This window comes from Amaranthus tricolor, chromosome 2, assembly GCF_026212465.1.
Source record: "Amaranthus tricolor cultivar Red isolate AtriRed21 chromosome 2, ASM2621246v1, whole genome shotgun sequence".
NCBI classification, from domain to species: domain Eukaryota; kingdom Viridiplantae; phylum Streptophyta; class Magnoliopsida; order Caryophyllales; family Amaranthaceae; genus Amaranthus; species Amaranthus tricolor.
In genome coordinates this window covers 12,272,354-12,384,853 of record NC_080048.1, presented here as the reverse complement: position 1 = coordinate 12,384,853, position 112,500 = coordinate 12,272,354, and the positions used below count along the sequence as shown (strand labels likewise).

At 33.2% G+C, this 112,500-nt stretch overlaps 7 protein-coding genes across 12 annotated transcripts; 2 read left to right on the top strand and 5 right to left on the bottom strand.

The window, feature by feature from the left end:
- Window positions 1-10,515: 10,515 nt before the first annotated feature.
- On the top strand, window positions 10,516-12,753 carry LOC130805530 (uncharacterized). The gene is made up of 6 exons (XM_057670302.1): window positions 10,516-10,833; window positions 10,990-11,309; window positions 11,406-11,925; window positions 11,983-12,066; window positions 12,330-12,467; window positions 12,742-12,753. Exons 1-6 carry the CDS (start codon window positions 10,516-10,518, stop codon window positions 12,751-12,753), a joined length of 1,392 nt encoding a protein of 463 aa, XP_057526285.1.
- A 3,447-nt stretch (window positions 12,754-16,200) lies between these two features.
- Window positions 16,201-21,678, bottom strand: LOC130803141 (7-deoxyloganetic acid glucosyltransferase-like). The gene is made up of 2 exons (XM_057667328.1): window positions 20,001-21,678; window positions 16,201-17,366 (listed from the first exon to the last, which is right to left on the bottom strand). The coding sequence occupies exons 1-2, from the start codon at window positions 20,524-20,526 to the stop codon at window positions 16,411-16,413; spliced, it is 1,482 nt and encodes a 493-aa protein (XP_057523311.1). The 5' UTR covers window positions 20,527-21,678; the 3' UTR covers window positions 16,201-16,410.
- Window positions 21,679-43,836: 22,158 nt separating this feature from the next.
- Window positions 43,837-70,679, bottom strand: LOC130803112 (ent-kaurenoic acid oxidase 1-like). 2 transcript variants are annotated; one of them, XM_057667296.1, is made up of 9 exons: window positions 70,289-70,679; window positions 68,572-68,896; window positions 67,439-67,588; window positions 60,649-60,921; window positions 58,271-58,354; window positions 57,218-57,296; window positions 56,305-56,411; window positions 54,480-54,598; window positions 43,837-46,608 (listed from the first exon to the last, which is right to left on the bottom strand). In XM_057667296.1, the coding sequence occupies exons 1-9, from the start codon at window positions 70,522-70,524 to the stop codon at window positions 46,503-46,505; spliced, it is 1,479 nt and encodes a 492-aa protein (XP_057523279.1). In that variant the 5' UTR covers window positions 70,525-70,679; the 3' UTR covers window positions 43,837-46,502. The 2 variants fall into 2 exon arrangements, with proteins under 2 accessions (XP_057523279.1, XP_057523288.1); XM_057667305.1 differs by lacking the exon at window positions 70,289-70,679 and adding an exon at window positions 69,070-69,170 and having other exon boundaries at window positions 44,687-46,608.
- Window positions 70,680-82,812: 12,133 nt separating this feature from the next.
- Window positions 82,813-85,925, bottom strand: LOC130803099 (50S ribosomal protein L23, chloroplastic-like). Of its 2 annotated transcripts, none has more exons than XM_057667287.1 (3): window positions 85,636-85,925; window positions 83,240-83,561; window positions 82,813-83,100 (listed from the first exon to the last, which is right to left on the bottom strand). In XM_057667287.1, exons 1-3 carry the CDS (start codon window positions 85,829-85,831, stop codon window positions 83,004-83,006), a joined length of 615 nt encoding a protein of 204 aa, XP_057523270.1. In that variant the 5' UTR covers window positions 85,832-85,925; the 3' UTR covers window positions 82,813-83,003. The 2 variants fall into 2 exon arrangements, with proteins under 2 accessions (XP_057523270.1, XP_057523262.1); XM_057667279.1 differs by having other exon boundaries at window positions 83,240-83,567; window positions 85,636-85,924.
- A 1,017-nt stretch (window positions 85,926-86,942) lies between these two features.
- LOC130803093 (serine/threonine-protein phosphatase 7 long form homolog) lies at window positions 86,943-88,902 on the bottom strand. Its single transcript, XM_057667265.1, has 4 exons — window positions 88,165-88,902; window positions 87,883-88,077; window positions 87,376-87,810; window positions 86,943-87,296 (listed from the first exon to the last, which is right to left on the bottom strand). Exons 1-4 carry the CDS (start codon window positions 88,783-88,785, stop codon window positions 86,958-86,960), a joined length of 1,590 nt encoding a protein of 529 aa, XP_057523248.1. The 5' UTR covers window positions 88,786-88,902; the 3' UTR covers window positions 86,943-86,957.
- Window positions 88,903-90,838: 1,936 nt separating this feature from the next.
- Window positions 90,839-92,392, top strand: LOC130805529 (protein ALP1-like). Its single transcript, XM_057670300.1, has 4 exons — window positions 90,839-91,192; window positions 91,274-91,499; window positions 91,576-91,958; window positions 92,273-92,392. The coding sequence occupies exons 1-4, from the start codon at window positions 90,839-90,841 to the stop codon at window positions 92,390-92,392; spliced, it is 1,083 nt and encodes a 360-aa protein (XP_057526283.1).
- A 2,331-nt stretch (window positions 92,393-94,723) lies between these two features.
- On the bottom strand, window positions 94,724-102,599 carry LOC130803066 (uncharacterized). 4 transcript variants are annotated; one of them, XM_057667232.1, is made up of 9 exons: window positions 102,124-102,599; window positions 101,337-101,674; window positions 99,943-100,042; window positions 98,477-98,533; window positions 98,187-98,310; window positions 97,156-97,238; window positions 96,233-96,303; window positions 96,019-96,115; window positions 94,724-95,142 (listed from the first exon to the last, which is right to left on the bottom strand). In XM_057667232.1, exons 1-9 carry the CDS (start codon window positions 102,313-102,315, stop codon window positions 95,104-95,106), a joined length of 1,101 nt encoding a protein of 366 aa, XP_057523215.1. In that variant the 5' UTR covers window positions 102,316-102,599; the 3' UTR covers window positions 94,724-95,103. The 4 variants fall into 4 exon arrangements, with proteins under 4 accessions (XP_057523215.1, XP_057523222.1, XP_057523229.1 ...); XM_057667239.1 differs by having other exon boundaries at window positions 94,724-95,145; window positions 102,124-102,598; XM_057667246.1 differs by having other exon boundaries at window positions 101,337-101,751; window positions 102,124-102,262.
- Window positions 102,600-112,500: the final 9,901 nt, after the last annotated feature.

Genomic DNA, 112,500 nt, shown 5'->3' with positions numbered 1-112,500 from the left:
GGTCCAGCACTTCACCCAAGAGGATTGAAACAAATCTCAACTTAAATAAGGGATATGTTCCAAAAGAAAGATTCTTATGTTGTTTTCTTATTGTTTTGGCAGGTCTTCTTCAATGTTGCATAAAGTTTGGGTAGACAAAAGATCAAGGTTTCTTTGTCACTAATTCTATATGATCTATGTCGACTAAATTGTTTCGTGGGGGATCGTTATTGGGTAACTTGGGGGTCCGCGTGCATTCAAACAGTAAATGAAAAATCCAATAATTGGAAATAAAAAACAATAAACAATAAACACTGGAATACTATAAACCATAAAACAATTAAGAACAACAATATATATAAAAAGTTTTCAAAGCAAAAGGGCTCTGATTTAAATATGGGTTCCGAAAAACTTACTTACTATGCTAAAATGAATGTTTTTCCCAAAAAACAATTGACACTGCGATATATGTAAAACAAGCCGTAACTTTGCAAGGTACTGCGTCTGTGATCGCAACATACCATTACTGCAGTTGTGAGATTTAAAATTCAGAACCGAAAATGCTAGATCGATTTCCTGACTATGAAGATGTATCAAAATCATATCCTTGGAACATGTTCTAAAACTGGTTCAAGTATGAGTTTCTCCTCCTCATCGAGTTTGTCACAATACTGAGCAAAACATTCTGAACGAAACCAATCAGGCGTCAACTACGAAAACATATCAAAGCAATTAGAGGTATTGACGCTTCTAACAATAATATTTCATTACCCTAACTACCATTAAGTGGCTTCCACAGGTGGGGTTTGGGGTCAAATATATGCAACCTTACTTTTATTAATGATAATACTAGACTTGATTTGTTGAAGTCTTCTGGAGCATCATCGAGGAATCGTTTTTCTAGTAAAGAACGAATCTACCACAATCAACATCATTTTTCTGTTGGGGAACTTGAAAAGTGAAAAGGGGTTGCCTTTCAATAAGGTAGCATCAGATTGAAGAGAAGATAAAATGATATGAATAGCATACTACTAAAATTCATATGAAAAATCTAGACGTAAATAATACTTTTGCACAATGAAAAGACTCCAGCAGTCCCAAGAAAATTGTCACATACCAAAATGATAGGGTTTTCTCAATGGACATGACCCTGTATGAAGATGGAGCATCATGTGTTCTTTTAATCTATTCAATTTTCCGTTGGATTCGAAAGATTGAAAGAAAGTGTCTAACTCTATATATATTGCTAACGTGGGTGTATGTGTTCAAGGTGCCTATTAATTACTTTGCATTCAAGGAGAGTTAATGGTTGTGAACTACTCTAATTGTGCTTTAACATATGGATGAGCTTTGTAGTGGTCTTTACTGGTTATTAAACAATAGTGTGGTGTTGTGTATCAATAATCAACTTGGAATTTTTAGAGGCTATTCAGTAGAAAATACTTGAATGATGAACAGATTGCATCAAAGAACATAATAATATCGACACTTTTATTTCATCTACGCACTACAAAATAATCATCCTCATAGAATATAAGATGGAGCCTTAGCAAAACATGGAAGCACATTCAAACATAATCAGATTTATATATAGCTCATAAAACATCCACCTATGGTACCAATAGAGGAATACGATATATATCATCTTTAGATTCAGAACGATCGTAGGCTTAAAATATATCATAAACAAACCTGCAAATAAAAAAGTTAGACAAAACCATTTATCCACATAAACAAGATTTTTCGCTCAAAACGCTAATCAAAACGGGCTAAGAGCCTAGGACCATACTTTCTCAAATCAGATTCAATTACATTTGCAACCATGTTATTTGAATCAAGCAACAAGATGCATCTGGCTTCAGTGTAAGAGTTTATAGACTCACCAAAATGACAGACTATCACCAGTCTCACGTGATCCCTAGAGAAAAGAAAATTGCAATGGCACCAACAACTAAACAAAGAACACATCTGTAATATTACTTATGAGGGAGTTTAACGAATGGTTGTTGATTAGCTTTGTTAGTTGGTTTATTTGACCAATTAGTGGTGTTGAGTGATTTGTTGGCTTTAAAGCTGATTGAATAGGTCAGTTGATTGTGAAGATGTTTTGTAAAATTAGATATTGACTTTTGATTGTTACTTAGAGAAAATGTCAACTAATAAGCCAAACCGTGACTTTTTCATCTTAGAATAAAAGACAAAAAAAGCCATTTACCTAATAGATTTTGACTTTTTGACAAACCAAGAAGCTAAAGCAAAAAATCAATTCTTGAAACCTACATATTAAACACTATAGCACAAGAAGATTGCCGATTTGCATCTTTCCAAATCATCCTAAATGATTGTTTAAATAAGAGAACTTGCATATATTGGTTTACATAAATACTTAGATCACAGAATGTCAATAATAAAGATTAATAAAGGAACCCTTGGGCATTAATATTCAATACTTCTCCGTCCCCTTGAATTTGCTTTGATTTATGATTACATTACTCAGTATGCGTTACGCAACAGCACACACTTATCATTTAAATCAACTACTACCACTAACTACTCTCTTATGAAAGCTTGTTTCCATCTTAATTTCTCTAAACTTTACTTACCATATCATACATCCCATCCTATTCATAGATTATGATTTTGTTCATTCTTAGGCCTTGTTTGGAAACCCATTTCTCGAGTGTTGAAAACACATGCAAAATATATCCCCTATCTTTTATCTATAAAACAAATCATAACATTAACAACCTTCTGTAACTAAACAATAACCCTACTACAATACCTACTTTCACCTAAAACCTTAACATTATCCCCATTCCTATATAAACAATACTCCACTAAAGTTTTATTGTTGTGGACTGCAAGCAACCCTAATTTCCCATCCTAAACACACAACATGAGTTCCATCTATCATCACTCGCGACACCTAGCAATTTCACCTGTTACTTAGTGGTCTTATCTTCACCAGTAGATATTCATCTACTTCGCACTAAAATAATGATTTATGAAAGTGATCCTTCAGTTCATTTATGTGATTTATTTTTCCAATGTAAATAAAACCATCATCACAATTTTTAACTTTATTTTTCATAATAATTTATCTATAAAAAAATAATGCTAAATATTGTGTCAATAGTTTACTTTGGATGAAAAAAAATCAATAAATGAATTGAAGAATCACTTTGATAAATTAGTATTTCAGTTCGGAGTTGCCAGGGTGATAACACTGAGGACTCCCGCTGTGCGTTTATATGGATATGTAAATCATATTAAATAAATAAGTGAAAGTAAGAAATGTAGTAACATTATTGTTAAGTTAGAGAAGGCTCTTAATGTAGTGATTAGTTTTATAGAAAAATACGGGGAGGGTATCTTCTGGATGAGATATTACTCCAAAAATAAGTTTCCAAGCAAGGCTTATGAGCGAACAAAATCATAATCTAGGAATAGGTAAGTTAAATTCATACAAATAAACATAGAAAAAAAGCTCAATGGTAGTAGTTGGTTTAAGTTGTGTAATTGTGTAATGACTAGTGAGTAATGTCATGATAAATTAAAGGAGACAGCAAAGAAAACTATATTATTATCCCCTAATGCCACGTTACTATTATTCGCACCGTGTTGAGTAGTATCCGTAGATGCAGGAGCTGCAAAAAAGTTATTTGTGTTTAGTGTTCAGGTTTCAAGTATGACTCCCAAGCTTTAACTTCATAGAGAATACTATTCATACAAGATTAGGGTTTTCTAGAACTGATAATGAAGAACTAACGAACGATGAAAACGATCCCAGTAAGTTTTATCTGTCATTATACTCATATTTTTCTCTACTTTTTAAGATTTATCTAAATCCCTTCAAATTCCTATTGTTTCAATCTAAGTGTTCGATCATTTTTATTCCGTTCTCAAAATTTGTTAATGGGATTGCTTTACTTTTTAGCTTTGTGTGTTGGTTTAAAAATTGTGAGGTTTAATTTAGGCTTTTAACTACGATGATGGGTGAAAATTTCATAAGTTGAATAGTGTTAGAATGAAAAGAAATACTTTTTCCTCCCAATGAAAAGAATACACTTAAGACAACCAGAGTAGAAAGTAATTAGTGTGAACACATACCAGCAGACAATAGGAACAAAAACATACTTCTTCGAGAAAATCTTTTATGTTTTTTAATTATCCAATCTAGACTTTCTTGTACAATGTAGAATTGCAAGCCATCCAAGTAATCAAATGATTCCCTTTGGCTTTTAGAAATGCTCTTCTATATATTTCTGAAAGTTTTAAAAATCTGAATTAACATCATAAAGACACTACGAAAAAGAGACCCTTTTAATACCAGGGGATAATTTACTCCAAGTAGTAGTTAAATGTATAACTATCCATCATTGAGTGTTTTCCAAAAGCATATGATACACGTTCTGAGGAGTAACTTATACAGTGTTCAAGTGTTTTTGGTATTACTGATCTATCTCCTGAGGATTTTCTATCCTTAGTACCTTACAGACTTACAACCAAAGTTTCTTGACTTCCTGCCAAACAAAGCTCAATCAATAGCTTCAAAATAAAACATCAAGACTAGGAATTTAACATTATGATTAAAATTAAAGCTAGAACACAAAGGTTAAGAGTGAAAATACCATAGATTTCTGGACACAGTTTGCTACTGCATTTACAAACACAAAACATCTAGCTATAAACCAAACAAAATTTGCATCCATCATAATGACCATCAGCAATGAGAGAGTTATCGAAACATTTTAGATGTAAGACTATTGAGTTATGCCGATCATCAAAAACTTGACAAGCTAATTATTTAACAGAACACATTAAAGTAGAAACAAAAGAATTGCATATAAAACATGTACAAAATGTATTATCCTACATGTTTACTCCCAAGCATCTATTGCAAGAAATCATGTACGTGGAATCGTTACCCCTCTTATTCCAATGCCATTCAAAGCCATAAGGCCCAAAAGTAATCTAACTTTCACCAAAGGAGAAGCAAATTCTAAATGATATATTATTCCAAATTGTTTATTTTATATCTAGGCAAGGTTTCATGGTCGGATCTATTTAACCTTACCCTTGTTAATGATAACAAAAGGGTTATTTCCGTCCTTAACAGCCAGCATTATCCACAACATCACATAAACAAAAGTGGGTATGATTTAATGAATTATTATAATTCACAACCCAAAAAAGTGTACATCTTGGGCCTATACACAATACAACACAAGATTTAATGGACAAACAATCCTTCCCTTGAAGAATTTAGCATATAAATTTGCTTAAATCAAATTGATTATGTTGTAAGAAATATCGTCGGTTTTCAAAACCATTTTTATGATGTTATTAGAACACAAAACCAGTTGAAATTGCATTACAAAGGCATCAAATTTAAATGAGAATAAGCAAGAAAAATATACCAAACAAAAGAAAATCAAAATTCAGAAGTAGGCCATAGAGTCATCTCCAATGTGATGAGCTCAAGCCTGAAGCATGACATGAGCTCAAGCCTAAAGCAAAGCCCTTATAATTGAATATTGTGTGCTAGAGTATTTGTGGCTAGAAGTCATTGCCCCGACCACTATTGGATACGAATGTTAAGTGTGCTTGGCGGCGGGAATTATGTTATGAATTGGTGGCCTTCTAGAAAGTTTGTCGAATACGCACGAATAACGTAAAAATAAACTGAAAAAAAATTGTGTTGGTTTGTGGAAAAGTGAAACTTAAACATGAAAAACCATTTTTATGATGTTATTAGATCACAAAATCGGTTGAAATTGCATTAGAAAAGCATCAAGTTTTAATGAGAATAAGCAAGAAGAATAGAGACAAACAAAAAAAAACCAAAATTCAGAAATAAGCCATAGAGTCATCCCCAAAGTGGTGAGTTCAACCCTGAAGCATAAAATGAGCTCAAGCCTTAAGCATTACAAAACCTATAACGCATCCTCGGGAAAACTTGCATTACACCATTCCTAATAATAGCATAATGATCAGTAGTAATTGACACAAAATTTCCCATCCACCTTAACATTCCTAATAAATTAAATGACAAAAACAGCAAGAAAATTTTGACATGCAAAATTCAAACACCACAAAATTATACCAAAGGTTTAATGATTAATCTTTCTTCTGCCCATCAAGCAAAAATATACCAAAATAAATATTAAATTATATTGAGAATTCAGAAGAAGTTAAGAGAAAGTAAGACCTGAAGTGTTTGATCCTAGATCATCAATCGAAATAATAGCCTCCTGATTCGTACTGGAAGATTTAATCTTTCTTTTGCCCATTTGCAAAGAAATCAACCCTTTTTCTGGGGTATCTCCCTTCCTCTTAGTTTTTCCCAAGAAAAAAAAAGTTTAGCAGGAAGATGAGGAAAGAAGAAGATGATTCGCGTGAGAAATAAGAAGAAGACATAGAAGTAGCAACAGGAAGATGTTGTCTTAATTGAATATAACATAGTATAATAATAATACCAATGATCATAATATTATAGCTTGTTATTATAGCATAGTATTAATTGAATGTGCTATAAATTTAATTAACAATATATAATAATATCTATGATCATTATTATTATCCGCATACGTTATTTTCTTGGCATGTAAATTGCAATTAAATACGAGATACGTTTAGTGCCGATTACAATCTATAAAACAAGTTTAATAAATCATAAAAAACTGTTCGTCGCCCATTTAATTCTCGACATATAAATGGTGTGAATGGTAATAAAAAAATAGTGTAAATTTGTTAAAAACAATATTTGACAAAGTTTAATTATCATCATGTTTATCCTATCTTACTGTTGTTTACCATCACCAATTTATAGCTGATAAGTGCAATTATTTACACTTATTGTGCTTAGATTCATGTGTAAAACACGGATGTTATAAATATTTGTTAACATGAATAATGATATTATTTTATAAACTTAATTCATTTACAACATAAACTTAATTATTAAATATTTGTATCAATTATGATACTATTATTATCAAAGTGAATAAATATTCTATTAACAACAACATTAGAATATACACTCATAGTAATTATTGATAATTGAGACAAATCAAATTTAAAAGTCTTCAACAATAATAGATAAGCGGCAGGATTTAGTTTAAAAAATAGCTAGATTAATTAGCTTATTTATTGTATGCTATAATGATATTTTATTTGATTCGTCTCGATTTATGTAATTTTATATTTTAAAAATAATTTTGTAGGTGTATTTATAGATATTTAGGATTGGCTTGTACTTTATAAATGTGAAAAATGTACAATTTAACAAAAAATGTGAAATGGAGAGTATATAAAACAATAGTTAAGTAAAATATTATGAATTAACATCATAAAGAAGTGATTCCCTTTAGGAAATAAACTATTTATTTTCCATATGTTTTTGTGTGATCTTTCAAATAAACAACATTACAAAATAGGATAGACTTAATCATTGAAATGATAAGGAAACAGTATTACTATTATAACATCAGTTTAGTGCTTGTATTTAATATAACTAACAAGAATTCCATATATTTTTGGGTGATCTTTAAATAAACAGCATCACAAAATAGGATAGACTTAATCATTGTAATGATAAGGAAACAATATTATTGTTCTAACATCAGCTTAGTGATTGTATTAAATATAACTAACAAAAATTAGAATCAATAAGAATTAGAATCAAGATTAAGATTATGGCTATGATTATCAAAATAAAGTTGTTGAGGAGAGATATGTATTTTGTAAGATTGGGACTTACCGAATGACTTTTGGCTCAGCTTACCTACTAATAATAAAATGCAAATTATGTGAAAATTAACAAGATTTGTGATAACTAACATGATTTGTTTAATATAAAGACACAATACATATTACAAATTAATGAAATGATTTGCAAACATTTATTAGTTTTAAATGTATGTTAGATTATGTTAATATGCTATTAAATGATTTTAACATAAAAGAATTTTATTAAAGCTCTTTTTTAAACACAAACTCAAACTTAATAACTTATGACTATATTAACAACTTCTTTATGAGCAACATTATGTACCTTTAATTACACAATGAAACTAACCCATTTACAGCCTTAACTTTAACTTAACGTCGCTAACACCAAATACATAAGAAATACCGTCGCTTCAAATTGATTTTTAAAGGAAAATAGGATATCTTGGGAGTGTGTGTGCGTAACACGCACCCCACCAACTAGTATACAAAAAACGATACTATGTTATAAACTAAAAATATTCCTCAAATTTATGTTATAGTTTTTTTATTTTTTATTTGTTTTTGTGTAACGTAGTGATTTTTGTTATATACAAAAAAGGATTTTTGTTATATACAAAAAAATAAAACACAATTTTTTTAAGTAAAAGCGAACAAGCTTTGTTTAATTTTATTTCCCTTTCAAAGCTATGACATTGTCTCCTTTTGTTCTCTGTTAGTAACAACGAACAAAGTTTTTATTTTTATTTTTATTTTTTTTTTCAGTTTCTTTGTTCGTTGTTAACTAACAACGAACATACATGACCTTAGGCTCGCACAAGGAGGAGCTTATTTTGGAAATTAAATTTTTCGAAGCTTATTTTAGGTATTTTTTATGTAGAAGGATTATTTTGTTGATAAATTCAGTACTGTTTATAGTAGGCTATATGTTTAGTAATTATGAGTAATGACTTATGTCTATTAATGGTAATTGCAAATATATAGAAGAACCATTTGTAATTAGTGATGAATGTGAACTGGAACATATTACATATGTAATGAAAAATATATTATTTTTAGTCAAAAAAATGTAAGATAAAAAAGCATAAAACCAGATATAATCATTTTAGAAAGCTGTGGTCTGATATAGAAATTTCTAGTCAGGAATTTTAGAATTGGTTACATTTTAGTATCAAAACATATCACAACGACCATTTGCAGCCTTATTTACGATATGTTTCTAGAGAACGTTAGACAATAGCAGCATTTATCATAATAATCTGCTCCGGTTTAAAATTAGAAAATATATATATATATATATATATATATATATATATATATATATATATATATATATATATATATATATATATATATATATATATATATATATATATATACATATATATATATATATATACATATATATATATATATATACATATATATATATATATATATATATATATATATATATATATATGTCATGGTACTGTTTTTTAATTAATTAATTTATTTAATAATTAGCATCATATTACCGAAATACCCTTTAACCTTTTCCGTTGACCTTGACTTTCGGTCAATGGGCTTTTTCTGGAAGTCCCATCTTCCTTGAATGGCCCATGGGCCAGTTACCTCTAAAAAACCCTAACTCCCCACTCTCCCACAATGCATGGCTCTCCTTGTTTCAAGATGAATAAATGCCCACTCTTCCCATGATCAGTCCACCTCCCATTACTCCCACTACTCCCATGATAGTTCACTTCTTCTGCAACTTCCCTTCCTCACAATTATAAATAGGGGCTACCATCAAGGAGGGAGGATCATCTGAAATAGCTTTCCTAGTATCCTTGCTTACATTACTTCCTTAGCCTTCCCAAACACTAGCACTAGCACTAGCAATCCCAATCCCGACCTTCCTTCTCGCATTCGTTCTACAATCTGTCATTCATTAATTTCCGATCTACGTTCTGACTTGAGCGTCGGAGGGGTTTTTCGGGAGATCACCCCCCGGACAAGGCTAACGTGTTGTGTTGCAGGAATTCAGGTCGCTTCCTCTCACGAGTTGCTACTTCCGATAACGCCTCCATCTGCGGTATTCCAAGTGTCTCGCACTTCATCGTTTCATTACTGAAACAGTTTGGCGCCGTCTGTGGGGAGTGTTACAAAAAGTCATGGCTCCCAAAAGAAATCCAACACAAACCGCAACCGTGCATAGCACAGATACAGACACTTCCACAGGTCACGCTAATAACCAAGCCGTGACTCGTCGTGATCTGGACATGCTAGCACGAAACCTCACTGCCGCTTTTTCCGAACAACTCCGCACTGTCATGAATAATAACAATAACCCCCCTCAACAGCAAGTATTGGAAGAAATGGCGGAGTAGATAAAAAATCTGCGAGAGAGAATCGAACCCCACCAGGAGCTATCAAAATCCCATGAATCTCAAGTGGGGGAACTCAAGGATGTCACATTCCAGTAGACGCAATAAGAAGAGGAGGGAAAGATCGAGGACACATACAAGCCTCAACAGAAGCGAATCCCAAAACGGGGAATCCAAAACCGCCTCTCGAGATGCCCGTACTTACCTGGAAAACAAGAAGCAAAGGGCGTTCGAAAGTGTTCAATCATTGGTGGACAAGAGGAGGGAAGAAAGGAAGAAAGCGCAACTCACGGGATCTAGCCATCCCACCAGCCCCGTCATAATGCCGCGGAATGAGACCGGCAAGAGTAGCCTCCCCGAAGATCTTATGCCAATAATCTCTCCGTTGGATCCGGAGATACTGAATACTCCCAACCCCGGGAAAATAAAGATCCCAAATATGGCGGCCTTCGATGGAACATCCTGCCCCGAGGAACACTTGATGCCATACAAAAACTTGATGTTGCTGAACACCACCAACCCGGCATTGTGGAGCAAATTCTTCCCAACTACTCTCACAGGAGTAGCCTTGACGTGGTACACCTCTCTTCCAGGGAGAAGTATCCACACCTTTGCCCAATTAGAGAGCAAATTCCTGGGTCACTTTGTGGCATCCAGAAGGCAGGAGAAATCAAACTTCCATTTGCTTAGCATAACGCAACTGGAAGGGGAATCCATATCATCGTATCTGAGGAAATTCCATGAGGCAGTGCTGGAGGTAACGGATTTGGAAGAATCAGTCGCCTTAAACGCCCTAATCAACGGAATTAAGGCTCAAAGGCTCAAGTTCCAGTTGGTCGAGAGTCAAGTGAAGACATACGCGGAGGCCATGAAGCAATGTCAAAGCTATGTCACGGCCTCCGAGATATGTCAGGCACATGACCCAAAGAGGCGTAAATCAGAAAAGAAGGATCCAATATCCAATCGCTCCTCAAGGAGCGTAGAGGAACATCCATCTAGGAGGGATAAAAATTACATGCCGCATCATCCAGAGCCTCCATCAGACATGGGACCTCCACGATCCCGGCACATATATGCCGTTGAAGGGGAGTCCAGGACGCGGAATTTGCTTGATGGAGGTAATGACCCGAGGTTCAATCGGAATAGGAAGGACATTTTCTTCGCTGTTCGGGATGAGTTGCCAACTCCACCTCCTATTACCACTCCCTCCGATCGACGCAACTACAATCTGTGGTGTGATTACCACAAAGAGCACGGCCACACTTTGGCCCAATGCCGCGAACTCAAACGTATCCTACATCAACTAGCCGACGAGGGGGAGCTATCAAGGTTCATCAATCGAAAGGACTATGGCACGAGAGGCGACGCGGAAAGAAGGCCTTGGAACCAGAAAAGAAACGAGGCTAGGCGTGAAAGTTCCAACACACAAGGAACCATCAATATGATTTTCAGCGGCTACACCGAGGAATATCCCACAATCCGCGCTGCGAAAGGCAGCGTCCATACTCTGTTCAAAGGACCCCCAAAAACCACCTCAAGTGGGCCGATCATGAGATTTGATGCCACTACTTCCCAACCGTTGCAACAACCACACACTGATCCTTTAGTGGTTACCATCAAGATTGGGCAAATGATGGTGAGGCGAGTATTGGTGGATACCGGAAGCACAGCCGATCTTATAACGATGGAATGCCTAAGAAAAATGAAATTCGAAGAAAAGCACCTGCAACCCTTTGATAAACCTTTGATTGGGTTTGGAGGAAACCAGGTCATTCCAATGGGAACAATCATACTCCCTGTGCGAGTAGGGGAAAGAAGCGGAAGCAGAACTATGCCCATACGATTCACGGTGGTGGATCTCGTATTCCCCTACAACGCCATCATGGGGCTTCCACTTATTAAAAAGATCAAAGCAGCAATCTTTCCTCATCAACTCTTGCTGCAATTCGAGCGGGATGATGGACAAGTTGGCATCCTCAAGGGAGACCAGGTAATGGCCCGCCAATGCCTCATCTACACCATGAAGCGCGGACCTTCCGCGACACCCGCCAAAAGAGAAAGGGAAAAAAACTACCCCACCCATGAAATGGAGACCATTTGAAGAAATTCTTCATTTAACAAGATTTGCAAGGGGCAATCAGTGATCATCAGTCTTATCAGTCTTATCAGCTTAACTCCGCGAAATTGTTTCATCCCGCGAAGTATTCGCGTTGTCATTCGAATTCAGTTTTATCATCGCATCCCGCGACGTAGTCGCGTTGTCATTTGTATTCTGTTTTATCAGCACTCATCCCGCGGCATGCTCGCGTTGTCATTTGTATTCTTAGTGATCGTCAAAATTCATTTATAAGATCAGAAGTTTTATTTTCAGATTATCCGGCTCTTATATTCGTAAGTACTCGACTAAAATCTATTGCAAATCTTATTAAATTCAGTAATATCCATAAGTCGGACCCCTTGAGAGGGGTCCCATAATCAAATTATTCTAAGTCACTATGAATCAGTGATATCGAAAAGTCGGACCCTTAGATTGGGTCCCAAAATCGAAAATATTCCAAGGTTGCCCATGATACTGCCTGTTCGCGACATTGAGAAGACGAACCTTTAGAATGAGATCCCGAATAAAATTCTAAGTAATATCTCAACTATCTTCGATATTCATAAGTGGGATCCGTAAACTCGGGTTCAATGATTCAGAAAAATCAATCTCGTAAGTCAGGAAAGTTCCCGTAACTTCGATAAGTCGGACCCCCAGGGAGGGGTAGAATATAGAAAATTATTCTAAATCCTTCAGCACTCGAATGTGCCCGGGGAGTCAACAAGTCGGACCCTAAACTGCACCCCCAGAAACGTAAATTATTCTAAGTATAGAAAAATTACACATTCTGCTGTCCGACTTATAGATACGACGGATGTTATGCCGCGCCATCTTCTTCGTCGCTCTAAACCATCGTATGAATAAAGTATGAAAAATATTCCAAGTACAAAGGAAGTCCGTATGATCAATAAGTCGGACTCCCTGGTGCGCTCAGTCATGGTGTAAAAATTCTAAGTATGGGAGAATTCCCATATTTCCGTATGATCGAAGACACGGGCCTTTATGCCCATTCCGCGTCATGGAAGAGCAAGGGGTTTGATAAGAGAAGTGGCTGGTATTCTTATCGTTTCGTGAGGTCGATAAGTCGGACCCAGAATTATACTCTAAGGAGAACAGAAATTCTAAGTATAGAAATTACCCATTCTACAGTCCGGCTTGCTAATTTGGTGATTCTTTATTCCGCGTCATCCAACATAGCCGCGGAATACAACAAGGCCGCGTCATCCTCGTTAGCGTCATAGGAGCAACTTCCAACAAGTATGGAAGGTGTCCGTAGAGTCGATAAGTCGGACACCCAGGTGCTCCCTACCATTTTTGAAATATTCTAAGTGTGGAAGGATTCCCGTGCCGACCATATGATCGAAGACGCGGACCCTTACCTTCATTCCGCGGCGTAGAAGATATGAAGGGCTCGCTGAGACGAGAAATTATTCTAAGTGTTCTTATCCTCCCATGATATCAATAAGTCAGACCCTAAATAACACTCCAAGAAAAACATGAAAAAAATTCCAAGTCTGAGATCACTCATTCCACCGTCCGACTTGTAGACGTGGCGGCTCTCTTGCCGCATCACCCATGATAGCCGCGGAAATTAATGAGGCCGCGTCATCCTCCTTGTTGCAAACCATCAAATGACCACCTTATAATTGTTCGAAGTATGGAAGGTGTCCGTAGAGTCGATAAGTCGGACTCCCAGGTGCCCCTAATAATTTTGTAAAAATTCTAAGTATGGAAGAATTCTCGTATTGTCCGTATAATCGAAGACACGGACCTTTGTGCTCATCCCGTGTCATAGAAGAATAAGGGGCTTGTTAAGACGAGAAAAATTGTTCACGTATTTTTATCGTCCCGCGATGTCGATAAGTCAGACTCCCCTAAGTCCTTCAGTGAAGGTTTAAAAATCTAAGTATAAATCTAAGCCGCGTCATCAACTCGCGTGATTTACTCGTTCTGCGGCATATTATCCTCCTAAGACTCCACGGTATGTAATAACAATAAATAAAAAAAAAAAAATTATTGTGATTTCATCCGTGTGGTAGAAAAGTCGGACCCCCTTGGGGGGGTCTTGTTCCAAAAATATTCTAAGTGTTGGAGCTTCCGCGGCATTAAAATAGCACAAACTAGGCTGGAAGCATCAATTTTATAAAAAATCCGCGCGATATGCTACACATGTAGATAGCTGTCTCAGTTGGTTCCATGTGTTGCACGCCATCTCGGAGGTCGCAGGATCAAACCCTTTTATTTACATTTTTGCTGTTGACTGGAGCTACTCCGCGGCATGATATAATCCACGGCTTGAGTTAATACATAATAGCAAGGTTGTCTCAGCTGGTCTGAAGTGCTGCACACTATCCCAGAGGTCGCGGGATCAAACCCCCCTATTTGCATTTTTGCTGCTAGCTGAGGGTACTCCGCGGCATGACTTAATCCGCGGCTTGTGTTATTCAGTTCGTTCTCCTCTTGGATTTAAAATAAATAAATAAATAATAAAAAAAATAATAATAATAATAAATAAATAAATAAAAAATAAAAAATAATAATAATAAAAAAAAATTAGAATGATCCGCATGATAGATAAGTCGGACCCCCATTGGGGGCGATCTTGTCTCAAAAATTCTAAGTTTCAAGAATAGTCACGGCATCAAAGTATTAAAAGCTGGACTGGAAGCATAGATTATAAAGAATCCGCGCGATATGATACATAAGTGGATAGTTGTCTCAGTTGGTCGCAGGTGCAGTATGCCATATAAGAGGTCACGGGATCAAGCCCTTACACCTACATTTTTGCTGCTATATGATAATATGATTAGGATTGCTCCGTGGCATGCTTCAAAGCCGCAGCTCAGTTGGCGTTATTCGTTTCTCTTTAAACTCGGAGCGCTTCACACGATGACTTTGAAAAGTCATATCTTTTTCAGTACAACTCGGATTTCGACATATGAACAGTCGACTCGAAGCTTACGAGCTCAATTTTCATGATCCATTAGAAGATTCACCTAATTGGGTATGTGTTCATCCTCATGGGGCTTTTGAATGTTCTTTATGATCGTATCCCTTCACCAAATCAACTACGATGGGCGCGTGTTTTTCCGCATAAAGGAAGATATTTCAGGTCGTTGGGGCTCTCCCCTCACATCACCCTTCATGCGTGGGGCTAAATGTCATGGTACTGTTTTTTAATTAATTAATTTATTTAATAATTAGCATCATATTACCGAAATACCCTTTAACCTTTTCCGTTGACCTTGACTTTCGGTCAATGGGCTTTTTCTGGAAGTCCCATCTTCCTTGAATGGCCCATGGGCCAGTTACCTCTAAAAAACCCTAACTCCCCACTCTCCCACAATGCATGGCTCTCCTTGTTTCAAGATGAATAAATGCCCACTCTTTCCATGATCAGTCCACCTCCTATTACTCCCACTACTCCCATGATAGTTCACTTCTTCTGCAACTTCCCTTCCTCACCATTATAAATAGGGGCTACCATCAAGGAGGGAGGATCATCTGAAATAGCTTTCCTAGTATCCTTGCTTACATTACTTCCTTAGCCTTCCCAAACACTAGCACTAGCACTAGCAATCCCAATCCCGACCTTCCTTCTTGCATTCATTCTACAATCTGTCATTCATTAATTTCCGATCTACGTTCTGACTTGAGCGTCGGAGGGGTTTTCCGGAAGATCACCCCCCGGACAAGGCTAACGTGTTGTGTTGCAGGAATTCAGGTCGCTTCCTCTCACGAGTTGCTACTTCCGATAACGCCTCCATCTGCGGTATTCCAAGTGTCTCGCACTTCCTCGTTTCATTACTGAAACAATATATATATATATATATATAAATATATATATATATATATATATATATATATATATATATATATATATATATATATATATATATATATATATTATGATTTGCTGTAAAAGATATTATATATTTGGAGATTATATGTTGCAGTTCTCTTAGAACAGTAGCATATATATATAAAGGCTTTAAGTACACTTTAACAACTGCATAAAATGAAAAATGAACAAACAAAGATAGTATATTGTGTAATATGTTATCAAAAGGGAAAATCACATTAGGAAAAATAAACAAAAATTGAAATAGAAATTATGAAAAATAGAAACAACGATGATTTGAACCAATATTTATTAAATCAACGACATTTTATAAAAGCCAAATAGATAAACTTGGTAAAAGGTATTAAGTGAACCAAAATAGGTGAAGTAAATCATCATAATGGTATTGAAAATCTGATGAACCTAATATCCTCAATTAATCTATTCAAGCTATTATAGGAAGATCCATCTTCACTAACAGCTTTAGTGGCTAACTCAGCCCATTCATTAGCCTTCAACAAGAACATGTCTCTTTGATTTTCCATAAGCTCTTTGATCATCTTCTCAATCACAACTCTATCACATTTATCTTTCATGTCAAGCCCAATTTTCCAAACCTCATTTACAAGCCTACTATTCACTTGTTGATCCACAAAAAATGGCCAACATATCATAGGAACACCTTCAACAATACTCTCCAGAGTCGAGTTCCATCCACTATGAGTCAGAAACCCACCAATTGCTTTATGCGATAACACCTCTTCTTGGGGAGCCCAACTAACTATACACCCTCTTTCCTTTGTACCCTCTATAACTTCGTTTGGAACAACCAAATCTTGGCCCTCCGTTACACCATTAGAGTCATTCATTATCGAGTTAGGCCTTTGAACCCAAAGAAATCGTACCTTACTATTTACCAAACCAAACCAAATCTCCATCAATTGTTCCCTTGTTATGACTGCTAGGCTTCCTATGCTAACAAAGATAACCGAATTTTGTGGTTGCTCATCGAGCCAATTCAAGCACATTCGATCTTCTTCCCAAAGACTACTCGAAAACAGGTTGTTTGTCATCTTGTGTTTCATCCTACATTTCAAATGTAGGTGAAGAGGTCCAATGTTGTATAGATTTGGACATAAATGGCGTAAGTGAGGGAAGTAATCACCTTCGAGTTCATCAAAAGTGTTGAGAATGTGGCCTTGAGCTCTAGGGAAATTAAGTGCTTGCTTCAATACGAGTTGAATGATTGCGGTTTTGGGATTATAAGTACGGCAAAAACTTGGAAGATCTCGACGTCTTAAGTAAGCTTCCATTCCTGGTACACTTGTTACCGTAGCATCTAAATTATTTCCTACAAATGTATTCAATAGGTGTTCATAAACAACATAGAAAATTCGCAATACTGGCATGCTTGAATTGAGTGTAAATATTTTAGAGAAAAATAAAATTCAAATTAGGAAAACAAAGATATAGTTGCAATAATGCCACTAATGCGGATATTCCCTAATCTAAGTTTCGTTCAAATTGAAAAAGTATAGTTGCAAACTTGCGAGTTTTTGTGATATTAATTAAGTAATTATTTAATGGGTCAAACCGTGTTAAAAGTACTTATATCAATCAGTATTACAAATAATGATACTAAAAAGTACAAATCTGTATTTTTATCTTATATTGAATGTGGCAATTAAGTCCTTACTTCGATCATCAATTTTAGTAGAAAGTTTAAAAATTGATGTGTGACTTAAGACACAAAATCTTGATACAAATTGTAAGCCTATAAACACTTTTATATTGCGATATTTCTAACACCGTTATTAGGAAAAAGAGTGAAATTTACAAAGTAAAACAAATAATCTTTTACTTAGTATAAAAGATGTAGACAAGATAAATATGTGTTTAAGAAAGATTAAAGAAATCAGAAAACTTGATGAAACTTTGCATAGTTTTTACTAGTTTCATGTATTAAGAGAAAAAAAGGACAGTATTTTCTGATAAATTTAATATAGTTAATCACATAGCAAACATATTATTTATAGAGTAAGTACATGTTTTCATCCCTTATCTAAGTTCCCATCAATCATGCAAAAGATCAAGTAATAATGAAGAACTATGAACACTCAAAATAGAATATCGTATCGCAAACAGATGCACTCATGAGAGGTGTTTGAACAAGCACATTTGTGCTCGAAGAAGTGCACCTTCACAAAACATATTCATAGCCTTCTGCCTTGAAGAGCATTAAAATGCTCCAACGAGCTCGCGAGTGCTCAAAATAGCATTATGAGGCTCGAACGAGCACAACTGTTCTAAGCTTGCTCTTGTTCATTTCGTACGTTGCTTTGATTATTTAAGCACTTTGACACTTTAGCTGTAAGATATTTGTCCCAGTAACTTTATTTGCAGTATTGAAAGATATCTCAATATACTGAAAATGTTCCATCAATCAGTCATAAGATACTAACATAAGGGATTTTCAACTGTATATTTCACTTTGATTTGTCCTTAAATTTTACTATATTTCAATTCTCAGCCAATGGTCCACCTCCACCCAATACCAAAATAATTTATAACCATGTATGTCAACCTCAATGTGAAATAACAAAATAACAAAAATCTTACAAAAATCAGAAGATATATTTCTAAAATAAAGCTGAACAATAGATGGGAAGAGTTAAATCCTACTTGGTAAGTAGGCCCATCTTTAAGACAATTTGGAATATTTCATTAAATTATTTTGACTCAACAAAAATTTCATGTTTTTTGGGATATTTTTTGTTGTTTCAAGAAAAGTGGAGACTAAGGCATAGACACTTCTTTGGAATATAGTTTCGTTTGGTGCGCCTATGGACTTTAAACTCTAGATCTCCCGCTAGCACACACATTACATGAAAGGTAGTGATTGATATAATAATTTTTAAGCTAACGGGTCAAAGTCCATTTAAACCTGACTCACTTAAATTTGTATTTTTAAAAATTCATATAATAATTTTTAAATTCTACTTTATGCTCGTTGGATCGACGCACCTTTGTATATAATAGTATCATACTTATAAAAAAACAGTGGTAATATTTTTTCCGCAACCAATTCCTATAATTATTCGACCAGACCCTTTACACCAAGGCTCGTTAATGACCCAACCCAATATTAATCTGACCCGCTAATAACCTATTAAAATACGACGCGACCCTGAACTCGCTCGGTCAACCCGCCCCGTTAAAACACTTCTAATCCTAAAAAGTTTTTTCTCCTCTTATTATGATGTTCCGCTCTAGTTTACACTATTATAATCCAAATTTATTTTAAACATTATTGGTACTAAATGAAATTTTATTTAAATTATATAATTGTATACTTTTTAAAATTATTTTTTCAGATTTTTTAGTTATGCAAATTCGAGCTATAAATGATCGTATTAAATGACTTAAAAGTAAAATGTGAAAAAATACACTCCCGCAGCTCTTAATTTTCACTAATTTTCCTTTTTACAATTATTCTAAGAATCTCATTTACAAACTTACACTTTTTGCTATTCTAACCAAATAATTTTATCAGCATCTTTTTTTGTGTTATTCCTCGACCTATGCACTTTCCACCGCTAAATTTACATTTCCAACTACTAGGTTCTTGTCCTAGGGTCTAGTTGTTCTTTTTTACTCTGTTTTTTCTTTTTTTGTTATATTTTTGTTTTTTCACCTGCTCCTCTTTTCATATACTGTTTTCAGTATTAATTTTATTTTATTTATGTTTTGGTTTTCGTTTTTATATCAGTAGTTTTTAATCTTTAGAGAACATTGTGAGTCATCACTCATTTTCTCTTATGTAGTGCTGTTTTTTTGGTAAAAGAAACCACTTTCCTCTAGTCCTCACTTTTAAAGGGAGTACAGATATTGTTCGTCACTTTCATTCACTCAGACAGTGCGTTTGTGCGGGATAAATCTACGATGATGATGATGCGTGAATAAAAGCAGCAGGGGAAGGAAGTACCTTGGAAAGGAAGATCGGCAGCAGCAATCATATTAGGAACACAAAGATAAGTCCAAAGACCAGATGGACTGATAGTCTCAAAATAAACAACAGGAATAGTCAAGTCTTTAGCAACATCAACCATGAACCCAAAAAACCCATCTGCAATTATACAACTTACCCTTTTTTTGAACTCAAATTCAGAGGATCCATAACAAAGCACCTGTCTCAGCTTGGAACCTTGTGTTTGGGCTTGATCCTCCAGGAAACAGGTCATATCAGCAAGTTGGTATGCTCCACGGGGGTTGTCATCGGGTCCAAGCCCATCAGACACTGTTTCAAATCGGAAATTATTAGGCTCCATCTCTGCAAAATGAGGCACCGCTTTGGAGTGGTTGGAAAGGCGGCCATGGATGAAATCAGTGGTCAGAAAAGTGATAGATATGGCGGCTTCACTTTTGGACAGGATTAGTTGGGATAATTTCAACATACAATTCACGGGTCCTTGAATTGGTAAAGGAAAGATCACTACATGTGCTGCTCCCATTATTTTTTTCAAATTTTGTGTTGTGCTTTTTGGCTTTTGGTTTTATTTGTGTTGTGCTTTTTATCTTTGTCTTTCACTTTGCACTTTATAGGTTTTACGCTATTTCAATAAATAATTAGTAGATTATTACCACTTGAACTCGGCTTTTTAAACAATTGCGGAGCAAAAAGAAAATTTGGTATTAATAACTTAGACCACTATTTAGTCCAATTATTGGATCCGTACAAAATGACCACAGCGTTTTTACCTTTGAATTTCCTTTTTTTGTTTTAAATTTTTTTTAAGTTTTTTTTTCTTTTTTCATTTTATTTCTTCTCCTCCAATTAGCTTTCTCTCTCCTCCTCCTCCTTCTTCTTCTTCTTAGTCTTCATCCCTAATAATCTTCTAAGTCTCCATTAATCTTTAAAGTCTCAATTTCTCTCCAAAGTCCAAACCCTAGATTTCTCTCCAAAGTCTCCTTTAGTCTTCTTCCCATTAATCACTAATATTAGTAATAACAATGTATTATCTGAAGACGATGACAATTATTTAGGGGTATTGAACACATTGTCTTTTGGAATGTTAGTAATAACTTGTGGGAACTTGGAGATCATTTTCATCAACGTTTGGAATGTTATGCACAGGACTTTTTGAAGACGCAGCATAAAATAGATTAAAAAAACGAGGGAAAAAAAAAAGAAGAGTATATGTTGCAGTTCCTGTAGAACCGCAACATATAACACATAATATGCCATATACCCATTTCTTTTTTTTTTTTAAATGTGCCACTTAACAATAAGAGTATTTACTACTTTAAACCTTCTTTAAACTCGTATCTTCTAACTATACTTATTATTGCTTCATCTTCTTCTTTGAACCCGTATCTTCTTCATTTTCAAACCCACAAAAATTCTAGACCTTCAAGTTTCCTTCTTCAAACCACGTGATTCTTCAAACCTTAAAGCTTCATTGTTTGTTTGTTTCTTTAAGTTTCCTTCATTATTGGTTGTTTGTTCTTCAAACCAATGAAAATTCTTCAACCTTCAAGTTTGTTTTTAACCCCCACAAAATTCAAGATTTATTGTTTCTTCAAAATTGATGGAGTTCTAGGGCTTATGGCTTTTGTTTTTTATTTTTTTAAATGGTTATGTACTAATAATTTGTTTTTGTTTTTCCATTGTAGGTTACATAACTTCATTGTAGAACATAGCATTATAATTATATACCAAGGTAATTTTTTATTCATATATAGAATTTGTTTAAGTGTTTGTAACTACAAATTGTTGAACATTTAGACATACAGACCTAGATTTGTATGTACTACATACTTATTTGTATATACTACATACTTAGCATAGTAGTGGGACTAAAATAAATATATTATAAGTCCAATTAAATGATTTAAAGAATTTGATAAATCATTACTTTGATTCATAAGTTTTGTTTGATGAATTATTACTTTGATTCATAAGCTTTGCTTGGTGAAACATTACTTTGATTCATAAGCTTTGCTTGTTGAAACATTACTTTGGTTCATAAGCTTTTCTTGGTGAAACATTACTTTGATTCATAAGCTTTGCTTGGTGAAACACTTTTGTTTCAAATGGAGGTATTGTTTCATATATAGCTCTATAAAAAGAGGTTACATGCCAAGGGACATTTCATCCCATCTCCATATCATTTCTTATTTCTCTCTTAAGAATACTCTCATTCTTTTTAAGTTTTTCCTTTAATGAGATAATATTGAGAGAGTAATTAACTCTCAATATCATCAAAGTTCTTAATTCACCACAACACTTGTATATACTATTACAATTTCCATGTGCCAGGATTTTGTTGCGCAGATGTATCTCATTGTGAATTTCATTTTATCATCCCAAGCACCTTTGTGGGAGAAATATCACAATAGGAAAGTGCATGAACGCCTTCTACTCATATCAAGTTTCCGAGCGACTTCTTTGATTGTCGCAACCATATCTTCATCGTCTCCTTGACAACAAGATTTCAAAGTCATATACAAAGGATTAAAAATAGAGTAGATTTATCTTGTAACACATATTTGTAATACATCATTATTGTAATAATCTATTGTGATATCTTCTTCATCATGACAAGTGTTAAGGAACTCACTTCAAATTTCACCAAGTTAGAAAAGTTTGTTAGCGTCGACTTCTGACGTTGGCAACAGAAAATGAAAATTCTTTTGATAACCCTTAACGTGGCTTACGTTTTTAGCACTCCTAGACTGGATGAGTCCGAAAATGAAACATTGAAGCAAGCAAGGAAAAGAAGTAAGTGGAATAATGACGACTTCATTTGTCGAGGACACATCTTGAATGGGATGAATGATCCTCTCTTTGATGTTTATCAATATCATAACTCGCCCAAACTTTTGTGGGAAGCACTTGAAGAAAAATACATGGCCGAAGATGCAAGTTCAACGAAATTCCTTGTAAGTAACTTTAATGCATAAAAACTTGTTGAAAATCGCCCAATTGTTGATCAATTTCATGACTTACAAAAGTTACACTCTGACACGCAAATTCATGACATTAAAATGGATGAGATATTTGTTGTAAGTAGCATAATAGACTAGTTGCCTCCGTCATGGAGGGATTTTAGACATGCACTAAAACATAAGAAGGAAGGCATGAGTCTTGCCGATCTTAGACAACATCTTACTGTTGAGTCTAACATTCGTGCCCAAGAGGGGCAAAAGGATCCAAATCCAAATATTGGGTCGATTAACATAGTAGAGGGAAAATGTTCTCATGGTGAAAAGCGTAAGAAGACTTACAAGGGGGGCTCTAGTAAATCCAAAACCGTTGAAAACGGGTGTTGGGAATGTGGAATGCCCGGACATCTAAAGAAAAATTGTTTTTTTTAAGAACAAACAAAAGAAGATAAAGGGTCAAGCTTCAATAGGCGGGGACCCATCTACTAAAGGTGATCATTCCATATTAAAGAAACAATCTAGTTTTGATGTTTGTTTAATGAATACTAACATTAGTATTGTGCAGGATGACGCTATGTCTTGGCTTATCAATTCAGGGGCTATGAGATATGTATGGGGCAGCAAACATTTGTTCAAAACCTTGCACAAGGTGGTTGATGGAGATTCTCTCTACATGGGGAACAATTTTTCTATCAAGGTCCATGGAAATGGGCAAGTAGAACTTATGTTTACTTCGGGAAATCTCTTGGTGTTAATAGATGTATACTACGCTCTCGAAATTAGTAGGAATCTTGTCTCAGGTTCCATATTGAATCAATTGGGCTACAAATTAGTATTTGAAGCCGATAAATGTATAATTTCTAAAGGAAAATGGTTTATAGGACGTGCTTATTTACAATGTAATTTATTTAAGCTTTCACTTGTATGTAAAAACTATGTGTATAATATTGATGTTCCTAGTAATATATTTGATGATCTGCATTATCTTTGGCTTTTAAGATTGGGACATGTGAATTTTGATAAAGTTTCTTTTATGTCTAACCATGATTTAATTCCTTTTTGTCCACAACGATCTCATAATTGTAAAACATGCATGTTGAATAAAATCACTAGAACACCTTTTTATAGTGTTTTAAGAAAATCTGATATTTTAGATTCAGTACATATTGATTTATGTGATTTTCATAGTACACCATCAATAGGCAATAAGAAGTATGTGATTACTTTTATTGATGATTATTCCAAGTTTTGTTATGTGTACTTGTTACATGCAAAATATGAAGCTCTTAATTCTTTTATGATATATAAAAATGAAGTTGAATTACAAATTGGACGTAATCTTAAAAGATTGAGGACCGATAAGGGAGGAGAATATTATGATCCTACTTATTTTCAATCTACGGGTATAATTCATGAAACCACTGCCGGCTACGCACCACAATCCAATGGTGTGGCGGAAAGGAACAATTGAACACTTCAAGAGATGGTGAATACCATGTTATCCTACTTTGGTTTGAATGAAGGATTTTGGGGTGAAGCAATATTGATGGCTTGTCACATTCTTAACTGGGTTCAAGAACTAATAAGGAAACACCTTATGAACTTTGGTACAAAAGAAAACTAAACTTAAGTTATCTTAAAGTTTGTGGATGTAGGGTCATAGTGAGAGTGCCAGGAAACAAAAGAAAAAATCTCGGTGAACGAGGGTTGGAATGCATCTTTATAAGTTATGCTCAACATAGTAAAACTTATAGGTTCTATGTAATAGAACAAAATGACTTCATATCGATACACTTGATTATTGAGTCTAGGGATGTCATTTTTGATGAGAATAGATTCACATCATTTAGTAGAGAAAAGAATCTACAAATTAGTACCGAAGAAAGTGTTGATAATGATCAACATGAACCCTTCTAGATTTTGATACAAATCAACAACTAGATGATGAAGAAGAGAATATTAAAATTATTCCTATAAGGAGTAAGAGACAATGGAAAGCTAAAAGCTTTGGACCACATTTCCATGTATATTTGGTTGAAGGAACTAGAGATAAAATATCATCTAGTGTTCCATATTTATTTAATGTGGAAGAAGACCCATTGACTTTTAGTGATGCTATGGCATCACAAGATAGTGCCTTTTGGAAAGAGGCAACAGATGATGAGATGCAATTCATCATGGGGAATAATACTTGGGTATTAGTAGATCTCCCACCGACTTGCAAACGATTTGTTGCAAGTGGATCGTTTGCAAGAAGAGGAAAATTGATGGAACTTTTGATAAGTTCAAGGCCCGTTTAGTGGCACAGGGCTTTAGACAAAAGCTTGGTATTGATCATTTTGATACATATGCACTAGTTGCAAGAATAACCACCATCAGGTTGTTGGTAGCGTTGGCTGCAATTTATTATCTAGAGATCCATCAAATGGATGTAAAAACCACATTCTTATACGGTGAGCTAGATGAGGAAGTTTACATGAAACAACCCGAAGGGTTTGTTTTGAAAGGACAAGAAAATAAGGTGTATAAACTTGTTAAGTCATTATATGGACTTAAATAAGCACCAATACAATGGCATCAAAAGTTTGATGAAACTATATTGTCCTTTGGATTCAAGTTGAATCAAGCCGATAAATGTGTTTATAGCAAATTTGATAACCATAGTAATGGAGTTATCATTTGCTTATACGTGAATGACATGCTCATCTTTGGTACTAGTTTAGTACATATCCAAGAGACAAAGGATTTTTTATCTAAATCCTTCCAAATGAAGGATATGGGGGAGGCCGATGTGATCTTAGGCATAAAGATCAAAAGAGATGGTAGTCATATTAATCTTAGACTATTCTTAGTCAATCTCATTACATTGAGAAAGTGCTTAATAGGTTTAAATTGCAAGATTCGACACCAATCTCAAGCCCCATGGAACAAGGTATGAAATTACCGGAAAACCAATTTCTCAATTAGAGTATGCAATGATCATCGATTCTTCGACATGTACAAGGCCGGACATAGCATTTGCAGTTGGTTAAATGAGTAGATTTACTAGTAACCCGGGTCCCCAACATTGGTTGGCGATACGGAGTGTATTACGATACTTGAAAGGAACCATAAATTATGATATAACTTATAGTGGTGAACCTCCTATTTTGGAAGGTTATATTGATGCTAGTTGGATCACTAATGAAGAGGATAATTCTTCAACTAATGGTTGGGTGTTTGTTTATGGGGAAGGTGCCATTTCATGGGCTTCTAAGAAATAAACGGTAATAGCAGATTCCACTATATCTACGGAATTCATTACACTCTCCTCGGCGGCAAATGAAGCGGAGTGGTTAAGGAATCTCATGTTTGAGATACCTTTGTTGCCAAAGCCAATTTCATCGGTGGCAATTCATACGTATTGCACAACAGCTTTGGGAAGAGCTTACAGTCAAGTATATAATGGTAAGTCGAGACACATTTCTCCTAGACACAGTCTAGTGTAAGATCTTATCATTCATGGGGTCATAACTCTTGACTATGTGAACACCAAGTTCAATTTAGCTGATTTTTTCACTAAAGCCATGAGTAAAGTTTCAATTGTACAAGCGTTAATTGAGATCGGTTTATGTCAATAAAGTTTGAAGGAAAACTCCCAATTTACACATAAGTAGCATCGTGTCTTGAATTCAATGTGGTAAAGTCCTTTAAAGTCTTTGAAAGTAACAAAGATGAATGACCCATAGTTGCTTTAGACCGTGATGACAAGGTAGTCACTTAAGTTCTCAAGGTCAAGGGTTGAAGAGCTCTTGGTGGTATCCTATCACGGAGATATGTTTTACATAGTGAGAACCTACCTATATTAGTTTGAAGTTTTAGCCACTTCAAGTAGTCAAGATTGGCATATCCGACTATGATAAACTCATGAATAGATATGGACACGGCCTTGTATAATGTGTCAAGGTAAATGACAATTTGTTATTGGTTTTGTGTGTATTTAACCTTAAAGTGGTTGGATAGGCTAGTTGATTCAATGCAAAGGGACATCATTCTAGTTCGATCGCTTGTGAAGTGTTTTATACTAGGCGTTAATTCAATCCGTAGGGACATTAGTGTTGATGCATGAAACGAAATTATATAATTAATGTGTAAAGGAAGAAAGAGGTTCGTTATACTCTAAATGGGGGAGGATTTTTGAACACTTAGAATATATAGACCTAGATTTGTATATACTACATACTTATTTGTATATACTACATACTTAGTATAGTAGAGGGACTAAAATAAATATATTATAAGTCCAATTAAATGCCTCAAAGAATTTGATGAATCATTACTTTGATTCATAAGTTCTGTTTGATGAATCATTACTTTTATTCATAAGCTTTGCTTGGTGAAATATTACTTTGATTCATAAGCTTTCCTTGGTGAAACATTACTATGGTTCGTAAGCTTTGTTTGGTGAAACATTACTTTGATTCATAAGCTTTGCTTGGTGAAACACTTTTGTTTCAAATTTAGGTATTGTTTCATGCATAGCTCTATAAATTGAGCTTGCATGCTAAAGGACATTTCATCCCATCTCTACATCATTTCTTATTTCTCTCTTAAAAATGCTCCCATTTTTGTTCTTCCTTTCATGAGATAATATTAAGAGAGTAATTAACTCTCAATATCATCAAAGTTCTTAATTCACCACAACACTTGTATTTACTATTACAATTTCCTTGTGCTAGGATTTTGTTGTGTAGATTGTATCTCATTGTGAATTTCATTTTATCATCCAAAGCACCTTTGTGGGAGAAATATCACAATAGGAAAGTGCATGAACGCCTTCTACACATATCAAGTTTCCGTGCGACTTCTTTGATTGTCGCAACCATATCTTCATCATCTCCTTGGTGATTCAACAAGAGTGCAAAGCCATATACAAAGGATTACAAGTAGTGTAGATTTATCTTGTAACAAATATTTTTAATACATCATTATTATAATACAAATTGTTATTTTAAATGTAGTTTTCATTTTGAAGTTTTATATTTTACCTATTTATATTATTAGTTTGTTAATTAGGGTTATTTTAGGGTTGTATTATTATTAGGATTAATTAAAGTTGAATGAAATTTGTTATTAAAACATAGGGTTGAATAAATGTTGTTATTAGAATATACAAATTATTATTATGGTTAATTAAATTTAAATGAATGATTATGACTTTATTGGTTAATTAGGGTTAATTAGATATTTTTATTTGTGTATTAATTTTGTTTTTAACTGATTAGACTTAGGCTGACTAAAGATCGTTCTTGGATGTATGGTAGCATTGAATCATCAAAATTTGTTAATGGGGCATAAGAAGTTCGTAGTATTGTCGTTGAACATCAAGTTAGGACGAGGGAGTTGGTTTTTATTGCCCATGTGTCAAGTATGGCAATAAATCAAAGGTAAATAGTATTGACATCCTTATGGAGCATACTTTGATGTGGTTTTAGGCCTTAATATCATGTTTGAGTTTCGTATGGTTAGGAGGGAGTTTACAAAGGAAAAAGTTTTGATGAGGATTTCAATGAGGATGTAGATCGTGTTGATGGGTATGAGACAAATGAAAAGAATGTCAATGAAGATTTACATCGTGTTGATGAGATGATGGTGGGGGTCAAGGATGAGTTAGAAAAACGTCCGTGTGTTTTTGACATGTTGACAAAGGCTCTCAAAAGCCTTTGTACCCTAGATGTACAAAGCTCACCAAACTAACAGTCGTGTTGACAATTTTTAACATTAAGTCAAAGTTCAATTGGAGTGACACTAACTTCACAATGTTTTTAGAAGTGTTAGGTGAGATGTTTCCTGATGGAAATAAACTTCTAAAGTTGACTTATTATCCCAAAAGCACATATGTCTTTTCGGTTTAGAGTACCAGAAGATTCATGTGGGTCCGAATGATTTTGTATTGTATCGGAATGAAAATGAAAACTTACAAGAGTTTTCAAGGTGTGTGTTATCGCATTACAAGCATAAAGAGGATCATGATGCTAAAGGGCTCACGACTAAAGTATTGTGGTATCTTCCAATATTACCTAAATTCAAGCGCTTGTTTTCTATAAAGAAAGATACGTCAAATTTAAGGTGGCATGCAGATAGGGAAGAAAGGTCATTTGCTCACACATTCAGCTAATTCTCCAGAGTAGAAGACTATTAATAAGTTGCATAAGACATTTAGGCATGAAGATCGTTATTTAAGGCTCAAATTGTATATGGATGAAATGAACCCATTCGTCAATCTTAGTTCTCAACATAGTACTTGGCCACTATTAATAAGTTGCTCTAGATAGGATTTTTTTTTTTCCATGATGCTAAGCGCTTTTGTATTTTTTCCACCACCGGCTTCCAGGCTGAGCATCTATTCATATTGTCTCCAAGGGGAAAACCCAGATATTTAAACGGGCATGTTGAGTGGAGGCACCTTGTGTTCTTTGCAGTTTCCTCGGCCCAAGTATGATCTGACGAATTCCAAGAAATGAAGTAAGACTTGCTATAGTTTAGGCTCAAACTAGACATCATGGCAAACACATCGAGGATTCTAAAATAATTCGTTATGCACGTGGAGTTTCTAGGCGCAAAGATGAGAATTTCATCAGCAAATTGTAGGTGTTTTAGATTTACCTTTGCCTTTCCTATATGAACTACCTCGATCAAGTTTCTTTCCTCTGCCTTTCTGAGAAGGTACGCCAAGGCTTCACTAACTAGTAGGAAGAGATATGGTGACAGGGGATCACCTTGTCTCAAGCCCTTTTCCATCTTGAAGGGTTTTAGGAGTGAGCCATTAAGAAGGATAGACATCAATGCTGTGGTAACACAGGTTATTATCCACTTTATCCATGTCCTCCCAAAGCCTAGCTTTTCCATGACTTGTTTCAGGAAGTTCCAGTTAACTAAGTCGCATGCCTTTTGGAAATCTAGTTTTATTAGAGTTCCGGGGATTTTTCTTTTTTTCAGCCATCTTATCGATTCCTTTGCGATCAACACGCCATCTAGGATTTTCCTGTTCGCAACAAAAGCGCTTTGGGATTCATCAATCAGTGAGGCCATAGCTTCTTTGAGTCGGGAGGAGAGGATTTTGGATATGATTTTATAAATGGAGCCCACCATGCTAATAGGTCTGTATTGTTCAATGGATGTCGGGTTTTCCACCTTTGATATTAATGTAACCCACGTGACATTCAAATGTCTTGTCGAACAGCCTGTTGCAAAAAACTCCATGACGGAATCATAGATCTCATCCTTGATAACCTCCCACATTTCCCTGATGAACTTGAAATTATATCCATCAAACCCCGGGGCCTTGTTAATTCCACATGCCCATACAGCTTGCTTCACCTCCTCTCTCGACGGGGTTCATTCCAGAAAAATTGATTGTGCTTCCGTGATTTTCGGATGATTGTCCATAGAAAATTCGAACACTGGAACCTGTTCTTGAGTAAAGCTCTGTGCAAAGAAGTTTCTGATTTCAGTTTTGAGGTTAGAGACTCCTTTTATGTTTCTTCCGTTGATTTTTGTCTGAATGATCTCATTTTTCTTTCTTCTAAAGAGTGTCGAAGCATGGAAAAATTTTGTATTATGATCTTTCATTTTGAAGCCATAAGATCTTGATCTTTGTCTCCAAATCCTTTCTCTTCTTATGAGCCATTGGTGAAGCAGGCTACTTGCCACATTCAATCTAGCCACCTCCATGTCATTGAGAACCCTGTCGTTGCTCGTTCTTTCGAGAGCATGTATAACTGCTTCAAGCTCGGAGATTCTGTCATCCATTAGGTCAAAGTTTTCCTTTTTCCATGCTTTTAAGGGGGCCTTTAGGGATTTCAGCTTGTTATGCAAAGATACATTCGGAATGTTTCACCATTCATTGATGAGGAAAAGTTTGAAGTTAGGATTTAGGAACCACGCGTCATAGCATCTAAAGGGTTTAGAACCACAGTTATTTGTGTCTTCCAGCCTCAGGAGAAGGGGATTGTGATCAGATGAACTTCTTTTCAGCCCAACCATATTCAAATTGGGGAATTTCCTAAACCATGTATTACATTAGATGAACTTCTATTTGTCATTCCGGTTTTCCCCCCAAAATTAGTAGTCTCTTAGATTTTCTAAGACCACTAAGGACTGCCTTTTCATCTGTTGCTGAAATGCCTATGGTTTTTGCTGTATGTCATGTATTCTGGGCTTCCTTATATCTTTGTGATGATGACGGGGAAGTCACAAAATATTCACAAAGATCTTTGTTTCTTTTTCTAGGTCTACCTCTTGGGTTTTTCGAATGGCAGCTAACATTAGAGACAAGAAAAGATTTTCGCACAACCTCTTGCACTGCGTTTGCTATCAACGGGGGCTGGGAATTGGGTTCACAATCCAAAGCCAAGATACAGCCTGAGGTTTCATTCACAATAACGGGATCAACCCACACACAATCATCCAAAACTTCACGTCTATAGAGCAGAGAAGACAGCAAGGGATCGATGTCCTCCATGTTACATCTGATTTTTTGTAACTGTCATTATCCTCCACCTCAAACCCTGCATCCCCAACCACCCCAACATCCTGTTCTTGATGTATATCACCAAAAACCCCAACGTCAAGAGTGGTGTCAACTGCAGCTAGGTTCCCTAGTATTCTGTTATGCTGATCATACTGCAATCTATCCATATTCCTGTTCATAAGATCATAGCAAACGAGTCTAACAAGATCTCACATGCATATATTTTATCTTCTAAATATGTCTCAAAAACATTAATTAAATTTTTGTCTTCTAATGGTGGAATATTCAAAAGGGGAAGAACATTAGAGATCGGTGAGAGTATTAATTATTATGCATTGGATTATTTACATAAAATGGAAAAAAGCAAAAAAAAAAAAGAACTATGTGTTGCGGTTCCCATAATATTGTAGCCTAGAGTGAGCTCATATGTTGCGGTTTTGAACCGCATCATTTAATATTTTCTTATCTGCTACTAGCACAAGTGTCGCGGGTCAAAATCGCAGCATATATAATGGAGATAAAACTGCAACAATAAAGCTTTTTTCTACTAGTGTACAAAAAACAACATCAAATCTGTAATGTGATGGAAGAACTAATGATAGAATTTATTTTGTTTACATAACCTTCATCAATACGACATATAAAAGAACATCAATTCCACTTTACAATTCTTTCAAGGAAGAACATGAATATAAATACACAATGAAGGTTATACATATTGAATCTACAACTAGTATGTATAATGAAAAATTACCCATATAATCCAACCTTTAACTGATTTTCCAACAATAATAATCTCAATTATTGATCATTTATAAATAATTCAAACTTTATAAGGTATTTGCTTAGAACATTACTTGTCACTTTATAACTTGCTGTTGCTAGTAAATTAAAAATAAAAAGTAAAACTCCATTTTCCAATCTCTTTCCTTGTCACCTTCCCCCTCTCTTCCTATCCACCCACAGCTATAGGTTATAATGTTAAAGAAGTAATAAGATTAACTATAGAATGTGATTGATGATGATAATGGCTGCATAATATCACAATTTCTTGTTGAAGGAAAGGTTGGCCTGATTTTGAGTCTCATATTAACTTTTTTTGGTTTACAAGTTGATTTTGTTGTTTTCAATTAGTGGCGTTTTTCAAATTTGAGCAACAAGGCATGGACTTCATAGTCTCTCACAATAGAGAACTAAACAAAATATGATGATATGTGCTTTTATATGTCCAAATCAAGGTCCCTAATTCTAGGATAAAGTGATCCAGGAGGAAGTAATTGACTGATAATTCAAGATACATGATTTAGTGCCAAATTTTAAGAGCAAAAATAATTGCTTAACTGGAGGACGGTGCATTAATTAAAAAGTTATCTCAGAAGTACATTTACTGTAAATAGGCCACTCAAGTGGTAATGCCAAATGATTACATTTTCAATAATAGGACATGTGTCAGACGCTAAGGAGTGTAACACTAATTAGGGTATTAATGCAACACTAAGAGATCAATATCATTCCAACACATCAGTAGATGTTGTGATCCAAATGAGGCGTTATTTTTGAGATTGGTGAAGACATCTGCTGAGAGTATTTGGGACATTCCATGACAGCCCAATGACAGGCTATAAATACTCCATTTTACGCCATAAATAAGGTCATTAATTTTTAAAAAAGAGACAATTCGAAATCTTTAAAGAACATTTATTGAATAAAACACGGTCTTATTCATTAAAATCATACAAAGCCTCACGCTAAAAAAACCCGAAGCAATAATCCACCTTATTGCCACTGTGCACTTGGAAGGACTTGTTATGCAATATATATTTATTGAACTACTGACTTGGGCGTTGGAGTAGGTCCCTGGAAAATCATTCCGAGCCGTCATAACCCTTTTCTGATTGTGCAGGTCATTAGGGCATTTTGAAGAGTGGTCTTACTACAATATTTGGCTTGATAGCAAAAATAAACCTCTAATCCAGTTTATAACCCTTGCTTTATGATAATCATTAGACTAACTGTGACTTAGTTCTTAATTAATTGATTCCGATACAAATACAGGAACAATTTGGCGATAGAAAGAGGACCAATTTTTCTCTCTTAACCAAAAATCTTCTTAAGAATTTACACTATAAAATGCTTAACCACTTCAAAAGCCATGGTCGAAAGACCAACCAATCAGTTGCTAGTGCAAGCCAACACCAAAGAAATAGGTCTCAAAGACGTCGACAATCTGGGGACCTTAATATTACCCAAAAAATTACGGGTGTTCAAAACCGGACACTGGGTCGACCGGTTCCGAAAAACCGGGTACCTGGTTTTCCGGATAGTTAAAATTATGTTCCGGATCCGACCCGGTTTTGTAATTATTTTTTTTATTATTTTTTTATTTTTTATTTTTCCTTATTTCTTTTAACATTTTTTAAATATATAATTCAAATAATATTAAAATACTTAACTTAATTAGTCATAAACTATTAAAATACAACTATTAGTTAATTGAAATACAACCATAATTTCATAAACTCATAATTCCATAAACTAAAAGCAAGCGATTAAAATTTTTAAGTTGAAACTTCAAGTTCCATTAATCATCTTCAACGACGTCAAGAGTTTCATCGATTATGACCTCCGAATGCTCCAAAATTAATGCTTACCTAAACCAAGAACACGAACAGTCAAACAATATAAGGTTAAAGGAAAAATATTTTTACTCTTAAATATTAAATAATCAATTGAAAAATAATTAAAAATTTATGCTAACCTTCCTCCATCTCTTCAAGAACAAGCAAACTCTCCTCTATTGCTAAAGGAGTTCTAGAAATACAAAGCCAATCTTGTGTGCAAATAAGGGCTTCAGCCATCTTTGGAGTCAATGATGTTCGAAAATCATCAAGAATACGACCACGAGTACCGAAAGCCGATTCAGAAGCAACGGTAGAAATAGGTATAGCAAGCACATCTTTAGCCATATTTTGAAGAATGAGATACCTTTTTGTTTGATCTTTCCACCATAGTAAAATATCAAAGTTAGAATCATGAGGTTCACATGCATCTTCTAAATACATTTTCAACTCACTTTTGTTTAGATCGGTTAATGAACAACCTGTCTCCATTTGATATCTTAAATTCATTAGTTCAATAAGGTCCACCTTCCCCACTCCTTGAGTCCCACTTTGAGTAAAAATGGTAGAGGTTGAAGAGGTGGAAGTGGAGGAAGTAGCTCCAGTTGTCTTTGGTGGAGGCATAGAATAAGAATAAGAATCAAACAAGTTTTGAAAATCCATTTTAATCTTTAGTGACAAGAGAGTAGCTTTTGTGGCATCATATGAAGCACGCACAATCCAATCAACATAATTCCACTTATGCCTAGGGTCAAGGAGAACAGCTACAAACACTAAAATATTGATATTATCGATGTTTCCATAATATTTGTCATTGCCATCATATTGGTAGCCATTTTCCTCATACCCTCATCATCGACACTCATGTTGTTAGCAAGCAATAATCTAGTCCCAAAAATCTCATGTGCATAAGAGTTGCAAGTTACATAACGAGAAGAAGAAAATCTCAAAGTTGCATCATAAAAAACACTTAAAAAAGGTAAGAAAGTAGACACTTTCTTCCAATCCTCTTCAGTAGGAGCACCACCAAACTTCCTAAGTAACTTAACTAAAGCAGAATCTTTCATGCATAAAGAAGCAAATGACTTTTTAAATTTGATAGCAGATTCAAGCATTAGGTAAGTTGAATTTCATCTAGTTTCAATATCCAAAACAACAACCTTTTGCTCTCCTCTTTCTCCTCTTTTATGCATTCTTTAAACTTGTTAAGCCTAGTACGAGAAGACCTTACATACTTCACAAGAACACGAACTTTCAAAACAGACAAATAAACTTCATTCAAACCATCTTTCACAATCAAATTCAAAATGTGTGACGCACATCTCACATGTAGGTATTGACCCTCCAACAAACCAGTATCCCAAATGTTAAGTCTTTTCTTAAGGTAATTGGCCGCTATGTCATTTGAACTTGCATTGTCTACGATCAATATCATGATATTTTTCAAACCCCAATCAATCAAGCATTTTTCAACGGCTCTGCCAATGAGTATTTCCTTGTAACCAGCAATAGGAAAAAATTTTATGATTTTCTTTTGCAAATTCCAGTTATCATCAATAAAATGTGAAGTCAAACACATATAACTTAAGTTTTTCCCTGAAGTCCAAGTGTCTGTTGTTAGACAAATTCGTGACTTAAACTTTTGAAAAAACAATTTCAACTCATTTCTTTTTTCAATGAAAAGACTATAACAATCTCTAGTGGTAGTGCTACGAGAAGGAATCTTAAATAAAGGATTCAAAGCCCTACAATACTCACGAAATCCTTCACGTTCAACAAAAGCAAAAGGCAATTCATCCACAATAAGCATTGTAGCAAGTTTTTTCCTACACAAATCATAATCAAATTCCCACAATTTCGGAACACCAACACATTCAACACTACCATCCTCATTGACTCTTCTAGCAATATCAAATTCAATTTTCTTTTGCTTCATACCCAAATTTGGAGGATATTTTTTGCATCTTTTAATATGATTAGCCAAAGGAGTTGTTCCATTTTTGTTAGGACAACTAATAGAAGTTTTGCAATACTTACAATGAGCAATTGTTGAATCCAATTCATCAACTGTGTAATGATCCCACCATTTTGACCTATTACTCCTCGTACCAGTAGTTGCACAAGGTTGTTTTTTCTGTTTATTAATTGGTGATCTTGTATCTTCATCCTCATCGAACAAGCGATCAACACTCTCTTCAAATTGAGTTCCTTCATTCAGTAATGAATTTCCATTATCATCAAAAGACGACCCCATGTTCTATACAAGTTACCAATTCATAATCAGTTCATCGCTAGTTGTACAATACTACAATCAATTCACAATCAGTAATCACAACTCACAACGTACATGAATCAATTTCAATCAGCTCATTCATCAGTTCATCACAATTCAGTGATTCCCAATCAATTATTTTCTCCAAATGTAAAGCAAAACACAAAGGATTTGTAGAAGTAAACAATTCACAATCGGTTCATCATTAGTTGTACACAATCCATTCACAATCAGTTCATCATCAGTTCATCCAAGACCTTTCAGCTAACATAATCAGTAATCACAACTTACATGAATCAATTTCAATCAGTTCATTCATCAGTTCATCACAATTCAGTGATTAACAATCAATTATTTTCTCCAAATGTAAAGCAAAAAACAAAGGATTTGTAGAAGTAAACAATTCACAATCGGTTCATCATTAGTTGTACACAATCAATTCACAATCAGTTCATCATTAGTTCATCCAAGACCTTTCAGCTAACATAATCAGTAATCACAACTTACATGAATCAATTTCAATCAGTTCATTCATCAGTTCATCACAATTCAGTGATTGACAATCAATTATTTTCTCCAAATGTAAAGCAAAAAACAAAGGATTTGTAGAAGTAAACAATTCACAATCGGTTCATCATTAGTTGTACAATCAATTCACAATCAACAGTTCATCAAATTAAATGGCCACCGAAAATCAGAATATCACAACAAAAATCAGAATATCAAAATAAATATCAGAATTTTGAATAAATGATAAAGAACTACCGAAAATCTAGATGGTGGAACCGGTGGGTAAGAATCCATGTAGATCTTCAATTCACTACCGAAAATGGCAGAATAAATCTGTGCAAAAATCGAAAATGACAAAAAAAAAATTAAATAAGTACTGAAGAGTGCAGATGTTCTGTGAAAAAATCGAAAATGCGAAAGTGGTGATGAACTAAGATAACGAAATTGAAAATGGCAAAAAAAATTTAAATAGGTACTGAAGAACAAGAAGAAGAACTGAAGAAGAAGATGGCAAAAAAAATTGAAACAAACTTACCCAATTAAAGATGACGGCGTGAATGGTGAAGGAGGAAGAAGGCAAGCAGCAGCCAGCAAGCAGCAAGAATGAAGGAGGAAGAAGAAGGAATACTGAATACTGGAAGACTAGAATAGGCGGATGGCGAAGGAGGAAAAAGGCAAGCAGCAGCCAGCAAGCAGCAAGAATGAAGGAGGAAGAAGGAATACCGAATGGCGAATACTGGAAGACTGGAAATGGAATAAGCGACCCAAGGTAGAAGGAATCTGATAGATTAAGTCATTTGGGGTTTTCAATTTCATTTTTGACATTAAAAAAAAAAATTTACTCAAACCGGATACTGGGTACCCGGTTTCCAAAATTCGCGATCCGTATCCGACCCGAATACCCCGTTCTAAAACCCGGGTACCCGACCCAAAGTATCTGAATTTGGAAAACCGGGTAATTTACCCGGTTTTAAAAATCGGAAAGCGGGTCAAAAAATAGTTGAAGAAGGGCGTTCCCAGAGAAGACACAACAAAATTTTCAAAGGGAAGAAAATGTTCCTTCACCTTCCAAGAGGGATCAAAGTTTGAGGGAATCAACTCCATCTAAACAACAGGATGTGATTGTCTTAAATCCTCCACAGTTCACACTGATTGAAAAATGCTTTAGTCCAATTGGCCACTGCCTTGGCTAATGCAATAACAACTAGTAGAGGCCCGAGAGACTGCTCTATCTGAGAGGGTCCGTGAACCATACCAGGGAGAGCCAATACCCTTCCTAAATCTTTTTAAAGAGGGAGAAGATGGATCATATATTCTTGAGAACCAACAAGAAGAAAAAAAAAAGAGAGTCACCACATTATACTCCCAAAAAAGCTTAATGATCCTATTTAGCCCGAGAATATCAGGAGGACTAAATTAGAAAAACAATATTGCTTGTACAATACTCCAAAAAAAATCAAGGGACTTGCTCAATAGGGGAAACCCACCTGTAGAAAGAATGGACAAAGACTGTTTATTGCCAATGTGATTCCTAACATCAACAAAGGAATCAGGGAATGTGATAAAATAAAAGAAAGGCCCTCGGTTATGAGTAGGCTAGGGAAGTCTCCTAGCCAAAAAAGGGGAGTATGAAGCAGATTATGGTTCCCTCAAAAACCTATCAGGATCTAAGATAGGGAAGGAGAAGGTAAATCTCAACAAGTTTAGAGAAGCATTTAGCCAGAACCCCAATCTACAAAGGGAAAATCACAATGTGAATCAAGCCTGCCTCCAAAGTACCTTAAAAATCAAAAAATAAGTTTTTCAGGAAGAACCTCATGTGCTCCATAAATAGCAGGATCTCCTACAAAGAGGGTCAAGTTTCTGGCCCACCTAACTTACAAGAGGGAAACTTGTCCCATTGCCGACCTCTCAAACTTAAAAAGTAAGATGGATATGGATAGTCACACAGATGTTAGTTGGTGTAAAAATTTCATCAAGACATTAACAATTACAATTAGGGCTGAACAAAGTTTGGTCTAAAGCACAAACCAAATCAGACCAAATTGAAATTTTAATATTTGGTATGGTCTACCGTCTACGGTCTAAAGGGTTTGGTCTTTTTTTAAAAAAAAATTCACAGATGGTCTAGTCTCAGTTTTTATTTTTCCGACCAGACTAGACCGCAAACCGTACGATGACCAAAAATCATAATATTTTTAAAAAATATGTTGCTATCAAGATGTAGTTAATTTGGAAAAAATTAAAATAAAAAATCATAGACCAAACCAGACCAGACCTTTGTGGAAAGGTTTGGTCTGAACCTGTCTGGTGATTTAAACGGTTTGGTTTGGAAAATTTCCAGATCAAAAATTTTAATTTGGTCTGATTTTAATGTTAGACCAAACTAAACCTTATCTTGTGCACCCCTAGGTAAAGCCAAAAAATAGGCACAAAGTTTGCCAAAAAGGTCTAAATCTAGCTTTGATGAGTTGGCTAAGAGATTTAGAAGCCTTTTTTCTTTTAGGACTACTAGAACCAAAGAATCCCTAAAAACAATGACAATAAAATATAAAAAAGGATGAGTCTCTAAGAAATTATATTTCTAAGTTTCATAAGGAAAATCTTCAAGTTTGGAATCCTAAAGAAAATATCCTGATTTTTACCTTCAGACAAGGGTTGAATTAAGATAGGCCAAAAAATTAATCTTTGAAATTCAGTAACCAATGGTCATATTTGAATTCCATGAAGGAGGCCAAAAAAAAAGCAAGAAACAAAAAAATAGGGGCAAGAAGCTGGTAAGAACAGAAGATGTTAATGTCTCAAATCGTCACAATTACACTGACTGCACTCCACTAAAGGAGTCTATTGCAAAAATTTACAATTTGGACAAAGATGATTCCCAGTGGCAGAGTCCAAAACAAAGGAAGCATATAGGAAAAAAAAATCCAAGAGCCTACTGTGAAATTAATGGTTGTTCTGGCCACTAGAATGAACACTGTAAGTCCCTGATGAATAATATTGAAGATTTAATTAAAAGGGGGTATTTCTAAACAATAGCAACAATGTAATAAAGCTCAAAAAAACCAACAAGCTGGAGGTTCCAAAAGAAAAGAGTAACAATCTAGGGGGAAGATGACCGTGAACCAAAAAAGAAGAAAGCTATCTTTGTCATCTTCTAGAAATCAGAGATAGAACCATCACCAAGGAGGACTGCAGGAGGTAACTTATCCTTATTCAGACCCTCTGGTGATGGTTGTAGACATTGCTGACCAATCTGTACATAGGGTACTGCTTGATAGTGGAGTAGGAGTGAATATATATACAAGTCCTGTGGGGACTAGATGGATCTGGTAGATAAGATCCTGATAAGATCTTCCAGACCCATTGTTGGTTTTTTAGGAGAGACAACATAGACTGAGGGAACGATAACATTCCCTGTTACAATTGCTGATGAATAGAGTACCATAACAATTCCCCAGGAGTTCTACATCATCGATGATCCTACAAGATACAAATACATCCTGGGGAGGAAATTGACGGTTTAACTAAGTTCCCATCTACCTATTATTAAACCCTTCTTTTTGTGGGACAAGATGGTAGAGTGGGAAGAGCCAGAGGCAATCTATGGATGACTAGGCCTTGCAACATTATTCATAAAACAAATGTACGCCCTTTGAAATAAAAAGAACCAACAAAGGCCACCGAAAAAGAAGCTAAAAGGTCATCCAAAAAGTCAAAAATTACATCATCCTGTTCTGAGCCTAAGACACCAGTCCCTATTGAAGTGGATCCATGCCCAAAGAGAAAGAGGACACAAAGAAGGTGGATGAAGACAATGTGGAAGAAGTCACCTTAGAAGAGGGGATTGAAAAAACTGTAAAAATTGGGAAAGAGTTGAACCTTCAAGTTTTTTTTCATCTGATCCTATTGCTCAAACAAAATGCTAAACTTTTCGCATACTCAGCAGCAAACATGCTAAGAATTGATCCTGAAACTATCACACATAAGCTAAATGTGCTGGAAGGAATGTAGCTTGTAAAACAAAAGAAAATAAACTTTGGGGCAGAGAAAGACAAGATCATCGAAGAAATGATCCAGAAACTTCTAGATACAGGATACATTGAACCCTACCTAAATGTAGAATGGCTGGCCAATGTGGTTCTAGTCAAGAAAGCTCAACCATGCAAGTGGAGAATGTGCATAAACCTTACAAGCCTGAATAAATGTTGCCCAAAAGATTTCTACCCTCTTCCCATGATAAATTAACTTGTTGACTCAACAACTAGCTATGCCTTGTTGTGCTGCATGGATGCTTTTTCATGGTATCATCATATATTCATGGACCCTGCTGATAGAGAAAAGGTTGTATTCATATGTTCATCAAGGGTATTTTCCTATGTCATGATGCCTTTTGGGTTGAAAAATGTGGGGTCAACTTATTAGAGACTAATGGATTGTATTTTTCAAACCCAGATTGGCAAGAACCTAGAGGTGTATGTTAATGAGTTAAATGTAAAAATCAAATCAGAAAGAGATATGATATAGGACTTCCAGGAAACTTTTGATAATATGAAGAAACATAAGATGAAGCTAAATCCAAAGAAATGTGTTTTGGAGATTAACTCAAAAAAAAAATTTTGGGATACTTGGTCAGTTAGAGAGGAATTGATGCCAACCCAAAAAAACAAAAAAAGCATTCAAGTTGTCCAAAACCTGGCGAAACCCAGGTACAAAAAAGACATCATGAGGCTAACTTGGAGAATGGCAACCCTATCAAAATTAGTTGTTAGGTAAGCTGAAAAAACTTCGCCATTTTTTGAGGTGTTAAGAGGTAACAAAAACTTTGAATGGGGAGAAGAGCAAAAACAAGTTTTCATGGTGTTAAAAGAACATCTTTACAGTCTACCTAATCTGGCTAGACCCATTACAGGGGAATTCTTGTACCTGTATGTGGCAGCTACATAAAACACTTTGAGTGATGCCCTGATCAAGAAGGGGGATAAAGTCTACCTTCCCATATATTTTGTAAGCAGAACATTGCTGGATGCTGAATCTAATACACCATAATTGAAAAACCAACTTATTCAATGGTGATAGCATCTAAAAAGCTTAGACCCTGCTTTGATGCTCATCAGGTTGTCATCTTGACAAATTTGCCATTGGAAAAGAGTCTAGATAAGATTGAAAAGTCTGTTAGCTTATCCAAATGCACCATGGAATTAAATGGATTGGGGGTAAAATGTCAATCCAGAACAACAATTAACGGTCAGGTACTAGCTGAGATCTTGGCGAAATGGCTCCTAACTAATAGGTCATTCAGACTCGTTGGGGTAAGAACAGGTTTAATATTGATAACTCTTAAGAGGAAGACAATAGAATATGCTCAGGAATTTCAACTCAAGACAACAAATAATGAAGCATATTATGAAGGAGTGAATAGTTAGGTTACAACTGTGTAAGACCCTAGAAGTAAAATGTGTTAGCTTGAAAATTGGTTGTGAACCAGATTTTAGGGAATATGAGGCCAAAGAAGCTGTCATGTAAAATTATCTACAAAAAAAAGAATCAAATTCATAATTTTAACTATTCCAGATTAAAAGGCTTCCTAGATCCTAGAACGAACAAGTTGATGCCCTATTAAAGCTAGAAAGTGCTAGTATTCACAACCTGAAAAGGTCAGTTGTAGTAGAAGTGAAGCCACTCAATCAAATACATGAAGATGTCACCTCCGTCTTTAATATCAACAGTAGAAACATTCCGAAGTAAATGAATAACATCATCCCTGAAGACCCTATGTCAGCTAAAAATCAACAAATAACTTTCTCTAATTTTGCAAGGTGGATGGAGAACTTTATTAAAAAGCTAAGAAGGGATGTTTTATAGTGAAGATGGGGATTTTGAAGATTTATTATTAGTAATTCCGTGCTTATTTTGAAGATTTATGCTACTTTATCTATTTCTGTTATTCATGCTGATTTTGAGTGGTTTTGATTATTTAAGCATAATTCTTATGGTTTTAATGATGATAGAGTTTACTAAGGAGGTTATTGCTCGGTTAGAGATGTTTTACAGTGAAGATGGGGAGTTTTCAGGTGAAATTGAATACATGCTTAATCTTTTGATCATAAATTTTGATAGAAAGATCATATTGATGCAAGGTTTGCGGCATTGGAAAGCTGACTTCAAGAACTTTCCAATGGTATATCATATGTCCAATTCCGACTACAAACAAGAAATGGAAGTTGTTTAAAGTTCGCCAGTCAGCAGATTAGCAACGAGTCATCACCGAAAAGCTACGACTCGTCGCTTTGTTTCCGAAGTCGAGTCGCCCCTCAGAAGCAACAACTCATCACCTGTTGCTTAAAGTCACGTGCTAGCCGTTTCCTCTAGAATTTAAATGTTTTATTTTAATTTGTAATAGAAAAAGGGTTATTTACATAGAATTCAGCAATGATAGTTACTAGGAAAAACTTAGGAAAAAAGAAGTTCTCGGTTTTTCATTAGTTTTAGTTTTTATACTTTAATTTTTTCATACTTTCTCTCTTAAATTAAAAATCCTTAGTTATCAAACGGTATTCCAATGTTTTCCATTGCTACTTTTACTTAATTGGATGTCATTCATGGTTGTTTATGTCCTCAATTAGTAAGTTATTCTACTTTGCTTTTAATTATTAATGTTCACCATGATTATTATTGATTTTATGTTTATTAACATGACTAGCAAGTAGTTTTCATTTGTTAGGGTTAGGGTTTGAAATTATAATTCAAGTATGATTTGATTATTGAATGTGTCTATGAAATTAGGGTTAAAGTGATTGAATTGTGCCAGTTATCTTAAATTAAACATACTTTGTAGATATAATAAATAGAACTAGTGTGTGAGATTATGACCAACTTTGCTTTAAGGTAAATTTTTGTTAAATTCTTATTAATTCGTTCAATAAAACTAGCGTGTGAAAATCGAATTAATAAGGTCTAAATCCAATAGTTAATCAATAGAGCGAGAGTTTAAAATTACCAAAATCATATTTAATCACGTAATTAATCTGACATTTCATAGATACTAATAAGAGGTTGATCATACAAGAATTTAGGGGACTCTCGACACCCTAGATACCTTCATCATATAGTTTCCACCCATTTTCTTATTGTATTCTTAGTTGTTAGACAAAAATCTTTCAAACTTTATTCTTCCTAAGCAATTAAGTTAATAGAAATTAGTGAATTATTTATCCCAACTTCCTTGTGTTCGATCCGCAGCTACACGTACGTCGTGCGCTTGCTATTAAATAAAATTTCACATCATTTCAAAATGTGAAAAATGTCAAAAGTTTACTTCCAATATCATCCAGCCTGCATCAAAGCTGAAATATATTCATAATCCTGTCCCATTTGCACAATGAGAATTGAACCTAGTGAGACTATTTCAACTAGAAGTTAGGGGCAAAAAATTCTTGTGGTTGCAAGTGATTACTTTACTAAGTGGATTGAAGTAGAAGTTTTAGCTACGATGACATCCAAAACGGATGAAAAATTCATCTAGCAAAACATCATTACTAGATTTGGACGGCCTAGAATTCTCACGAATGATAATCACACTCAGTTTGATTACGCAACCCTAAGAGACTAATTAGAAGCATTTAAAATTAGGGTGGCCAACTCATCAGTTTGCAATCCACAATGCAATGGCTAAGTAGAAGCTGCAAATAAACAGATATTGAATGGGCTTCAGAAAAAACTTGATGAAGCCAAAAGAAAATGGATTGGTGAAATTAACAATGTCTTATGGTCCTTAAGAACTACTGTAAAGGGAGCTACTGGGAAAACACCTTTCAGGCTAGTATATGACTCGGAAGCACTAATTCTTGTGAAAATTAGGGTCTAAACCATCAAGGTCCAACACTAGGACCAAAAAAATGAAGAATCTAGACTCATTAATCTTAAATGAATAGATGAAGTCACGAAGAATGCAGCTTTAAAAATGGCAGCTTATCAAAATAGGGTAGCCATAATATACAACATAAGTGTCAAACACAAATCCTTCCAGATTCATGAATTGGTCCTGACAAGTGTAAAGGTTACCCAGAAAAAAAAATATGGCAAACTTTCTGAAAATGGAAATTTCCCTACATTATTTAGATCTAGAGGGGCTCATCCTCGAAATCTTCTTCTTCTTCCTCCTCTGTTGGATCCATTTCTTCCTAGACTAGGTCTAGCTCCACTGGCTCAACAATAGGAGACCCAGAAACAACCTGAGTTTCAGGTGCTGAAAGAAACAAAGTAAGACACAAAAGAGGTTATATAATGTGGGAAAAATAAAAAAAAGTAAGAGCTTACGAGTATACAACTCCAAACCACAAACATAACCACCTCGAAAAGGTTCATAAAACCTCCCTGTACGACAGTTAGTAAATGGAACAGCTAAAAAGGGAGGACTATCACCTTCTTAGGCTTGGAAGTTTGCAACATCAATGTACATCTCCTTTAGGGACCTTTTCTTTTCGGTGACTAGGCCCTATGAAGACCCAACCTTAGAGGAGCCATCAGCTTCAAAACCACCGCCCCTATGTATTTTAGGGCCCTTCCAGATTCAAGATCAGCTTCTTGGAAGACCGTCAAATGCGGGTCAACCCAGTCTACTGGATCATTGTATTCTTTTTTAGATGGGGGAAGGGGCCCCTGCCCAACACAGTGATAGAAGTTCATATTCTTTGGACAAATATGCCCCCTCCTCCATTGAGCAGGTTGTCTAGGACGGAAGGGGTAAGTAGTTGTTCTTCATTGCAAATATTATTTTATGGCGACGGGAGGAATAATAGTATTCATCTTATAAAGGCGATGTTTTGCATAGTTCTCCACCCATGGAGATACCCAAAAGTTAAAACAAATGTCAATTAAAAAAAAGGAATTAAGAATTAGACGTCCCAACCAACGACATGCAAATATCCTATACATGTGTATTTAATTCTTAGAATTAGACGTTGATGTTTATATTTACTCTTGGATGTATCCGTTAAGTAACATGTTTCTTTAGCTTTTACACTACCAATTAAACATGAAATATTCTTGTGTCAAGTTGACGTGTTGTTCTTAGTGGGCCATGTTAAAGAGGGTCACGTGCCTAAAGGTCTTATCATATCATAATGATTCATGTATAATAATGCATTCTAATGTGCCAGCCACAATAACAGCTTGTGACACAACACGAGCACATTTAGTCATATAGGGTAATGTTGTGGCCTTATGGGCAACAATAAGTTTGTTTAAAGGTTTTACATGTTGTGGTGACGGGTGATACATGCATGCCTTATGTCGTTTTGTGTCAATTTCATAAAATGTAATCGTGGCACATTTGTACGCCACTATGGCGGTTGGTGTGTCGTGCTCTGCTGTGCCTTGCTGCAAGTTGATTGTATTGTGTTAAGCTAAGAGTAGAGCGTGCCTATGGATCCTATGTGTTGGCTCGACCATGCATATGTCTACATCCTTCTCTCATTACCTTTCATTTGATCACTCTAAGGGCGGTGTTTGGGAAGGGGGAAGGTATAGCATTTGTAATGGTAACATGTAAATATCAATTTGAGAAAAAACAACATTTATATATTTTTATTTGTTCAATGATACATTCATGTTCATATTGCACACAAGTCAATCTAAATGATACTTATCTTCTTTAATAGAGATTTCAAGGCCATCAACAGGTAAAGGATGTGAAAGATATTTAATTTTTCCTTCTGGATTAAGCAAGTTCCACCTGCAAAAGATAATTGCATATTATCAAAAATATTTGTTCTTATCAAACTAATAACTTCTTCAATATATTTTTTTACTAGGTATCTCACACTGACAATTATAGATGGGATTTAGTTAGACTCATAATTGTCTATTTAGTTTAATTAAATTCTTACTCATATTTAGATCAATTATTTAGAGATCATGAGCGGCATACACTAGGTATAATGATGATGATGATGATGATTTAGAGGTATGAAAAATCTAGAAATAGGTCTAACAATTTAGACCCATTTGGGTGTAAAGTCTAAAATGGGTCATAAATGGAACTTGACCTTATAATTCTTAACAATTTAGAATTCAAAGTCTAAAATCGATTATCTAGAGGTTTTAATTTCTTATATTTAAATTATTTAAAATGCATATTTATATATCTTTTTTTAATCTGAAGAAAGAAAAAAAAAATTCCATTTCATCAAAAACAAGAAAAAATACATCAAAGTTAGGTCAAGCCGTCATGCAATATTGCATCAGTATGAAAACATGTACCCACCTTCTAGAAAGGGTTGTATCAGATCACTCTTCATGTGCATACACTTTAGCAACCTTAAAAGCAAAAATATCAATATTAGCAACTAAATATCAATTTTTCCGGATATAGTGTGAAAAACTTAGTCTTGATTTCGCTCTTGATCTGATTCATGATCTTATCAACAGTGCTCATGTGCAAGAGCCATATTGCCTCATTCCTGGTTTTCCATATGTAGTAATAGAGACTGCATATGCCAGAGATAACCACCTTCTTATGGAGACCAGTTGCTTTCCATTTGTAGGTTATCATATTAGCAAGTTTCAGAGGGAAATTGAGCAAGGATAGCCAGTTACCAAGTTCCTTCATACATCTAGCACTGAAGGGGCATAAGAAAAACATGTCCTCAATGGTTTCAGTAGCTACAAGACACATTTGGAATTGATCATCTGCCAAGAGATTCATCTGGGCAAGTTTACTCTTTGTCTTCAGTTTCTGCAGAGCAATCATCTAAAGGATAAACTTACTCTTGGGAGTTGAGGCTCTATTCCACACAAACTTGCTCTTGAAACTTTGGGGGTGCCTTTGAAGTGATCCAGGTAAACTTCCTTGATGCTATACTTGTCCTTAGAGATCCACTCTCTAAGCTTATCCTTAATACGACAAATCTTCTTAAAGAACCAACTAGTTGTTATGGGGGAATTGAAAATCAACCAATTACCACCTTTCGTATAGACACCATGGATCCATCGAACCCACAGGGATTCAAATAAGTGAGTAACATGCTAAGCCAACTTTCCCACCGCAGCTTCATTTCATTTATCAATGTTTCTGATTCCCAGGCCATCATTCTTTTTGGGTTTGCAGACATCATTCTAGTTGACATTATCAGGGGTTGTCTTGTTAGGATTAGCATGCCAGAGATAAGATCGATCGATAGCATTCACTTTCTTTATGACAGTTCTAGGAAGAATAAAGAGTTGACACAAATAAGTGCTTATGCTTTGGAGCACTACAGACTTAAGTTGCACTCTAGCGGCAGAAGAGAGGAATCTTGAACTCCAGGAACGAATTCTTGTTGTAATCCTGTCAACAAAGGAGTCACAGTCAGTAGCTGAAATGCGCTTGAAAGTGAGGGGGACTCCGAAGTATCTAAAAGGCAGTCTACCAAGGGGTAGTTATGTGAGTTGGGCTATTTAAAGCTGAACGGGATCAGGAACCCCTGCCAAGTATAGGGCTGACTTAGAAGTATTAGCATGAAGGCTAGAGGAGACAACAAACATTTCCAAACAATCACATAAAATCTGGGCAGACTGAGCTTGACCCATGCAGAACAGCATAAGATCATCCGCGAAACATAGATAGTTCAGTTTAAGGCCCTTACATTGGGGATGAAAGCGAAAGTGTGGATCCTCACCAGCAACAGTTTGGATTCTAGATAGATACTCCATACCTATGATGAACAGGAGGGGAGAGAGGGGTTCACCTTTTCGTAGCCTTCTCTTAGGTTTGAAGATCTCAAAAGGACGACCATTTACCAACAACAAATATTGTGTGGATGTAATGCAGGTCATAACAATCTTGGTAAAGTGGGGACGAAAGTTTAGAGCCATTAATATATCATGGATAAAGTCCCAGTCCATGGTGTCGTAGGCCTTCCTAAGGTCAACCTTGATCATGCCGCTAGGGGAGCAGTTCTTCCTGGAGTAATGCTTGACCAGGTCATGACACAGTAGAATGTTATGGAAAATAAGTCTACCCTTGACAAAAGCTCCTTGTGTTTGGTTGATGAGACCACCAATCACCGTTCGCAAGCGTGCACATATCAACTTGGAGATGCATTTGTAGAGTGTATGACAACAAGAGATGGGTCTATAGTCCTTAGGGTGTAAGGGGCATGGTACTTTTGGAATGAGAGTGATGGAGGCAGTGTTCCAGCTTTTTAGTAGCTTACCAAAGATAAAGAAATCCTGAATAGCTGCTATCACATCAGAGCCTACAATGGACCATGATTCTTTGTAGAACTTACTGTTGTAACCATCAAAACCCGGAGATTTATTATTATTATTATTATTATTATTATTATTATTATTATTATTATTATTATTATTATTATTATTATTATTATTATTATTATTATTGTTATTAATATTATTATTATTATTATTATTATTATTATTATTATTATTATTGTTGTTGTTGTTGTTGTTGTTGTTGTTGTTGTTGTTGTTGTTGTTGTTGTTGTTATTATTATTATTATTATTATTATTAACTAATTGAAGAAAATTATTAAATGTAAGTTAAACAAAATTATAATTAATTGAACAAACTTAGTTGCAAAATTACTAAAAATAAATTTGGTCAACTAATATTCCTAAATGCAACAAAATTAGTCGTATATTAGAATAATATTACTCATATTAATATATATTACTTAGCTAAAAATTATTAGTTATTAGTATATAACTATATTATTAATCGTATTAGTATATTATTAGTTGCATTTGTAGATTATTACTCATATTAGTGTATTAGTAGTCATATTAGTGTATCATTAGTATAATATAAGTTATATTAGTGCATTATTAGTCGGGTTAATATAGTATTAGTACATAATTAGTCGTATTGGTATTGAAATTATACATCTCAATTATAATTATAAATCAATAATAGTGTAAGATACTAATCTAATTTTTTAAATTTCTTCAAATTGTAATTAGTCATAGTGTAATATTACTCGTATTAGTGCATCATTAGTGTATTATTAGTTATGTTAGTATATTATTAGTCTTGTTGGTGCATTATTATTATTATTATTAGTCGTGTTAGTGTATCTTTAGTGTATTATTACTCTTATTGGTGCATTATTAGTCGTACTAATTAATTTATTATTAGTCGTATTAAACTATTAGTGTAGTATTGGTATGTAATTAGTTTTATTAGTGTATTATTATTAGCCATATTAGTTTAGTATTAGTGTATAAGTAGTCGTACTATTATTATTATTATTATTATTATTATTATTATTATTATTATTATTATTATTATTATTATTATTATTATTATTGGAAATTGAGATTTTCATTTCACCAAAACAAAGATAATACAATAGAAAACAGGAAAACACACTCCAACCTGATCATTGCATCAGTGTGAAAGGGGTACCCACTTTCTAGGAAGGGTTTCACCCCCTCACTCTTCATGTGCATAGGAGGGAGAGGATCCCATCAAAGGAAACAAAATACAAGCTACTACTCTAGATATCTAAACCATCCCTGAGAAGACGCCTTTTGAGGGTATAGCGCGATGATCCTTTGCTTGATATCACGTTTGACACAATGCATCACCTGATGATCCTAGCTCTTTATATATGGTAGCATAGGCTACAAATGCAGGCTATGATATCTTTCCTCCGAGAAAACAAGCCCTTCCAATTCCTTTTCATGATGGTACCCAAGTAATGCTTTTGAATATGCATACCCAGCCAGGAGTTCAAGTTGTCCATACACTTAGAGCTAAAGATGCAGCGGAAGAAAATATGCTCTATAGTTTCGGTAGCATCACCAAAAATAGGACATAGGTTATTATCAACAACCCCTATTTGAGAAAAAGTTTATGCTTTGTCTTGAGTTTATCTTGTATAGCAAGCCATAGAACAAAACCAGCTTTGGGGACTGTGGCCTTGTTCCAAACAAAAGAGCTCCAGGATACCTTTGGTGTCCTTTTTTGTGTACTCACTGTAGACAATTTGCAGATTGTAGTTGATGTTTTGGACCAATTGAGATAACTTGTTTCTACTACTACAGATCTTCTTGAGAACCCAGCTTGCTATTGGGGGACGATTAAAGATCATCTAGTCGGCACCCTTGGTATAAGTCTCATGCACCCAGCGCGCCCACAGAGATTCAATCATATGGTGGATATCATACAAGTTTCCCTATTGCTACAAGGTTCCAAGTTTCAATGTTTCTAATGCCCAAGTCTCCTTCTTTTTTCGGACAACAGATGCGTTTCCAACCAACATTACCTGGAGCAGGATTGTTTTCAGTAGCGTGCCACAAATAAGAACAACAAATAACGTTTACCTTCTAAATCACCTCCTTTGAGAGGATAAACATCATACACCAGTAGGAGCTTATGCTCGTAAGTACCGAGGTGATGAGTTGGACGCGGCCTGCATAGGAGAGATTTTAAGCGTACCAAGATCGGATTCGAGATGTCATCTTATCAATAAGCATGTCACAGTCCGCTGCAGAGATCCTCCTAGAATGTGAGAGGACTACCCAGGTAGCGGAAAGGGAGAGAGCCTAGTGGGAGATGAACATCCTGAGCCATCATTACCTTTCTATCCATAGGGATTCCAGCTAGGTAGATGGCAGATTTGTCCAGGTTAGCGCATAAGCCAGAAGTTGCAGCGAACGAGTCCAACCCTTGACATAGGAGTTGGGCAGATTTGAGATCTACTTTGCAGAAAAGCATAAGGTCATCAGCAAAAGACTAGTGATTTAGCTTTATTCTTCTACCTCTGGGGTGGAATTTGAAGTCCTTATTGCAGCCAATCATCATTAGTGTACGGGAAAGATACTCCATACCAATCACAAAGAGAATGGGAGACATTGGGTCTCCATACCAATCATCATTAGTGTACGAGAAAGATACTCCATCCGGGGATTGGTATCAAGGCTCTTTTTCTCATACGACATATTTTAGACCAGGGTCTCACAACAAATGGTTTTTTATCAAACAAAATACCATTAACAAGCATTAGTCACTCTCTATAGATTTCATGTGGACTAGATAAATTCCTTTGGCAACCGAGCCAATTTTGTCAATCTCCTCTGTTTTCAAAATTATTTTCACAAAACCCTTAATAACGTGTATCGAGGGGTTAGCACCAAGTACATAACATATAACAAATGATTTTCAGTATTGGAGTTCCTCCTTAATCTTAGAATCGCTAATTTTCATAGGAAGGAGGTGATTTGGACTGATTTCCGGTGGCTACTGGATTGCTGAAGTTCAATGGGGCAGCCTCGACTTGCTAAGAAGTTGCTGCCTGCACAAGTTTTGGATTGGGTTTCTGTTTGTACAGAGTAGGTGCTGGTCTTTGTTGGCTATGCGCTTGGACCAGTTGTGGGGTTTGGTTGACAGAAACCCCAACCATCAAGACATTAGGGCTTCGTTGTGGGACACTGATAATCGGGCCCTAGTAGTGGAGTTCGTACCAAAGGTGGAGCCATGGACAGCCTTGGACCAACTGGTGTAGAGTATGGCCTTCTGTCGGTGGCGCAAAAAGGTTCGTGGGCTGAGGAACTAGTTTTCGAGGATGGTCAGGTCCTGGTTGTCGATTTGGGATGTCGCTGGTGCAGCATGAGATTCAACTGAGGATGTTGATCCTTTCGAAGAGCATGATGAAGGCAACCTATTGTGCTCTATCTGCTTCCTTGGTCTCCTCCTCCCCCTTGCCATGGCTGATTTCTTGGGAAATCAGGAGAGAAAATTTTTAGAGAGAGAAAGAAGAGAGATAGAGGTTCAATGACTATTTATTATTATTATTATTATTATTATTATTATTATTATTATTATTATTAGTCGCATTAGTGTATTATTAATCGTATGAGTGTATCTATTATTATTATTATTATTATTATTATTATTATTATTATTATTAATATGTGGTTTTTCTCTAGATAATACTAAAAAGACCCAACTTATAAAATAATGCCAAAACATTACTCCATACTATCCCCTAACTAATATTACGGAGGCAATGACAAGCCAAGTGTTCCATAATGTCTGTTCATATGGAGTAATCACAGAAATTTTTACCGACTAATTTACCAACTGGATATTAGTCGAAAAATGGTAGGAATTTTTCCGACTAAAATTTAGTCGGGAATTAGTCAGAAATTTTCCATTTAAATTTTTCCTTTTTGTTCCAATTTTAAATTCCGACCAAAAATTGATTTTGTAACAATTTAGTCGGAAATTCCAACTGTTTTGAGTTAGTCAAAAACTTTCAGTCAGAATTGCTCCGCTTTTATTTAAAATATATTGAATTGAATCATTGTTTAAAGAATTTTTTTCTTGTATTAAATTAAAAAATAAGGGAAAATAATTACTTATTTTCTAATAAATGTAGAACTAATTAAGTTGGATGAAGATTTTGAATTTAAATTATTGATAAACTTTTTTATTTTTTAATTTTCTTTTAAAATATACTATTTCTGTGGCAAGATTAAAAATTGCCATAAATTTCAAATTCATTTGTCATAATTTATAACACAATTCTACAATAGCTATTTACCTGTGACCTATAAGTTTTTATTTGCCATGATAAATATTTATCCGTGACATAATTGGTGGCACAAATTTTATTGTCACGGTAAATGTTTACATGTGACATAATTTTTGGTACAAGCTTTTGTTTACCACTAAAAATTTTCCATGGCATGATTTGTGGCGCAAATGCTTGTTTGCCACAATATTAATTTACCCATGGCACAAGTGTTTATTTGCCACGGTATATATTTACCCGTGATATAATTAGTGGCACAAATGACGATTTGTAGTAGTGGTTTCAACAATGCTGCGATTCAAAATCGTCAGAGAACACTTGATACAACTAATATGGAAAGAGATCAAATGCTTTAATTTATGCATCATCATTGTAAGCCGCATCAAGATCCTCCTTCTTAGTTTAATTTATTTTAATGTTATTGTATAATTATTTCAGTTGTAATTTGACAAACGCATATCATTTATATAATTTAATGATTCATTTGTCTATTTCAGTTTTTTCATGTTTATTTAATCATAAACATTAATTAAAAAAACTAAATACTAAAATTTAAACCCTGAACTATATCGCGACGAAACATATATAGCATATAAAATTAAATTCAAATCTGGGAGTAAATTTAGCAAATATAATATGTTAGAATGCGACGGAAATTGCAACGGATTATGTCGTCGCAATAAATGGAGAAAGCGACAGGAATTGCGACGGACGAAGACATCGCCATTTGGTTTATGAAGTGCAATGGGAATTGTGACAGAAACAGGCGTCACTGGTCATTATGCTAACGTTTTCTGTCGATAGTAAGTGCAACGGATTTTGTCTTTTCTATTTTCTGTGTGAGATTTTCGATTTCAGCGACGAAGTATTCCATGTCCAATATACCGTCAAAATTTACGACGAAAAAGGCCTGACGGACAGTTTTCTTCGCTATATGCTCTTTGGGACATTTTTTGCGAGGAAAAGTATTGTCACTATGTAAGCATTCTTTTGTAGTGTAGGTTTGTAGTTGAGATCATAATATTAAAAATGATGAAAGAGGGTGATAGATGATCAATTGACTTACTTATATCCAATAGATAAATGATGAAGAAAAAGAACCACAGAGACTCGAACCAAGACAGTTCCTGGACAAGACCTTGAACCTCCTCCAAAAGGAAGGTATGTTCCATACTTTGGACGTGTCTGCAATAACGAATAAGATTAGATAACCCGTCAATTAATAAGATTTTAATAAGTACTTAATTCTATTTAGCAAGTTAAATGTTGAAAGATAAATTACTAAGTTAATAATAACTTTATGGAAAAATTTTTATAAATAATCCAACATATTTTCAATTACCTGTCAATAATTCTATTTTTGAAAATTTTCTAATAATCTAATATTTGCTTCTAGTTTGTTGCCAATGGACCCTTTAAAAAATGACCTGTTATATCAGGTTATCATTCATCTTCTCTTTCTTTATAATAATCCAACCTATTTTCCATTATCCGTCAATAATCCTACCTTTTGAATTTTTGTTTAATAATACAACTTTTGTTTTCATTTTGTTGCCAATGGACCCTTCAAGAAGCTAAATACTCAATTTCTCTTTGCCACTAATTTACAATAATCCAACATATCTCATCTATACAAGTTAAGTCTCATTTAATTTTTTTAACACATTTTCTCTTCAATTATTATCAAAAAATCCGCAATTTTTAAAATACTCAATTTCTCTTTGCCACTGATTTAAAGGGGTAGTATACATAAAAGGGAAGTGAAAAACATACGACTATTATTAATTTTTTATAATTATTTAATTATAAAATTTTAACATGTAAAATTTCAACTTATAAAGATAATACATAAAAAGTCGACGGGTACCAAATTCAATGTATTTTGTGGCCTATGACCCAACTTAGTTAAGGCGAACCCGAATTACATTATTTTTTAAAAAAATTGACCTGCCATTTAGGATGTGGATCGGCGGGTTGGGTCAAGCGGGTCGGATTGTTTGAACACCACTATGATGGGATTTGTATGTAAAGACAAGTACTATTTATGCAATGATCACTTTCATAAGTTCGGGAAATAATAGCAATTTCATTCAGCTTCTTGAAGGGTCTATTGACAACAAACTGTGAATTAATGTGGGATTATTCAGATAATGGAAAATAGATTGAATTGTTATAAAGAAGGAAGAAGATGAGATGTAACCCGATATAACAGGTCATTTTTTGAAGGGTCTATTGGCAACAAACTAAAAGCAAATGTTGGATTATTAAAAAAAATTACGATTTTTATTAAAATGAGATTGATTATTATTAATTTATATTTTGTGAAGATTTGATTTATTTGATACTAGATACCTAAGGTTTTTTTTATTTGGGTACTATGTCTTTGTAAACTAGAATTCTTCGTACAACCTCTTGTTGAAATTGTTCTTTCAAATTACTATTCATATTCTAGATCATATGTACAAATCTCTGGTTGAGATTGTTTGTTACACTTGCATATTAATTACTATGTATAAATTAATATTATTTTGATCTCTATTCATTATATATAATGCATAAAATGTAGGAGATAAATGATTTGGTGGAGGTGCTTTACTAGCATTGTTTGACATGTATTGATGCTTTTTTGTTTAGTTTGTTCGGCTTGTTCTTGGAGCAATTTTTTCTTGTTTGTTCATTGTTTTAAATTTCACATAGTCTAATTTTAACTTATTAAAAATCAGTTAAAACGAATGAACAATGAAAATGTAAAAGTGAAATAATATGTTAAACTGAATCGAATAAGAGTTCGTTTGTTAACAGAAATTATACCAAAAGGATATGTTCTTAGCTAAGTAATAGTAGTAAATATCTTAAAGAGAAAAATATAGATAAGTCTAAAAAATACTTACATCCCATCTATCTGGATTAAAGCACATTGGATCCTCAAAATTTGTTGGATCATTATGGAGTTGCCTTAACCATACAATAACACTCCAATCTTTTGGTATCATGTAACCTGAAAAAAAAAAGTTATTTCCTTACTATATTTTTCAATTCTTGGAACATATAAGTTGAGAGTCAGAATAGGGATAGTCATGAGTCCAATATCTATTAGGCTCATCTCATACTCTAACTAGTTTTAGGGTTTGGATTCCATTTGCAGACCCAATGAGTCTAGATCAGGATATAATATAGATCCAAAATAATAAATAGGTCCAAAAAAATAAATTGGTCTAGGTATGCCCTAAATGCAACCTATAATCTAACTTATGATATATTTTAGATTCATTTTAAACTCTTTTGATATATATTTTGACCCATTTAAAACCTATATGAGCTTGTAGACTCATTTAATGCCTACTTAAACCTTAAAGTGTACTTTAAAAAGTCAAGTATGAACATTTAGATTAAGTCTTATTCAAAACTCTAGACTCGTCAAATCTATTGAGTCATAGTTTAATACTTCTAAACCCTATGAATTTGAGTCTGAGCCTAGGTCCACAAAATATAAATAAAACTGAATCATAATATGAACCTAGTTAAATTGACTCAAATCGACTCAAAGACTAGAGACCATTTTACTATGAATGTAAAAATATTGTATGAATTGAATTGAATTAAAGTGAGAAAATTTGTAAAAACAAATTCTAAGCATAAAGACACTTGAGATGCACAATGCACCGGAACCAACACAAGAAATGATATTTGTTAAAAATGAGAAAGGAGGACAACAATAAACAAATACTACCGCTACAATATTCTTTAAGGTTAAATTTGAAAGATTTACAATAATGTATTGATAAGACATGTTAGTTATACAACCTTTAAATTCAATATCATCAGTAGCTCTCCTGAAAACAAAACCTGAGAGGTTGGCCATCCTAAGAGTCTCTTCCACAACCTGCCACAAAAGCCCATTCTAGATATGTAACGTACATCACAAATCACAAATCAACATAAATGTTTATTTCTTTTGTGTGTCCCAAGATTAATACTCCAAAATTATACTCTTTTCTTTTCATACGTCTTATTTGCTTTTGACATAATCAACCTTAAATTTTTAGGAGCCCAAAATAAAAGATTATTTATAGGCCCCTAAACTTATATATATATATATATATATATATATATATATATATATATATATATATATATATATATATATATATATATATATATATATATATATATATATATATATATATATATATATATATATATATATATATATATATATATATATATATATATATATATATATATATATACATATAAAAGTTCAAACCTTAGCACTAGTGAAAAACTAAAATTTTTTGAGGGCCCTAGGCGTAGGCACGACTTGCACTTGCTTAGGGTCAGCCATGCCTTTTGGGTTACTATTCATTAATCATTCTTATTTTGTAATTTATTGTTAATCCATGCATTAAAACATAATCAAATCAAATTTTGCTTGATTCGTCTTAATATAAGGTTTATTAATATCTAGTTTTTATAATTTTTAGTTATACATAATTATCGTTATTAAGTATTGAATTAGTGTATTGGTAAAGGTGCAAAAAACAAATGAGACATTTAAAATGAAACGGGGGAGTATAAAATACTACTTTCTCTGTTTTGAAATACATGCTATATTAGTCTTACGAATACCACTTATTTTTCAAGCTTATTTTATATAGTACGATTAAATATGTAATAAAAAATATAGTTGAGTGAAATCTTGTTTAAATCGTCTAATTGTATGCTTTTATTATCAATTTTTTTATAATTTTTAGCTATGCATAGAAACGATATAATAATTAAAATTATACATTAAATTGCGTAAAAATTAAATGTACCATGAATAATGAAACAGAAAAAATATACATTAATACATACCTTAATCGTATACTTAAGCTTCAAGACATCTTCATATGTTATGCTATCGTTATTCTTCTCCTTTAACAAAGCCTTGTTCTCTTCCTATGTTTCAATAGTTTTCGATCTTTTATTATGTATTTAACATATAGCACCGATACATGGTGTCTTTTTCTCAAATGCAGCAAACACCTTTTTAATACGTACTTGCATTGTCTATTTTTTTTTTTAATTAAAAATTGGGATGGTCATAAATCGAAAATTTTATAGGTATTATCCTATACTCGCATTTAATTTTGGAGTTGAGTCCAACTTTCTTAGATTCAGCAGATCATGTATGGGTTTGGGTCCAAAAAAATTAAATGAGCTTGGGTTTTAGGATTTTTTGACCCAAACCCTCTCTCTAAGCCCATTTAAGATCTAGACCCATCTCAGACCCACCGTACATGCTATAAATCCAACCCATTAAACAACCTAAAATTAACTTTAAATTCTTTATAAATCTGTTTTATGTTTATTGGGATTCATATTTAGACTTACATACAATAACTTAGAGATCCATTATAATACTAATGCAGCTTTGAAAACCTATAAAAAATAAGTAGGAATACTTAAATCAATTCTTGTGAGAGACCGTCTCTCGGTAAGATGGCCACAAAACAAAGAGTTCAAATGCTAATAATTGTATTAGTTGGACAATTCAACCAATATATGGAAAACATTTCACAGTGAGACAGTCTCACAAAAAAATTTGTGATTAGATTCGGCCACTCTGGACTTCAAACCAAATTTCTCAGACCCTTAAATTTAGATATGAATCCACCAAAAACATAATGATTGTGAATCTGGGTCTGATTGGACTTGATCCAAATTCGACTCATGACCATCTCTAATTAAATGGAATTCTTAAAGAAAAATTGAGGCTGTCAAGAATTTTACATCACTTTTGTACGTATATTTTTTTTGGAAAAAAAACATTAATAAATCTATGTTTGCCTGAATTGTTAATAATAAATGGATCAACTATCAATTACAACCTTAAAGTTTAGAAATTTTATAATAAACAGCCTTAAAGTCTTTTTTTACAAATAACAACCATTAAATTACCTCCGATTAACCATGTTAATCATCGGATGACCTGCTAAATTACCATTGACCATATTAAATCACCTTTAACTTTCAATTAAATTTATAATCTAACCTAATTATTCAATTACCTTCGATTATACTCTTCTTCCCCAACCTGTCTCTACCCCTCCACAATCACCATCATTCTCCCACCCCAACATCAGCACTACCACCATTACCAAAACCCCTCCTTAAATAACCAAAGGTAAATCCACTCAACAAACATTAAAAAAGAAAATAATGGTGAATAAACCACTTCTGCCAGACATAAACCTTATCATTAATAAAATACTTAATATCAATAAATCAATTCCTTCATCATCATCTTTCTCAAGCTAAGAATTTTTCTTTCCTCATCAAAACGCATCATCTTCTTTCCTCAGAAAATCAAACATTGTAAATTCATCAAATTTAATAATCATTAATCTTCTTTCTTATTTCCTCCATTAATGGCTTCAAAAGAAGAACTTTCTTCTGCTAACCTAGAAACCCATCAACAGGTCGAATCTATAGTTAAACCCCATATTTCGAATTCAAATTACTCCAAAATGGTAGTTCTAAAAACTCTGTTAGATGTGAAGATGGTGGATTGGAATTGGTAGGACAGAAAGTTGTGATCTGGGGATGGGTTAGCACAGCTAAAGAGGTGAGGAAAACCCTACCTTCATCCCCTGAATCTGATAACAAAAATTATAGGCAAGAAAATTTAAAGGTGGGGTTTTAATGGTGGTGGTGGTGGTGGTGTTGGGGTAAGAGGATGGTGGTCATTGGGGGGTAGGGAGAGGTTGGAGAAAAAGGGTTTTATCGGGAGTAATCGGGTAATTAGGTTAGATTTATAAATTTAATTGAAAGTCGAAAGTCATTTAGCAGGTCATTTGGTGAAGTGGCGATATCAATATCGTATTTGGTAATTTGAAGGATATTGTTTGTAAAAAAAAACTTCGAGATTATTTATTCTAAAATGCTTGAACTTTAAGACTGTAGTTGGTAATTGATCCATAATAAATGCATCTAATGTTTATTTTTAAATGAACTCAGCTATTACGTATAATTGCTGAAAATAAATGTACTTATAAAGTATAAACATGCAAGTAATAATTTATAAACTTAGTAAATCTATTTTTTTATAGTTGTTATTTATGTATAAATAGAAATATATACTATTTTAATAATACATTTACATGCGTGTTTTAAGAAGTATTGCAAATAAAAAAACAATCAACATAGTTTCATCAATCAAATGTGGTGAAAAAAGGATAAAAATAAATTACCCGAAGTTTATGAAGAACATGAGGAGACTTAGCTAAAAAATAGATAGACCAAGTGACAGCATAGGCAATGGAAATATGACCAACAGAGGTTGTATGTATAACATTATCCAACACTTCTTCATCACTTAATTGTTTTTCTTCTTTATCCTTCATCTTCATCAAACCTTCCATCAAATCATTTTCCATATATCCTTCTTCTACATTATTTTTTATTTTGTTACGCTTCCTTTTCTTCATTTCCTCCCTTAGCATCTTCATTATTGTCATCCGACACTGTATAATTATTTTTTGTCAGGACATATGCCATCTTATTAAATGACGTGACAATATATAATCAATTCAAGATCTTAAAAAATAATTCCATATTTATTTAGTTCATATCAGATCAGAATATCATATTAGCAGTATATATCTTATATGTATTATATGATAATTTCTGCATATATTCTTAGTAATGCAATATTCAGTGAATATCATTAGGATATTAGTGCATATATTCAGGAGCAATATTAGGATATATAAATTATTCTATCTCCATGTTTAGCTTGTAGTAGTTGTATTTAAGAGGACGTTGTCTTCTCTAGCAATAAGACACAGAAACATTCTAAGCTCTATATCATTTTGTCAAGGTACCAGGAGCAGGTTAAATTTTTTTTTCCTTTCACGCCATTAATTAGTACAGTTTTCTTCTTCATTTCCTTCCCATGGCTGCTACTAAAGATAACTCAACATGTCAAACCATTGCTTCCACATCTCCGTATTATCTTCATCCTGCTTGCAACACAAACCTAGTTCTTTCTCCCATTGTTCTCCGTGGCGATAACTACAGTGAATGGGCTCAATCCCTTCGTAATGATTTTAAAGCCAACAATAAAATTGGCTTTCTTGATGGTACTGTATCACGTCCATCCGAAACCTCTTCTGATTTTCCATTATGGGCTCCTGTTAACGCCATGTTTTCGGCTTGGTTGCAAAACACCCTTGATGCTTTTATACGTTCTACTGTTCCCTTAACCGACAATGTTAAGGACATGTGGGATGATCTTCAACAACATTTCTCGATTGGAAACGGTCCTCGTATAAACGAACTTCGGCATCTTATTTATTCATGTTCTTAGACTGGTGACTCAGTGGTCACTTACTACAGTCGTCTTTGCAAATTATGGGAAGAACTTCAAGGTTACTTGACACCTCCTTGTTCATGTCCTTGCTCATGTGGCTCGAAGGCATTGATAGCTAAAGAGCATGATGATGAACGTACCCATCAATTCCTCATAGGATTGGACTCTACACAATACTCTCATGTTCAATCTAATATGCTGATGCAAGATCTCATTCCTTCATTAAATATGGTGTTCTCTAAAGCCATCACAGAAGAAAGAAACCTTGCCCTTGTTCATTCGACTGAACGCAAACTGGAAGCTACTGGGTTTGCTGTTCAGGGTCCATCTCGATCCCATCCATTCAAGGGTCGTGGCTCGGCTTCCCAAAATAATTCTCTCACTTGTACTCACTACCATCAAACTGGGCATAATCAACAACATTGCTTTGAACTCATTGGATATCCCGAATGGTGGTATGCTAAAAACTTGAGGACATGACATTACTCAAACTGGCCGTGGTTCACACAGTGGCCGTGGTGGAAAGTATGTCGGCAACCGTGGTGATCACAACACAGCAATTGCAAATGCAGTTAGTGGTACTACTCTGAGTAGCTCTTCACCGGGTCTTATTGAAGGTGGTCGTACTGGTGTTCCACTTTCCACTGAACAATGGCAACATCTATTAAAATTATTTTCTAACATGGCTAACAATTCTTCAGTTGCCAAAAACAAAGATACGTATCATTCTCACCGCTGGATAATTAACTTTGGTTGTTCACATCATATGACTGGGAACAAACGTGTATTTGCTACCCTTAGTCCTACTTGACCTTCTCATGTTGGTTTACCTAGCGGGACACAAGCCATGGCCAATCAAGCAGAATCAATTATATTAAGTGATGCTTTACAATTACATCATGTCTTATATGTTCCAAATTTAACTTGTAACTTAATCTGTCTCCCAATTGCTTTAAACTTATTTTTGTAATATCACATTCACTAATAAGCTATGCATAATACAGGACCGCAATTCGAGGACCCTGATTGGAGCGGGTGAACAATATGATGGGGTGTATTGGTTCAAGTCCACTCAAGCCTATCAGACGAGTGTCTTAAGTACACGAAAACTTTGGCACCAACGACTATTGGACAGTCGTCTTACATAGTTTTGTCTTTCATTCCTGTTTTTTCCAATAATTCAAACTCTTCTAGTTTACATCAGTCTTCTTGTCCATGTGATATTTGCTTGCGAGCTCATCAAACTCGTAATACTTTTTCAATAAGTGATAATAGAGTCAATGATTTGTTTGATTTATATCATTTTGATATTTGGGGTCCTTATATTTGTAGTGCATATTATTTTCTTAGGATTGTTGATGATTTTTTTCTCATGTTGTTTGGGTATATTTAATGTCTGCCAAAACTGAAATTAAACAATTAATTTAAGATTTCTATACTATGATTCACACCCAATTTAATAAACCTATAAAAATCTTGAGAAGTGACAATGGCCTAGAGTTTACCACGTTACATCAGTTTTATGCATCCTATGGAATTCTACATCAGACATTTTGTGTTAACACCCCCAACAAAATGGTCGTGTTGAGCGTAAGCATCAGCACATTCTTAATGTGGTACGGGTTTTACGATTCCAAGCTAACTTACCTATTGAGTTTTGGGGTGAATGTGTTACCATTGCAGCCTACTTAATAAATTGCACCCTAACACATATTCTTCACAATAAATCCCCTTACGAAATTCTGTTTCGTAAATCTCCAAACTTTTCCATTATTCATACATTTGGTTGCCTTTGCTATGCAAATAACAGACCACGTATCAAAGATAAATTTGGTCCTCATTCTTGTAAGTGTCTTTTTTTAGGATTCCTTTTGGCAAAAAGGGTTGGCGTTTGTATGACTTGGAAACAAATAAAGAACTATTTTGTATCAAGGGATGTTATTTTTTATGAAAACACTAGTGGAAAAAAATGTATTTGCTGCTCATCATTTGCTGCGGTTTTTGTGTATTAGCAGCAAAAAGTAGGAAAATGTATCAGAAAAAATATATATATATATATTAATTGTTGCGGTTATCCATTTGACCGCAGCAAATAACCTTTCACATTGCACTAATTGCTCCGGTTTTTCCACAACCGCAGCAAATAACTCTTCAAAGTTTGATTAATTGCTCCGGTTTTGGTTGAACCGCAGCAAATATATCTTCATGAAAATTCTAATTGCTCCGGTTATGCTTGAACCGCAGCAAATAACCCTTAACAAAATTTTTTATTGCTTCGGTTTTGTTTTGAACTGCAGCAAATGACCGTTGGACATTTGATAAAACCCGCCAGTTTCTTTTTTATTCGCATATCCCTTCTCAAATACGTTATACAGTTTGGTTTGTTCCTCATTGAAAAAACGCTTCATCTTCATCTTCATTTGCTTCGTTCCTCTTCTTCATCTTCACAAACGTATAAGATTAAGCATCAAGATTTGTGTTCGTTTCTTGTGTTCATCTTCATTTTCACAAACGGTCATTTGCTGTTATTCATCATTCTTGTTGCTGTTCATCTTCACAAACGGTCATTTGCTGTTGTTCATCATTCTTAGCTTGTTGCTGTTCATCTTCACAAACGGTTTCTGAAGGTAAATCCTTGCTGCTGTTCTTGTTCATCATCAAACTTCGAATTTTCATAAACCCTACTATTCTTCTACTATGTTCTTGTTCATCATCATCATCATTCTTCAATACTTAATGTGTATGGGATGTACTGGGCATAATGATAATAATAACATACATGATGCCTTAAAATCACCTCTTTGTTCTAGTTTTTTTTACCGTCATTAACCCATAAAAATCAATTAATATCACAAAAATAAAAGATAAAAATTCATCTTCAAAACTCACGAATTTAGTAATTTAGTTAAAAATGTGGTTTGTTAATTAATTATTTGCATATTTAGTAATTATTTGTGAATGTGGTTTGTGTGTGGTTTGTACATTAGGTTTAAATTTGTCATACTTTATGAATGTGTATGTTGTTGTTGTTTTTAAGTTTTAAATTTAACATATATATCATATTTTGTTATATTTTTAAGTAATTTCTTCATTTTATTTATGAATGTGTAGGGTTTTTAAGTTTTAAATTTATCGTAATTTTTTTTCTATTTTGTAAATTAGGTTTAATTAGGGTTGTTTATAGTTAAATGAATGCGTTGTTGATATGAATGTTAATTAGTTGTCCAAGTTTATGAATGTGATTTTATTTTTATTGTTTTTATATGAATATTAATTATGGTTACTACAATAAACCTCATTTGGACAGTTTAAAAAACATTGTGTTATTATTTGGGTTAATTAGTGTTAAATGAATGATTATTATTTAATTTTGTGGTTAGTTAGAGTTCGTTAAGTATATATGTTTAAAAGTTGTGTATTAATTTTGTTTTAAATTAATTAATCGCACTAATTAGGATGACAAAAGATCACTCTTGGATGTATGGAAGCATTGAATCGTCGGAATTTATTGATGGCGTATTAGAATTTTGTAGTATTGCGGTTGAACATCAAGTTAGGACGGGGGGGAGTTGGTTTTTATTGCCCATGTGTCAGTTGTGGCAATGTATCAAAGGTAGATAGTGTTGATATCCTTAGGGAGCACAAACTTCGACGTGGGTTTAGGCCTCAATATTATGTTTGGGTTTGGCATCGTGAGGAGGGAGTTTACAAAGAGAAAAGTGTTGTTGAGGACGTCAATAGTGTGGCCGATGTCAATGAAGATGTAGTAGATCATGTTGATGGGTATGAGACAGATGAAGAGAATGTCGATGAGGATGTGAATCGTGTTGATGAGATGATGGAGGGAGTCGAGGATGAGTTAGGAAAACGTCCTCGTGTTTTTGACTTGTTGACAGAGGCTTCTCAAAAGCCTTTGTACCCTGGATGTACAAAGTTCACAAAACTAACAGCAGTGTAGACAATTTTCAACATTAAGTCAAAGTTTAATTGGAGTGACGCTAGTTTCACAATGTTATTAAAAGCGTTAGGTGAGATGCTTCCTGAGGGAAATGAACTTCCAAAGTCGACATATTATGCCAAAAAGCGTTTTTGTCAATATCACGCGTAAAGTAGGTCAAACTTGGTTTGTTTTGCACGAAACTTGGCACACAACACTATTTGGTATATATTATTGTGTTGAAATGGTTAGAATTGAAAATAATAGTCATATGCTAGAAATTAGGTGTTAAGTTGCGATTTTAAGGGTTTTTAAGCGTTTTTGTCAATTTCGCGCGTAAAGTAGCTCAAACTTGGTTTGTTTTGCACAAAACTTGGCACAAAACACTATTTGGTATATATTAATGTGTTGAAGTGGTTAGAATTGAAAATCGTAGTCATATGCTAGAAATTACGTGTTAAGTTGCCATTTTATGCGTTTTAAATCATTTTTGACACTAACATCTATTTTCTCTTAGTGCTTTCAACAACCTTCTTCTTCCGATGACTGCGGCTACTACGCGCTGAAGTATATGAACGATATTATACAATCCGTGAAGGAGTTTGGAGTCGAAAATATAGATGCCGTAAGTATTTGTTACGTTTTTAATTAAATATATTATTGGTAAAATATGTTTCTATATTAATCTTTTATTTTTATATTATATTATAGGTTTTAAACGACATTCCGAGGGAAACACGCCCTTTGAGAAGTGATGAGATGCGCGAATTAAAAGACAAGATTGCCACGTATCTTGCTAATATTTGTCCTTTATAAATTGTAATTATTATAGATTATTTTTTATACTTTAATGTATATTATATATATATATATATATATATATATATATATATATATATATATATATATATATATATATATATATATATATATATATATATATATATATATATATGAATTCGCATATAATGCTTACAATTAAAATTAATCCCAAATAGTTATTTATTACTCTCTTTGTTCCTTAAATTTATTTTTATTTTTTATTTTAGGTTGTTTTATTTATTGTTCTTATAAATAATATTCCTGTTTATATCAAAAATTTTAAACAAAATTAACCTTATACATCCTCATTCTGACATTTTATATGACCTCTATGTAATTTTCACTAACTTCATTGTAACATTTTTATATTGTTTATGGTCCTTACATGTTTCACATTAACTTTATTAAAATATTTTTGAGTAGTTTTGGTTCCATATATTTTTCCATTAACTTTATTTTAATATTTTTTAATATTTACGGTCTTCATTTTTCATCCATCAAATTTATTATTCAACAAAATAATATATCCACCATCGAAAAGATTTTATTTTTCCTTAATTTTTGTATAAATGAAATATATAATAATATTTAAATGATCAAAACTTTCCTTTTCCTTCTGCATAAATTTGGATTTTTAAGATCGTTTTAATTTCGTTAAACACTATCTTAGATTTTTTAATTTTTTTTATTTGATTTTGCTACATTTGTCTTAATCTTTACTATTCACCAAATTATGTTTTCTGTTTATTTTATCCACAATTTATTCCAGCCCCGATAAATTCTTTTTTTGCGTATTTTCTTTTCCTCTCACGACAATAAAATAAGAATTTATAAAGTAATTTTGTGTTATTATACAAAAATGAAAACTTTTTTTAACTAAATATAAATATAGGGAGTAGTATTGAAACACCTTGACAGCATGAGAATAAGTTGTTCCAGGAATGTTCCATGGCTGAGCTCTAAAGCCATTTATGATACCTTCAAATAACTTCTCAAAATCATTAATTTGTGTACCAACTTCAAGTCCAGCAATATATTTCATAGTGTAATCAAGTGTAACCTGTGTATAAATATTGCATACAACTAACAAGAATCAAAATGATCGTAAATCACTACAAAAAGACAAAAAGAATAATAATAAAATAAATAAACAAAACAAAAAAAATAAATCGAAATAACAAAACTCTTATCCTATCAAATCCTACCACATAAAGAATGATTTATTAACATCACAAATAACCGTTATTTACTAAGACCTCCTTGCGCGATGAATACATGTAAAAAGCTACTGAATAATAAATTTTGACTATCCACTTTCAATTGGAAATTTCCGACTATATCACCGACTCATGTCACTATATTCTACTAGATGAAAATTAGTCGGAAATTCTGACTATGTTTAGAGTGAAACATAAAGAAGTAAGTCGGAACACGTGCCATGCAACTGTATTATTGAAACGCCATTGCTAGTCAAATAAGGGGCACGTCATTCCTCTTAGCCTCATATTACAACGATTGTATTATTCGAACGCCATTGCTAGTGAAATTAGGGGCATGTCCAACACCACATGAAAGATGAAGTATTGTGCCACCCATCAACTGTTAGAGTGCTGTTAACATTCAATGTGACATATCCAGACTGTGCAAGGGAGAATGGAAATCTAAGATTGTAGTTGGACACAGATAGTTTTAACCCATTTGTGAGTTTTTTAATTCCGGATAACTTTGTTTAAGAAATTATAGAAAATTCTGAATTTTTGAATTCTGGCTAACCCTATTTGTGTAATCAAAATCGCAAGGACTAAATTTTAGTCGGAAATCAGTCGATGACTCCAATTGTTTACTAAACTAATGAATTTATTAGAATTTCGGACTAGTGTTCTAATTGTGCAAAAGTTATCGGTGATTCGAACAATCTTTTGACTTTTTAGTCGTATTTAATCGGTATAGGACTTTACCGACTGAATTCAGACGAATATGGTTAATTAGTAGTGTAAAAATAAACATAGAATAGAATGTTTTTGCTTGTTAATTAATAATTACCTTTTTGATGTGGTAAAAAGTTTTGATTTGGGGAAGTTTGGACCATGATTGAAGGGCAGCAACAATGGTAGGCTGAATCTGAGGCACAATTCTAGCAAGCGCATTTGGGCGACTGAAAAAGTGTTGGATAAAATACTTAACGATAGCATGACGATCTCCATGCATGGTTGATACAGTGTTAGTTCCTAATACTTCATTGGTTGGCCATTCTTGTATAAATTTATCGCTTGAATTTAGTACGAACTTGCACAAGGATGGTGAGCATGCTATAATACTTGGAGATCCATATAAATGACTTTTGTAGGCGCCTATATTATCTCCGTACCTGTCCATTAAATTTGCTATATATTAATTGAATGTTTTTACATGAAATTGATGCTAATAGATCATGTTATTAGAATAATTTATTAGGTCACTTAACTTCATTAAGTTTAGATTTTATTATTTAAGCAAAATAATTAAGTTTATTAGTAAAATAGAAAAGGACTAAGTGTGCACCTAAAATCAGTTGGCATCATAAATGCAAACAAAAAGTGATGTTTGCTACTCTACAGGATGAAATGAAGATTAAAAAATTAAATTTGGTGGGTTAATATTTTTTTTTTGTGAGTAGATTCAAAAAAAAAATAAAAATAAAGATAAAATATGTTATAAAGAGGTAGAGTCATGACTTAAAATAATAATAATGGAAAATAATACTATATATAAGACATTGAAATATATAGAAGGTAGGACAATTTTGGAATAATCTTTAAGAAATCTAATTTTTAGGGAATAAACTGAGTGCACGCACTTGAAGAGGACACCAATATAATTTATTGGTTATGTTGCTCTGACTTTCAATATTAATGTATTTATTGCAAAAGTAGTAATTATTGTGCATCATGTGTAGGTAGTGGTATGTCAGGGTGAAGGTATTTTATTGGTTAATTTCGGGAACCTTTGAACCCTTTACAGAATGTATCATATGAAAAGTGTTATGGAGTTAAAATATTTTGATTTATTTTTCTTAAAAAGAGGTTCAGGTGTTGGGGATTTGCAGCATCAATTTGAGCAATTCGTAGAGGTATGCTTATCAATTTTGAGCTATGTTGATGGAGTTATAATTAGAATTTTTAGAAATTTTAATTTATTAAGTTGGTCTACTGATATATTTTTCAATTTCTGATATATACACCATTCGACCTTATTATATTATCCACTTTGGAAGGTCTATGCAAAAGTTTTTTGGGTAAAAATAAATAATTAAAAAAAATAAATAATTAAAAAAAAGAGAGAATATTTTTTTCAACTCGTCTTATTTTATTTTCGTTTTCACATTTATTTTGTTTTTACATTTGATTTAATTTTCTAATTTCGTGAGTTAATAGTATATTTTTATGAGAACTCGAAAAGCATAATATCTAGAAAGTTTAATTTATTCATTATAATATGTTTTCTTTATGTTATATCTAACCATCATTTACTTCAAATCATCATCAAACAAAAAAATATTAAATAGTGGACCATAATCTTAGTTAAAAGAATTTTAAACAATAAAGTGAGCCGCTTTTAAAATATGAAAACACGACATGAATGATTATTTTAGTAAATAAAATTAAAGTACTTTTGTAATTTTATAGGTGACAAAATATATTGTGAGCCGCTTTTAAAAAACATATACATCAATAATGAATAAATTAAAAAAATTAAAAAAAGAAAGGAGAAAGTAAAATACCTGTGTTTTTTAGAGGTGATAAAATGATCAGGACGAGCAACGACATTGAAGAGCCATAAAAAAGAAAGAGTTTCACCAAAGAAAGGAAAACCCAAGTGTCCAGGTGGTAATTTAAGGTTCAACGCTAAACATCTAGTCTTAACTGGCCTCATATACCAAATTTCATTCCACCACCATATAATCCACCCTATGCCTACTACTGCCGATGCTCCTAATAATATCATCCATACTTCCATTTTCCTTTACTCTTTATTAATATTAATATTAATATGCTTCTCTCTCAAAATTCAACAAAAAAAAAAAGAAAAAAAAAAACCACTAAGTATCTTTTTATGTGAAACAATTTTCACCAGGAATAGTGAGCATAAACAGATGAAATTGTACTTCCTTCAAAAACCAAATACATAAAGTGGAGTCTATTTATAATTCTAGTGATTTTTGATTCCTGCAGATCATGGGTTGTGTCTAACCACACATACCTAGCTAGACAGTAGACACCATGGGTCCTAAATATGTATTAATTGTCCGATTGTTAATACTATTTAGTAAGATTCGTTTCTAGGTCCAACTCATTAATCTATACTTAGTATGTACTTACATTATTCTTAATGTCTACTTGCAATGTATGTAATGCCCATCGAAAAAATACTTAAAATGTCTATACTTATAATATTCTTAATGTCTACCGAGAAACTTAGCCTACTAGCCTACTTACTATATTCTTAATGCCTACTTACAATATACTTAATGTCCATCGAGTAAAAACTTAAGTACTTATAATATTATAAATATTTACTTATAATATTTTTAATGTCTACCCAAAAACTTATTTTATATTTTTCTTTTTGGACCAACCCAATTAAAGATATTCTAATAAAAATTTGTATTTTTAATTTTAAATCTAGTTAGCAATAAAACGAGTCTAATCACATTATATTTACTCCAATCTCCAATTCTCTTTATTTATTGAGGGTATGAGGGTAGTAATTAATATATAACATGTCGACTAAGTAAATAACATTGAAAGTTAACATTTGCTAAATGTATTAAACCATTTTAGAATCTTTTTGCTAGTAAATCGCTTTGCCAAAAACATTTGCTAAATGTATTAACCATTAGACTCTAATTAGTTCATTGGTGTATCCAACATTCGATCAGATCGTTTATTAGTATATAAGTTATTTAGCACCTTTAATTAAATTTGAAAATTTTTTGTGGTAATCTTAAGTTTTAACTTTTCTACATAGTAGACAAATTTTTTAAATTTGTATGGTGATCCTAAACTTTTAATTTTTTCATATAATAGACAAAATATTTAAATTTTTTATTAAATTAAGTGCTCATTTCAAACAAATTTTAGATAAATATGTCTATAAGGGTGAACATGACGATTGTTTTTATGAAATAAAGTCATTATGATAGTTAATATTAACGTAAATTTAACAAAAATCTTAATATTTTTGTCCATCAAATAAAAAAGTTAAAAATTTAAAATCACAATGTAAATTAAAAAATATTTATCTACCATATAAATAAGCCAAAAACTTTAAATCTAAGGTATGAAATTTGCTAGTTAGCCCCAACAATATAGAAGTAGGGTATAGTTTTACTTTAATTTCTTAAGTATGCATCATTTCTTTGCAACTTGCCCACATCACTGAATGACACTTGTCAGACTATACTCTACAAACACGTTTATTGTATTGGAAAGTAGTCCTTTTGATTGATAATTGATGTGTCACGAAATAAAATATTATTTTTTATATACAAAAATTATTATATACGTGTTTCCATTAACCACCATATAGAGCTATTCAAAAGTAATCTGAACTGAAAATCCGATTCGAAATCAAAAGTAAATCGATCCGAAAATATGTTCCTTTTTTTTTTGGTTTATCGAACCGATATTATCCGACCCGAACCGGTTGACAACCGAAAATGGGAAAACTGAACCCGAGTTGTAATCGATTTTTCTAACCAACACATAACCGTTAACAGAGATTACCCAAATCTAATAATGACCGATCCGAGTCATATCCGACCTGAATCATGCTTGAGAACGAACTCGATCCGGCTAAAACCGACTTAACCCGAACGAAGTTTAGATCGAACTATTGTAAACCTAAATCAATTGTTTACATAGAAGTATGTTCGATTTATATTCAATCATCTTATTAGCTATTTTAATAAAGTGATACATATTTTAATAAAATAAATTTTATAAATACAGGGTTTCATATATTTAAAGTTAATAATCAATGTTCAATGTTTATTTAACTACTTTTAATCGAATTAGATGAAAATTGATAGAACTTTATAATTTTAATTTCTGGTCAAACAAGTAAAAGTAACAATGTATAATGATCACTAATTGATTTGCATTTTCACTATTTTGCTTTAAGTAAATGAACCTTATCATCAATTAAAAAATGACTAACAACTTAATCTGATACAGAGTCGATCAATAATAATTAGTAATTCACAATTTCGTAGCCGAATTCTACTTGAAAAATACCCGAAACCGATCTGTACCCAGTTAAACCGAACCAATTATTAACCGATGACAACCCGAGACCGATTGAAACTCGACACGAACTTCAAACGACACCGAATTGATGCTAATCCGATAGCTCAAATTACCGATCTTCAACCGAACCATGACTACCGACCCGACCCGAGTGTGACCCATCGCAACACGCATCCGAAATATAACCGATCCGAAATACAATCGAATCGAATGACACCCGTCTGAAACCGACCTGATCACCCGAATGAACACCTCTACCACCATATAGTATTATCATATTGTACGGACCCTTTAAGATAAGTTAAAGTGAGAATAGGAGTATTATATAGAGAGCTTATTTGGAAAATTACCTTATCAAACAGTAATAATATTACGGCCTGTTAGGTATGTGGTGATAAACGGTGGTGATGGAAATGAAAATAAGTGTAATTTTGGTTGAAAACTCTCTTGGCTACCTAATTGATCATGCTTGTCAACCTTCAATCATCTCATTTTTTTCTACACAAAATTCATTCTAATGCATTACCATTGAGAGATGTGGTATTAGGTGGCAATGGAAATTTGTAAAAAAAAATTCATTACCATGGGAATGAGATGGAACTTTTTGATGAAATTTTAACTATAAATCATTTCCATTACTACTATTTAGTACCACTAACCAAACGGGTCGTTAAGGCTTTAATTCTAAATGATTAGGGTTAACACTAACCAAACTTATTGATCGTTTTACATATATTTTTCTTTTTTATTTATATGATAAATCATTGGGGAGACTAATGGAAAAATATAGGGTGCGAAAGAAGGATTTGCATATGGTGTTTATCGACCTAGAGAAAGTGTATAATAACATACCTTGAGACATCATTTGGGATAGCCTTAAGGCTAGAGGTATTTACAATGTTACATTAAGGCAATACGGGACATGTATGACAAAATTTCGACTAACAATCATACACCGGTGGGATTAACAAAGTCTTTTCCAATTAAAGTGGGCCTACATCAAGGATCGCACTAAGTCCTTTTATTTTAAGGTCATTATGGAGGAGATTTCTAAATCAATTTGGGAGACCGTATCCTGGTGCATGCTATTTGCGGATGATATCGTGTTGTTAGCAGAAACTAAGGAGGAGGTTAATAGAAAATTGGAAGAGTGGAGGGCAGTTTTAGAAGATAAAGGGTTGCTCATAAGTCGTAAGAAGATAGAATATTTGCGACTATAGGTGAGCTGGAGGTGACTATAGGTGGAGAAATTGTTGCATGTACAACTATGTTCAGGTGTTTAGGATTGGTGATTCCAGAGTATTGTGGAGATTAATGTAGATGTTACTAATCATATACAAGCGGGTTGGCTTAGTGGCGAGCAGCCACTAGGGTGCTATACTACTTTGTGATAGGAAGTTTCCTAGTAGATTAAAAGATAAATTTTACCGAGTTGCTATTAGGCCTGTTATGTTGTATGGGAAACAATGTTGGCCAGTAAAGAAGATATTTTAACATAAGAAAGAAGTTACAGAAACGCATATGCTTAAATGGATGTGCGGTCCCACAATGATGGATAGAATAAGGAACCAAGAGCTTAGAGAGAAGTTAGGGGTTATTGCCCCTCTTTCAGCAAAGATGCATGAAAATAGGCTGAGATGGTTTAGGCATGTGAAGAGAAAGACATATGATGCCTCCGTGAGAAAGATCGAAAGCATCATAGTAGAGGATAAGAGATGTCAAGGAAGACCTAGAAGAACATAGGAGGAACAGATAAAAAGGGATATGCATGAGTTACAGCACTCTGAGGACCTGATCAGAAATAGGGGTAGTTGGAGGCGCCTTATTCATATCTTAGATTACTGAGTCTTTCCCCTTACTTGTTGATATTCTTGTCTTTTGCTTTCTTTTATCGCTCTTACTTTTCCTTTTTTTACACGCTTAATTTTTATATGCTTAGTTTTTTTTATGTATATCTATATATTCATTATTATTGTAGGTCAAACTTATGATGTAGGCCGGCAAATTAATGCAGAAACAACTTCTTCTGAGGATCAAATTTTGAGTTGGGAGACTCTTTGACCGCATCCTCCTTTATGGGTATAGGTTGCCTCCTTCCTTCCTTTCCAGAACCTACTCATAGTCCCTATGAGCAGGATACACTAAGCATGATGATGATGATAATCAATCTTAAATTTTATAATTATTAGATCATTTTTGGATTCCTCTCCACCTTTATAAATTCTATGAGTTTTAACTTCCTATACATATGCACAAATCATTTATAATCATTATCCTTTGAGTCATCCTTGATTTGTGACTGTTAAACCTTTAATTATGTCTGTGTTTAAAGTATATTAGTTAATAAACATCTACCCTTCGTCAACCCTCATCTTAACATTGTCTTGCAATAATCGTGTTATTAAAGGTACAATATTATGATCCATATTATAGATGTTGTGAATTGTTGAATATTTAGAGTATATAGTTCTAGATTTATATATACTACATACTTAATATAGTAGTTGGACTAAAATAAATATATTATAAGTCCAATTAAATGCATCAAAGAATTTGATGAATCATTACTTTGATTCATAAGTTTTGTTTGATGAATCATTATTTTGATTCATAAGCTTTGCTTGGTGAAACATTACTTTGGTTCGTAAATTTTGTTTAGTGAAACATTACTTTGATTCATAAGCTTTGCTTGGTGAAACACTTTTGTTTCTAAAGGAGGTATTGTTTTATGCATAGCTCTATAAATAGAGGTTACATGACAAGGGACATTCCATCCCAATTTCATATCATTTATAATTTCTCTCTTAAGAATACTCTCATTCTTATTCTTCCTTTCATTAGATAATATTAAGAGAGTAATTAACTCTTAATATCATCAAAGTTCATAATTCACTACAACACTTGTATTTATTTTGCAATTTCCTTGTGCTAGGATTTTGTTATATAGATTGTATCTCATTGTGAATTTCATTTATCATCCCAAGCACCTTTGTGGGAGAAATATCATAATAGGAAAGTGCATGAATACCTTCTACTCATATCAAGTTTCCGAAAGACTTCTTTGATTGTCGCAACCTTATCTTCATGGTGTCCATTTGGTGATTTACAAAGTAAGGAGTTTCATTGCCATCCACACAAAGGAAATACAAATCGATTTGTTTTATTTGTATTTGCATTATATTTCCAATAATCTTTAATCTATTTTGTGATAATTTTTCAAAAATGGCAAGCGTTAAGGATCTCGTTAAATTTTCTCATCAAGTTGGACAATTTTTCGGTATGAAGTTTTGATGATGGCAAATGAAATATTTATTTTCATGGGTATCTTTAGTAAGAAGAAGTATCATGGAAAACAAGTAAGTTTTTCTTGAGATTTATTAATCATAAATTATATATTATATTTGATATTTTTGTGTTTAAATTTGTGAGAAAGTATTTACATACATTTAAATCTTCTTTTAGATGATCATATACATGTGTTCAAATTTTAAATTGAAGTAAAGCATGTGGGTAATAGTATTTTACAAAGATATGATCTAGAGGAGTGGGTATATGTTATTTTGATGATAAAAATTTATAATGAAAATCATAAAGTGTTATTTTTCTTAATAATTAATTAAGAAAAGAGAATAGAAATCTATTCATGTGATCATCATAGTTGATAGGGCAATGAAATTTTATAGTATGGAATAAAAGTACTACAATGTTAGGATTTATATATTATATATAAATTTGCCAAGTATACATTAAGTATATTTATAGAGCTATGCATAAAACAATACCTCCTTTTGAAACAAAATTGTTTCACCAAGCAATGCTTAAGAATCAAAGTAATGTTTCACCAAGCAAAACTTACCAACCAAAGTAATGTTTAACCAAGTAAAGCTTATGAATCAAAGTAATGATTCATCAAACAAAACTTATGAATCAAAGTAATGATTCATCAAATTCTTTGATGCATTTAATTGGACTTATAATATATTTATTTTAGTCCAACTACTATATTAAGTATGTAGTATATACAAATCTAGGTCTATATACTCTAAATGTTCAACATGAATTACCCAATCAATGGTATATTACTAATTATATTGGGGTTAACACACAAAATCAGGTAAATTAAAGACTTAAGGCAATGGTATGTGTTACTTTGATGAAAAACATACGAGTTTTTCGATTACTAACTCAAATAATGAGTTCACCATTGGATGCTTCCAAGAATTGGAGATTTATGGAAGTGTTTAGTGTCATATTCGTATATTATTAGTTGTATTAGTAAAAAAATTAATCATATTAATGTATTTTTAGTACATTATTAATTATATTAGTAAGTTTTAGTTGTACTATTATATTATTAGTTGTATTAGTATCGTATTAGTCGTATTAGTAAAGTATCAATATAATTAAATGTATTAGTTTAGTATTAGTACAATATTAATCTTATTTGTGTAATATTAATTTACTATTAATCGTATTAGTTTAATATTAGTAAATTATTAGTCTTAATAATGTAATATTTGTATATTATTAGTATATTATTAGTTGTATCAGTGTTTTATTAGTTATAAAATTAGTTTAGTATTAGTTAGTGTAGTATTACTATATTTCGTATAGTTTAGTATCAGGCAATTAGATTAATACTAGAAATTATAGTCATATGAATGTAATATTAGAATATTATTAATCTATCATTATTCATATGCTATGAACTGACTAGTTTAATTAAATAGTAAATCTGAAAATATCATATGAAATGGATGAACGTGAAATTATATTATAAAATGGGATAAAATTGATAAAAACACCTCATTAATAATAAAAATAAAGAAAATGAAAATTAAACTCTCAGAAAGTGTTTTTTTTGAAAAAAATAAATGTAACTGTTTTTTTTTAATAGTTTGGGTTGGCCAATTGAAGTCGTCTCACGGTGAAACGACCTTAATAGAGAATTGGTGAAATATAAAATAAGAAAAGATAGTTCAAGCTTAATATCTCCTCATTGAGTATAAAACTCACCCGCAATGTGTTTAACAATTTTCAGGATAATTACTACCTTCCCACTTTCCCCTATTTAAAATAACGAACGCACTAAAAGCTAACTTATTACCCAAATCCCTACTAATATAGTAATCATACAATACTATAAAAGTGTTGGAAAATTCCAAGTCTCATCTTTTAAAAAAGCATGACAAATGAAAATATCATTAAATGTGAAATGATTACATATTATATTGATTAATTTTTATTAAGTAATAATATGGCTAAAAATGATATATAAATAAATTGAAACATATAACAATAATTAAGAAAATAAATTTAGTAAATTTTTTGATTTAATGCATGTTTTGTCTTAGGATGGAAAATAAGATCAAAAGATTGCGTAAAGTAGATAATAGTTAAATACATGACAATATTTATCTAATATAGAATATAATTTTTTACTGTTTAAAATTAAAGCTAATTTAGGTAAAGTATTTTTATGATTTACTATAATAATTCTATTTTTTTAACTTAAAATTTAATATGTTCAATTGAACGAAAAAAAAGTTATCATCATCATCATCATCCTACCCAGTATATCCCGCGCATAGAGGACTAAGGCCAAGGTCTGAGGAGGGAATTAAAGACGGTGGCAACTCATACACATAAAGAAGAGCGCGGCCAAAGAAGTCCCCCGGCTCGAGGAAGATAAAGAGACATGATTACACTTGGTAAATTTTAAAAAGTGTATTTGGTAAATAATTTTAAAAAGTGTCGGTAATTATGTTTTGTTTTTAAAAAGTCTTGTATTTGGTAAATCTAATAACGATAGTTTATACTTGCATTATTATTTAAAACTATTTCTATATATATTTTATACTAACAAATTCGTGTATTGCACGAGTTTCTATACTAGTTAACTAAAATACCTATTTATCGCACTACTGACTGCCTAAAACACCACCTTATCCTCAAGGTGGATGAAAATTGGCTTGGATTCCACCACAAATAAGGAAAAAGAATAGGATAATTTGTGGAGAAAAAAAAAACTTACTATAATTTATTGATTTTTTTTGAATAAAGAGTTATACGACATCTATATCAGAGATAAGAATTAGCAAGTATATAACAACTTTAACAAAATATAATTGAAAATTAACAGAACGACGATCGTTGTGTATGAGATCTGACAATTCTGAATATTCTCTTCCACATCGCTGTTTGATACAGCCTTCTACGAAAAGGTTTTTCGGTCTGTTGTAGTCTTGAGATAGAATTGAATTTGATGTAGTTCATAGTATTTGCAATTTTGGTGTCTGCTGTATCATCACATTAATATCTACTAACAAATTAGTTAAAGATTAAAATTTATAACTCCAAACTCTCACAAAGAGAGAGATCAAAATCTAATATATAGGTGGAATCAATCCAATAAATAAATAGAACAACTCTGAGAGAGGACAATAATTTGTTGGTTTGGATAAGTAACATATGTTTAATGGTCGGATTAGAGATATATGGCTCGTATCACTTTTGAAATTTCGAGAAGGTTTGGTTATTTGACTAGGCTTTAGAGATGTTGCCTTGTTATAGTGGAACATGTGTAAAAAAATATTTGGGCACACTGAATTTTGATGTGCAATTAATTTTGGGAACAAAAATTCTTATTTGAGACGGTCTCTTTTAAAAATTATCTCTAATTGAGTTGGCTTATTATATATTTCTTAAAAAATTATAAGTAGACATTAAGAATTAAGATATTGAAAATAGGCTTTAAGGATACGATAAGTAAAAATTAAGGATAATGAAAGTAGGCATTAAGAATACGGTAAGTAAGCATTAATCTTTAATGGGCTGAACTTTTCTCAAAGAGACGGTCTTTCAAGAGACTAGTTATATGGGAAACAAATAAAGGGTGCATGTGATTTGATTTGGTTTGGTCTTACTCTATAATCAGATTAAATCAAAATTTTTGATCTGGTAATTTTTTAGACCAGATCAGACCATTTAAATAACGGATTGGACCAACCAATTCTATAACGGTTTTAAGTCCATTATCAGACCATTCTTGAACTCTTGGTCATTTCCAAGAGCATTCATTGAATCAATTGGCAGATATAATTCGAAATCGAAACTTCCTCCACCTTCATCCAAGGTAAGCGAACATTACAACTATAACTTTATTTTTAAGTCCATTATGAACAGATTTTGTTGAGGAAACAGTAAAATCACTATTATTAATCGATGATTAAAGAGTACAAGCACTCTTATGTTCCATTAAAACCATCATGTATACATTGAGTAAGAATACTTGTATTGTATAATTTAACATTATTATTGATAATTTTATTGACCATTCATTTGGTGTTTGAAATTCCTCCATAAAATAATAGAATAATACCATTTATAGGTCTAAAAGTTTGAAAATAAACCATATTTAGGTAGAAATTGATCAGTTTAACGTTAAAATTGATCGTTTATAGGTCTAAATTGAAATTTTTTTCATTTTAATTGATCTGTTTGAGTTTTACTTTATGTTGAAATTGATATCTTTAAGGTCAAAATTGATAAATGTCCAGAAAATTAAAAAAACGAGGAAAAATATATAATACTGTTATATGCGCGAATTAAACCGGCCCAAATTAACAGTTTCATAATGAGACCGTCTTGTCTAAGTTTTTGTGAACTTTTTTAACACGGGAGAAAAATCCCGAGTTCCTCCTCATAAACTAATCCTGATGCTTCAACTCTATTTATCACCCATAAACCTTAATTCTCTTCCAACGGAAATTACAGACGTACCCCTCTTATCAATTTCCATAGCTTTTCTTAAGCTAAAATGGTGGCTTGCATTTTCACTTTCCTCCATAAGAATCGCCACCCACCTTATCATATTCTCTTGGTCAGTGCCACCGCCTACTCTGACCATCTCCTCGTTCGTCTAATTTCGACGACCACCCCACATTGCCACCTCTCCCTCTCTCTCTCTAACAGTACCCTTTTCTCTCTCATCATCACTTCTTCCCCACCTTCCTTCTCCACCACTCTAAAAATTCTTCTTGAAGTACACCTTCATAGATGACTTCACATGTGATGTCATTGGCAATTTCAATAAGCTACCTTTTCCTTGGTATTCCTCCGTTTTGTTTTTGTTGTTACATTTGCATAGCCAGAGAAATTAAAGAAATGATAGACACAATATGTAAACTACAATTATAACTTTTATTATAATTCTTAATTGAAGAGAGAAAAAAGTTAGTAAGGTATGGAGTAGGATAAAAATAAAGGTAAAATAAATATATACATGATTGTTTTATTATTAAAAATAAAAATATAGGAAATAATATAAAATTGTCAAAAATGGAAAAAGTAGCACCTATTATGGGATGGAGAAAGTATTGGATACGAGGTACTTGTTTCCTACCCACTTGGCTATCGTCTTTCCATTATCTCCACTTCATAAACCCTAATACTCCAACTACCTTCCAAGGCCCCACTTAGGTTGCACTAAAACGGACACGGACACGGACACGACACGGGTACGGGAAAACGCCAACTCAAAAATGGCGGACACGGGGACACGAAAATGGTAATATAATAAATATATCAAATTAAAGATAATTTTACAATCTTTCATTTGATATTTGTAAATAAACACTTTAAAAATATAAAACTCACATAACATTCACAGTCCTAAATCCAATAGACCAATACAATACGTTTTCTTAATTTACAAATTCCATCACAGTCCTAAATCCAATAGACCAATACAATACATTTTCTTAATTTACAATCCAATAATTTCTTAATTGAACTCTTAATTTCTTGAATACATTTACAGTGCAACAAACCACAATCAAAAAGAACCCACAATCAAGATTTAAAAATAAATGTTGAAACAACAACTCAACAAGATTAAAAATTTAAGATTAACACTAAGATTAAAGATTAGAACAAGATTAATATTAGGATTTAGGATAAAGAGTGAAAATACCTAAAACAAAATCAAAAATATCGATTTTTAGGGATTATTCGAACAACCTAGCCGTGTCCGTGTTTCGCAGACCCACAACACTCAGTGAAGCACCACAGCAGCCGTCGAGTGTTTGAGGAGCAGACCACAGCACCACTCAGTGAAGCCGTCGGTGGCGGTGGCGTGGTGGAGGAGCAGCCGTAGAATTTTTAGGGTTAGAGGAGTGAGAATGTGAGATGAGAGCAAGAGAGGGAATTGAGATTTGAGAGGGAGGGAAATGGAATTCCAGATTTCCAGTGGACCAGTACAAAGCGTGACCTTTGGGCTTTGAGTAAGTGAGGAGTTTATTTCTTTATTTTTAGCTTTTTCAATTTTTTTTTTAAATAAGACACGTGTCCCTTGCCGTGTCCGTTGCGTGTCCTTGCCGTGTCCACGTGTCCGAAAAAATATTAAAAAATTGGACACTTCATTTCGCGTGTCGGACACGGATTTTCGCGTGTCCATCGCGTGTCCGTGTCCGACACGTGTCGGACACGCGACACGTCAGTTGCCAGCCGTGTCCGTGTTTCGCAGGGCCCCACCATGTTCCCGGTAATAGCTGCTATATCCCCGACGACTGTCACTAATTTTCTTACGCCACCATTGTCTCCGTTCACCGTCATCACCTATCGATCTTTCTCTTTCTCTCTCGTCATCTCCTTTTCTCTTCCCTTTTCTTTCTCACTGACCCCCCATTGTTCCGCCAACCTTTAGCCTCGCCGTCAACCAAAAATGTTCTCATTAGGAGCGTAACATTGTTTTGTCCGGCAATGCTTTTGTTGGTTTGTGTCATCCATTTACATGTTATTAGGAGCGTAAAATGCAAAAAAACAAATTGGAAACAAAGGCTTATGTAGGAAATGTATTCATGCAAAAATCTCGAAATCATATTTCATTTGCATATTACATAAACATTTCTTAAAACTAGCCCAAAACGCACTGAAGGATTGTGTCACCCGTCGTATGAACTCTTTCCTACCCAACTCGACCCGAATTAAGACCATATTATACCAGCTTGAACCTTAGTTATATTGAACGTAAAACACAACACAACGTACAGGAAACATAGAATGAGTAGGTTACACAATGAAAACAAACATTTCACCTTATTACAGCTACAGATTTGAAAGAATGGAATACTTGCTAATTCTCTATTCAAACAACGCTTCAATACTATACATCCAAAATCTCCAGCATCAGCCACTGCTAGGGAAGATTCCTATCTTCTTTGCGAGATCTGAAGCATTGAATTCTCTATTCAACATCACATATGCTTTCTTCGTTCCATCAGGCCTGTAAAATTATAAAACAAGAAATCAAACGTTGTAAGGTGTTTGAAGTTCTGATCCAATTTTTCTAGCAGATTAAATTGTCTGGAGATGGAGATCCATTGAATAATAAGATGCCAGAAAGTAAAAATGTAAACACTCACCTAATCAAAGTATTTACTTTACGAACTTTGACACCAAAAAAGTTAGTAACGGCCTCCCTGATCATCTTTTTGTCAGCACGAACATCAACAGTGAAGAGTAGTGAGTTCTCGTCAGCAATATTCTTAATCGCAGCTTCAGTTATAATGGGGACCTGAAGGATCTGATACACATCAAGTATTCTCCGAGGGTACTTTTCCTTTTTACTTTTCTTTAAGGTTTTTGATTTAGAAGCAGCAGTCTCTTCTGTGGCTGGTGCAACTGCTTCTGTTGCCTGTGCAACGATTAGATCCCTTCGAAAGCTGGGCTTCTTCACTGGAGAAACTGCATCTAAAAGTTCTGTTTGGTTAAAATAATGCTGAGTAACATATAACATGCATCTAGTAATTGCCAAAACTAAAGTTTCTACTTTACACAGTCGAAACACTACATAAACAGAATGACCAACATCCAACTGAAAACAAAATTGACACTTCCGGTCCATTTGAAACCCCATTAGGGATTCATATGCCAAGTACGGTACAAAAGTAATTTTACAATTTACAAGTATATCCTATCAAATTACTCAATTAAAATAGGAGAGGAAGAAGTGAGAACGGAAGATGATGAAAATCATATTTGCATTCAGATGCCTCAATAGGGTCGTTATGTTTCCAACAATGATAAACTAAAAGCATTCAAAAACTACTGTTGGTGAAAAGTCATACTACTATAAATCGCAGGAACCTTTGCATAGATGAATATAATTATGTTCTTTCCTTTACACCCTGCCCTAGATATGAAAACATTCTAGGTGACAAAATGAATATTACTCGACCTCCTAGCACCTTCAACCAGGATGCATTAGAGCGCCTTGCTGTTAAAGCAAGCAAAAGAAGTTTGCAGAGACTATTGCAATAGAAGTTGAACTATCCTTTTGAGCCACATCAGTATAAGCATCAGCATATTAGATAGAAGATTGATGATTTAGGCATTTTGAGGTACACATTTAGCCAAGGATCAAATAGTATGCAGCAAGAAATACAACCTACAGTCATGGTGGTGGGGAACAGCACGTAAGTTATCATGCCAACGGTGTGTCTACTATGCATGTCTGATTTAATTTGGACAAGCTTTGGTATTGTTGTATTTGCACATCAGATTAGACCCTCTGGATTTATGCAAATCAGATATAGTAAACCCCCATCCTTCACTGTGTTTGGTTTGGCGGAAATATTTTTGTTGGAAAAATATTAAAGAAAATTAATTTTTCGTTTGGTTTGATAGAAAAGCATTAACCTAAGAGGAGAGAAATAGAATTATTAGAGATGGAAAATTGGAGGATTATGGTTTTCTATTAATTCTAAAGAGATGGAAAATTATTTTCGGATAAGTATTTTATTTTAAACCTCTATCAATAAATAACGGAAAGTACTCTTCATACAAAACAAGTCTCCATACCAAATAGATAAACACCCCTTAACAACACGGCATCCCTGCCACTTTTGTTTGAATTGAAGGAATTAGAATGAAGAAAACGGATTTAGAGCGACATAATTTCTTCGGTTTTGATAACAAATTTAGAGAGACATTTGAAGAGAAGGAATTCAAAGGGATAAGTTCCTTTAATTTGTTTGATGATCAATTGTCTTCAACATTAGTTTGAATAGAAGGGAATATAGAGAAAAGAAGAAAAGAGAAACAGAAGGATAATATTTCTCGAATTTGGATACCAAAAAAGAAAGGAATGGAAATGAATGGGAGGAACTTGGAAGGGAGATGTCTCTTAAATTTTCTACTTAACAGATCCTTACAACATTAAAAAGAATTGGATGAAAAACTCAATAGTCTTCATCTCCTCCACTCCCTCCTTCCCCTTCTTTCCTTTCTAAAATGCTATCCAAACACATTACAAAAGTGAAAATATTTGGAACAAAAGTGATTTGTCTTTTCCTCACCCTTCCTTTCCCTCTAAAGGAACAAGGAAAGCTTCTCTTGTCATTCCCTCACCTTCCTTTCCCTTCCCTGATTCCTCTCTTCCCGTTCCCTAATTTTCCTTTCCATCTTAAAATATTATCCACTCGTCTTTATCCTCTTTAGTTTAACTGTTAATACTCTATAATTCATTACTCTACGTCAAATCATATGCTCTAGAATGCGAAAATTATATGACATTTTGGAGAGTAAACACTAGAGATTAGAATCATTCAAACTTGAGTTGAGAATAAGATTAAGCGCTAACAAACCAGGATGAAAATTCATGCCCTTTCCACACAAATTAGTATTAGTAAACAGTAAGACAATAAAACAATTGCTACAGAAGATAAGGTTGATAATATTCCCAATTTGAACAAAAGATATTACCAACTTGATAAGAAACTGCACAAGGTATAAAAACAGTGATTGGAAGCGAACATACCATAAAAATTGAAACTATTCTGGGCATAAGTAGCAGAAGTGGCGTGAATATTTGAATTTTTGGAGAAAAAGCGAGAAATTAGGATAGTTTTATGGGGAATTTGAAAGGTAAAAGAGGTAGCAGAGACATTAGGGGAAGGATTGGTGAATGAGAAAGATGAAGAGAGGGAATGGAGATTAGAGGGAACGATGGCCATGGCTTCAACTCAACAAACTAAGAAATGAGAGAGTAGAGATGAGACTTGCTTGATAGTCTAAGTCCGAGATAACTTATCCTCCCTTAGTAGCCAGTATGCCCAGTAGGCAGTAAAGTGACTACTAATACCTCCTCTTTATTGAAAAAGTGAAAAAAAAAAAAACATTTGAATTAATTTCTAAAATAAACTTGGTGAAAATTTATTTCCCAAAATAAGCGTCCGTACATCCAGACCAGAGCTTTGGATAAGTCGCTGTTAGTAACAGCGAAAGAAGGAAAAAAAAAATTAAAATGCCTTAGTCGCTGTTACTAACAGCGACTTAGGCCCTTTAATTTTTTTTTTAATGAAGTAAAGTAGCCGTTGCTGATTAGAAAAATAGCCGTTAGGAACTTGAAAATAGCCGTTGTAATGATGTTCTATAAATAGCTCTATCATTTCCCATACTTCATTATATCAATTCTACATCATTCTTCTTCTCTTAATTTCTAAAGGTAACATTATGTATTATGTTAGTTTTACTTTTAATTTTTAAATGTTAATATAATTTTTGAAAGTTCACTTACGTTACTATATTATATGTATTATGTAGATGTCAAATGAGCATTGTATTGAAGAGCTTTGTGATTGTGGTTATGAAGTTGAGATTAATACAGATTGGAGCGACTTTGATCCAGGGCGTAAATTTGTTGCTTGCCCTTTCTACTTGGTTGACGGATTAGGATGCACATACTTTAGATGGATTGCTCCGGAGGGTACAAAATGGCAGAGAGAGTTAATAATACGGCTTGAAAAGGAAAAAAAGAGCTCAAACATGAGGTATTTAATCTAAAGAAACAAATGGATGATATGGCGCATAGGAAAGAAGAGACTGAAAGGATTATGAGAAAGTTTAAGAAGCCTTCTTAGTTAGTGACGGTAGTTTAACTTAACGAATGAAGTATGTAATTTGATATGAATTTGTTGAACATGATTGCAATTGTGTTGAATGTCCGATAGCAACATCCCTATTTGAACATGATTGGTTGTTTGTTTTTGATTAAATTCATACTACATTCTGAATATGTACAAATGTTGAATATATACAAAATGTCACTAATCTTCAAAATATACAAACACTATTGTAATGCTAATCCTCCTCCTGTACCCTGTCTAATTGTGACGGTTTACGACGCCTCCTACGATAGTAAGATGCAGTCGCATGACGCTCGGGTAGGGGAGGGGAATGATAGTGTGATGATGTGGCACCCTGTGAGGACCCGGCACCGTAGTCCGGGCACGTTAAGTCAACCTCCTCAAGATGAACATCGGCATGATGAGGAGATGAACCGCACTCGTACATAGTGGTGTCGGGCGCAGTCAATTCCATAATGAATTGTTGAAACTGCGTCCCTCGGAGTAAGCCTTGGGCAATCTCCCGTACGGGCTCCTCTTGGGAGGAGCTGATGACTGATGCAATGCCCTGTGCCTGCAGTAAGACTTATGTATTAATGAAATGTTTAAAGTGTTAGTTGTATGGATAATAATCAATGTTGAAGAATACTTACAAAGTGTGTCAACGTCGATGCTGCGGGAGTGTACTGGGCTGCCGCCATGATACCTCGTGGTGTCATCCATTGACGAGTAATGGAGAGGAACCACGGCATGTAATCCGCCGTAGTAGGTGCGCCTTCAGCGTCGATCGGCGCACCTTGGGCCAGCAGCTCTAGCCTGTGCTCCCAACGAGCGACATGGCGCCAGTTGACCTCTAGCCAGTTCTTGGGTTCCCGACCCTTGCGAGAGTGGTGGAACTCCGCTTCTGTGTCACATGGAGGCAGGATGCCCTGTACCATCCCAAATTGGCGCAATACGCGTTCAGGGAGATGCACTTCGACTATGTCGAAGCAGAGCAGAGGTACAGATGCTCTCCACGCCCCTGACATTATGCCCGAGTGCTGAGGCAATGCAGCGTATGCCTCAGGGGGGTAAGGGTCCCATAGAAACTAAACGTGAAAATTCGATTAATAAATTACTCAATGTGATACTTATAAAACAAGTTGTGGTGAAGTTGTTACCTGGTCAGCACGTAGTAGATCGAGTTGATCACGGTAGAACCCCACGCCCGATCCAGTGTGGGTCCTTGTTCGTCTTTCAAAGGACCACCGCGATCCATATGGCACATGCGGGGGAGGAAGCAGTGGTGGCGCAAATGCACCACGTCCCACACTCCTCATCGGTTGACCAATGAGAACATGCTCCCATGCCCAAAGCTATGAATTACCATTATAAGTAAGTAAAAGAGGTACAAAAATATGTAATAAATGAAACAAAACGGTAACATGTAAACTTATTATTACTTGTAGAATAATCAGGGGCCCAGCGATCTCCTTCACGTTCTTCCGTGAAGCTTCACAAAGTCTCCTGTACAGATACGCTAGGGCTGCCGAACCCCAGCTGTACCCGGAGATGACCTCCCATGGCGCATCAACACCGGTGTATTGAGGCCATGACCTCTTATCAATCAACGGCAAGAATATGGATTCATATGTGTTGACATAGCTCTGGGTCGTGTAGCAGGAGTCCACAAAACGCTCGTAGGATAAGTGTCGTTTAATACATACGGCAAGAACATGAGAACAAGGTAAGTGATATATGGAGGGTTTGTTACAAGTGCATTTCATCTCTCTCATATTCATGAATGCAGAAGGAGCAGAAGGAGTTATATTCATGAATGCATTTGTTTCCACAACATTGATATCTTCATTCCCTAGGGGTACCTCTTCTACATATAACTCTAAAGAAGGACTAAGGGTAGACCTTGAATATACCCACATTGCATCTATAGCCTCCTCATCCTCAAGCGGAAAAGCTAACAAATCTCCACTAAGATTGTACTTAAAACTTAAATTGACAGTACTTCTTTTAGTGTCAATGCCAATCCTAGAGCATATAAAATGTTTAAATTCATTCAAATCCATGTATGAATTGCATGCAAACAGTTTACGTCTTCCCCCAACATACTTAACATTGTTACTAGTTGATCGTATTGAACCATTCTAAAAGCATACAACAGTCACACGAAATGAATCAATTTCTACAACAACACAATACAAAATCAATATCACCATCGTGTTCATAAATATATTACCACTACACATTTTAAATTCAACAACAAATTCTCGAACAAACTATTAATTATGAAGATCAAGGCAAATAATAACTACATTCGACATATTCGTAGAGCTTAAGTCTAAATGATCACTATACATGACATACATTTTAAAATCAACACCAAATAGAAAAATTTAAAATTGAACAACAATTAGTAAATTCATAAATTGCAACAATTCAACAACAAGTTGAACAACAACACCAAATAAAAACGTACCTCAATAAACTGTAGATCAACAACAATTAGTAAATTGCAAGTATATGAACCTATATTAATGGGAAAGTTCATTAAAATTCACTAAACCCTAATTTTCCAAAAATTGAAAAAAATCAGAAAAAAAATACCTTAATTCGATGTAGGAAGATTATACAACAAATTAGTGGTACCAACTTCGACTTTGATGAATTTAGTTGAAAGATTGAATGTGATTTTAATGGAGGATAAACGAGGGAGATGTCGAATGAAGCAAAAAAACGCGAACTGAAATGAGGAAGAAGAAGAAACTGGAAAAATAAAACGACTTAAGTCGCTGTTAGTAACAGCGACTTAAGTCTTTTAATTTTTTTTCCCTTCACTCGCTGTTACTAACAGCGACTTATCCAAAGCACTGGTCTGGATGTACGGACGCTTATTTAGGAAATAAGTTTTCACGGAGCTTATTTTGGGAAATAAGTTGTCTAATTGTCTTAGTTTTTTCAAATTTTCCTCTTTATTTAAGTCTTTACTTCAATTCATTGATTGGGTAATTCTATTATGTTTACGGCCACAACCATTTAGGGGGCGTTTGGTTGGGGTATTAATCAAAGGGAAAGGGAATGAAAATACCCCATTTCCTTTGTTGTTGTTTGGTTCCCAATTTCAATGATTTTCTTTAACCATTAAAGTTTTAGGTTTACCCAAATCCAGTTAAACCTCATTCCCCACCTCCCCCATTACTTTCCCATTCCATTCCCTCCTTCATTCATCACCCTCTCCTTTCCAAACCCTACGTAGCATATTGCCGCCATTGTTCTCATCTCTTTCCATTCCTCGTGCCTCCTTCATTACCCTCAAGTTCTCATCTCTTCCTCGCGCGTCCTTCCTCAAGCTGCTGCGCCTGCTGCCGCCATTGTTCGTAGCATTCTTCTCAATCTCGATTTTGCTGCCGCCATTGTCAAATATAAGTTATTCTTGTTGATTTGAATCTCCTTTCTCTTGACTCCTTTTCCTAACTTCTGCTGCTATTTTGATGGATTGGAAATCAGAATCGTGTTCTTGTTGAATCTCTGTTGTACCGCCAATTTTTGATGTTGAATCTCTGTTGTATCGCCATTTTTTAATGTTGCTATTTTGATGTTGAATCTCTTCTTGTATTTCTCTTCACGCCTGTTATTCTTGTTGAATTGTTCCTAATCTCTGAGTCAAATGTAATTTATGTACGAGTGAATGAACTTGCATCAAATTGGATTTCTGTATTTCTGTATGCTTGTTATTCATGTTCTGGGTTGAAGTTGGATTAATTGTTCTGGATTTCTGTACGCCATTGTTCTGGATTTGTTGTTCTACATAGTTTAGTTGGATTAATTGTAAATGAGTTGAAGTTCTTCTACATAATTTTGTTGCTTGATTGTATTTTGATGGGTAAATATCGCCTTTTTGCCTTTTCTGGGTTGTTCTACATAGTTCTTATTGATGTTCATATCTACAGAAAATGGCTAGCATTGGTACTTCTTTGAAAAGGAAGAGAAATTGAGACTGTATTCGGTTCATAATTACTATGATTAATTGTGTTGTGTTGCTACATTTGATGTTGTACTCGATGAGAAAAACTATATACGATTCCCATTATCTTAAGCTTGATAAAAAAAACTAGGAGAAAAATGAGATTGCACAACTTGAATAGAATGATTAGAGAAAGTGACACTTTGTGTAGGAACTATCTTCGTATAAATCGATACACATTTGGTGTACTTTTAGAGATGGTTAGAGATATTGGTGGATTAAATGAAACAAGAAACACATGTTTGGAAGAGATGGTTGCGGGTTTCTTATACACATTAGCTCACCATAAGAAAAATAGAATGATGGGTGCACATTTTTATAGAAGTGGTGAAACTATTAGTAGACAATTTCATGCTTGTTTGTTAGCAATCTTAAAGTTACATGCTATTCTTCTTAAGAAACCAACACCAATACAAGAGGATTGCAACGATGAAAGATGGAAATATTTCAAGGTAAATAAAAACCAACACTTTAATTTGAGATAAAATAGAGAGACTATTACATAATTTAAAGTGATATTGTTTGTTTTGTAGAACTCATTAGGTGCTCTTGATGGTACAATGATTCTAGTGAATGTTCCTTGTGATGATCGATCCAAATATCGGACTAGAAAAGGTACCCTTGCTATGAATGTATTAGGAGTATGTTCACCCGAGATGGAATTTATATATGTCTTACCTGGTTGGGAGGGGTCGGCACACGATGGTCGGATTCTTCGAGATGCTATTTCTAGGCCTAATGGGTTAAAAGTTCCAAAAGGTAATTTGATTGACGTAATAGATTTTATTTGAGATTAACTTAGTAAGAGAGTAATATTTTTTTTTAATTTGTCAAGGTTGTTATTATCTATGTGATGGAGGATATACTAATGGAGAAGGATTCCTTGCACCCTATAGAGAGCATCTTTATCATCTTAGAGAATGGAATAATGGCCCCCGACAACCTCAAACCGCCGAAGAATATTTCAACTTAAGGCATGCAAAAGCTAGAAATGTGATTGAGAGATGCTTTGGATTACTCAAGGGAAGATGGGGGATTCTTAGAAGTCCTTCTTGGTTTAGTTTACAAACACATAGTCGAATTGTACTTGCTTGTGCTTTATTACATAATTTGGTAAAGAGATACATGCTTGCAGAATTTGATGATGAGGACTTGTTTGAGGAAAATGATAGTGATGATAATGAGGAAGATGATGTGGAGTACATAACCTCCATTACTGTAACCGATCCATGGACGAATTTTCGAAATACAATGGCCCAATATATGTTCAATGATTGGAGGGCTAGACACCGCAGACTTACTTTGTGATGTTATTCCTTTTTATTTAAAAAAAAATTGTTTCTTGTATTTGAACTTCAAACTTGTATGTTTATTTCATGCTTGATTTTTTTTTCTTGTATTGGACTTGAGGAAAATTTCCTTTGTTTACTTATATTGAATATTTCTTGGTTAATTCCATTTTTATATACATGCAATTTTGTTTGCTATGATCAATATGGTTCAATTTTGTTTACTTGTATTGAATGTTATAGAGGATGGATGAAAGTAGTGCTAGTGGAGGTGGAAAGGGAAAAAACAAACGATTTTGGACTGCCCAAGAAGATAAAGTTCTTGTGGAAGCATTGTCAGAGCTAGCTGTTGATCCTCACTAGAGGTGTGAAAATGGATTTAGAAGCGGCTACATGGTTCGCTTAGAGGAGCTCATAGGTAAGGCTTTTCCTGGTTGTGGTTTGAAGGCTCTGCCACACATTGATTCTCGACTGAAGACACTTGTAGCCAAGTTTAGAGCTATTTCTCAAATGTTAAATATAAGTGGATTCGTTTGGGATGATGACAAAAAAAAATGGTTTCTGTGGATCGGGCTGTTTATGACGAGTTTTGCAAGGTATGACAACCTTTGTAGGGTCATTTTAATTATGTTTGAGATTATTTGATGATGTTGTATATTTGATCATTTTGAGATTTTTTTTGTTTTTCAGAATCATCCGAATTGCAAAAACCTTTTTGGAGTTTCATTTCCGCACTTTCATGAACTCATGAATGTTTATGGCAAGGATTATGCTACTGGAAAACCAGCTGAAGATTATGTTGAAGCAATCAAGAATTTGCAAAATATTGCCCCTCCACAGGTTACACTTGATTCAAGTGATGATGAGGGAATTGCTGCTAGTGGTAATGCCACTCAAACTGTCACTTCTCCTCCTGCAAAAAAGATGAAGACTGAAAAAACTTCTAAAAGAAGTAAGACCGGAAATGTTGGTGAAGGTAGTTCTAATGAATTGGCTAGCTTACAAGCATTCATGAAAGACATGAATGTTCATCTTTCAACTATGGCAAATGTGATGGCCCGCACTGATGATCGTGAGCAAAAAATAGTTGAAAAGACTGAGCAAGTGTTAGAGGAACTACTCTCTTTCAATTTAGAAGGTGTAACTCCTAACCAAGTTTTTGAAGTGGCTAACATTCTAACCGCACAACCAAACAAGCTCCTGATATTTTCAAAGTGTCCCGACGCTTTGAAAAGTGCTTATGTTAAGAGTCTTCTTGGAGGAAATAGTAATGCTTAGATCTAATGTTGTGGTTGCAAAAATGATTTTGAAAGGACTAGAACACTTTTGGTATGTATTTTGATCTACAAACAAGTGATTATATGTAATCAATCGAGCTAGGTTATTATTTAGAGTTATGTTTTTTTTAAAAATAAGTTTTTCAAGTTTATCACATAACAACTAGTTATTTTTGGAAAAAATATAAAAGAATTTAAAAACTCAAAGTTTGATTCCTTAACTTGAACCAAACAGTCACAAAGGGAATCAATGAGCAGTTCATTCCGTATCCTGAACACAACCAAACGACTAGGCTAAATTAGGGGAATCCATTCCTTTCTCCTTCATTCCCTTTCCTCATTCCATTCCGATTCCCTTGTGCGAACCAAACGCCCCCTTAATTTAATCATTTTGACTCTTTAAGAATTTAAATCATTTTTTTGAAAATAAATTCTTATTTATTTTGAGTTTATTTTATTTTATTTTTTTTGAAAAAAAATATTAACACTCATAACAACGTTAAATATTTTCTCAATTTGTGAGTCTTGAAAATAGTCTAATAAGTGTTTATTTCGACCGAATTTTTTAAGTACAAGCCCCACAAAGTTGATCATAACATCGATTTTTGAAAAATTCTATTAGCAGTAGTAAATATGGTGTTAAATAGCCTAATAATTTAGACTAGACTTTGAAAGTATGTATTCCATAAGGATAATTGTGGCATCCGTTTAAAAAAAAAGACAAATAAATACTATTTAGACAAAACTTCCACGCCTCAAAATTTTAAAAAACGTGCACCATACGAGTGACTAATGTTTTCTTAAAAAACAATTAGCACTAGTAAAGACGATATCAAATATTTTCTCAATTATACAGCTTCGAAAATAGACGAATAAGTACTCATTTCAACCGAGTTTTCAAAATGCATGTCTGATAATGTGATTGTGACGTCCGTTCATCGAAAAAAAATCATTACTATGTGAAAAATAACTAAAGATGATTTTAAGATTATTAAAACTTATATTTAAATAATTTTAAATTATAATTCAAATTTTATGAGGTTTAATTAAGAAAATAAAATTAGTTAATTAATTACTTTATTTAAAAAGATTTTTAACCAAAATAATTAATTAATTACAAAATTTGAACTATATAATGGAAAAAAATAGTAATTAAAAAGTGATTTGAAGTCAAAGTTAAAATCTATATCTAACAGTTCATCTTCAATTAAAACCACAGAAATTTGATAGCTCGACAACATTGCTTATGTTTTTTATTTTTTCATGACTATGCACACCTAAAAAAAATAAAAAAATAAAAAAAAAAAAAAAAACTAAAGGCATCTTTTTAAGAAAGGGTCCATTCCAGCAATATGTGGGGGACATCATAATATTAGGGGTAGGGGTTGTTTGGAAATTTCAAATGGAATACATGATTATTAATTAGGATATTTGGGTATTAGCCTTTAATAATTAGTCCATATGTTTAGATATGTCTAACAGAACACTTGTTGAAATTACAACACATTGTTGTATTGAGATTTGAGAATGAAATACAATCAAGCCTAACTAAAACTAATTAAGTGGTTAACTTTCATCATATAAAATACAAATGCATGCAGACTGCAACGAATAAATAATTAGATACATCTTTTTCAGAGTGGAAAATTAGATTACCATGTCAATGTCCTAACTCCTAACTAATATACACTACTAACTACTAACTACTAACTACTAACTACTAACTACTAACTACTAACTAACAATCAAATGTTGTTCACTCTGCAGAATCAGAATCAGAATCAGAATCATCTTCTATCAACATCTCGACTCCAGCTTAGGTGGTAACATCCTTATCTACTGGAAAGTGGAAACCAAAGCACACATGTGCATCAGTTTTTCTAAATCAATCAAAACAACAGTTGCTATTCTTTTTATCCATGTAAATCAAGAGAAGGGGAGAATTCATAGCATAGCTTTAGCAAACAAGGCGGTAAAGAACCCCCTTAAGCACAATTTGCTTCCTAAAATACTACTAAACGAAAAATCGACTATAAACACCAAGAATTAACAACACTTGTCGCAGACTACCGAGTCCTAATTAATGGAATTGCTAGAATGCAGCGCCAGAGGTTTAAAGTTGAAGGGTTGATGTAGTAGGCAAAACTAGGCATCGAGAGGGGCATGAAGGAACTCGGGCAACACATGATGAGAGGAGGGAAGGTGAATCTAATGTGGCAACCAATTTCATAATAACTCACTCCTAGACAACTTTTTGTTATCACAAGGATAACATTGCCTTCCGATCCTCAAAACCCCGCATGAGTACGAGCCACCTAATGTGAAATTGAGGTAATGAAATATCAATGCACTCATCAAAAGTTTCTCAACATTTGTAATTTAGATAAATAGTACTCCCTCGTTTTCTCTTTCGGCAAATTTACATCAAATGTCTTATTCCCTTATTCGGTAACATTTTCTATTACTTGTACTCTCATAGGATCCAACAACTTACACAATTGCCGTTAAATTATCTCTTTTTCTCTTACTCCTTTCATGCGATTCCCTCCATTTTTCTTAAAATTAATGCATTATCAAATGTGACATTTGATTAGAATAAGAGGGAGCACTAATATTTTTTATCTGATGTGGGAATAGTGTTGCAAAGCACCAAGACTACAAGGCATGAAATGCAATTTACTAATTAACAAAAGTCTTTATATGAGAACCAACCGAATTTGTACGTGGCAAAAGACTATCTGCGAGATATTGATCAATACATAATGAAAGCTCTTGCATCTGGCCAATTTTTCCAGAAAGCTCTCTCATGCTGCAGTAGTTCAAAGATTCCAATTAATAAACCGAAATAAACACAGGAACTTTGTTCGCTAATGAATAATAATAATACATACTGAACTCCTTCAAAAAAGAATAAAACAATACATACTCATTTATCATGGTATTAATATTATTAATGTTGTCTCTTGCACGACAGAGGAGGTCAATGTTATCCTGCAACTGAATAAACAAATTCATTAGAATGATTACCAACCATAATCAGATTAAAGACCTCCCCCTCTTCAAAGGGTAACAATGAGAACACCCCAGTTGATCATTATACAGTGAACAAGACAAGTACAGCTTGATAGTATAAAGAAGGTCACATATCACATATAGAGCAACGAGAATACTTGAACTTCGGCTCAATACACAATAGAATAGGATCTGATTAAACGAATGAAAACCCATAGTTTAAAATAATACTAACTTTTCTAGCCCAACTTGCCCAATAAAATGAAAAATCTAAAATAAATGGGTCGGGGGCAGGGCGTGTCAAAACACATTTAAACATTTTTCTAGCCCAACTTGCCCCACCGAACACCTATAGTCTGAAGATTCAACATCAAAGGGTACAAACTCAAGCTTTAGGGTACTGAAATTGGTATTTTAACATAGGATTATAAGATTCAAGAAACTTCTCTCCAATTACTCTGCACCAATCAGCTAAGGGGCAATACAAATGGGAGATTTAGCTATGCCTTATGATTGCATAGGTTTTGAACATTACACCAATCAAGGTTGAGCTTTTCTCTTGCTAGATATGCAACACACAAGATAAGTACTTTAATACATTTGTTCTATATGAATGATCCTCCCTCGAGCATACTAGTTGGCCAGCTTATAGAGAGAGAAAAAAAAATCATTTCGAGCTTTTTTTACATTTCATCCAATCACATTTTAGATTTAAAGGTTTAATTAATTGATGATTTCCAACCGCAGAATTCAGAATTTAGCCAGTTCTTTCAGTTGTTTGTTCAACATCAGATTCAAAAAAAAACCTCGTCTGCATTTCAGGAGGGATAAGCTCACCTTGTACAATGAGAAGTTACTGTTAATTAGATTTAAGGTTTGAACATTCTGCTCCAATAGCTGCTTTGCTTTGCTGGTCAAAACTGTTTAACATAAAAAATCCAAGCACGTAATTCCAATTAGCACAAAATGGAAAGTGCATCATAATAGTTACAGTATTAACAAGGCTTCAAGCTCAGCCAACTGCAAAGACTTGAGAAATTTTAAAAAATATAAATGAAAATTTTACATATAAATGCAATTATCAATACACTGTCAAATATACTTCAAGGTCTAACCACTTCCGCTCCGACAGAGGAAGGTTCATCAACCAGATGGTTGTTCAACTGGCTACTCACAATGTAAAAAATATGTATTTAGGCATACCTAAAAAATTTTATTCGACATAAAATATGTTTCTTAAGAGAATATGGAGCAAGTAAAAGTGTTTCCATATCAAACACAACCATGTAAGCCTAGTCCTTTGTTGCTCACTAGAAGCTAATAGTGGCTCAACTGAATGATTACATCACATGAGTTAATGCTCTTACAAAAAAGCTTCTCTTATCAAACAATGGCATAGGCCTTATTCTAATAACATCCTATAAACATCAAGCACTATACATGCCAAAACCCATAACGGCAAGGTGATTGAAAATCTAAAATAATGGATATACACGTTTTCTTACATGTATTAGTCATTGCGATTTGAAAATACAAGTGAAAGAATAAAAATTAGGTTAAGCTAACATATAAGAGGATGCAAGAAAATTCTATCACCTCAATGTCAGTAAGTGGCTCTCACCAAGGCACTGTTGGAGGGGGGGTCAGATACACGCAATTCTATCCATATTAGTAATAAGTAAGAGCAAAAAGGATGTTTCTGATTGACCCTAGTTAGCAAACATCAATTGCAACTTTACACAAATAAGTAGACGTGATTAAATGAACCGTTTTGATAGAGTCCACAAACCAAAAACTGCAAATCTTTGCCATGATCAAAAGTTACAACAAACCACAAACACTGGATTGTAAAGAGCTTGAAAACAGACCTTTGCAGTTTACATGCTGCTTCTGGTCCATCTGGTCTGATTGATGAGAATATGGAGTCATGTTCGTGCTAGGCATAGAAGTCGAAGGCAAATTACGCTTTGAAGATGATTCCATGAACTTATCCTGAACTTTCATAGTTAGTATGTTCATTGTCATGAAACTTTTAACACCAAACCATTTAAACAATCAAAGCACTGAAAGCGTGTTTTGTGAAAAGTTTGGCCTGTATATTTTCACCTAGGATACAATAGACTCTCTTAAAAATAGAAAAATTTCAATAAAACCATACCTTTCTGTAATTACCCTTTTTTCCTGAGTGATATTCCTCTTGTTTTTTCCGCTTTCTCTGTGGAAATACAATTTTATAAATAAGAACCAAATATATCTCTCTCAAACAATGCTTTTAGACAATACTATGAAAAAGAAAATACGTTAAATTCCTAAGACCTACATTTCACAAATGCATAATCACGACATGGCCCAATATATGAGTTTCCATTAGAGGAAATGTAAAATACAAAGTGCACAATAACCTTACTAATTAGTAGGTGAATATAAGGAAAGGATGCAATGTGACTTTGTATTTCCTTTCAATCATATCTAACAACGAGAGAGATCCAAAGTTGAAACCATAATCATTGCTTCAAACAAAAAATTAAAGCTGAAAAGAGATAAGAATCTAATTTATAATGGGAAAAGATCTTTAAACATTCTTTGTTTCAGTAAAGAACCAAAGAAAGAAAAGACGATCATCCTCAATTCTAAAGTTGATTGGTGTGAGATGAAGGCATATGATTTGCAAATAGAAAAATACCAACTCATTCACAAATTTAGCACAGATCAATAGTGGAATGCTTCCGTTTATCAAAAATATTTAAACAAAATCCACCTTTTTTGTACATCTCTAAGCTCTATAACATTGGGCATTTTATAGAGGAACTTGAAAATACTTTTATGAATTTTGCTCAAGTTCCAACTTCGTACTGAATAGCTCTTTTCAAAACACACAAGGCTTAAACCCAAGTACTCAATCCAACTAGTCTATATAATGACTGAGACAAAACTTAGACTACTAGACTAGATTGGTCAGCTCTCCCAACAAGAAAAGTTGGATGTGTCATTCAAAGGAAAAAAGCACACTCACATAATGAACAAAAGACCAAATGGAGACACAAAATTTCCCTCATAATAAGTCTTAATAACTAAGTTCGAAAAAGAGCTTAAAGAAAGATTAACTCAGCGCAAAAACAATTACCCCTTCACTGAACTATGACTATTATAAAGGTTTTTGAACCTAACACAATAGTGCAAAAGAAGGCCGCAATGTCATTTATGGCCGATCCCCTTTCACATGTCAAATGGATTTTCACTCAATCCATCACTAATATTGTCCTACTTATTAAATATTATTAAGTAAACATTTAATTTCCAATTAATATACTTTGCGAAACTTCTCGTTTTATCCTATCTTTAAAAGTAAGAAATCAGAGCTACTGTTAATAATAAATAACACTACTAAACCTGGGTGATATCCCTATATTAAAAATAAACAAACAGAATAATGATGTAGTTTACAGATTCTGTAATTCCTAGCTTAGAATGCTATATGGAAACCTATACCATAATTCAATTAAAACACATAAAAATCAACAATTTTCCCCAAAACACTAGAAGCTGCCTAAAATTTCATGTTCCATGACATCTCTTAAAGATGAGGGAGAGAATAGTAGAATATGCAAAAGAATGACAGCATACCGTCATCCACCGACATCTAAGAGCAACATCGCGTACAGTTTTATCCCGCAAAAGGGCAGCAATTTTGATATACTTCATGATACTAGGCTCATCCTTATACCTGATGGTTCACATTCGAAAATACTGTAGTTAGTTTCAAGAGTTTTCCAATAACCAGAAACTGGTAAATATAGGATTAGGCATAAGCCAAAAACATTAACCATTTCACCACAATAACCCTATCACTTTAAAAGGCTTGATGCATATTGTTTCTTTTTGCTAGGGTGTATGATATACCTTTTTTTTATCTTTCTTTCTCTCTACATTTATCTCATAACTATCATGGAACACAGTCGACACTCAACTCTCCCACAAATTTCACATCTACTCTCCTAGATGCCAAAATGATATAGTCCCCAATACTACACTCCTTCCTACACTGTTAAATCTGACCAATTAAAGAATAAATACCACAATTAAACGCAGATTCAAAGCCTAATGACCAAACCAATTGAAAAAGTGCCCATAATGTTCATTGTGAGTTGCAATTATATATCAAATTTTTCTCTTTCACCTCCCTCTGTCACTATCTCCTTAAATTTGCAATATTCAGTCTAAAATGCTGAAAATTATGGTGACGACTTCTTACAGGCGGTGAGAATGAGGTGGATGTTCATGTTACTTCTCCAAATGTTGAGGATGATAGTGAAAATTCTAAATGTGTGCCTTGGTTTGAATGGCAACATAGGGCTTGTGTTAAGATACAACTATCCAAGAGCATACTTGTAGTGAGTCAAGATTGCAGAAGCAATGGTCTGATCATGTGATAGTTGTTGTTGCAGATGGTGCAAGAATTTCGTCTAACAAAAAGCAATAAAACAGTAGTGGGAAACTAAAACTCTGTTGGTGGACAGATGAATTAGGACATCTCTCTGTGCAGTAAATCAGTTCAGTTTAAGCAATGAAAAGAGAATATATATATTCTCAGTCAAACGCTTCCAAAGGAAATAGAGTGCAAAACTTTTTTCTCACATACCTAAACCTAAACAACTTCTAAACTTTTGTTTACAAAATGTCTAGCAAAAAATTCACTCCACAAAGGAATAATCTCTTAAAGACCTAGCAACGGGTAAAGCAAAAAAAATTCCAGCAGATAAGCAATTTGAAGAATATAATAAACACTTGAAAGATAGTCAATATTTCAAAGATCAAATAGAAGAAACTCCCAAAAATTTCATTTTCATGTAGCCAAAAGTTGGAAATCTGAGCATAAAGTAAGTTTCATCAGATACTCTAAGAGCTAAAGAGTAATGACCATTAATTTTGCACAAAACATACGTTGAGATTGCAATCGACAAAGACAAGTTGACGCTAAAACTTTCAACCAGCAAAAGTGACAAGAACAGAATACTAACTTTACAAGACCTTCCTCCAACTTGAATTGTTCTTCCTCGGTCCACTCAACAGCAAGACTTGCATCATGATTTAACCCAGGAACTGAATCCAAAAGAAGAGAACTAGTTGAATTACCAGCTGTTGTTGTGCTAGGACTGCTACTACCAATGGTGTTAGAACTATCACAATACATTAGGTTCCCATTACTAGCATTCATCCCATGATAGTGACCAATCGGAATCATCTCAGACGTGCTATTCACAGCCCCCGACTGAAAAGATATGGCATGTCGGTGCATAATAGAGCTTAAAGCATCTTCCCGGTGAAAGTTGGTATTATACCCAGCAGCCATCTCAACCTTCACTCACCAAAATTTACAAATACATCACCAGAAAGAACCCTACTGTATGTTGTCACATTGCGTGAACTCTACACCTAGTAAACATGTCAATTAAAATTCTGAAACAAGAATTACTCAACAAAAATGCAACTAAATTTCTTTACCTCACAGTCATATAATCATATAGAAGTAAAGTCAAAAACACAATTAAAGAGCTAAAATATTAAATAAATGCCAAAAAGACTGTAATTTTCGAATGAATTCAAACATAAGAGCATAAAACTAAAAAGGCCCACAAAAAATTGAATAAGGAGGCCAAGTAAAAATATGGCTCAGACAACTTCAAAATTGGAGCATACAATAACATACAAACGATGCTAATCAAAGAAGCAAAAAATCTTCATTTAAACAAGTAACAAAACCCTAATGAATGGGAAATATGAGGAGATTATGAAGAGAGAAGATACCTTTAGAAAGGGAGCGAAAAGCAGAACATCTGGGTAATAGATAGGAGCCCTAATCAGATGTGACCCAGAAAATAATAATACCCACAAACCCAAAAAAACGCCAAGTAAAAGCTTCGCAGCGTCAAAGTATTTTCTCCCACTAACTTTAATTCTGAAACGAGTAGAAAGAAAGAAAGATGGAAAAGAAGGCATCCATCATTTCATCCACCAATGGGGAGGCGAAGAAACGAGGCAAAAAGGTTGGTGGGGATGGAGAGAGAGAGAGAGAGAGAGTAGGAAGTGAAAGAATGCGCTGGTGAAAGAGAAAATAAAGAGGAAAACTGTTGTTTGAAGAATGATGAAGAGTAAGTGTTGCAATATCTTGAAATTCAGCAATAGTGAGAATCCCAATTCCCAAGAAGGCATTTTGATGCCCATTATTGTGGAGCATTAGCCTCCCTTTTACAATGCCCAATGAGTTCATTTACTTTATCCGTTCATTATTCTGATTTTTCACATGGTTTAATATATTAATTTAATTATTATTATTTTTAATTATTATAAATAATTAAATATAAATATTTAATATTAAAATTTTTATATTTAGTATTATCAAATAAAATCTTACCTGATTATATATTGACTTATAAATTAAAAATTAATTATAAATTAAGATTAATGAATAATAAATAGTATGTTGTTTCTAATATTGCAAATAATTTAAAATAAAGCAATTATTTCTTAAAATTTATTTGAAGCTTTATTAAAATAGATCAAGACAAGTATGAGATAATAACATTTTGGAAATATATTCATACTCCCTCCAATTCAGTTTAACATCTCATTTATTTTATGCACTCTATTTAATGAATTCTATTTAATGCACTTATTCAATCCTTAATATCTTTAATGTGCATTATTAAAAATTATAGAAAGTTGATATGAATAATCCTTGCATTGAGGCGAATCAAACAAGATCCCACATGACTATGTTTTAACTTGTAGTTTAATAATAAAATATAAATTACGAGTAAAAAATAAGTAGTGTCCAAAAAGTAAATGGGACATTAGTGCTGAATCGAAGGGAATATAAAATTTTTCATTAGCACCGTCTATATCCCACATTGACATAGCCATCATATCAGCAACAAAATTCCCCAATTCCCCTTTTTAGGTATATAACTACATTGGAAATTAACAAACTAGAACTTAACATAAGGTAATACTCATAAACTTTACCTAATAAAATAATTTTTAGAAATTATCTTTTAATTATTTAAATGTAAACATTTAATGTTTAAATTTGATCCTCAAATTTAGATTTCAAATCAGAAATTTCAAATTGGTCAAAGTTGCTTATATTTATATTTTCTTTGTTTAATTATACTTGAATGTTTGACTTTTTACACATTTTAAGTGTTGTTTTGATTATTAACATATTGAATTATGTATAACTAAAAATTATAAAAGTTAATATCAAGAAAATATGCGATTAGATGATTTAAACAAGATCTTATTTGACTATAATTTTTTTGTACACATTAGCTACAATATATAAAATAAATTTGAACGATAAACATTATCAATAACCATAATATAGCAAGAATTTCGAAATAGAATAAATATCGAATCTTTCAAATTCAAATTCAATGTACAATGTTTTAAAATTAAAAGCATCTCAAACCCTGAACTATGAATAAAAATTACATTCTCTACAATCAATTATCAAATTTTCCATCATTTCAATCTGAAACAAACACGCATTTTGATTTTTCACTTTCTCCACCATCAACAATACCAGAAAATAGGCCAATTAGTTAATTTTGCAGTTAGCTCGAAGGAGAAAAATATCACAATTATAATGTTTCTTCTAACTTGTGGTTCAAACAGGGAGATGACCATGAAAATAGGTTGTTATGGTGTTCACTTTCCCATTCTAATTATAATGTAATTATTTTGTAAATTTGTTATTAATATTGGTATTCACGTGTTTTGGATATTTAGATATTAAATATTTTTGAGTTATTTCTCATATGATAAAGGAGTTATTTGTTGAATATTTTGGGTTTATTCTTATTTTCATTATCTTAACCTTACAATGGTTTTGTTAATGCATAGTGTGGCGGTAAAGTAACTTGGGGCCTGTTTGGTATTAAGATTTTCAGTCTCACAAATGGAATCACATATCCGTTATCGTTTATAAATGTTTGTTATTTAGGTAAAGTAACCGTTTACGTTTCTTTAGAGTAACTAATACCGTTACTCCATTACTTCAATCTATTCCGCTGTAACAATTCTTTTCTAGCACTTTGATTCCCCTACAAAAAAACACTAACTTTTCGACTGTCCAAAACATTCGAAAATCAGTCTATATAGAGCTATACCGACTGATTTCCAACTATTTTGAGATAGTCTATTCAGAATGGTCAGAATTTCATTTTAGTCAGAATTTCATTTTAGTAGGAAAACAATTGGAAGTTCCGACTAAACATGGTTAGTTAGAAAATTAGTCGGAAATTCCAACTACCAAGTTAGTCAGAAAATAGTAAGAAATTTCCAACTAATTTCCTACTAATAATTAGTTGGACAACACTATTTCAGAATTTATCCCTAAATGACAATAAAAGGTTTTTTAAAACTTTCCGACCACCAGGTTGGTCGAAAAAAAAGGAAAAAAAATGGATGAATGAATGTGCCACATCATACCCATGTGGCCCCCATGTCACGCCCAACACCTCAATAATCAGCTTACACACAAATGTATTGGGAAAGGTACGAACGCAAGACATTTGTATCATTAGTATAATTAGTTGTATAAGTATATTACCACTAGTATTAGTAGATTATTTAGTACTTTATTAATTATTTAGCCGTATTAGTCATATTAGTGCATTATTAATACTTTATTAGTTATTTAGTTTTATTAGTTGTATTAGTTATTATTAATCGTATTAGTATATCATTATTATTATTATTACTCCCTCCGTTCTTTTTTGATTTTCCACTTTGGGTTTTTCACACATATTAAGGAAGATAGAATTTTTGGGTTGTAGTGAGTATTATTTTAATTAATAGTAGTGTAAAGTAATGATTGTATTGGAAGTATGATGTTGTAGTGGTTATTATTTTAATTAAATAGTAGTGTGAAGTAATGATTGTATTGAAAGTATGAGAGAGAAAATAATTATAAATAAAAGAAAAGGGGTACATTAAAAGAAAAGGGTGGGTTTTAAGGGGTAAAAGTGAGATAAAAACTTTCTAAAAATAAAAAGTATTCTAAAGTGGAAGAACTTTTGAAACTACCCGTTATAGTAATGTGAAAGATTAAAAAAGAACAGAGGGAGTATTATTTTGGAAATTGAGATTTTTCATTTCACCAAAACAAAAACAATACAAAACAAATCGGGAAACACACTCTAACCTGATTATTGTATGAGTGTGAAACGGGTATCCACCTTCTAGGAAGGGTTGCACCCTCTCACTCTTATTATTATTATTATTATTATTATTATTATTATTATTATTATTATTATTATTATTATTATTATTATTATTATTATTATATATATATATATATATATATATATATATATATATATATATATATATATATCATAAATCTAGAAAACAATACAAAATGTACCAACACTCTATTCAACCAACCCCTATATTGCATCAGTATGAAGAAGGAAGAATTAGGGAGAAGAACAAAGTCCAATACAGGTCAAAACAAGAAACAAAACGAGACCTAATCAGCTAAATTTACATCAATGGCTAAGACCTTAAGACGAGCTTGGACATCGAGCCTAACATGTTCAGCTACTAATTCGATCTTCCTGACAAAGCCCAACCAAGTAGCTTCATCACGGAATTTCCGAACATGATAGGATAGACAAGCTATGATGGCTATGACTACTCCTTTCATAGATTTGCAAAGCTTCCATTCCAAAAACTAGTTGCGGATGACTTATGTCCCCTGTGTGGCGTGTATTCTGAGACAGTTGATCATTTATTCTTCCAATGCTCTTTCAGTCGTTCCTGTCTACAACTCTTTCAGTCCTGGCTTGGGGTTCGGTATTATTATTATTATTATTATTATTATTATTATTATTATTATTATTATTATTATTATTATTATTATTATTATTATTATTATTATTATTATTATCATCGAATTGGTGCATTATTAGTCGTATTAGTATATCATTAGTATAATCTTAGTTGTATTAGTATATAATTAGTCGTATTAGTGTATTGTGAATAGTATTAGTATGATTAGTCGTCTTACTATTAGTATTTCGTATTAGAGTAGTATTTGTATTATTATTAGTTGTATTAGTATATTATTAGTTGTATTATTATTAGTACTATAAGTATATTACTACTCGTATTAGTGCATTATTAGTTATTTAGTTGTATTAACTATTATTATTATTATTGTTGTTGTTGTTGTTGTTGTTGTTGTTATTATTATTATTATTATTATTATTATTAAATATAGTATGTATTAGTTGTAATTAGTCGTCTTAGTATAGTATTAGCTAGTCGTATTAGTGTATTGTTAGTAGTATTAATATGTAATTATTCGTATTAGTCAAATTAGTCGTGTTATTATTATTATTATTATTGTTGTTGTTGTTGTTGTTGTTGTTGTTGTTGTTATTATTATTATTATTATTAAATATAGTATGTAATAGTTTTAATTAATCGTCTTAGTATAGTATTAGCTAGTCGTACTAGTGTATTGTTAGTAGTATTAATATGTAATTATTCATATTAGTCAAATTAGTCGTGTTATTATTATTATTATTATTATTATTATTATTATTATTATTATTATTATTAATAAATGTAGTATTAGTCGTAACTATTAGTCTTAGTGTAGTATTAGTATGTAATTAGTGGTATTAGTATTAATATAGTATTAGTTGTATTAGTATATAATGAGTTGTATTAGTGTATTATTAGCTTATTAGTATATAATTATTCGTAGTAATGTATTATTAGTCGTATTCGTGCATTATTAATGTATTAGTAGTCGTATTTGTATACTATTAGTCGTATTAGTGTAGTATAAATATCTTATTAGTTGTATTAATTTGTAATTAGTTGTACTATTGTAGTATTATTATTAGTTGGAGTGAATTAATGACGAGAGACAAAATAATAATACACAAACAATAGAAAATTCAGTTAAACAAGATAAACAAATTAATATAATGAATCAAAATATACTTTTCGAGCTACAACAAATTAAACTAGTAAGGCAAGTTAAACAAAATAAATAGGATTTGAGCATTTTAGTCAAACAAAATAAATAAAGTTAATACAAACCAAAGTAAATAGATACAAATTTCTCAAAAAAAAAAAAATAATAATAAAAGATTACAACCGAAAATTAATAAGACCAACTAACTAAACAAATGAATTTACAAACCCAAAATAAATAAGTTGGCAGACTAACCAAATTACATAAAAAATTGTAAAAAACATTTAAAATTAATTCAGTCAATTTGGTCGGAAATTTTTCCGACTAAATTTAGTCGGAAATTAATCGGAAATATTAAATTTAAGATTTTCCTTTTTTTTCCAATTTAAAATTGCAACCAAAAATTAATTCAGTAGCAATTTAGTCGGAAGTTCCGATTAACGCCTGTCAGTCAAAAAATCCGAAAATTTACGACTATTTCGATTAGTCGGAAATATTTAGTCGAAAATATTTAGTTGAAATTGTGCCATTTTTTTTAGTGTTCCCAACCTATCAGGTTATAGCTACTACTCCCTCATTTTCATTCTTTCTCCTCCTTTTTTTGATTCTTTCTCCTAAAACTAATTTAGTACAAAAGCATTCCGATTAAATAAATTTATCTCTCATAAACTAAAGATATAATCATGAACTTTAACAGTAAAATTACTTTATTTTAGGAAAATAAGAGACAAAAAAAGATGCAGAGAAAAGGATCAAATATTTGGTAATAGTCTATTGATAATTTGATATTGTTAAATTAGGCTGGACTTATTGTGAATGTCAGCATATTAACGGGGGATACAAGTGCACACACTTCATAAGCCAAGGAGATATATACCATCCCAAAACCATATGGCTATGGGAAGAAAGTCTCTAATAGCTTATAAAGCGTGCACACCATTTTCAATTTATTGATGTGGGATAACTCATCCCAACAGATATCTCCATTGTTGCATAACTGTATGTTATTGCAAGTGAAAGGTTGTTAATTTTAATTTTTTATTTGAATTTTTTTATTGATGATTTAATTTTGTGTTGTTTGGAGTAATTTTTTAGAGATTTTTTAACTTTTTGTATTATTTTTGGTGAGTTTTTAGAATTTTCTTAAATATTAAAGTAATTTTTTAAATGTTTAATTAAATGTATATTTTATGGGTTGAAGATAGTTCATAAATGAAAGAAAGATACTTTAGAGGAGCAGAGTAAAGAAGGATCCATTTGATTATTATACACTTATATCAAACACATATCAAAAGTAACGAAAACTATTACCTTTTCTTCTTTTTATTTGATTTCATTCTATTCCATTTATAGTGTTCATACCAAATAAGTCCTTAAAGATTGAACCAAAGATTTTTCAACATATTTTATAAAATGAAAATATTCAAATTTGAGGATGTTAAAAAATTGCTATCAAAGCCTAGGTTAAAGATCATTTACAAAGTGATAGCAAGTTCAAAACCTAGATGATTAGGTTAAGAAGAATTAAATGGTTTAAGATTAACATTATTTGAAAAAATATAAAGTGAAATTGGTGGATGTAAAGTGCCCCCACCCAATCCAAAGCCTTACATAAATGTGGGTGTTAGCAATTGATATTAAGGGAATAAGATAACTATTATTATTATTATTGATTTTCATTTTACTTGTGCGTCTTATTTACTAAAGAAGAGTAATTGTACAATGAGTCTTTACCTACATTATAATTAATATGGTAGATTTAGAGGTTAATTGCATGATTTAAATAATGTGGTTCGATCAGGATAAAGAACTAGGGTATGTGGTTGTCAGTTTATAATTATTGGATATTGTCATAAATCTAAACAAAGGTCATAAAAGATGAGAGTGAGTCCTAGTGAGAAATAAGGACACAACCACATATTTCCAATGCACAGAGATGGTCGCATTAAAGAAAATAGGTTGCCAACTGACATTCGAGATCATATGTAACACCCTGTTAAAATGTCATTTAATAAATAATTATTTAATATATATTTAGTCGATGAAAAATATAAAAACTACTTACACTTTAATTTGAAATCGTTTAATTTTTGTTGTGTGTGTATATCATCGCATAATAGTTTTTGCGTCTTACAATTTATATCGAATGATTAGTTAAATTAAAAAATAATAAAAATAGGGCAATTAAAGGGTTTGGGCGGTTGTAATGAGAATGTGGAGGAGTTCATGTAACTCCTCTCTAATCACTAATGGCATGTTTATGAGCATTTACATGGGTATTTAACTTAGGCAATTAACTTGGCTTCTGAATGTGCTTTTGAAGAATAAGAAATCAATTTTGTTTTCCTTTTCCTTCAAAATTTCGCCCAATCAAGAGAGAAAAGAGAGAAATAGAGAAAAAACATTCTTAGGTTGGTTTTTATATGATCAATTGCTCTAATTCAACCTTTGATCTTTAAAATTGACCTCGGTTCATAAGAGGTGGAGACTCTATTCGTGAAAAAATTGTGTTGATCTATTGTGCTACTAAGTTACATGCTTAGCCCTACTTTTGTAATCGGTTATGTAAAGTAATGTCGTAATCATTCTATGATGCGATGTTGTATATCACTTAAGGCTTAGACAATAATTTGAAAGGAGTTTAACTTGGAAATTGAGGATGATTGTGTTTATTACCCGTATGGGGTTATTACATTGTATTTAGACTTATTATTATTATTATTATTTGTTCCCATAATAATTTTGGATCATTACGGTCACCATGCGGGTATGCATAATTTACCTTTGACAATCCAAATAGGACGGGCAACGTCTTAGGTCGAAGTTTGCCTTGGAATTAGCTCTCCCATGTGTATTCCTCCAAAACCTGAACAGGACCAGCAACGATATGAGTTGCAAAATTTGAAAGTCGAGTATGAATTAAAATTGTTAGAGCCTTTGCATAGGATGAACTCATAAGACTTTCGCTGGATTTTTATTATCATTGTCGTTTATTTATTTATTTCTTTATCACTAGATTGTCATCAGTCCTAGAATCCAGTTTAACTTAAATGTCCGACGTGTAAACTGGAATTCATATTTACATGTGAATATCTGGTTCACTTTAACTCGGACTATTACATCATATCAGACAACTTAGCTTAACTGGTATGCAACTTGCCTTCATCATGACATTGATTAGGCATAACTATCATAGGGTTTATGTTAGTATGAATCAAATACATAACCTCCAACAAGCTATTAGATGTGATAAAATAGATGGCAGGTCTCCAATATAAAATTGTCAATATTTAGCAACAATCCATAACTATGTGATTTTGATGAATATAAATGTTGATAGACACTTGACTCATTGATGACATACCCTACATCCATTCAATTTCTACGTATATGGCCTCATGTTATCTTGATCGATATCACATACAAACAACAACAAGAAGTAGCTGCTTTGTGAGAATGTTGGTATATGCCAACAAATTAATCAAAACTTCTTAGTAGCTTTCATTATAAATTCTCTCAAAAATACGAAAGTCCATCTACAGACTCACTATTCTTCCTATATTCGACATTTGAGTATGAATTTCACAACCAGGGTACAGAGGTAAATTGTCAGCTTTCAACATATCAAAGAAATGTCTTGATTGAGGGTTCGGATCTTTTTCAATATGTAAGGGCGACTATGATACTGAGGTAGTAAATGATGATGCGTATCAGGAAAATTACTCGCAGCTGCATTATACACCATTTTTGCATATCGAATATTCCACTATGTTTTGTTGTTGCTCTTCCGGAACCACCATATTACTTGGTACAGCTTCAGAACTTTTATGAAGGTACTAATCATAGTAGTTTTCGACAAACCCCTTTTTTAATAGATGATCTCTTTCGATTTCTCGAGCAAGCAATTTACGACTATCACGCCGTTTGCACGGACATCCCTCCCACGCATTTTTATTTGCAAATTGTATAAATTCCTTAACCTCTTCTAAATAACTAATGTTATAAACACCTTTACAACTTCGCTTTTACATCCAACTTCTTTCACTACGTAAAATCCATTATTCTGCAAATAACAATTGCTGAAACCCGCAAAATAATTCAACAAAAAATATAAAAATATACCGACTAAATAGCGACTAAAATTTAGTCACATAACTTTCGGTATGCACTGTACAGACTGACAACACTTTTTGACCAGTTCTGACTCACTGACCGTGTTTTTTTTACCACAACTGGCATTTTGAATTTTGAAATTTTGACTAATTTGCGACTGAATAACAGTCAGGATTTGGTCGCTCAATGCTTAAAGAAAATTTTAATCAGCTTTTCAGTCCAACCATTTTTTGCATGGTAATTATAAGTACTTATAAGAAGTAGTAGTTTTTGACTTATTTATACTTTCCTATGCACTATAAAAAAGTGAAAATGTTGAATATATGTTTCTCAAAATCTGAGGAAATCCAGCATTGCAATTTTTACTTATGCGGAGCAGTTAATGGCAACAATCAAATTTTAGTACTCTAACGGCCCATTTAAAACATGGTATTAGAGGACGGTAATGGTAATAAAATTAAGTAATAAAAAATTTGGTTGTTTGGACGCCTTTAATGGCCATTTTTATTACCATCAAACAACCTGGTATTAGGCTGTAATGGTAATGAAGTATTACTGTGGTAATAAAATAAGATAATGTTGTTTCGAGCTGAAGAAAAAAAATAATGAAGAAAAAAAAGGTAATGTATGTAATTATCCAAAAAAATATTATTATTAAAAAAAGAATATTAGATAGAATAATTTAGATACAATAATGTTTTTAGATACAAATATACAATAATGTAATTATCCAAAAAAATATTATTATTAAAAAAAGAATCATTAGATAGAATAATTTAGATCAATAATGCTTTTAGATACAAATATACAATAATGAAAGTAAGAGTCATGACTATTTTTTATTACTAACAACCAAATGCAATCAATGGAATAGTATCTTTCATTACCATTCTTTAGCCATACACACCAAACAAAAAAATCTTCATTACCAATTCTCAAATCTATTCCTTTATTACTATTGTTATTACAACATTTCATTCCCATTACTTCATTGCCATCAACCAAACGAGCCGTAAGTAGTTAATATTTTTTTTTTGATCTTTATGAAAACATTAATTGTTGCAACTAGCAGGTAG

What these genes read in the sequence shown, in the direction of transcription:
- LOC130805530 (XM_057670302.1), top strand. Translation starts at nt 10,516, where the DNA reads ATGGCGGCCTTCGATGGAACATCCTGCCCCGAGGAACACTTGATGCCA. An exon ending in TCCATGAGGCAGTGCTGGAG is followed by an intron (nt 10,834 to 10,989) that starts GTAACGGATTTG and finishes GAGATATGTCAG; the next exon opens with GCACATGACCCAAAGAGGCG. An exon ending in CGACGCAACTACAATCTGTG is followed by an intron (nt 11,310 to 11,405) that starts GTGTGATTACCA and finishes GGAGCTATCAAG; the next exon opens with GTTCATCAATCGAAAGGACT.
- LOC130803141 (XM_057667328.1), bottom strand. Translation starts at nt 20,526, where the DNA reads ATGGGAGCAGCACATGTAGTGATCTTTCCTTTACCAATTCAAGGACCC. An exon ending in TGCCGATCTTCCTTTCCAAG is followed by an intron (nt 17,367 to 20,000) that starts GTACTTCCTTCC and finishes ATACATTTGTAG; the next exon opens with GAAATAATTTAGATGCTACG.
- LOC130803112 (XM_057667296.1), bottom strand. Translation starts at nt 70,524, where the DNA reads ATGGAAGTATGGATGATATTATTAGGAGCATCGGCAGTAGTAGGCATA. An exon ending in CTTTTTACCACATCAAAAAG is followed by an intron (nt 67,589 to 68,571) that starts GTAATTATTAAT and finishes ATTTATACACAG; the next exon opens with GTTACACTTGATTACACTAT. An exon ending in TGATGATATTGAATTTAAAG is followed by an intron (nt 56,412 to 57,217) that starts GTTGTATAACTA and finishes TTTTTTTTTCAG; the next exon opens with GTTACATGATACCAAAAGAT.
- LOC130803099 (XM_057667279.1), bottom strand. Translation starts at nt 85,831, where the DNA reads ATGGCCATCGTTCCCTCTAATCTCCATTCCCTCTCTTCATCTTTCTCA. An exon ending in GAATAGTTTCAATTTTTATG is followed by an intron (nt 83,568 to 85,635) that starts GTATGTTCGCTT and finishes CAGAACTTTTAG; the next exon opens with ATGCAGTTTCTCCAGTGAAG. An exon ending in AAAGTAAATACTTTGATTAG is followed by an intron (nt 83,101 to 83,239) that starts GTGAGTGTTTAC and finishes ATAATTTTACAG; the next exon opens with GCCTGATGGAACGAAGAAAG.
- LOC130803093 (XM_057667265.1), bottom strand. Translation starts at nt 88,785, where the DNA reads ATGGATTTGAATGAATTTAAACATTTTATATGCTCTAGGATTGGCATT. An exon ending in GGCCCCTGATTATTCTACAA is followed by an intron (nt 88,078 to 88,164) that starts GTAATAATAAGT and finishes GGTAATTCATAG; the next exon opens with CTTTGGGCATGGGAGCATGT. An exon ending in CATCGACGTTGACACACTTT is followed by an intron (nt 87,297 to 87,375) that starts GTAAGTATTCTT and finishes GTCTTACTGCAG; the next exon opens with GCACAGGGCATTGCATCAGT.
- LOC130805529 (XM_057670300.1), top strand. Translation starts at nt 90,839, where the DNA reads ATGAGATTGCACAACTTGAATAGAATGATTAGAGAAAGTGACACTTTG. An exon ending in AAAGATGGAAATATTTCAAG is followed by an intron (nt 91,193 to 91,273) that starts GTAAATAAAAAC and finishes TTTGTTTTGTAG; the next exon opens with AACTCATTAGGTGCTCTTGA. An exon ending in AGTACATAACCTCCATTACT is followed by an intron (nt 91,959 to 92,272) that starts GTAACCGATCCA and finishes TGAATGTTATAG; the next exon opens with AGGATGGATGAAAGTAGTGC.
- LOC130803066 (XM_057667232.1), bottom strand. Translation starts at nt 102,315, where the DNA reads ATGCCTTCTTTTCCATCTTTCTTTCTTTCTACTCGTTTCAGAATTAAA. An exon ending in AAAAGGGTAATTACAGAAAG is followed by an intron (nt 98,311 to 98,476) that starts GTATGGTTTTAT and finishes ATGAAAGTTCAG; the next exon opens with GATAAGTTCATGGAATCATC. An exon ending in ATTAATACCATGATAAATGA is followed by an intron (nt 96,116 to 96,232) that starts GTATGTATTGTT and finishes GAACTACTGCAG; the next exon opens with CATGAGAGAGCTTTCTGGAA.